The sequence below is a fragment of the Sorex araneus genome, chromosome 1 (genome assembly GCF_027595985.1).
Source record: "Sorex araneus isolate mSorAra2 chromosome 1, mSorAra2.pri, whole genome shotgun sequence".
Classification (NCBI taxonomy): Eukaryota; Metazoa; Chordata; class Mammalia; order Eulipotyphla; family Soricidae; genus Sorex; species Sorex araneus.
Window position 1 is genome coordinate 361,216,414 of NC_073302.1, and position 144,179 is coordinate 361,360,592.

At 40.6% G+C, this 144,179-nt stretch overlaps 1 protein-coding gene across 1 annotated transcript; it reads right to left on the bottom strand.

Annotated features, from left to right (window-relative positions):
- Positions 1-11,659: 11,659 nt before the first annotated feature.
- On the bottom strand, positions 11,660-111,200 carry ZNRF2 (zinc and ring finger 2). Its single transcript, XM_055136131.1, has 5 exons — positions 110,605-111,200; positions 61,485-61,580; positions 19,846-19,951; positions 15,462-15,541; positions 11,660-13,051 (listed from the first exon to the last, which is right to left on the bottom strand). Exons 1-4 carry the CDS (start codon positions 111,113-111,115, stop codon positions 15,484-15,486), a joined length of 771 nt encoding a protein of 256 aa, XP_054992106.1. The 5' UTR covers positions 111,116-111,200; the 3' UTR covers positions 11,660-13,051; positions 15,462-15,483.
- Positions 111,201-144,179: the final 32,979 nt, after the last annotated feature.

Sequence of the window (144,179 nt, forward strand, 5' to 3'; positions counted from 1 at the left end):
GGCCTGGTTGGCTGAGACTCATCTGTGGGGCTCCTGTGTGTCCTGGGCATTTGTGGCCCCTCCCCTGGTCCACAAGGATTTATACGAAGAACATATTAAAAAACAACTTTCAACTCAGTAATAAGATGTACATTGAAATTATTTTACTTTTGTTTGTTTGGCTTTTGGGACACCCAGCAGTGCTCAGTTTACTCCTGGTGGTGCTTGGCGGCCCATGTGTTGTGCCAGGGATTGATTGGACCAGAGTCAGCCTCATGCAAGGCAAGAGTCTTACCTGCTGTTCTCTCTCACCAGCCACACACAAAATGATCAATTCCAAGACATTCTAGGAATACCTGAGCGGGGTGGAAGATTCTCTCCCCAAAGCAAAGTGATAAAATGACAAAGCTGCGATAGCTATCATTTCAGAATTCTGAGAGTTAATCTAAGGCATATAATAAACAGATGCATTCACTCAAGAAAAACACACCAACGTTGGGCTCAAAGAGCTAGCTCTGGAGTTTTCCTCTGAGCTGCTCTCATTCCCCTACAATCTGCCAGGTTCTGGGCACTTTCGTTCAGCCACAGTGATAAAAGCTGTGAGGACTTTCTTGTTAAATGACATGGAATGAGCTCAGAGCAAGGTATGGAAAAAACACTCGGTGTTGTCAGAAACAGTATTTATTCTGGTGGCACACATTGGAGATCAATGAACGTTAGTTGCAACAGAATGAGCCAACACTACACATTCAATATCATGAACGAGAGATGAGAAAATAGTGAGGAAAGTTCCAACATATCCCATAATGGGCAGTACGTAAGGTGACCTGAACATAATCCAGCAATTCTACTTCTAGGCACTTACACATGACAAATGAAAAATATATGCTCATAGACTGCTGAAAGGCAAAAGTTCACAGCAGCATTATTTACAGTGACAAAAAAATGGCAACAATCCAAATTTCCATCAAGTGGTCAAAGGATAACAAATATGGAACATCCACAGTATAAGGTGCTATTCAATAAAATTGATGAATTACTAGTCCTACACTGAAATATTACTATATGATAAATATGGGTGGACCCCAGGGACAATGTCAGAAGAAAGAAGTCAGATACAAAAGATACAATTTTGTATTTTCATTAATATGAAATGTTGAGAAAATAAAAATTATGGAGTCAGAGATTAGTGGTTATCTAATGAAGGGCTGAAAGGGGCAAATAAGGAGATATGATGGTGAAAATAGTCCAATGTTAAGACACTTCTGAAGATGATACAACTTTGAATTGTACTGAAACCATGGAGCCCTACCCTTCAAATGGCTGCATATAAACTGTGCCTCAACAAAACTATTAAAAGTCCTGGGGAGTATATATAATGTATATATATATATGAAAATTAAAATGAACACATAAAACTATACTTAACATCAAAAAGTAAAAACATGAGCTACATCTGCATACCGACTACAATGATCAGGTTAAAAAGACTGCAAAGCAAATGCTGGAATGTGGTAAAATGTGGCAGAGCAAGTGGGAATATAAAACAGCATAGTCAGGTTGGAAAAATAGTTTTGACAGTATATTATAAAGTTAAACAAATATTTACCATATGCCTTAACAATTCCACTCCTAAGAATTTAAGAGAAATGAAATCACAGTTTCACGCAAAAAAAAATATGATAGTCATAGTCACTTTATTCATAAGAGCCCCAAACTCAAAACAGCCCAGGGGATCAACCAGCAGAATAACAAATAGTAATACAGTCACACAATAGAACACTACTCAGCAATGAAAAAGAACCGATTCAAGCAGTAACAGCAGGGACTCTCACAGGTGGTTGAGCAGAACAAGCCTTGCACAAATATAGTACATAGTTTCCTTCCATCTATAGCAGCACAAAGATTATCATTGGCTGTCTAGAGCTGAGGATGGCGGCTGGGGGACTTACTGTGAGGAAATTGAGGTAATCATAGAGATGTGATGACAATGTTCTCCCAGTCATGGTTTGCCTACTTAAAGTTTGGCAAGTATAGAGGCATATCCAAATGCATCCGATTGTGCACTTACAACAAATACTTTTGTCATATACTTAAATTGTGACTTTTTAAGAGCTACTCTCAAAAAGCTGTGAGGACAAAGAATAGATTAGAACTGTTTTATTGAGGAAATAAGTCTCAAAAATGGAAATCATTTTTGAGTTAACCAATTAACCAATCTATTAACCAATTAACCAATCAGTTAACCAATCTGTGCTTCGCCAACCCCCCTGTAATTCATCATCATGTATTTCATGTATTTTTCAAACCTTTATTTTAGCAGCACATATCAGTGTCTGCTATAATATTTAAAATGGAAAAGATGTGCAGATATACAAAAGATTTTCCAATGACCTGAATAATTTTGCTGTATAAGATCTAACACAAGTCCTTATTCAAGAACATTTCACATAACCATGATATTTGCCGTACCATACTTGATCACCAGACTGGACAGGAATAAATCATAAATATATATGTCATAAGAGCTTTTACACTGGTGTGAATTTTTAATTCATTTTAATACAAGCAGAATTTCACATCAACTCTTCAACAAGCGTGTGTTAAATGAGCCAGTGTTCCCGCTTACTCTACATTATAAGTTCAAGTAACTTCCCTCCCTTCTTCAGGGCTGAGAAAATTTCTGAAGGTTACTAGCACAATTCAAGAATGGAAATCAGTTACCCACACCAGCTTTCCCATGACCTGAGTAAGTGTAACAGAAGGCTCTTTTGGAATTGAGAGGTGTCAAGCAATGCCAAGGGATTCTGAAACTATTCCACCCCAAGTGGTGTCCGGGGAACCATGTAGTACCAGGTATCAAGTCTGGGCCCTACACGGGCCAGGCAAGTGCTCTAGCCCTTAGAACCATAACTCCTGGTAGGTAATTCCTTGCATTCCGGAGTAGATTTTTTGGTGTGTGGGGAGGTGGGGGGACTGAGGAGTGGGGGAGCAAACTTGGCAGCTCACAGGTTTACTCTGGCAGTGCTTAGGGGTACCACAAGCAGTGCTGGGGACTGAACAAGCACTGTAACCCCTGCAATCCCTGAACTATCTCTGGCCCAAGGCTTTATTATTATGATGAAAGTGAAAAAGGGGGGAAGGGAGAAAGGAGAGGGGGGCAGAGGGAGGGAGGGAGAGAGAGAGGAGAGGGAGGGCGGGGGAGAGGGAGAGTGAGAGTGAAGGGATGGAGGGAGGAAGGGAGAGAAACATGGGAGAGAAAGGGAGAGGGAAGAAGAAAGGAGAGGGAAAGAGAGGGTAGGCGGGGAGGAGGGGGAGGGAAAGACAGCAAGAGAGTGAGATATTCAAGGGAGAATGCAGGTTTCTCCAGGGGGAAGCAGCCGAGGGCACAGCGCAGGTTGAAATGCTGGCAACTCTTCAGGCTGGAGAATGTGCCATAAAATGAGGAATTACACATCTCAAACTGATACTGGTGAATACCCAAGACGGAGAATGTACCAAGGCTTTATATTTTTCTAAAACCTACCTCAGCCTTTCTCTTTCCTACCTATCCTTAGGCAAGTGTTGTGAGTCCCGTGAGAGATGACTATAGTCCATGTTCTTACCGTGTTGCCACCTCACAAACTGGCAATCCCAGCGCAACTCCATCCCACACAACCTACTGAATACAGTTCTGACCTGACAATTTAATGTCTTGTAAACTTAATTTTGGAGGTTTATTTCTTGAATGAAATTGGTCTGGTGAACAAATTTTGCAACTCAAGCCTGGACACGGTAGAGAGACAATACCTTTGAAAACAGCCTCGATGGGATGCAAGCCGGGAGGCCGGCAGATGACAGCAGCCAGCAGCACTACCCAGTCTCTCCAGGTATCAAACACACCAGGCCTAACTCAGGTACTCAAGCCCGTGTGTCATCAAAAACCTAATCACATGGAAATTCAGTGTCATCTGTGTAAACACACGAGATTCCTTAGGCCACCAACCTTTTCCAAGACATGTCTAACCCTTTTCATTAAAAAACAAAACAAAAAAAAATCTGGGAAATTCCGCCTCAATTTAGTAATAACGCAGGGCCAATTCAATTCTGCTCATGCCCAATCTCTAAATCAACTTTGAGAGAACCAGGCTTCCCGCAGTGTTGGAATTACCAAACCTTCCAAATCATTCAGGCAAGGACAGGAGTGGAAAGACACCAGCTGGTCACCGAGACCTGCACTGTCTGACAGGGTGCCCACTGGTCACACGAGGCTCTTGAGCACCTAAAAGTGTGACTTATTCTGATTGAAATGCACTAGAGAATCTATGTCAGATTTCAAAGAATAAGGAAGAAATATCACTGATAATTTTTATGCTACGTGGTAACATAATACTTTGGATTTTTAAATACTGACAGGTATTTTAGCTTCTGCTGTGTTCCAACAATGAACAAATGAATTCCAACAATGAATAAACGAGTTCTAATAATGAATAACTTGTACAGTCTTTAACTTCCTTAATGGCTATCCTCTGAGTATCTGGATAATGAATACCTATAATTCTTACACATACAAAAGGCTCGTGACATAGTTGAGAATTTTTATAGGATACAAAAAATCACCACTTTAGTGTTAATCCTGTTAATTTTTGTTAATTCTGTACTTTGTTTCCTGTTAGACCCAACAAGTCTATTAAATGATCAAGTCAACCAGAAAGCATTTGAATCTCAAACTGACCTTTTGGAAAGATATTTTCAGGCATGCACCCTATTGTACATCTCATCAAATAATAATGAATCCCTAAGTTTGTGAGACAATAGGACAAGGCACTATATGGCAGAATTCAACTATCCTATTAATTGCACCTCTGAGATACCACAGAAAAATTATTTTACTGCACTAGTGTAGGAAAAAAATCTTAAGTTATTCCGTGACATTTGTGAACATAGGTTTTGGGGAGACACACCTGGCCCACTGCTGGTGGCTGCTCCCCGCAGTGCTCACAGGGACACGAGGTGCTGGCTGCAGAGCCCTCCCCACGTGAAGCATGCTCCAGTCCTTTGAGCTTCTACCCATGCATAGGGACTTTTTGTTGTGTTACTTTAGGGCATATCCTCTTCAGGTGTTAAGCATCTATGATTTTAAGAGGTCTTGCTTTGTAGGAATTCCTAGGGCAGGAAGTTGAATGACAGAAGCACCTTAGACATTTTTGAAGCTTGAATTGGTTCTACATGGATGCAATGCATTCATTAATAAGAACCCTCGGGGAATTGATTTTTTAACCTCATCTAATGCAAGGCTGCTCCCAAGGTTTCTGCTGTTTCTCTAATAACTAAACTCACCAGTCTTCCTTTTCTGTCATTTACTACACAGGAGCTACCCGTGGCGTATTCCATATGCCAAAAACAGTAACAAGCCTCACAATGGAGATGTTACTGGTGCCCGCTCGAGCAAATCGATGAACAATGGGATGACAGTGCTACAATGCTACTACACGTGAAAGACCGTAGTCATCAGTAGTAGGCCACAGACTTCCAGGACCAATACGCTTCTGGTGCCCCTCTTGTCTCGAGCAAGCCACAACATCCTTAGGACAGAAGGATTCAGCCGTCCTATCTCCTTGACCCACAGTCACTTCCTTCGCTGAGTCTGAGATGGATGGTTTAAATGGAAAGGGGAAATACTGTCTGCCATGGAGGCAGGGGGAGGGTGGGAAAGGGGGGGCATACCGGGGATATTGGTGGTGGGGAATGTGCACTGGTGGAGGGATGGGTGTTTGATCATTGTGAGATTGTAACCCAAACATGAAAGCTTGTAACTAGCTCACGGTGATTCAATAAAATTAAAATAAAGGGTGGGGGGCACAGGCAAATGCGCCGAGGAGAAATGTCAAAGAACACGTCTGAGGACTCTGCAGTGTGTCACAGAGGATACCTGGGAAAGCTTACCCTGCTCTGATGCAAGGAATCCATTCCACGCTCCAGCTCGGAGGAATAGCTTCACGTGCCCCCTTACCACTGCTCCTGCCTTGGCTCCACAGTCCTCGTGTCCTCTCCACCGCCCAGATTCCTCACAACTTCACTCCTCCTTCCTGCAGAATTTCTCTCTCATGGTGCTGCCTGCTGCCTACCAGTTAAGGTCCAATCCTTCATGTTAGAATTGGTGTTATCTATCTTTGGTTCTCTCCAAATCAGATTTTCTCTGATATAATTATTTTGTCCTTCTGATTCTTGGGCTGGAGAGCGAGCAAGTCGGGTGTTTCCTTTGCATGGGCTGACCCAGGTTCGACCCCCAACATCCCATATGATCCCACAAACACTGCCAGGGTGATTCCTGAGTGCAGAGTCAGGAGTAATCCCTGAGAACTGCCAGGTGTGACCCCAAAACAAAACCAAAAGATTTTATTCTTCAAGAAGTGGAAATACTACAGCAGGATGTCTTCCTGGTCTGGGTCTTCCCATCTTGTACAATTTATTTAGCATTTAAGGGCTTTTTTGGGGACACACCCAGTGATGTCAGCAATCACCCTGGGATTAGCCACACGCTGGGCAGATGCTTCATTTCCCTATTGGATCTCTCTGGCTTCCCACCTCTTACATTTCAATGGTCACTAATACGTGTTAGCTCTGCTTTCCAAGTCTTTAAGTACTTGCACCTTTGCTCTTATTCTTGTCTTAGTTCTGTCCTTGGTCATCTTGCTGCAGTGACTAAAAAGTGTTTAATAGGTATGCCTGCCTTGAATCCCAAACCCCTCTAGCCTGACTTTTTCCCACTTGGAACCTATCCATCATAAACTGGTGCAAACATCCCTTTGAGAAGTGTCACCTGATTTTCCCTGACCATGGCAGCCCTCTAACAGTCTCCTGCTTTTCTGTGTTACCTTCTGACTAAGGAATACCCAGACTTCCTAGTCTGCATGCTCCTTTAGCCCTTTATTCCTCCAGCTCTGGCCTATTTATTTTGAAAGACTTCAATCATTACCATGCCTCCTTTGAGTTTTGTAACCCTCCTTCTCTCCATCCCACCATATCCAGTGGTTTCATTACCATGGCATTTATTACTCTACATAGTATTCTTTTAAACTTGTTTCATCTCAGTCACTAAAACTGAACCTGCCAGAGTTCAGTAATCTTTGGTTTCTTGTGTGATTGCAGACACTCCAGAAAATCAAGCAGTTTTTAATAGTTGCTCAAACAGCAAATCACTAGATTTTATTTAGATTTAGCAGAGGGATCATCAGAATCCAGTGTCCTTTATTATTTGTAGGCTTTATCAGTTAAGACCTTAGATAGAAACTGCTAGCACATCTCATAATTGGAGATAATACAAATTTAACAGACAGGCAGGAACATTTTTATTGTTTATAATGACCATTAACATTGTGCTTACTGTGTGTCCGGTCCAAACGCATACCTTTCCATTTCATCCTCACAATCTTGAGGTAGGAAGTAGTATTACCTATTTTTATAGGTGAAGTGAGGCACAGAGAAGTATCTTGTCCTGTGTCACAGAGATGGTGAATCCATCTCACAGTTTGTCTCTAGAACCCATGTTCTTAATGATTATGCCGAAACTCACTACTTCTGAACATCGTGAAAATTGTGTTTCAAAAGATTCACACTTCCCCTCTTCAAAATATAACGGAATCTAAACTTGAAGTTGTGATTGTGTTCTGACAGACCATCCACCCCCCAAATGTAATAGTCTTCCAATCATATTTCAATCACAAAAGTTACAATTAGTTTTTACATTAGAAATTTCAAAATACATTTTTATGGTTAAGGTAATAAAGACCTGTGTTTGCTCATTACCAATAGTTGTTTTCTTAAGCTACTACAGAGTTTTACCAAATACTTTGAATTCAATTGTGTGGTAACAGATAAACAAAAAATTAATAAAGAATCTGTAACTTCAGTTAATTCAAGGCAAGTTTCAGGAGTCAGGTAATTTCCAGTTTCACTGTAATGTACTGCCAACGGTAGACATAAGGGTGGAGATGACAAATTTCCTTGCAAGCATTATTTTCTTATTTTCTACTTCTAAATAATGGGATAATTTGGCAAGATCATTTGGAAGGTTTATTTATTAAAATATAATAATAAATTGCTCCATATCAGTTTAGAACAAACTAATACAAGCTGTTCTTATACATTGTCTATATTTCTTGTGATGTTTTTGATACCTTATTTATTAACAGGACAACACTTTCTAATAGAGAAATTAAGGAGTATTACAGAAGTGTGGAAATCATAAAACAAAGCCAGAGATATAAATATCTATGATTACTATGATTTTCAAAGCAATGAAACTCATATATAAAAACCAAGTAAAGAACAAAATGTAATGGAAAAACTATAATAAACAATTATCAAATTCCCAGATCTCTCTGCATGTTTCTATAAAGACTATCTATGCTCCGACAGGTGCTCACGGTGTTCTTGATGAGTGGAACTTTCTCATAATGCTGGCAGGAGGCTTACTGTAAGAGGGTTCCAGCACAGTGGTGGTACATCATCAATATTTATCAATCTCAGCATGCCAGATTAAATAGGACACTAAGAACTTGTTGCAGGAGAAAGCATTCTCCTCTCGTTCTCAGTCCGGGGTCCTAATAGCTGCTTCTTAGTATAGGGCAGAGGGAAGCAGCACAGGGTGACAGACAGACAGAGAGACAGACAGTCCTAATCACTTAAAACTTTCCACCTTTTTCCTGGGGTATGAGTTGATGCTTATGTTCTTTGCCACTCTCAAAACAAGCAACCAACAACCTCATTATTAGCTATTGGTCTACAACTATTGATGGTTTACTATCTGAAAATTCAGCATCTCCTGAAAGTATAATAATGCCGCATTTTCAACTATCACTAAATACTGGCATAATTGTGTTTTCTTTAATGCCTTTTACTTTCAGAATCAGTTGATTAAAAGACCAAGTATTTCCCATTCAGTACAGGAATTCTGTGATTAAAAAAAAAATGTTTTCTAGCTTAAGCACAGAAAACAGTACCAACACAAAGTTGTTTGAGTAAAGTTAATCACAGAAAAAAACTTTTCAATAGCTGTGCCTCAATAGGATTCACTACAAATATATTGAATAGTAATTTCCTCTACAGGAAATCAAGAAGCAATTAAATGTCAGAATTAAAAGATCTGAGTAGAAAAGAGGTCAAGTAAAAGCTAATCACTATTATTTATAATATAGTAAAGAAAAAATATAGGTTAATGGGGGAAAACAACTGTGTCAAAGACACAATGTTGGCATGCTCATTTTTTTCCTTTTAACTAGGGAAATATCTGTACAAGAATAAGGGGCACTTCACATTTAAACACCCATTATCAATACGTTCACTTCAGTATAAATTAAGTTGTTAAGAAGATCGTCCAAATAAACTATAGTCATCCTATTAAGTAACTAACTGTACTCATTTTAATAAGCATTTATCTGTTTTACCTATTTCCTGATAATCTGATTTATATGGAACTTCCTCCATGAAAGAAGAATGTAATTTGATATCATTACCAATTCATAAAGTTGATGTAAGATGGTAAATTCAGTTACCCTGGAATTTTAAAAAAGAGTTTCATGCTTGCTCAAATGTAACTTGTTAGGACATTTTCCCTTCTTTAACTAAATAAAATTAGGTAATTATTTACAGTGAATTTAAAGTCTTTTTCAGTTAAAGAAATATCCCTATTTTTGCTATAATATGGTATGACTGTTCTTAAATTTCACTATTCCTACATTTAGAAAGTAATGTAAGTGTTGAAAAGGATTCCGCTGTTTTCATTAGCTCATTTAAACTGAACTCTTTGAAAGACTGCAAATATGATGAAGGTGATTCTCAGGCATTTTTTGTGGCTGTGTTCTAGGTCAAGTGTTTATTGGATAAAAAGGGAAGTAACTGTGTAACACATTTAAAAATCTGTGTACTTAAAAAGCAAATCCATGTAATATGGAACAGTTAAACACCTGACTTTTAAAATGGTATTTTAGCTATCACCAAAAAATCAGTTCTAGAAATCATTACTTATAATATTTCAATCACACTGCTCCTAAAACTATATCTGATTGATAACCATATCTGAAAAACAGATTAAAACTATGCCTGGACCATTTCTCTGGCAGAGTCGAAAGACTAATAATTTTAATAACTCTTGTAATTCTCTTAAATTGAAAAGAGAGGCCAGAGCAAAGATAGACTCCAAGTGGCAACAAATCCACTGTGAACAGAGCTGCCCTACAGTGAAATTTCCAGACGTACTGCTTTCTCTATATGCAGTGGCGATCTTATTTGAAAACAAGTATTTACAAAAATATCTGGAGCATGGAAACAAACTTGATAAACTAGATCAGGGGTTCCCAAACTTATGTAGCCTGCCACCCGCCCCACTTTTCAGGGGGAAAAATCACTCAGTGCTCCCTGGGAAATGAGCTTTTTAGAGAGAACAAAGAGGGAGCCCCCTCCTATCTCACTTGATGCTACCACCACCCCATGGGAAATTGTTCCATCACGTCGTTCACTTGGGGAATACTGACCTAGACTCTCGTTCTGTTTCCAAAGTATTTCATTGTTAGTAGTTTCAGCTACACATTTAAATACCTAATGTAATATGTTATGTCCAACTTACACTATACAGTGTTCCCATCTAGATATACAAATATCAGCATGTGGCATTATGTAGGAAATTACTTAATATTTTCTAGAATAATAGGTTGAATAAAGCCTGGAGCATTTCAGCTCTAAAACATTTTCTTTTTGATTTCTAAGGTGATTCTTTTTCAGGAAGTCACTGACAGAAACTGAATTTAAAGTCAAATGCTGATTTTCATAAATTTTAACAAAGACGCTTACTATAACAGATTTAAGTAAATACTGTTCTAGATAAGTATATTCATCAAGTAGCATTTGACACCAATGAACACTGAACTTTCTGTAGAACCACAGGAGTTTCTTCTACTGGAGCAGCTGTAGCACAAAAGTGACTCATGACAGAAGCTACACGTAAAATCGTGGTACCACAGTACATGACAAATAAGGAAAAGTCACTGACTGCAGTGACGGGATTATCCCAGAACAGTGAACTGCCACAGGTACAGTAAATCTTTTCCTATAGTAATGAAAGACAACAAAATAATTCTTTTAACAATCAGTAGTACAAAGCAAATGTATTATTCACATTTTGAAGAAAATTTTCATGGTGTGCTGTGCATGTATGAAAGCATACAAAATTGAAAATGTGAACTCAAATGGATTCATATTAAGTTTAGTTATAACAAAAAATTTAGGAAATAATATTTTCCTTGAGGAAAGGATATTTTCCATAACTGGTTAAAAAAGCACCTATGAAAACTGTGGTCAGCTGCCACCTGTGGAGGTTTTGGGTTCTTTCATCAACTGCAGCGCAACAAAAGACATTTCACAGCGTCACTTTAGGGAAAACGTTGTCTAGTCTAGCATCACATGAGAAGAAACTTAAAACTCTTTTAACTGTTCATAATACACAAACTGTTCACGGTAGCAGCAGTTGCTCCTGTACATGCCCTTAAAAAAATACAAAACAGAAGCAATAAAGTAGAGGGAAATTTCTGACAAGAATAAGAATAGCAGCATTAAGTAGGAAAGCAAATACTCTGAGAAAGCTTAACGATAAACAGTACTGTGCAACTTTCAATCATACCCAGTAAAGTGCACAACTCAGTAATAACAGTTTCCCTGTGTTGAAAACACAAAACCTATTTATTGGTACTTCAGATATTAAAGAAAAGATATCCACTGTCGTAGCCCTGATATTCCAGCATTTCTTAATTTCAATCTTCCAGCATTCCTTTAACCATTCAGATGTGTTTTGTGGAAATATTTATTAACATAATTTTAATACAATTTTTTTCTACAGAAGACTGAAGTCTCTATAACATTTTCAGTTATAGCAATAACACATTAATAAATTATAAATTAACAAAATTTTTGTTTTTACTTAAAAATTATTTATCAAACACTAACTTCCAGATTACCTGGAAAATTAATATGCAAATTGTTATAAATCTGGTATCCCAATTAAATTCTGATTTTAAAGTATATAAAAGTCCCTCAAATTATTTCAAGTTCCACTCAAAAATGTTTTATTTCACCTTTTTCATAAGTTATTAAGTTTACAACCTGCTTAACATTTTACCCAACTGTGGGAAAACTGCCTGGAAATGCAAAGCACAATAAAATGATATGAAAAGAACAAATAAAAATACCCGTTAAACAAAATTACTGTAGCTGGCAGCACTTAAAATTGGTAATCTGTATTTTTTTTAAAAAGTTGCATAGCTGCAAGATGTTTCACTGCTAATTAACTGTTGAGCAGTTGAAGAGGAAACAATATCTCTAATAAATTGCAATTCCATAGACAATTCTAGATTTAATTAATTAAAATGTAATTATGTAACTTGATTTATTCTTTGGACTGCATTCTGATCATATTAAGCCTTTAATTGTAAAATATGTATTAACATTTTTGCTTTCCTATGTAGAAGTCTATTTTCCACTCTTGAGGAAAACAGAAGAACTTGAGATCATGGTCTACATTCAGAGAATGTTTTACTGCTTGATTACATTTCTTGGTTTCACATTTAAGACTTTATATAAGAAGTAAATTATGTGGTCTTCAATTTAAGAATAGATGAATGCAGAAATATCATGTTGGGGAAAATAAAGAAACCCCAAACAAAAACAAAACAAGTCAAAATAAAACTACTTGCGCAACTCTATAAAGAACTTAATAAAAAGTGAATCAACTTTTAAATTAGTTAACTTTGGCGTCTGAATACAACATATTTATCAGCATTACCTATGCAGATGACTATTAAGGGATGTGCAGCATTTTCAAAATCCCTGTTTGTCCTTTATATGTATGTTTGGTACAGTGAATTCTGTGGTTACTGTCCTCTCTTCACCAGGAATTTTTCCCGTATGTGATTGTCCATTTCTGCATTTCTGAGTTTCACAGAACTCAGATAACTGGCGGAGTACGCCTACATTTCTGTTTTCATTTGTCCAGAGACAGATCCTCATATCCACTCAGTTTTCAAGCATCTTGAAAGAAAATCTGTGTAAAAGCAGATACATTCAGATTAAGAAGGGATTCATAAATATTAATACATACTAAAACGCGTTTCCCCAAGAACATTATTTAGTTCCACTAAACTTTCATAATAATCACTATTTAAAATTTCCATAAAATTAGTGTTGTGTCAAAGAACAGAACAAGAAGAAAGAAGGACCAATTAAATCTTTAAAAGCCATGTAAAAGTAGCCAACACATAGTTATCCTCTCTGCACAAGACAATGGAGTACAGAAAATACACATATAAAGTTATTACTCTTTTCTCCTCAAAATGAAAACCTCAAATTAAAAATGGTAAACTATAATCAAGACTTTAGATATTAATGTATCTTCAGTTTGTACCAACTATTAAATCCCTTAGAATATCAGAAATTCTGCACTCTGCTGCCACATGTTGACTTATAAAAAAAAGTCTTGTTTCATGGGGCCGAGGAGAGCACAGTGGGTGCGGTGCTTGCCCGGCACACCACAACCCGGGCTGGACCCCTGGCACCCCAGAGGTTCCCTCAAGAAAAGCTAGGAGTGATCCCTAAGCACAGAGCAAGGAGTAAGCCCTAAGTACTGTGGGATGCACCTTCTAAATCACACACACGCTTTATTTAAGCACTGAATTCTCTTAAAACTCATATATTTGTAATTAAGAGGTCAAAAGGGATAGGAGAAAACTTATCATGGACCAAGTAAGGGAAGTCAGATAAAGCAAAAATGTGGAAGTGAAAATTATCCAGGTCTGTAAGTTCTTACAACTGAGACTTCAAAATCTATACAGACATTCTCCAATGGTCCAACTTCTAAGGGGCAGCTGCCCTCTAACTGGGGTTAATAATGATACATATGTCAAAGAAACGGAAATATTTGAGAGAGATCTATGCAGACTGACTATGAGACATACACATCTACGTTCAAACACCCTCAATCACTATATGTGATTGCAATGTTCTTAGTCACAATTCAAATGTGTTAAATATAATTTGAGTAACCTCACAGGCTCAAAAGATTAGTCTTTTATAGTTTTGAAAGAGAAGTCTTTCCTTACCCCAAAATTCACTGACTTTCACATTTCACATATGCAAGCCTACTCATGATAAGAGATCTCAATTTCCAGCTCCTATTGCAGCTGCTACCACTGTTCAGTTAAATCTCCTTTTAAAATATCCTAACCTAATAGTCTCACAAGAGCAACAGAATTCCTTAAATCTATTACCTTTAGCACTGACAATTTCATATTTGAAACCAAGTATTATTGAGATAAAGGACTAGACCTCAGGATATTATTGTTCAGTCTTAGCCACTCAGAAGAAAACTGTTTTCTTATCACCATATCCTGAATTTAGAAGCTCCTTCTGAAACAATTCCAGGATCAGCTAAAATGTCTGTCCCTGAAATAAAAACCCAATGCTCGATGTAATTTCTGCAAGTCTTCTTATAAAATAGATTTTCAAAGTTTTTTTCAAGGTAGCAATTACATTACCCATTTTTTTTCCAAGCTACATAATGCTAGTTAAATCACTTAGTGGGACATAAGTAAAGCAATGCTTAAATGAGGTTACTACTCAATTCTCTAACCAGTTTTAGGTGATGCAGAATCATGAATAAGCTAAACAAGCAGAACAAAATAAAACCTGTACGTTTTTAAAATTAAGTTTTGTCCTACAATATAAATAGTACTACATTATGTGCTAATGATAGATTATATTGAATGAATGAGTCTATGATGTAACTTTTTAAAGAAAATGCACCCATCTAATAATAGCAAAATAGCCAACAACAAAGTTGTTTGAGCCAAAATACCCATTCAATCAAGGAACTACCCCTGTGACCTCTTTGTAATTTAATTTTCTCATCTGAGTAACAGAAATAGTGGAGTACTGACTCCACTGGTTCTTACAGCAACTGTAAGCTATTAAAAGATATTTAATTCTTAGGACAATGCCTGAGATACAATAATGCATTATATACCTCAACTTATTGTTATTATTAGAATTATGATACTGCATTACTAAGAAACATATCTAAAGGTAATAGATGAGAGCATGGAATTTGACTCTGAGCTGAGGCAATTTGCTTCCCTAAGAAATAAAAATTAGTTACTCTGACTTATAGGTTTCTCACTGGAAAATGGAGTCACAATGCATCAGTCACGGGTGTCATTTTAAAATATAAGCAAAAAATTACATCAGCTGTTGTTAAGTACTATGAACACAGACGTTAGTAAATGATTATCTCTGGAATCAAGAAAGTCTATTTTTTATGAACTTTTTAATGACAAGAACTCATACACACAGACACACACACATTAAAGAGTAAATGAACGAATAAAAATAGGTTCCCAAGGACACATAATTCAGGCAATGTTTTCAGAAGTAATTAAAACAGAAGAAAGAAGAATTACCTATAAAACTGGATGCTGATGCTTAATCTGAAGGGTGCTCAGGGCAAGATCGATTTACTTCAAACCATTCATCTATGCAGCTAAGAAAGAACAGAAAACACTGCTGAAAGACATGGTTTAATTATATCATATCACTGTCATCCTGTTGCTCATCAATTTGTTTGAGTGGGCACCAGTAACGTCTCTCATTGAGAGACTTGCTGTTACTGTTTTTGGCATATCCAATATGCAGGCTTGATACTCTCGGTAGCTTGCCAGGCTCTCTGAGAGGGGCGGAGGAATCGAACTCCGGTAGGCCACGTGAAAGGCGAACGCCCAACCACTTGATAATATATTTCCCCAGAAAAAGTCAATACTTTGGGTCATATTTATCATATAAATATAAAGATATATGCTCATTGTTTTTTATTTTGGGAGTTAAGTAACGATCTTTGAAAAATTAAACTCTTTTCCGGTGCTGGAGATGGAGCTGAGACGGAACTCAGCACAGTCCCACCCTGGCCCCCAGCGAGTAAAGGTTTAAGGTAACAACCAGAAGCAAAAGGGAACCTAAACAACTACCAACCCATTTGGTCAACATTTAAAATTAAGTAACAGATAAGAACAGACCTTTTTAAAGTGTTTTAAAAGTATTCATTTTAAAGTATTTTTAAAAGTATTCATTTATATATAATTATCAATCTGTGATTGGAGTGAGAGCACAGCAGGTAGGGCATTTGCCTTGCACAAGGCCGACCTGAGTTCAATTCTTCGTCCCTCTCGGAGAGCCCGGCAAGCTATTGAGAGTATCCCACCTGCACGGCAAAGCCTGGCAAGCTACCCACGGTGTATTCAATATGCCAAAAACAGGAACAAGTCTCACTATGGAGATGTTACTGGTGCCCGCTCGAGCAAATCGATGAACAACAGGATGACAGTGCTACTTGTTCTTTGATTTTTAAGTACATAAGTTTCTAATAATATCAGGTTCTTGCATTCCTGACAAATCAAATTTGGTCATGGGGTATTAATATAGTGCTGGTATTTCTGTAGGCTTTTAAAATTTAGGGTCACAATGCCTGATTTTTTATATAGTAATATCCTTCTTAATTTTCTCTCTCACAATATACTCACTTCACTTTGGTATCAAGTTTACACTATTTTCATAAAATAAGAAACACCTTTCATCTTCTTTTTCTGGGTTAGTATTAACTTACTCAATTTAGATTTCCTATTTCCAAAGTACTGCATTAAAGAAATTGCTCATTTTGCTCAATACTTCCAACTGAGCAATACAACAATTTTCTCATTTTTTTAAATTAAGTTTCTGCTCTTTCAATTTTTCTGTTTTTTTTTTTTTTTTTGCTTTATGGGTCACACCTGGCTCTGCACAGGGGTTACTCCTGGCTCTGCAGTCAGGAATTACCCCTGGCGGTGCTCAGGGGACCATATGGGATACTGGGAATCCAACCCAGGTCAGCTGCATGCAAGGCAAATGCCCTACCCACTGAGCTATTGCTCCAGCCCCTATTTTTCTATATTGTTTACCTTTCCTTCTGCAGGTAGTCTGCCAGACACTTAAACTTCTTTTCTTTCTACTTTGACCCAAATCCTTCATCCGTCAGTCTGAAAAAATGTCTACCTGACCCTGCTGAATGTTACAATGAAACAATGTTTTATTATTCAGCTGTGAATATTTTCTAATTTTCCTTATATCTGAGTATTTTCTAATTTCCATTATGATATATCCCATGGTCCTCGAGTTATTTCACTTTGGGTGTCTAACAGTGTTCTGACGGTAGGAATTCTCTGTTAAGGCTGGCTGAATGGTGCTGAACCTAAACCAATTCCTGAAATACTTCGTGTGTGTTTGAAAAGAAAATCTAATTTAGTTTTAGTTGGTGGGTGTAGGATTACATAGCTTCAGGTAGTTTAGGTTTATTGGGTTACTCCAGTCACAGTGCTTCCATTCCTCTGTGTTTATTTGTAGCTTCTTTCTTAGTGTTCTGTTGACTAGTAAATAATGTCTTTCTCTTCTCCTTGAGTCCTTTGCATAGCTTATTCAGAGCAAGTCCTTTTTGTATGGACAAAGAAAGACATTTATTAATATGCCTTTGCAATTGGGATTTAATTGGCTTTGAATATTATTAATTCCCGGGCATCTGCTTTCTTGACTGTAGCCTTGGTTGCCCTCAGTTCCTAGCCCTCTAAAAGGCAGGGTCCCAACGGGGGACGAGACGGACCCAGGGCAAGCGGTAAGTTTATGTGCTACCCTGGCATCGAGATGGGCCTGGCCAAAGTGCCTCATTCTTCACTATAAGTTAAGAGACTGATCATGGACAAGTGCTGCCATGATCTTAAAGTAATGACGAGACTAGGACCCTGCTAGGGATAGGAAAGACTAATCTGGCCCGGGCACTGTAGTCTGAGATTGAGATGACCCCAGGAGAGCAATTCTAAAAGTTTAATGCATCTCTTGCTATGCCCATACAAAACGATTAATATTATGAATGCTTATATGTTTGTTGGACAAGGAGAGGAGAAACACAACCATGGGATTTCATCATTGATGGGTCCTGCTGAAAGAGTATCTGTCCTAGAGAATAGGTGTTCTGCTATTGTTATTGAACCTTTTAAGCTTGAATTGTTACATTGTAGATTCCAGGCTCTGGCCCAGCCTAGTCTTTGAGATGTAGATTTCAGGTGCTGCCTAGTTTGTAATTGACAATGTAGATTTCATGTGGCAGCCCAGCCCAGTCTTTGGTATGTAAATCCCAGTGCTTTTCAGCCCAAGGAAGGCTTCAGTTTTGGTTTTGTATCTTCTTTCGGGAAGACCTAGATTACTGACAAGAGAATAATGTTGCCTCAATGTTCTTCCTGTAATATCTTTTGGTGCCTTTGGTGACTTCAATGCATTGCGCCATGAGCAAAAAGGGGTTGAGAGAGAGAGAGAGACATGAGGAAGGAGAGACTAGAGAAAGGAGCGGAGTAGACCCAGAGAGAGGCTGGAGCTGGGAATGCTGGGAGATGGAAGTTTAAAGATTGAATAAACAGTAACAAATCAGCAACCAGCTGGTTCTTCCTTCCTCTTTCCTTGACCACCAGCTGGCCGGATCCAGTCCACACTGCGGTTCCAGGGCTCTGGTGAGACAGAGCTGCCTGGAGAGCCCGCGAGTGTACTCGCCCCTTCGCACTCGCCCCTTCAGCGAGCCTTAGTTTTTTACAGGTGGGTATGGACACACTCACTAAATGAAATATGTTAATTGTATTGCACAAGTTTCCTAGACTTTTGATTCACTGCATGTCTATTTGTCTCAATAAAAAGTATGTGGAATTTTCCATTATCACACTTTTTAAGAATTTCATACATATTTTCCTGAAAGGCTGTGTTCTTAGATACATACAAATTAATTTTATATACTTTTTATATACTTTTATCTTATGCTAGTAATGTTTTTTGTCTGATGTAATTTAGCTTTTACAGTTCAACTTTTGGAGGGGGAGCAGGTTCGGCCAACACCCAGCAGTGCTCAGGGGTTACGCCTAGCTCTGCCCTCACGATTCACTCCTGATGGTGCCCAGGGGACTATGTGAGATGCTGAGGATCAAATTCAGGCAAATGCCCTCCCTGCTCTACTATTATTCCGGTCCCCAACTTTGCCAGTTTTCTACTAGTCAGTATCTGCATGGACATAGTTTACTATCATTTTGTTTCTTTATTTTTCAGTGTTTCTGGGTTTCAGTGTGTTGTCTATCAATAGCATACCCCAACTTCCTAGTCTGTTTTCAACTGGTGAGTTTGTTCTATTTAGATTCTAATTACTGACAATGGATTTATTTCGCCTCATTACTATCTACATTTTCTCTATGCTTTTCTGTAATTTCATTTCAGCCTTAAAATACAATTCAACCTTATTTCTTTAATTAGTGTTAAATCATTCTATACTTTTTTGTAATGAAGATTTTTCTTTCTTTTCTGTTAATGTTACGTTTCTCCGCTGTTGCTTTGGAGTCACACACACCTACATGGCTGAAGTCACAGCTCTGCCCTTTAATAACCATGTGGCCTTGGGAGGATTGTGCATGATCCTTCAGTTTATTTCCTCAAATGTGAAATGAAATGTTGTACGGTTTATACGTGAGATAACCTATTTAAAAAATTACGGCAGTACCTAGATCATAGTAAATATGTATCAGGTGTTTTATATTTTATTTATTTTTTTGTTACGGATAAAATAGAGGGTCAAATTCAAATTCTAGAGACTAAAAGACTAAAATACCACTGTCTTTTGAGACTTGGAAGGAGGTAGTTTTAGTAAAGAAATACTTCTAGCCTTAACCAATCTGAAAGTCTGAGAATAAGCTTCTCCTCTAATATCAACTTGGTTAACACAGAAATACTCACCCTTTATGATATATGCATAGGCAAGGCAGCCGTGCTATAGTATCTCCTTGCTGCAACTCTTCTAGACATATTGCACATTCCCCAGCATCTTTACTCAGGACATCCTCTGGGGAAAGAGAAAATTAATTCAGGGCAATAAAACTGAAAGGAGAATTTATGTAAATGCTAATTAGAGGAGTGATTGGCATACTGTTAAAATTCTTAAGACTAGCACCCATAACTGAAACATATTCATGAAACAGTGAATGATGTTTACATTTGGTCAGTGTCTCATTTCCGTTTACACTCTGGAGGCATTAGAGTCCTCCAAACAGAAAAGACAGTGCTATAACGCAATCTGTGTAATTTCTTTGCAATGGTATATAATTCATTTTATTTCTCCTATGAATCAGTATCAACTTGATGCACAAGACCGAACAAACTTTAGAAATGTAATGTGACAGTAAAGATACAAAAATACTACTGTAGGGGCTGGAGCGATAGCACAGCGGGTAGGGCATTTGCCTTGCATGCGGCCGACCTGGGTTCGATTCCCAGCATCCCATATGGTCCTCTGAGCACCGCCAGGGGTGATTCCTGAGTGCAGATCCAGGAGTAACCCCTGTGCATTGCCAGGTGTGACCCAAAAAGCAAAAAAAAAAAAAAATACTACTGTAATTTTTAAAAAAAAATTTTATTAGTGAATCACTGTGAGGTACAGTTAACAAAATATGTAAGTTAATGAAACAGCCCTAAATATGGAAATTCTAAAAAGAAGCCTGCTTAACTCAACGAAATGCAAAAGCAGATCAAAGCTTTTGGGTAGACTGTGAGAGGGACTGTTGGAACCCTGAGGATTTCAGACACTGGCAGGATGACTCTTCCAACTGTCCCTCAGGACGGAGCCCTGCCCAGACAGGACAGTGCCTCCCCAGAGGGCTGCAGAGCACCTGTAGCTCCTACAGAAAAGCCTTTACAGAGCAAAATTTCCATCTTAGAAAAAAAACTCTCCTTAAACATACACACACTCTGGCAGAGGGATGCTGGGCACAGTGGCAAAGAGAGAGTTCTGTAGTCTGATTGTCAGGGTTCAACTTCTGGTTCTGCCATTTATCAAGGATGAGACCTCAGCTGTCTGAGAAATTTAGTGGACATTTAATTTTCTTAATTGTAAAATGGATCATTATAGAACTGTTAAAACCATGGCATATTACAAAGAGGAAAAAAAGAAAAAAAACCTCTTGATTTAATTTTGAGGTGCACCCGGCTGCTCCAGTCCCAGCTCGACGCGAGGACTGTATGCCGTTCTGGGGACTGAGCTGGGGTCAGCCACACGAGAGGCAAGCCCGGGACCATCTCTTTGGCGCAGCTCACATTAATGTTTTATATTAACATTTTAATTTGATTTTATGTCAAATATTGATTTGGGGGCAACTGGGCCACAGGAGCGACTCCTGGCTCTGTGCACAGGTCACTTCTGGGGGCTCAGTTACCCCTCGGTGCTGCTGGGAATCAGACTGGGGTCGGCCACACGCAAAGCACCGTACGTCCTTGTATTATCTCTTTGGCCCCATTAGGTACTCATTTTTAAAGACATTTTCCTTGGAAAAGTAATTAGAAATACTTTATGACTTTTTCTTTGTGTGGGGACAGCAGGGCACACCAGACAGGGCTCAGAAGTGATCCATGGTGGTGCTTGGGGGAACATATGTTGTGCTGAGGGTTCCAATCAGGGTTAATGGGGTGCAAGGCAAGTGCCTTCAGCCCTGTACTCTCACTGGCTCTGGCCCCATTCTCTGAACTTTGAAATGAGGAGTAACCAGACCACATCGTTATTGAACATTATGGACAAACTGTCAGAGAGCATCCATTCTAAGAATGCTAAGCTCACTTACAGGCTGCAATACGCACAAAAGGACGAAAACTGCACTGACCCCTCCATGCTACAGGAGCAACTATGGCCAGGAAGCCTCTGTCCAGCACCCTCACACCTCCACAATCGTACATGTTTCTGTGACAGCTCCTTACAGAAAACTTCTTTCTGTAAGAACTAGTTTCTCCCTCGGTATTCATTTGGAGAAAAAGTACATTTAGTGAAAACCGAGTATTTGGAAGAGAGAAGGAAGATGCCAACAGATGCTCTGACTGCAAGGCTGGGTATTTCACAAGTTAATATATCACAACCAGGAGCTTAAAGCAGAACAAGAATTCTGGACAAGTAGAGCTGGCCAGATAAGAAATGCTTATTAAAACCTTTCCTTCAAGACTCTTTCCCCAGAGAGAGAGGGAGAAAGCGAGAGAGCGAGAGGTGGGGAGAACAAGCGAGCGAGAGAGCGAGAGGGGGGGAGAATGAGCGAGGGAAAGAGTGAGCTGGGGGGCAGAAAATGCCTGCTTCAGAGGCAGGTTGAGGTGAGGTGGCGGGAGTGGGGAGGGACCCTGGGGACACTGGTGGTGGGAAATGTACATGGTGGAAGGGACGGGTGCTGGAACACAATGACTGAAACCCAATCATGAACAACTTTGTAATTGTGTATTCTCACTGTGATTCAATTCCAAGGACCGAGCTGAATGAAAAGCACCTAACCAGTGACAAAGTTAACTTGTCTCACAAGGATCCCCCAACTCAAGCTGCCCTCATGCCCTGACCAATGGTCAGCCTGCGTGTAAGAGGAAAATGATTTTCCTCAGGTCTAGGGACCCTCACACCAATACATCTAACTCATCTTCAGCTAGTTTCCCTCCTAGAACAAAAAGCACCTAGAGCCTTAAAAAGAAATCCAACATCCAATCCAAAAGTCTGATGACCTCTTCTACCCTTCTCTCAAGCCCAACCTTGCCCAAACATCCCCTCGAACATCCCCTCTGGGACCTTTGTGTCACTGCTCTATTCCACCCATCTCATGACACTGTCCCTTGGATAGAGGACATAAAAAGTATCAATAAATCATTTTAGATTCTCATTTGACATATGATGGCAATGAGACCAACCAACCAGGATTTGAATGAAATATTAAAAGATTTTTGTAAATATCTGCAATTCCAATTGCATGGTATAGTCTTAACAGTTAAGGTGTTTGTTTTTTTTTTACCGAAGTTCTACCAATTCACAACCATAAATTCAAGTCCTTGAGAAACTTACAAAAATCAGTTACTTTAAGTGAAGCCTAAGATAACTACAATTATAAAAGGGTACCATTAGTTCTTATATGTTATTACCAAGAAAGAAAAAAAAAGCTTTCATTGAACTATGACACAAAAAAATTTTAAGAGTCATCTCATTTTTCAGAGCTGTTTAAGTATGTAAAGAATTGTGACTTGGAATCACCTTTTCCATGTTCTGGAATATATAAAAAACGCACCAAGGGGCTGGAGATTGAAAATAGGGGTTAAGACAAATGCCCTGCATGAAGTTAACCTACACTCAATTCCCATCATCAGACAGTCCCCTGGGCATCACCAGGTGTACCCCCTGAAAGTTATTGAGCACTGACAGGTAAGTTGGGTGGTGTCCCTGTACCACACAGCCACGGGAGCACCACGTTCCTGGGGTCCTCGCATGAAACTTCTGGCCTGGCTGGCTAAAAATCTCTGGAAGTGACCACTGAGCTCCTGAGCAATGCTTGGAATCCCACCCTCCCCAAAAGCATTTATATCTTAGTCTAAATAAACCATTAACTCTCAATTACTAAAAATTAAGAAAAACGAGATAGACTAGTTATTTTGATTGTTTACTCTTGGCTCTGTGCTCAGGGATGCGTGGGAACCAAATGGTACTAGAGCTTGAATTTTGGTCTCCTGCATGCAAAGCAGGTGGTTCAGCACATTAAGCGCTCACTGTCCTAAAATATTCAGTACTTAAAAAAATAACTGACCTATACAGGGCTTTACACCCCCAAAAGAAAGAATACACATTCTTTTCCACTGCACATGGAACATTTTCCAAAACAGACTACGTTCTGGGTCACAAAACATACCTCAATAGAATCGGGAAGATAGAAATTGTATCAACTGTCTTTTCAGACCATGATGCGCTGAAGATAGAAGTTAATCACACACAGATGCGGAGAACCAGATCAAACACCTGGAAATTAAACAACTCATTGTTGAACAATAGTGGGTCAGAAGGAAATCAAGGAAGAAATCAAAAGATACCCCGAAATAAATGAGAATGAAGACACAAGCTACTATAACCTATGGGACGCAGCTAAAGCTGCATTAAGGGGAAAATTTATAGCCCTGCAAGCATTGGTCAGGAAGGAAGAAAGGGCCTACACAGATAGCTTGACTTCACAGCTCAAGATCTTAGAAAAGGACCACAAAAGGAACCCAAACCAGATCGAAGGATAGAAATAATAAAACTTAGAGCAGAAATGAACAACATGGAAACCCAAAAAACAATCCAAAAGATCAATGAAACAAAGAGCTGGTTCTTCGAGAAAATAAATAAGATTGATAAACCACTAGCAAGACTCACAGAGAGAGAACCCTAATAAACTGAATCAGAAATGAAAAGGGGGACATCACAACAGAAACCAATGAAATTCAAAACATCATCAGAGACTACCTTGAAAGTCTGTATGCCACAAAACAAGAGAACCTAAAAGAAATGGATAAATTCCTGGGTTCCTACAATCTCCCAAAACTGAACCGAGAAGACTAGGAATACCTGAACAGACCCATTAATATCAAGGAAATTGAAACTGTAATCAAAAGTCTTCCCAAAAAGCCCAGGCCCAGATGGATTCACTAGCGAACTCTTCCAAACATTTAAGGAGGACCTGTTGCCAGTTCTCCTCAAGCTTTTCCAGGAAATTGAAGAAACAGAAACTCTCCCAAATAGTTTCTATGAAGCACTTATCTCCCTAATACCAAAAGCAAATAAAGACACTGCTAACAAGGAAAACTACAGGCCAATATCCCCCTGATGAACACGGATACGAAGATCCACAACAAAATACTAGCAAACAGAATCCAACAACTCATCAAAAAGATCATATATCATGACCAAGTCGAATTCATCCCCAGGATGCAAGGATGGTTTGTATCACTTGTAGTCCCGTTGATCTTTGATTTGCTCGAGCGGGCACCAGCAACGTCTCTATTTGTCTCTGCTGCGAGCTAGTGCAGCCCAATGATATCTGCTTGCTCCAGGAACAGAAAGAGCCTCAAATCGTTCATTTAGGGATTTGATGAAGAAATCTGACCATCTAGTTGGTGGGTGGCCACGAGGTCTTCTGATGTCCCATGGAATCCAGTCAGTAACAGCTCTAGTCCAGCTGTCGTCTCTGAATCGCATTACATGACCGGCCCATCTGATTTTTGATGCCTTGGCAAACGAGACAGCATCCCTGATTTTTGACCGTTGATGGAGGTCAGAACTCCGGATTCCTTCTCTCATTTGAGTGAGACATGATATTCCCAAAAAGCTCTTTTGATTCCTCTTTGGGATACCCTAATAGCATTCTTATCCTGTTTGCGTAGGGCCCAGGTTTCTGAGGCATATGTTAGTGCAGGAAGAATGGTGGAATCAAAAAGATGTGCCCGGAGTCGGAGGTTCTTTGTTCTCTTAACCACTTCTTCGACGCTCTTGAATGCATTCCACGCTGCGCTCTTTCTCCTGACAGTTCTGGCACCAAGTCATTCCTCATGTTGATTTCTCGACCCAGGTACACATAGCTGCTGCATTCGGAGATGTTCGTTCCATTGAGAGCAAATGGAGCTTCAGGGACCAGTTCGTATTTCATGAACATCATCTTGTTGAGATTCAGCTGCAATCCGACCTTTCCACACTAGTGATCGAAGTCAGCCAGCATTTGTGCCACTTGGCTAATGTTCGTTGTTATGAGAATGATGTCATCAGCGAAGCAGAGGTGGTGCTGACCATCTATCTTCACTCCCATTCCTTCCCATTCCAGTCGTTGCATGATGTAGTCAAAGGGGATTCAGCACGATAGACTATATCCACACAGTGACCAAACTCATTGAAGTTTCAAGAGAGTTCAAGATGCCGCTCTGTCTATCGTTCATCGACTTAAAGGAGGCCTTCGATTCTGTTGAGACTGAGGCAGTCATCGAGGCTCTAGCCAAACAGGGCGTCCAAACTCAGTATATCAAAATCCTCCGCAAGCTGTATTATAGATTCACCACCAGGATCTCACCATTCTACAAGGAAGTGACCACTGATGTAAAGAGAGGGGTGTGGCAGGGTGATACCATTTCACCGAAATTCTTCAGTGCCGCCCCGAGAACATCATGCAAGGATGGTTTAACATTCAGAAATCAACATAATCCACCATATCAACAAAAGTAAAAATAAAAACCATATGATCATTTCAATAGATGCAGAGAAAGCATCTGACAAGATCCAAGGTCCATTTATGATGAAAACTCTCACCAAAATGGGTTTAGAAGGGACTTTCCTCAAGATAGTAAAAGCCATCTACCACAAACCTATGGCAAGCATTATCCTCAATGGAGAAAAACTAGGGGCCTTCCCTCTAAGATCAGGGACAAGACAAGGATGCCCACTCTCACCACTTCTGTGCAACATAGTACTGGAAGTACTTGCAATAGCAATTAGGCAAGAAAAAGAAATTAAGGGCATCCAGATAGGAAAGAAGAAATCAAGCTTTCACTATTCACAGATGACATGATTCTATACCTAGAGAATCCTAAAACCTCTACTAAGAAACTCCTAGAAACAAAAGACATGTACAGTAAAGTTGCAGGCTATAAAATCAATACCCCCAAATCCATGGCCTTCCTATATGCAAATAGTGAGACAGAGGAAAGTGACATAAAGAAAAATGCCATTCACAATTGTGTCCAAGAAAATCAAGTACCTCGGAATCAGCCTAACTAAAGAGGTTAAGGATCTCTTACAGAGAAAACTACAAAACCCTACTCCATGAAATAAAAGAAGACACGAAGAAATGGAAACATATTCCCTGGTCATGGATAGGAAGACTTAACACTGTCAAAATGGCAATACTCCCAAAAGCACTATACAGATTCAATGCGATCCCTATACGGATACCCATGAAATTCTTCAAAGAAATGGATCAAGAAATCCTGAAATTCATATGGAACAACAAACACCCATGAATAGCTAAAGCAATTCTTGGGAAAAAGACGATGGGAGGAATCACCCTCCCCAACTTCAAACTTTACTACAAAGAGGTAACAACTAAAACAGCATGGTACTAGAACAAAGGCAGAGCCACAGACCAAAGGAACAGGGTGGAATATCCCTACACACCAACCCAATTGTATGAACATCTAATCTTTGATAAGGGAGCAAGAAATGTGAAGTGGAGCAAGGAAAGTCTCTTTAACAAACGGTGCTGGCATAACTGGTCAACCACTTGCAAAAGAATGGGCTTAGACCTCCACCTAACACCATGCACAAAAGTCAGATCAAAATGGATTCAAGATCTCAACATCAGACCACAATCCATAAGGTACATTGAAGACAAGGTCGGAATAACCCTCCACGATATTGAAGATAAAGGTATCTTCAAAGATGACATGCAACTAAGTAATCAAGTAGAAACAGAGATAAACAAATGGGACTATAGTAAACTAAGAAGCTACTGCACCTCAAAAGACAGTGACCAGAATACAAAGACTATCTACAGAATGGGAAAGGATATTCACCCAATACCCATCTGATAAGCGGCTGATAGCAAGGGTATATAAGGCACTGATTGAACTCTACAAGAAGAAAACATCCAACCCCATCAGAAAATGGGGCTAAGAAATGAACAGAAACTTTCCCAAGGAAGAGATACGAATGGCCAAAAGGCACATGAAAATGTGTTCTACATCACTAATCATCAGAGAGATGCAGATCAAAACAACCATGAGATACCACCTCACACCACAGAGACTAGCACACATCCAAAAGAACAAAAGCAACTACTGTTGGAGAGGATGTGAGGAGAAAGGGACCCTTCTACACTGCTGGTGGGAATGCCGACTGGTTCAGCCCTTTTGGAAAACAATATGGACGACTCTCAAAAAATTAGAAATTGAGCTCCCATTTGACCCAGCAATACCACTGTAGGGAATATATCCCAGAGAAGCAAAAAAGTATAGTCGAAATGACATCTGCACTTATATGTTCATCACAGTACTGTTTACAATAACCAGAATCTGGAAAAAACCCGAGTGCCCTAGAACAGATGACTGGTTGAAGAAACTTTGGTACATCTATACAATGGAATACTATGCAGCTGTTAGAAAAAAGGAGGTCATGAACTTTGCATATAAGTGGATCGGCATGGAAAGTATCATGCTAAGTGAAATGAGTCAGAAAGAGAGAGACAGACATAGAAGAACTGTACTCATCTGCGGAATACAAAACAACAGAATGGGAGACTAACACCCAAGAATAGCAGAAATAAGTACCAGATTTGCTCCATGGCTTGGAAGCCGGCCTCCCATGCTGGGGGAAAAGGCAGTTCAGATAGAGAAGGGAACACCAAGTAAAATGTGGTGGGAGGACCTGCTTGGGATGGGAGAGGCGTGCTCAAAGCAGACTATAGATGGAACACGATGGCCACTCGATAACTCCATTGCTTACCAGAACACCCAAAGGTAGAAAGAGAACAAAAGGGAATGCTCTGCCACAGAGAGGGGGGGAGGGTAGGATGGAGGGGGGGGTGGGAGGGATGATGGCGTCATCAGTGGAGAACGGGCACTGGTGGAGGGATGGGTACTCAAGCTGTGTATGACTGAAACACAAGCATGAGAATATGTAAATCTGTATCTGTACCCTCACAGTGATTCATTAATAAATAAGAATTTAAAAAAGTAAAATAATTTGCCACATTTTGGTCATACAAAGCTATGCAACAGGTTTTCAATAAAAAAGAAAAAACCACCAACCCCACTAAGTATAGGCCTCAGAAGGCACACTCAGAAATGTAACATTTACAAGCTAATTCATGACTAGCAAGTTTCATTTGTTTTTTATTACAATAGGTCCCCAAATCCTTGAGTTGTGGGCTGGAGACAGTGCCGCAGGTAGGGTGCTTGCCTTTGACACAGCCAGCCAGGGCTGGATCCCTGACACCCTAAATGGTCTCCCAATCCCTGCCAGGAGTGACCACTGAGCGCAGAGCCAGAAGAAAGTACTAGCACACCAGTGTATCGGAAAAAAAACAAAACAAAAAAACACCAACCCAAAAAACCAACTTTGAATTGGGAACAAATTTTTTTTAATTTATGTTTTTTTGAGGGTACAGTTACAGATTTATACATTTTTGTGCTCATGTTTCCCTCATACGAAGTTCGAGAACCCATCCCTTCACCAGTGCCCATTCTTCACTACAAATAAGCCCAGCATCCCTCCCACCCTCCCCAATCCCATCTCTCCCCACCCCACCCTGCCACTGTGGCAGGGTATTCCCTTTTGTTCTCTCTCTCTTATTAGGTGTTGTGGTTTGCAATAAAGATGTTGAGTGGCCATCGTGTTCAGTCTCTAGTCTACATTCAGCATGCATCACCCTTCCCCCGCATGGCCTCCGACCGCATTATACTTGGTGATCCCTTCTCTGAGTTGCCCTCTCCCCAGAATGTGAGGCCAGCCTCCAAGCCATGGAGTCAGCCTCCTGGTACTTATTTCTACTATTCTCGGGTGTTATTCTCCTTCTCTGTTATTCTATATTCCACAGATGAGCGCAATCTTTCTATGTCTGTCTCTCTCTTTCTGACTCATTTCACTTAGCATGATACTTTCCATGCCAATTCACTTATATGCAAAATTCATGACCTCCTTATTTCTAACAGCTGCATAGTATTCCATTGTATAGATGTACCAAAGTTTCTTCAACCAGTCATTTGTTCTAGGGCACTCGGGATTTTTCCAGATTCTGGTTATTGTAAACAGTGCTGTGATGAACATGTAAGTGCAGATGTCATTTCGACTATACTTTTTGCTTCTCTGGGATATATTCCCTACAGTGGTATTACTGGGTCAAATGGGAGCTCAATTTCTAATTTTCTGAGAATCGTCCATATTGTTTTCCAAAAGGGCTGAACCAGTCGGCATTCCCACCAGCAGTATAGAAGGGTCCCTTTCTCCCCACATCCTCTCCAACAGCGGTTGCTTTTGTTCTTTTGGATGTGTGCTAGTCTCTGTGGTGTGAGGTGGTATCTCATGGTTGTTTTGATCTGCATCTCTCTGATGATTAGTGATGTAGAGCACTTTTTCATGTGCCTTTTGGCCATTCGTATCTCTTCCTTGGGAAAGTTTCTGTTCATTTCTTAGCCCCATTTTCTGATGGGGTTAGATGTTTTCTTCTTGTAGAGTTCAATCAGTGCCTTATATATCATTGATATCAACCCTTTATCTGATGGGTATTGCATAAATATCCTTTCTGAATTGGGAACAAATTTAATGCCTTAAAAGGTCCATGCCTTCTGTCTCGAGTATAAGAAAATTTACAGTATAGTAAAAACAAGTCCAATCTCCAAATAACTAACTGAATGTTTAAGGTTATTGGCAAGACATTTGGCTCAGTGGTGAACTCTTGCCCTGCATGTGTGAAGTCCTGGGTTCAATTCCTGGCACCACTAAATAAATAAACCAATACGGAATTTTTGCTGCGTGAGTATTTAAATGTTTCATTTCAGTTTAAATTGTAATGTCATAATAAAATTTAAAATTTATTTTTAGCTTAATCTAAAAAGCTATATTTAAGCCAGTCATTTCAGTTATAAGCACCTTAGCCCTAATAATAATAAAAAAAAATCACAAACTGTACTGTCTATTAAAATAAAAGTATATTTTCTTTTCAAACTACCCAAGAACATTAATTTCAATGCAGAAGCAGATCAGCAGACACTACATACATATCGCTTATACTAAAATGATCTCTGCTCAGAAAATTCACAGGCAACATTACCATTACAATAGATGTGTAACAGCATTCTGTTAAGCATTTCTGAATTAAGACATTTCACTCTTACTGCAAAACCTCTGTCAGTCCTAAAAGAGCAAATACTTCACAAATTTTAAAGCCGTGTTTCAAACAGAATCTCTTTGTATTTTTTATTTTGCTTTTTGGGTCACACCCGGCAATGCACAGGGTTACTAGCCAGAAATACTAGAAATAAGTCCTGAGCACTGCTGGGTGTGTCTCCCCCGTGCCCATCAAATTTTCTGATCAATTAAAAATATTCATGAAAACTCCCATAGTCAATCAGGACTCAATGTGTTAGAACTGAAACAAACTGGGGGGAAAGACAACTAATTGGCCAAATTTAGCACTAGAGAAGCAGAGGAAATAATCCTAACAGATTTAGTTATCACTATAAATTAATTTGGACTCTCCATCTTCTACAAACATTGATAGAAAATTGTCAGACTGAAAAAAAAAAACTGGGGGCTGGAGCAATAGCACAGCGGGTACGGCATTTGCCTTGCACACAGCCGACCTGGGTTCAATTCCCAGCATCCCATATGGTCCCCTGAGCACCTCCAGGAGTAATTCCTGAGTGCATGAGCCAGGAATAACCCCTGGGTGTGACCCAAAAAGAAAAAAAAAAGAAGAAGAAACTGAACTTCTGTTGATTTTTCAGATCTTCCATAACTTCGGAACAGTGAAAAGTCAATCAGTGGACATCCCGTTAATCTGTCTTATTATTATGGACTATAAAATCTTAGGGCTAGGACGACCACTTGAGAAACTCGATGATCAAAGGGATGATGATGATGATGATGATATGATGATGATAGTGTATTTATAAGCACTATTTAGAGGGAAAGGAGCTAGAAGACAGATGAATGCAATAATTTTTCACCAAAGGTGGAAACTGGAAATCATTTGGGGATGGCGAATTCTACCTCAACACAGGGGAAAAAAAGTGCAAATAATTGGGCCATGTCACTAATGATTCCAAAATACATCACTACCTCCAGAAAAACAATTGCTATGAAGCATAAGATTTAAATGTTGAAAACTTAGTATGAATTTACATTGTTAGCTATGTAACATCTCCTAAATATTGGCAGATCTTTAATATTCTTTTATTCTGAATATTATAATAAAGGTGTTCAAAATATTAGAGATAAAATTTTAGTTCTGAGAAACAAAAGGTAAAATGCTCTATATAAAATGTTAGCTTTTATTTTCATTAATATTGGAAATTACTTTCTGAATATCTCCAAAAACAAAGCCAATTATCTATTTCTTTTTCTTTCTATTTTGGTATTCTAGTTGTTGCAACTTGACACAATGTCATCAAATAACCAGATGGTTTATCAGGAATTTATTATAGGGTACTGCTAACACTAACCATTCTAGAGAACTATAATAATTGCCATGCTGGCAAAACTCTGTACAAACACTGCTTATCCAAATTTCATCACATTATGACTCTATTCCATTTATAAAAAATATTCTTATAACCATCCACTTTGTTAAATTATTTAAATCCCTTATAAGTCTGATACAGCAACTATTGTTCCCTTTATTGTGTGGATGAAAAAACTGAAGTCTAAAAAGGGAAACTGTCAGATATTACTAAGCTAGTAAATAAATTCAGGCAACAAGATTCAAATTTAGGCTAAGTCCTTGGGGCTTTCATACTTTGTAGTTTTACTACAAGAAATATTTCACTTCAAAAAAACATAGACTGAAGCAAATTGTCCTAGGCAAAATTAAGTCTGAAATACTCAACATGGGAATGTTATATACTCAGAGGAAATATTCCCAAGACTAGGCGTGTACCTCGGTTTCTGGACTGAGAAAACCAATATAAGACCTGGCGGCGTAAGTGAGCCCCCACTTCGCTGTGCCGCTGTGTGGACAGCCGGGTCCACAGCAGCTGTTCTGTCCCGGCCCAGCACTGCCGAGCAGACATCTCTGTCTGAAATGGCAGTCCCTGGTTGTGTCCTGGAAATGGCTGGCTCTTGAAATGTGAACAGTGCAACTAAGAAACTAATTTTAGATTTTGGTTGATTTTAGCAAAATATGGGAAACCTTGAATAGTATCACCTTATATAATAGTTGTAAGGAACATACACTTGTAACTAAAAACTTCTACTGATTTCTCAATTACAGCTTCAAGTCCTTAAACTTGTATTGCTCAAAGAAATAACTGAAAATCAAGCAGCCAAATATGCAAAATTAAAATACTTAGCAAGTACAAGCACATCCATATAGTTATTGCAGATCAAGACAACACAAAAAAAATTTAAAAAGCAAACAGCCAAAACCTTTTTTGAAAAACAAAAGTAGAAACAATTTTGTTAGAGGCAGCCAAGAAAACTCCATGCGAAACTTTTGTCATAACTTTATTTTCAGATCAAGCATCCAAACAGGTGAGTGATCTTTTAAGCAAAATACAATTCCAAGCATTATTATGGATCAGGCATTTTACCTGAGACTTATTTTTTGTTCTTGAACCCTCAATGATAGCAGTAGAAAACAAAAGCAGCTGAAATGTGAAATAATCCCTAGAAAAATCAAGAATTAAAAAAAAAAATTCACAACATTAGTAAGCAGCAATTACTCAAAGAATAAAAAATTTGGGCTCACATTGTTTGTTAATACTTTCAGATATAAAGTTCATCTATAATGATTTTAAGAGTTTTCTAAACTGTAGCTCTGTAAGCTGTTATTACAGTCAGATGCCCTAAGGGGTTAGAAAAACATTTACCCACAGGGAAACGGCCATTTTCACCATGACAAATACAAATGCATTCATAAATATGGGAATTTTTTTGTTTAAAACTATGTATGACTGAAAACTTCTAGTGACTATCCATTTTCATTCTTTTGGTTAGACCCCCTGGTTCCTGCTACCTAGAGACCACCACCTTCCTAGACACTTTTTCAGTCTGAATATAACTGAGAACTGACTAAGCACATCCCCACTTCTCATCTGCATTGTTCAGAAACTAAATTCAAAACTAAGTCATTCCTCAAGAGGAGGCAAAACTTGTGACACCTCCAGTGGTTTTTAAAGACAAGAACATGGACTCATGAAGACAGTTTGGAAGCTGATATTCAGTGCCTCTGCACAAAGAGTTAAGAACAAAATGGGATCCAAACTATAGAGTCTAAATGGTAAAATACACAGAGAAACACTCATTTAATATTTCTAGATAGCACAGAGGGTAGGGCATTTGCTTTGCCAAGACAGTAACAAGTCTCACAATGGAGACATTACTGGTGCCCACTCGAGCAAATTGATGAGTGACGGGATGACAGTGATACAGTGAATGCTTTCTTGGGCCTTTCTCTCCTTACACTGCTTAGAAGAGCTAGTCCTGGATTAAGTATTTTATAAAATTAGGTACCTCACGAAGCCACAAGACACCATAAAATTCACCTAAGAAATTCTAGATTACAAATTTTATTTTCCAATATTAAAGTCACGGTAACTTTCCTACGCTCTGTCTGTGTCACAAATCAATAATAAATTAAAAAAACAATCATATGAACTTCCTAAAGCCTAAACAAGTATTTTCCAATACAAATGGTAAATAATAAAAATTAAATATATATTTTTAAATGCTGTATACAAATATAAAATTTACTTTGACTTTAAATTTCAGGATTGTTGCAGGGAAGAAAAAGAAAGGTCAAAAAAACGTAAAGCTGAATTTCAAGTTGTTTATTATTGTGTACTTAGAATTTTATTCAATTATATTGTTATAATTGAAGGGTGGGGTTTTGAGGTCATATCCCGCAAAGCTTAGGGCCTACTCCTAGTCTATGCTCTGGGGCCGCGTGCAACAGCTGTGTGCAAGAGCAGTGCCTGATCTTGTCCTAGCACAGCAGCCTTTAGCACTATAATCTTACTGGCAATCAAAAAGAATCAGCCATCTGAATAAGATACAGCAAAAAAAATTGTTATGGATGTTATTCAAAAAATTGTTATCCATCTCTTTTTTAGGAATTTTAATGGCAGAAACAAAATGGTAAGAATTGAGTAGGATAATACCTGTTAAGTATCTGGGCATGGTATGCAACATGCAGACACATAATGCATGCATACTACAGGATTATTATTAAAAATGGACTTGTCCTCTGAATTTATTTTGCCATTAAGAATAATAATGATCATTGTGCGGGGGAAACACAAGCACGAAAATGTGTAAATCTGTAACTGTACCCTCACGGTGATTCACTAATTTAAAAATAAATATATTTAAAAAAAGAATAATAATGATGACACCTGCCTTTATCCCTTAATGTTTTTACCAAAAATATAATGAGATAATGCAAATAAATGGATGGCAGTCTCATTGGGGGAAAAAGAAATGAACTTTGAATAATAAACTAACTCTTTGAGATTGGTTTTCTTCAAATAAATTGCTGCTTAAAATAGCTTTAGCTTAGTCTTTAGTATTAATTAAAAATGAAAGAGCTACTGTGATGATAATTAAGAAGCTCTAAATATTAACTGAATACAAACAAACATTCGTTTTGTTTTGTTTTGGGGCCACACCTGGTGGTACTCAGGGATCACTCCCGGCAGGCTCAGATGACCATATGGGATGCCAGGGATGGAACCTGGATTAGCCATGTACAAGGCAAGTGTCCTACCTGTTCTGGTCCTATAAAGGAACATTTTTACAACAGCATTGTGAGGTAAACTGAAACTGCCAACTTAAATGCTACTATACATGCAATAACACATATTGCTATGTCAGAACCAGAACTGCACAAAGCTATTGTCATATGTGGAAATTGTTTCTGTGGAAATGAAACTGTAATAATTGTTTTGTTCCTCTTTTCCTTCCTTGGGAGGTCTATAGCAGATTAACCAATAAATACTGTATATACGTATCACAAACTCACAAGTCTGAGGAATTGGATAAGGCCGGAGAGACAGCACAGGGGTTTAAAGCAACCGCCTCTTCAGAGCGGCAACTCAGGTTTGATCCCCAGCGTCACACATGGTCTCCTGAGCAACACCCCAATACACGGGCTGATCCCTGAGCAGCGCTGAGTGTGGCTCAAGCCATAAACGCCCTTTCCACTGCCCGCCATGCCCCTCCCCCCACACAAATAAGGGTTGAAAGCGTTGAAGAAGTCAGAAAGCATTCCCAAAGCAGCTTATCTTCTTAACTATTCTACAAGGAAAAAAAAAAGTAAAAAGCACTCAGGCATGAAAATAAAGGCTAGCTGAATTTGGTCTTCCTTTCAGGGATTAAAGGGTAGCCCTGACAAACTACCACACACATTCCTAATTAAAGGCGCAGTTGCCATGAGGAACTTGTGGCCTCTGGGAAACTTATGGCCCTTGAAGTCCTGTATAGATAGGCTGTTAGCTAGGCCAAGAAAGTTTGGGAACTGCTAACTTAAATTCAACTGAATCCTCAGGTAATGAAATCACATAAATATATTAAATATTAAAAAAGCCAAGAGTTTGAAATAGGGTTTTGTTAAAAGAATTCTGAGAGAGGAAAAACAGATTTGGAAGAGGTTTATTTCCTTTCAAGAGGCCAGCTTCAAGTCTCTCGGCCCTACAATGCTCACGCAGTTAGCTGTACCCGAGCGAATCTGCTGGGACAAGACAATTCCCACAAGGAGATGCTCTCACAAGGCGCCAAGCGCCAGAAGGAAGTCACAGACCAGGGCTGAGAACCGAACTCTACTCGGAAACAAGACCAGAAGAACTTACTCTTTCTTCCTACCCTTGAAAAGTCTTCTTGTGTACCAATGACAGTACAACTGAAAGTTCCTGGAGTTAGGATACATAATCTTACAACTCTGCATCTTAGATGAAGAAAAATAAAAGAAAGATCATTGCAAAAAACTAAAATGGTAATCCAGGATAAGTACCATGTAAGTAAATATACTGAAAGAGACAACTAATATAAAAAAGGGAAGGGAGCAAAGAAATGTGTAAGTTAAATTTAGATCTAAATAGATAGTGATGACTGAAATTGCAACTGAACTTCGAAATATATGCAATATTCCATGAGTGCAAAATCAATGTCTCATGGCATTAAATTAATTCTATGAATACAGAATAAAGATAGATGATCAAAGTAAGGTAAGCAACGGATGGGGGGGGGGAGATGCACAGTAAAGTTCCAAAATAATCTTTAATCCTAGAAGGTTGGAAAGTAACAAATTAAGGTAATAAATTTGAAACAAGAGAAGGAATAATACCAAATGTACAAAAAGACCAAAAAAAAAAAACAGCAAAGGAACTCTGGTGAATACATATAAAGATGTGAGATCTCAGAAAGAGTGAAAAAAAGAGAGAAAGGACTGAAAGTGATATTAGAACACAGAAAAATCACAGGAAAGAGCAAAACTTTCTGAAATCACAGAGATACAGGGAGTCAGAAACGAGAAAAAAAAACAGAAAAGAAACTGCAAACAAAACATTAAGCAGAAAAATTAAGAAGAAAAACACTTGTATATCTCTAGTCAAAAATAAAGTTCAAGGAAGCACTGAGTCCTGGGAACAGCCATCAACACTGCTTATAATATATCCTCAGTTAAAAGCCTACCTTCCTTTGTCAATAAAATGTTTAATTCTTCCTTTGAAATGATCATTGTATCCAACCTTCACTTTGCTCTTACCTCTCTAATTCAGACCTTTTCTCTCTCCCCTGGATTATAAGGATTATTATTTATTTGTCAGTGGGCCACACAGCAGTGCTCAGGGCTTGCTCAGGGATCACTGCTGGCCTGGGTAAAGGAACACACAGGTGCAAGACTGGACTGGCCGCTCCCGGTAAGGCAAGAGACTTCCTCGCTGTACTAGCTCTCCCGCACCTGGGTCACAATTGCTTTCTTCTGTGTGACTAGGAAGCAAAATTTTAAAATACAGTAACATCTAATTCTCTGAAATAATATGTAAAAAAATCTTAAAATGCTTCCTCAGATATAGGAAATTAAATTTTCTATAACATAGACTTCATTTAAAATTAAACATACCCTTATAAGATATCTATCATAAAAAATACAGTCCCTGGGCTGGAGAGAGAGCAGAGGGGGTAAGGCCCCACCTGCTGACCCGGTCTGACCCCCAGCACCATATTCGATCACCCCGGCACACAGCCAGGAGTAAGCCGCGAGCATTGCCTGGTGTGGCTCCCAAGCAAAATCAAACAAACAAAAAAATGAATAAATTTCTTTGGGCCAGAACACATTTGCCTGCCTTGCACACATAAGACCTGATTCAATCTCTGCAACAGGGAAAAGAAAAAAGAAGAAAAAAGGACTGATGGGAGTCCTGGTCAAAAAAATTGCCAATTCTATGGGGCCGGAGCGAGAGCACAGTGGGTAGGGCGTTCGCCTTGCACGCGGCCGACCCGGGTTCGATCCCCGGCATCCCATATGGTCCCCCAAGCACCGCCAGGAGTAATTCCTGAGTGCAGAGCCAGGAGTAACCCCTGAGCATCGCTGGGTGTGGCCCAAAAAGCAAAAAAAAAAAAGAAAAAAAAATTGCCAATTCTAAATAAAGCGGGAAAGTCAATTTGGTCTCAGAGTTCTCCACAGTAATATTTTATACTGCCAGAGTAGAGGAACGCTTATAATAACACCAAGTAATGAAAATGTAATCCCAAAATTTGACACTATTATTCAAAACAAAATAAAAGCACAAACAAGCAATATTATGCATGCAGCAAGTGTAGGCGATTAATTCTCATAAGCTCTTCTCAAAAGATTTATGAGGGTGAATTTAAGCTAACTAGAAGCCTTGTAAAAACTAAAGCAAAAGGATTGGTGGTGAAAACAAAATCTACTTAACCCTCAGATTAAAAAAAAGTATGGAAGTTATGACTAAATAATGCATGAATTATATATCCAAAAGTTAATTATTATCTTTAGTAACTGTGAGTCAAAGAGTATCACTTAAAGCTCAGAAAGGAAATACACAAGTACAAATAAATCCAATAGTACAACAGCAAATGGAGAAAAAAAATTACTATCATTAGTTATCACAGAAAGAAATATTGCCTAACAACTTGAGGACTGAGGACATTTGATACTTATGCAAGGGTTTTCTTGTGATACGTTTCCTGTGATTCTGATTCTTGGCCAATGGACAGTATTTCGCTGCAGGACCCAGGACACAGCACTGAAGACCCCAGGATGACGTGGGTCAGCGTGCCCTACTCGGGAGAAAAGTCTTTGGAGTTCTGGGTTTTTTTTGCAAGGTGGGGGGGAGCAGTGCTGGAGTGCTGGGGATTAAATTTAGGATCTTGTATATACTATACAAGCAATTTATAATACACATGTTATAATTCATAATTTTAATATTAAATTAATATGTAATACATATATGTATATGTATTTCTTCCTAATTAAAAGAAAAACATGGAACAAAACATACAAAATGGGCACTTAGTAAGATACTTTTAAGAAGTTACAAAAGCAGAGAGCATACTACAAAGTGACAGAAGTAAAACTAGTCATTATACTAGAAAAGAAAGATTAGGGAGCAAATAATTTAACTCAGAATTTTATACAAGTAGCATATCCAAACAAAAGGATTCAGGAAAGAAGAAAATATGTATGAAAATTTAAAAGTTACGAGGGATGGACAGAGAGTACAGCAGGTAGAGCGCTTGCCTTACATGCAACTGACTCTGGGTTCAATCAATCCCCAATACCGTATGTTCCCCGAGTGATGCCAAAGTGTAGAACACAGTTGCCTGAGCACAGAGCCAGGAGTAACCCGAGTACTACTGGGTATGGTCTCCTCCTCCCCACAAAAACAAGAGATTACAGACTTATTTTCTGTAGAACAATACAGCCAGACAGGTTGGCTACAATGCAAGAAGCACTCAAGGACAGACAGAACTCTCCAAAAAAAAAAAATTCAGAGATGCAATTTGTTTCTGTTATAATTATGAAAAACCTTAATAACATGACATAGCAGCATGACATATAACATTCAAAAAGCAAAACATAGACAATACACATAAAAACAAAACCATCTCCAGCAGGAGACTTTACCTTAATCTATGACAAATCAGGTGAACCAAAAAAGACAAGTAAATGAAAAATCAACGTATGTTTCTTTAGAACCTTACTGAACATGGATTAGAGCATCTGCAAAAATGACCATGTAATAAACTACAAAGAGCACAATTATAATATAGAAACAATATAGATCATATCATCTAATCATAATACAGTGAAATCAGTAAACAAGTAGCAGAACCAGTGGGGAAAACGCCTAACACCTGTGAATCACGATCACTCTTTTAAGTAACACTTCAATTAAAGAAGACAGTCCCTAAATACAAAATAGCTAACATGTGATAAAAACACTATGATTTCCAAATCTATGAGACAGAGCTAAAATGCCTTAAGAACAAACTTCACAGGGTTGGAGTGGGAGGACAGAGGGTGGGGAGTCTGCCTTGCACACAGGTAGCCCAGGCACTGCCGCATGTGCGACATGTGGTTCATTAAGCTCCAGGAGTCATTCCTGAGCACATCCAGGTGTGCCCGCCCCCCTCCCAGAACCAACAATAAGGAAAATTCAGGGTTTCAAAAACATAATGCTGAAAAATAAAGGGGGGGGGTACGATAAAAGAAAATAGATTAACACTGCCAACACAACAAAGAAAAGGTTGTGGAAGGAAAACTAAAATATCAACACAAAAATAACCCTAAAAAGATAAATTTGGAAACAGAAAAAAAGAATAGGACCAAAGGAATCTGTGAAAGAAAAACAAAATCAAAATATTGAATTATAGAAAGGGCCAACGGGAGCAAATGCAAATACGCAAATTAGAAAGAAATTGGAAGCAATCACTGTAAAAAACTGTGCAGGGTGTGTGCTCGCAGGCTCTCTGGGCAGCTCTGCCTCACCGCCTGCGTTCATGCTCTGGAGCCGCTATGTGTGGGCTGGAGATACATTGAGACTTGTAGGGAGGGCAGCTCTCCTGGGAACAGTTTGCCACAGACTCAGACTACAGAGCTCAGGCCAGATTAATCATTCCTAACCCTAGCAGGGTCCGAATCTAGTTATTACTTTTTGGATTACGACAGCATTTGTCCATGACCAAGCTCTTCACTTATAGTTAAGCATTAGGCACTTTGGCCAGGCCCATCTCGATGCCATGGTAGCACATAACTCACCGCCTGCCCTTCTGGCTCCATCCCGTTCCTCATGAGGACCCTGCCTTTGGGGGTGCTAGGAAGGAAGGGCAGTTGAGGTGTAGGTGAGAGAATAGATGCCCAGGAGGAAAATATCACTGAGTCAATTAACTCACAAGTAATAAAAGCATAGCATTTACTACAGTCTTCCTCTGCTCATACAAAAGGGGCATTGCTCTGAATAAACTATGCAAAGGACTCAAGGAAAAGAGAAAACAGTATTTACAAGTCAACAGAGCACAAAGAAAGAAGTTACAAATAAACACAGAGGAAAGGGAGCAATGTGATGGGAGTAACACAATAAACCTAAAGTACCTGAGGCTATGTTATCCTACAAATTGCCTTATGATAAGACAACAAAAAAATCGATAGGAGATTACTTTGCAAACCACATGTAGAAATAAAATAGAAAATTCTGGGAAGAATCAAGAGGCAAAATAGGTTAACGATTAAGACCCAATATGTTAATTTCTATCAGCAGTTGTCAAAGAGTGATGCTCCAATAAAAGCAGCATGGCCCAAACACATCCATAGGGAATGAAACACTGATAGTTGATTATATGAATGCTATTCAGATACTTTCAGAGAATGGTAATATAAATTACATTTTTTGAAGAAAGCTAACTTTGATTCTAAAATTTGACTCCAAAAAGATTACACCTTAAAATAGTCCAGCATCATTTTTGCAAAAGTCCTAAATACTATCAAACATATTTTACCACTGCACTAAAAGTAAAATGCTTAAATATATCATCTAGAGTTTAGAAGTTAGGTCATAGAAATACTTGCTAACAGATAATCAGGAACAACTTAAATATCTATCAACATGGGACTGGGTAATAAATTATGGTCCTCCATCTATAAAATACAAAGTGATTTTAAGGGAAAGTGATGCTTATTCGGGATAATTTCCAGAGTACAGTAAGAACTTCAAGATTCAGAATCATCTATGGCATCATATAACTGTGTAAAAAAAGTGTGTGGAAGTGGAAAAAATCTATTTTTTAAAAATAAATTTTAAGAAGAAACTTAAACTTCAGATATAAAAAGGGCAATATTACAGATACCTTAATAAATCTTTTCATGTGGACCGAATATAAGGATAAAGTATTTCATGAATGGTTTCAATTCTGATTTATTATATAAGTACTTACCTATATACCCATACTTAAAAAACAGAAGTATGTTCACCATTCTCCAAAAAAATGTATGAGTAAAAGCAAAATGAGATCCTAGTACAACTATCATCCCCAACTGTTATCTTTCATATGAAGCATTTTAAAATTATCCTCTGACTCAGATTTAAAATTGTAATGAGAAATTACATAAAAATTAACAAAAATAAAAATGCATATGAAAACTCTAGATATAACTAAAGCTCTTATAACAAAAAAGTATTTTTATAAGAACTGCCTTATAAAAATAGGTATTTTTCTAAGATACCTTTAACTAAAGTTCAAAGAATGGAAGGAAATAAATGAAGTTCATGCAGTACTTAGTGCTTTGACCACACCCCTGTGGTGCTCGGGCACTATGTGATGTGATGCCAGGCATCACTCAGGGTGCCCTGTACAAAGCCCTCTGAGTTAGTAGCCTTAAAGTAGGTTCTCTGAAATAAGTATCAGTGAAACACATGTCCTTTCCTTTAGCAGAGGATATAAAGTAGAAAACCAAAATCATATACGAATGAAAAAGACAGGAGCTGGAGATAGTACAATCGGGAGGGCTTTTGCCTTGCATGTAGCCAAACTGGATTGGATCCCTGGCACCCTATATGATCCACTGAACACCACTAGGAGAAACTCCCAAGTGCAGAGCCAGGGGTAAGCTCTGAGCACCACCGAATGTGACCCTAACTCTCCCCCAAAAGAAAAAGAGAAAAATCAATAAGCCATATTAAAAATATTAAAATAACTGCAGCAAGATATTATACGAAATGCTATATATTATTAATACTATAAATTAGGAAACTAAGAAAAAGGATTATTTTCTAGCAAAATACAAATCCTCAGAATGTACCCCAAAGTGGACGAACATGAACATACTAACAATCACATAAGTCAGAAAAATTATCAAAGAGCTGCATTAAAAGGGCAGATGGCTTTATAGGAGAAATTTATCTCGTGAAAAAAGTGGCATTTCCTATGTTACTAAATTATTCTGGAGAAAATATTAAAAGCTTTATGTTTCACTTTACTAGTATTATCTTTAAGCTAGCATAAAGATTGGTAGTAATGTTCTTAAAAGGGTAATAATCTATGATCAAATGAAGCTGGAAAATGTTAGAAATTAACACAATTCAACTAAAATAGTAGACAACCAGCATAATTTATCAATAAATAATGGGGTGGGCACATTTAATACAACTGAGCTGTTCTTTATGAGAAAAATGAAATGGCAGTTACAAAATAAAGGTTCTTTACCAGAGCACATAACATTTATTTTGAAAATAATATTTATTATTATAAATAAATAAGAGTGTAACACTAGACACAGAATTGACTGAGACAGCCTTTTGTTTGTTTTGCTTTGAGGGCCAGAACAAACAGTACTAACACAATTTTATTATTACAGTACTAACACAATTGTCAGGTCTGTGCTAACGTTTCAGGTTAATGCAGTAAGTCCAAGAAAGGAAACATCTTCAATACTTGAAAACATCATCTTCATTTGCAGATGAGTTAGATATCTAGAAAATCTAAGGACTCATATAATCAGGAACACCTTTCTCATATTAGAAAGCGAGTATAAGGGGGTAAAATCAAGAGTCATCCACAACAATAACAAATACTAACTATAAATTTATAAAAAAGACTAATCTATAAAATACTAACATGTAAATTAATACATTTAACACTAAGGATATAGGTTCTCAATGAATTTAAAAAAAATACAGCAGACAAACCATTACTAGCATGTCAAACTTAAAAAATAAACTCAGCAGTGAGCACATCTGTTTTAGTGATTTAATAATTAGATTTGAGCCTAGGTGTGTCCTGTGTTAATGATTAACAAAGTACAGTTTATATCCACTTGTTACTCTGTATATATTAAACAAAATTCTCAAGTCAGAAAGAGGAGCCCTTTCACTATGAGAATTTCACAATATAAATTGTAATAAAATTAACTCCACTTTTTTTCCCTTTAAAATATGGAAAAAGAAATTTGTAACATTTTTTTGTTGCTGGAGATTACCACGGTACCTCTCATTCCCCTAAATGTTGAAAAAAAAACCCAACATCTTATTTATTTTTGGGTTTTGGCCCACACCTAGCAGTGCTCGGGGCTTATTTGGGGCTCTGAACTCAGGAACTCCTGGCAGGACTTGGGGCCATATGGGGTCTTGGGGATCACACTCAGGTCAGCTGCATGCAAGGCAAACGTCCTACCCATTATATTATCTTTTTCAATCCTATACCTGTACCACATCAACTATATATACCGAGGATATTCAAAACCAGAGAGCACATACTTATATATTTAATATTTGAGAAAAATTATTATTATTATTATTATTATTTTTTTGCTTTTTGGGTCACACCCAGCGATGCTCAGGGGTTACTCCTGGCTTTGCACTCAGGAACTACTCCTGGCGGTGCTTGGGGGACCATATGGGATGCTGGGGATCGAACCCGGGTCGGCCGCGTGCAAGGCAAACGCCCTACCCGCTGTGCTATCGCTCCGGCCCCGAGAAAAATTATTTTATATCACAACAAATGCACTGTAGTAGCACTGTTGTCCCACTGTTCATCAATTTGCTCGAGCGGGTACCAGTAACGTCTCCAAGTGAGACTTGTTACTGGTTTTTTTGGCATATCGACTATGCCACAGGTAGCTTGCCAGGCTCTCCGAGAGGGATGGTGGAATCGAACTCAGGTTGGCCATGTGAAAGGCAAATGCCCTACCCACTGTGCTATCGCTCCAGTCCATCAATAGGAATATTAACTTTTCTTTTAATTCAAAGAAACTTAATTTCTCTAGGATTAAGCCTCCAGGTTAAACTTTTACTTTTTGTTGATTTACTGATTGACTAATGATCAGTGATCAAAGACACTTGTTTTATACTCTGGATCAGAATCCAATACTATGCTAATTTAATATCCAAGCTACACCAATTTGTTCAAGTTGTTCACGGGCACCTTCCAGGTTGGCTCTGTGCCCGTCATCATTGGTCTTAAAAACACTTCTTTCATCAGCATCTCATGCTCTGTGATTCTTGGTCCAGCCCTAGAAAACATTTCCTCAAGGAAGAGTGCAAAAGAGAGAGAGAGAGAGAGAGAGAGAGAGAGAGAGAGAGAGAGAGAGAGAGAGAGAGAGAGAGAAAGAGAGAGAGAGAGAGAGAGAGAGAGAGAGAGAGAGAGAGAGATGCAAAAAACTTGATCTGGGAACTGGAGTATCAAAGGATTTTTGCTTTTTCTTTAAAAAAAAAAGGGTGCTTCACACCACAAAGCATATGAGGCCAGCTCTAAGGATGGAGGGAAGGAATAGTTTCAAGAGATCAAGATAAAAGAATACTCAGGTAGGTAGGAAGTGTGGTGGGTTAAGAAGTCTTGAGATCATAAAATTAACCTAGCAGAAAATGAAGAATATTATAAATATGTAGTTGGCAAAGGTGCAGAACTGTCACTTTATCACTGTCATCCTGCTGATCATCGATTTGCTCGAGCGGGTGCCAGTAATGTCTCCATTAGTCCTAGCCCTGAGATTTTAGCAGCCTCTCTTTACTCGTTCTTCCCAGTGGTGCTGCACTGGAGGCTCTTTCAGGGTAAGGGGAATGAGACCCATCATTGTTACTGTATTTGGTATATCGAATAGCCATGGAGAGCTTGCCAGGCTCTACCATGAAGGCAGAATGCTCTCGGTACCTTGCCAAGTTCTCTGAGAGGGAGAACTAGGCTAAGAGGTCTAGGAGGTCGAGGCCTCACGCTGGGAGCTTTGTTTTACCATCTCTGGATCTTGGCCATTGATGGGATTACACAGCCTTGGGGGCAGTTTTTGGGTGTGGCTGCCAACCTACTGGAAAATGGGGGCTCTGGGTGGAGGAGGCCCAGTCCCGATCCGAGCAGGCTTGGAGATCTCAGCCCCGAGTCTGCACACCTGGGTTCCTCTGCGGTTCCTTCATGTGTGAGGCTCATCTGAGTGTGTGCAGAGGGGCCTTGAGCATGGCTATGATTGGGTTCCGGAGGTCTTTGGCTGCGGGGCTAAGAATCAACATTTGAGGGCTGGAGCAGTAGCACAGCAGGTAGGGCGTTTGCCTTGCACGAAGCCGACCTGGGATCGATTCCCAGAATCCCATATGGTCCCCCATACCACCAGGAGTAACTCCTGAGTGCAGAGCCAGGAGTAACCCCTGTGCCTTGTGCCTCAACGGGTGTGACCCAAAAAGAAAAAATAAATAAATCACATTTGAATAGTCAGAGCAAACACAGATTCAAAGTCAAAGGCTGGAAAACTGTTCTTCAAGCATACAACTACTTAAAAAAGGCAGGGGTTGTCATATTAGTATCTGAAAGCATAGGTGCAGAACAATATAGAATATTTTTATTATTTTTATTTTACTACAGCACCATAATACATATGAAAAGAATAAGAATTAAAAACAATTCACCCAGGGGCAGAGCCCACTGGGCTCATTTTGCCTTCCCTAAATCAAACAAACTCTGTGGCTGGGAAGATACTATTTCTCAAGGCCATCTCTGAGGCAAATCTAGGCCAGTGATCTAATTTTTTTTAAAAGAAGAAATCAGAAGAAAATGACTTTTAAAAAGTCATACAAGTAATGCACTGTCATCAAAAAACAGTCACAAACCATTTATTTAATAGTCTTGTCTAAAAATCTTTATTGAACTCAAGAGAATAATTACTGACCCTCTACAAAATCCATATTCCTCCCTTTGGGAAAAATCATAAGAAAAAATGACATTTCATAATTTTCACATTTTGCAAAGATCAACACCACTGGTATATTTTTTAGATAGAGACTAGAAACTCTTATTCTAACTCTTTACCACATTGAATCATTCCACTACCAAACCTCAAGCTACCAATGATCTCCCATTTTCAGAAACTGCTAAGCCAATTCATACTTTCTTACAATATTTCCTTTCTGACATCATTCTCCTCATAATGCATCAATCTTAACTACAACCCACATGAAGTATATCTCATTCCGCAGACTGGTCTTTAAATAAATTGTCCTTATAGTTTTTCAAATAAACTCAAGTTTAATCTTACAAGTGATAGATAATTTAAAAAAAATTTCATTCTGCAGGCCTGATTTATCTTTTTATCAATTCTCTTTCTTCATTATCCATTGCCCAGAACTATTTCAGTGAAGTTACTTCTAAAGATACCCTCCGGGAAACATGAGCACAAAAATGTATAAATCTGTAACTGTACCCTCACGTTGATTCACTAATTAAAAATAAATAATTAAAAAAAATAAACATACCCTCCATTTTTCTCCAAATTAATCCATTCAAGGCCTAATTAAAATGTCTAAGTAGACTCATTTATTTTATCACAAATACCTATAAAGTATTTCATGAAAGGGCAAAACATGCTTTGTTCTTACACAGAGAAAATACAAAAATAAGATAAAATCGGAAATGCACTGTATTAATGTTTTCATGAGAATTCCTATGAAATGGGTTTGTCATTACCACATCTTAGCTAAAATAAGAACAATAATCAGGGGAACAAACTTTCCCCTTTTAGGGGGATGTATTCACTTGGTTTCATGGATTCAACTTGTTTTACTTTGTTTTGGAGCTACACCAAAAGTAGTATTTGGGGTCCCTTCAGGCAGAGCTCAGGGGACTAAGTGTCATGGGATTTGAACCTGAGGCTCCTGGGTACAAAGTATGTGTTCCAGACCAGTGACCTCTCACTCTGGCCCTCCACAATTCTTTGTATGGCCTCTGTTCTCTTATTTTTCTTAAAAATCTAGGGAGTTCACTTTGAATATTGGAATGACACACAGAAAAATAATATTATGAAAATAATAAGGATAAAAACATATAAAAAGGCAAGCCTTATATTAACATTTATGAAATGAGATATTGTTTTAATAAATTTAAAAGATGTCATCTTCCTCCTCACATATGATGAGTGAAATAGGAAATGGAACCTGAAATTTACTTCACTCTTCAGAGATCTATCAGAGCTTCCTTCTCATGGGAAATGTAGTTTTTTTAAAATATTACTATCATTCTTTTGAAAGAAGTGTGTCATTGGGCTGGAGAGATAGTGCAGTGGGATGTGTTAGAGGTGATCTGAGTTTGCGTCTGGCCACCATATGTGGCCCTCTGAACCCCCCTAGGAAGGATTCTTGTATACAGAGCCAGGAGTAAGCCCTGCTTAATGAGGTCCCCAAACGAAATAAATAAATAAATAAATAAATAAATAAATAAATAAATAAAAAGAAGAGCATTTTCATAATAATCCAGAAAGAATTTGACACCTCAAAATAAACACATGGGTAGTCTGATTTTTAGAGTATTTTAATTTTTGTGTTAAATTACATGTGAGGATCTGTATTTTACAAAGATTAGTTTGTCTATAAATTAATTCAGACTTCTCCATAAATTAAAGATATTGCCATACAAGACTTTGAGATTTCAAATTTTGATTTAAACAACTATGAACTTTTGAATGATAACATCAGAAGAATTTTAGATTTGTTAGCATATTAAATATGGCACTTATACCATGCTTACCTCGCAAAATCAAAGGTAGTTATTTCTTAGTAGTAACAACAGGTCTTGTTTAATTAGCACTCACTACCAGTGAAAAACTAAGCAGCAATTTCTCATTTGATTCTCACAATTAACTCTATTAAGACAGGCACCATTTCACCCTAAATTCACAGGAGAGAATACCAAGGCTAGGTTTATTAGTCATTAACTGACAGAAAAGGTATCAGGATCCAGGTGAAGTAAAGCTTCGTACTTTGTAGAATGCTCTTTTTAACGATTCAAACGCAAAATTGGTTTGTTTGAGCCTCTAACTGGAAAGCAATAAAATGGAATCTAGCGCTATACAAAGTACATGCACAATTTGGTACCTGGATAAGACAATAATAAAACTTTGGTAAAATTTCTTGTATGACCATTTCTGAGCTATGTTCAAAGTATACTTTATAAAGCAAATAAATGCTAGCCTTCACATCAGTTCATAAAACATTTAGGAAATGCTAAACTGTGGAACAGGATAAAATATTGTGTTTCAGGTTACTTGGGTTTTCCTGTTTGCTTACCTAGTTTATGGTATCTCTACAAACAAGTTTATTTATATTGCTCAGGATCATGCACCTTCAATCTAAAATTCTCGAGGAGCATTTCCCTTCAAATACTGCCTCTCATCCACTCCATCCCCCCATTAGGCACTTTACAGCTTTTGTTGGGGTCCCATGGCCAGTTCTTGCATAACCTATCCTATCATTTTACTGTTCTGTCCTCTTTGCTCTCCATCTCCCAGGATTCCACTGCATCTCAAACTCAAACATTCAACTCTGTCCATCTAAGAGCCCCAAAGGACTCTTTCGTTTCTGCTATTGTTCTCATCACTAACCTTACCCTTAACTGCTTGATACTAGCATGCCTCTTTAAAATGGCATTATGATTGGTATCTGATAATTGCTAGTTTTTCTGTTTTCTTTTTATTCACCCTCCATCCACTTTTTCAAAACATTTTTTTTTTAACATTCCCCCTCCCCTGCCCCCCACAGTGCTAATCACAAAAGGAAAATAAGTGCTCTACCACTGAGCTATATCACTGGTCTCATATTTTTTTTCTTAATTAGCAGACAAGATGCACTAGATAAGAGAAGTTATACACAGACTTTCAGTGATATGATGGTTAGGTGTGGGGGAAAGCTAAGCTTTCTACAGTCTATAATTAGGTCTCAACCTTTTATGTCTCTGACCTCACAACCACTTCTCAGTTTTCCCCTCCCCAATTAGGCTACAGTGGATTTAATTATTTCCCTTCTCCCAGGCAATGGAGGTGCTGATAAGACCTCAAAACAGGTTAGGCTCTAGTTAACAGTAATCCCTTGGGGCAGATCCTGTTAAGACAGAGTTTAGGGGTATTTCAAAACTGTGCTAGAGCAGAAGGGGATTTTTTTCTCCAACACTTGGCTAATGTCTGGTCAAACTCCTGGAGCAAAGCTCACAATATGGTGAGTGTCCTACTCTGAAGGGGGTCTCAACGGTCCTTTACACTCTTTACACGCTGCTGCCAGTGGGTCACTGATGGTTCCCACTCATAAGACTCTGCTCAAGGAAGCAGAAACCAAAGTCCTTGAGTACAAATGTCCCAAACAATCCCAGGGGTGACAAGCAGCACTAAATCCTATTATCCTTTACATATCCAAGAAGTTGATTTTGTTTTTCAATATTTTCAGCTTTTTATTTACTATTTACATAGATTAACTACCCTACAAGCTTCTTACATGTGGAATAAGAAGCCAGCTATCAAGCCTACTCTTTCCTGGGGATATTGTTCTATGTATGGTGGATGTTCTTGTACCAGCTTCTATACTTTACATACCTCCCTTTCCTACAAATTTTTCATCACTCTATTACACATTCTGTAATTTCAGCATTCATACTTTAAATGTCTTTCATTCTCCTTACAATTCTACTTAACCTATTCATTGAAATTTTAATTCCAAACACTAGTGTCTGAAATTTTATTTTAATTTGCATCTTACAATATTTCTTACTTTATGCATTATTCCTATTCATTAATTTGTTATTTGAAAATTAAAATATAGCATTTCTAAGTTTCTAAGGATAGTAATTCTCATTGATTTTTCTAAGAATCCTATATGGAGGTTGTAGAACATTTTTGTTTTTCTTTTGCTTACCTCCCTATCAACACTGTCTACTTTGAAGGTTCTATAATATACTATTAGCATAGCAGAAAGGGATTTGACATTCCTCTACTATCTCAGCATTGCCCCCAAAATGTAATATCTAAAACTACTAACAGAAATCCACATTTCAGTTAAAATTCAACTTCTAAAACCACTGTAGCAATGTAGCACTGTCAAACCATTGTTTATTGATTTGCTTGAGTGGGCACCAGTAACGTCTCCATTGTGAGAGTTGCTACTGTTTTTTGGCATATCAAATATGCCACAAGTAGCTTACCAGGCTCTGCCTTGTGGGCGAGATACTCTCGGTAGCTTGCCAGGCTTTTCGAGAGGGACAGAGGAATCAAACCCAGGTTGGTCTCGTGCAAGGGAAACACCCTACCGGCTGTGCTATCGCTAGCTACTACTAAAACCATCAATGAAAATAAATGAACAACTCCTACAATCAAGCTACCTTCAATTTATTTGGGTGAATGTTACAAGACATATACTCCCTGATACAGCATGGAAAGATCAGATCCTTCTTCTTCACTCCTACTGGAGGACAAGTTCTCAATACAGAGTATTGTGCACATCTTTCTCCAGCCATGAAAGAGCGTTCTTTCTGACAAATTTGAAAAGTTCTGTTTTGATTTTATAATTCTGGGTTTATAATAAATTCTTAGAATACGAACTTATTTCAAATTACACATCCCATATGATGCAACTGTATATTCAAAGTCCTAGCTACAAAGAAAACCAAGGCTTAATTACCTTTCTTTTTTGTTTTGGCTCCTGGTGTTGGGTCATACCCCGTGGGCTCACGGAGTGAGTGCTGGAGTGCTACAGTGCTGGAGCCTGACCGGGGCATCTGCATGTCTTACATTCACTTAAAGTCTCTGAGAAATTTCCCTCATCCTAAAGCAAAATCTCTTAAAATGTACTGCCTTCAATTACAGTAGTGTAAAAATTGAGCTTCATATGAATAAAAACACACTATAAAGCAGGACTAAGATTCTAAGATTATACCATTAATTTCATTACTTGGGTTTATTCTAAATCAATTTAGAAAGGCAAGGAACATGAAAACGCAAAAAGACTATGCTTGTAAATTTATATTAGGTTCATAGACCACACAATTACTTACCAGGTCCATTAACCTGTAAACCGTGGGTATGTGTAAAATGGAGACGAGGGGGGGAGGGGAGCACGAGGAAGCAATCACATTATCTGTCTCCTTTGAATGGCATCAAATCCCCTTGGACTAGGCTCAGTGAAATGACCTTAAGAAACCTGCAAGCAAGGAGCCCAAGAGCTAGTCGGGGGTAAGGCCGGGAGAAAGGTGCTTGCTCTGCATGCTGAGTTCGCCAGGAGCAAGTTCTCTGCACAGTGGCATGTGGCCCGGATTCCCCGCAGGCAGGAAGGGAGAGAGGGACAAAAGGAGGGAGGGAAAGAAGGAGGGAAGGAGAGAAGGGGAGAGGGAAGGAGGAAGAAGGAAGAAAGGAAGGGCATGAGAAAGGGAAAGAGGGAGGGAGGAAACTACAAACAATTGTTTTAGAACTGTAATTAAGTACTCAGCCTAAAGACAGAATCTGTCAGCTACCTTTCCAATCTAAATCATCAGTAACCAACCAATCATGGATGAACAAGAATAATTTAAACCTTTTCACACTAATTAAATCTTCATCCATTTTTCTCATCTTCCTCTTTCTCCCATAAAAAACAAAACAACTCAGGCTCCTGAACGGCCATGATCCCCAAGGCACACAAACCAGTCTCAGAACGCAGCGGTTTCTGGTAGAAATGCATCTGGACTGAGCATGAACTACGGCACCATGCCATCCTGGGTGGGGAAAAGTGTTTGTCCCTTCCGCCTTTCCTCCCTAGCGGCGCGGTGGCCGCCACCTTCTCAGAGCCTATTGGATAGCTAGGTACGAGACTGCAGTGACGAGACTGGGGCCTCACAGGGAAGGGGGGGTGGAACCAGCCCCTCTCCCCACCCCGATGAGGCCCCGAGTTGCCGCCCACGAACGGCTCCTCTGGCTCTTGAATGGCCATGATCCCAGAGGCACACAAACCAATCTTGGAACCCAGCAGCCTTTGGCAGAAATCCCTCCAAACTTATTACTAAAATATCAGAAATCCAAAATCGCGTGGCCGCAAATCATATGTTCTTCATAACCAGCAATAGAAAAGAATTATCTAATAAAAAAAAATCACTCCTTGGCACATTCTAAATTTTCTACCTGAATCTGAACTGCATGCATATGCATAGTTCAGCATTTTGTCTGTTTTTGTCTCTGTTTTTGTGCCACACTCAGCAGTGCCGAGGGGTCACTCTTGGCTTTGCACTCAGGAATCACGGGCAGGCTCAGGGGACCACATGGGATGCCAGGGATCGCCAGGCTGGTGCTCCATGATGTTCCACTACTGCTCGAGCCCCTAGTTTGGCTTTTTTAACTGTTTCCTGAACTAACTTTCAGATTAAAGAATGAAACACATTAAAGAAAGAAAAATCAGGGGGAAAAAGCAGCCCCTGATTTAATAACAGCTTATGTAGCTGAACATTCATTTTGAATTCATAATCTTTCCACCTTGCTGAGATAGCCCCTGCCAGAGTTAACCTGTTACCCTTCCCATCTTAAATTAGCTCCGGGTAGACTCTGGTGGGGATGGGGTGCTGGGAAGTATGAGGAAGGGATCACTGGGAGGAGCCGGGGTACAACTGGGGGAGTGCGAACTAAGTTTGGGAACTTCTGCCCTAAACCATGCCTTGCCAGACTGGCTTGGCCCCACCTGAGCCCTTTGCTGAGTCTCTGTTTAAGCCCAGAGGCAGGACACTCAGTGGGGAACAGAGAGAGAGGGTAGGAGGATGAGCTGAGGGAAGAAGAAAGTTGTGGGCTAGTTTGGAAAACAAACCTACATTCAGAATATCACCTCTGTGAGCATAAATTCAAAATTCCGAATCACCAACTTATAACCAACTTCCTAGAATTCATCCTATTTTGGAGTTTGTCTGTAAACATACCAGGTAAAAAAACAAGTTAAAATATTCTCCTTGGTAACTTTGAACAGTTACCACTGTATCACTGTCATCCCGCTGCTTGTCAATTAACTCGAGTGGGCACCAGTAACGTCTCTATTACACTCAGCCCTGAGATTTTAGCAACCTCTCGTTACTCGTCTTTCCAAATGATTAAAGGCTTTTTCAGGGTCAGGGGAATGAGACATATCGTTACTGTTAGAAACAGTTACAGAAAATTTAATTAATATACATTTAGCAAATTTCAAAATTTTAGATCTATTATTTTATTAATGGGCTGGAGCCATAGCCCAGCGGGTAGGGTTGACCCAGGTTCAATTCCTCTGCCCCTCTTGGAGAGCCCAGCAAGTTACCGAGAGTATCTTCCCCGCACGGCAAAGCCTGGCAAGTTACCTGCGGCATATTCGATGCCAAAAACAGTAAAAATAAGTCTCACAATGGAGACGTTACTGGTGCCCACTCGAGCAAACTGATAAGCAACGGGATGACAGTGACAGTAATTTTTTTAATATTTAAAATTTTTTAAATTTAGGGGTTGGAGTGATAGCACAGTGGGTAGGGCATTTGCCTTGCATGCGGCCGACCTGGGTTTGATTCCCAGCATCCCATATGGTTCCCTGAGCACTGCCAGGGGTAATTCATGAGTGAAGAGCCAGGAATCACCCCTGTGCATCACCCGGTGTGACCCAAAAAGCAAAAAAAAAAAAAAAATTATTTTTTAATTTAGCTTTTTTAATTGAATCACTGTGGGATACAGTTACAAAGCTTTCATGACTGAGTCTCAGTCACAATGTTCCAACACCCATCCCTCCATCAGTGCACATTTCCCACCACCAATATCCTCCCACCGTCGCCCCCAATCCTGGTGTAGGCAGGTAGACAGGGAAAGACCCTCAACAATGAAACTTAGGTGAACAAAGCTTCGGGGAAGCAAAATTTTAAGACGGATCCACCTTGTGGGTACAGAAAACAAAGACCATACCCACCGGCAGACCCTGAGGAGGTTGGACCCTCCCCATGAAGTTCCTCTCCTCGAAAACCCTCGGACCTCTCCTTCAGTCTGATTAACTTCAGCGTTTCAGCCCGGAAAAGACTCCAGAACTTCCAATCCAGACAACCCTCGAAGAGCCTATAGAAGCCACCTTGAACACAGGAGGGCAAGCATACGCTGCCCGAGCCCGTGTGGCACCCGCATCTCCCCTCTGGAGCTGTGTACTCTCGCGCTTCCCGGTCTAATGCTGGGCTGTGTGGAGTGCTCTCCGCCCTTGGAGAAGCCCGCGCTAAGAGTGTGTTGCTCTGTCTCTCTTACTCTCCACTCTCTCCCACTTTCCTCTTCTCCTTCCCTTCAAAAACCCTCCAAATAAAATCCGTTTACTTCACTGCTTGTCTGCTCCTGAAATTCTTTCTTGTGAGCAAGACAAGAACCCAGTAACCCTGGGTCCTGGGTGGCAGAAGCAGATCGGGAGAAAGTGACTGTCTTTCTCTCCTCCCGACTCATGTGAGCCACCTGTGGGGTCCCCTACATCTCTCCCACCCCAGCACCCCACCCCTGCCTCTATGGCAGGCACTTTCCTTTTTAATTTCTACTTTGGGGCATTATGGTTTGCAATACATTATGGTTTGCATTATGGTATACAGATACTGAGAGGCCACAGACCTACTATTTCAGGGAACAAGCACTGTCACTGTCACTGTCATCCCATTGCTCATTGATTTGTTCGAGCGGGCACCAGTAACGTCTCTCATTGTGACTTATTGTTACTGTTTTTGGCATATCCAATATGCATGGGTAGCTTGCCAGGCTCTGCCGTGCGGGCACGATACTCTTGGTAGCTTGCCAGGCTCTCCGAGAAGGACGGAGGAATCGAACATGGTTCGGCCACGTGAAAGGCGAACGCCCTACTGCTATGCTATCGCTCCAGCCCACTATGCTAAATAAATTTGTCTTGTTTGATACCCAATCTCTTATATGAAATAATTATGAGGAATTTAAATCTGAAGCTGTAAAGAGTTTAAATAACCAAAGAGATTCTGTTTCAGAGATACTATGACTCACTTTGTTCTAAATGTTTAACAGTCCTAACTATCTTGCTTGTATGTCATATGAGGCGGGAACTTCCACAGATTTCATAACTTGTGATGGATGAGATAGGGGGATATGCAAATATGGTTCTTTAGCAGAAGGTGTTTGGATTGGGTTTTGGGTGACATTCAGTGCAACTTGGAGGACCCTATGTGGGGTCAGGGATCGAAGCCCTCTCAGCTGTGTGCTAAGCAAGCTCCTTACCAATTGCACTCTCTTTTGGGGGCCTGCTTTGTTTTCGTTCATTCATGGGCTACACCTCCGGGGGTACTCCAGGATCTGGGGTCCTTCCCAAAGGAGCTTGGAGACTATGCAACTCTGGGGATCAAACCGAGATCCCCAGGTTTGCAAAGCCTATACTCCAACCCTGGTCATTTTCTATTTAATTTTTCTTTTTTCCCCATTTGTTGCTTTGTGGGTATAATGACTGGGTAGTGGGGGTCATCTGTGATGCCTGCACACTCTCTGGTTCTGGTGCTCTGTGTTCTCTGGGGTCACACTTCCCGGCCACTGTCTGTACATTCACAGGCTGTGAAAACATCATGGTACAAGGGTTCAGGCAAGGCAGGCACTTTTAACCATTGTGCTGCCCCCCACCCCCAAGATTACAGTAAGGGTTTGAGAAGCATTAATAAAGAATACGCCTTCCCAAGATGTTTAGAACAAACCACCCCATGTTGTGTAACCTCACCATGTAGATTATTCTGAACTGAACAGAGGCCCTAAAGGCTAAGAAGAAACCTTTACCACTTCCTTAGAAACCACCGAGAAGAATAAAATCAGGGGTTATTACCAGGAATTAAGATTTTTTTTCTTTTTTTCAGAAATGTTCTTCAGAGAAGCCGATCTACGATGCCGGCATGATTCCAAAGCACAAGTCCTTTCTCTGCCCTGAAACTCGGGACACCCCATCCCACTCCTTGGGAAACCACCCCTCTGTCCCACTGGCTCTGGAATACCCCACTTCCACTTAACTGAAGGTTTCCCCGCTCACCCTGTTGTCTGACTGTGTTATTTCTTTGGGGGGGGGGGGACAGTGAGGGGTTAGGCCACAGCCACTGAGCTGGGAGGTGGGTCTCAGAGGTGCTCAGCTCTGGGGACGGTCCCAGCCTTCCCAGGCCAAGCATGTGCTCAGCCCACTGAGCTCAGCTCTTGACAGCTGTTAGTCTCATGGCCCAGTAGCCAGAGAAGAATCCAGTGGAGTTAAGGGAAGAATCCTTCCCCTCCACAAGGCAGAATCTATAAAGCAGAAGTGTTCTTTAATCCCTTTGTAAGGAAAACTGTTACAAAGTAAACTTCATTTATAAGAGCGCATGTATTTCCATATTAGGAAGAGCTGGAACACTTTGTCACAGCAGAATCGTCTATGAAAGTCTAACTGGGGCCAGAGGGCCAGAACAGCAAGCAGGTAAGGAGCGTGCCTCCATTCCAATCCCCAGAGCCCCACGTGGCCGCCCAAGCACAAACATCAGGAGTGACCCTTGAGCACAGAGCCAAGAGTAAACCCTGCACACTAGCTGCAGGCCACAAATCAAACTGGGTGTTGCCCCCAGATCAAACCAAAACACTATTTGTCAAAGAAGGCACAGCTTGATAACACACCTGCATAACAAAGCCCCTGCTTCTCAGTTTTCCCGGTAACCTTCCCAAGCCTGGCTCCCTCATCTTCGGTTGGTCTCCAGCTAGAATGCATTTGCGTCTGCATTCTAAACCATGTGGGGGCCTGCTTATTTTTCCAGGCTATCTCCCATGTACTTGGAGAATACACATATCTACAAACATTTGGTTTTCTCTGGCTAAAATGTCTTTTATTACAGGGTCTCAGCCAGTAATTCCGAAGGGCAAAACCTTTTTTTTTTTTCCCCATTCCAAAAGGTTTTCTCTGAAACAGGGAGGTCTCAGATTCTCATAGCTTTGATGAGGCAGCATCACATCAACTCACAATTTTCTGCAATCTAAGTCAGTACAATCAAAGTTCTTCCTTCCTTCCTCCCTCCCCCCACCCCGCCCTGCCCGGCTCATAGTTGGTCACTGTCTATGATTTATTTATGTATTTGTAATACTGTGTGGTTTGGAGGCCACACCTGGTGGTGACAGGGTGTACTCCTCATTCTGTGCTTAGGGATCACTTCTGGCAGTGCATGGGAAACTACATGTGATGCCTATGATTGGACCCAAGTCGGCTGAGGGCAAGACAGGCACTTTATTGCCTGTACTATCAGTATAGAGAGACAGAAGCAAGAGGGGTACAGTCATGGTGAGATTAGAGAAAAACACCCAAAGAAAAATGACACAGAAAGTCACAGGAATAGGCCCAGGTTATGCACCCACGATACCTGCAGCACTGTAGCACTGCAGCACTGTTATCCCGTTGTGCATCGATTTGCTCGAGTGGGCACCAGTAACGTCTTCATTGTGAGACTTGTTGCTACTGTTTTTGGCATATCGAATACGCCACGGGTAGCTTGCCAGACTCTGCTGTGCAGGCGGAATACTCTCAGTAGCTTTGCCGGGCTCTCTGAAAGGGATGGAGGACTCGAACCCGGATCAGCCACGTGCAAGGCAAATGCCTACCCGCTGTGCTATGGCTCCAGTCCCATGATATACAGAAGATAATTCTTTCAAACATCCTTTTCTGGCCAGAGAAAGGGCCCAGCCACAGGACTCAATCTCAGAGAGATGCTGGCAAATGAGTTATCCCAAGAAGGCCTGGGCCACCACTGGGCCAACAACTCTGGATCCCAGTTGGGATGGGGGTAGCCAAGTCCCCTTCCTGCCAAAGGCCCAGCACTACACCCACATCTGGCTCCCACAATCTCAGAGAGGCCAGAGACCACTGCAGCTGATGTCCCAGTGTTTTATACTCAGTGCAGGGAGTCACTCATCCCCCCAGTTAAGAGAATATAAAGGGGTCTTTTTGCCTCTCCTGGACACCCTATTTCAGGAGACCCCACCCTTCCCTTCCTTTCTCAAAGTTTCTACTGAATTCAGCCATCTCGTCTCTGCTGTCGCTCTCGAGTGCACTGGGACACTATCTTCTCTAACCCCGTCCAAGTTTTTTAACTTAAAAAAAAAAGAACTACATGGTTTTTACTAAGAAGCTATTTTGCTTTTTATGCAAGTATAGTTAAACACATAGTTAGCTAATATATATTAAGCAAACCAAAACTATTCGAATCTTACCTACTTCAAGTTGCAAGTTTACTTTTTGGCATGTGTACTAACTTCCAAATACAGAAGAATATTTAAAACCCAAATCTTCAGTTTACAGTATCTCTAAGAAGGTTCAATACTGGTTCTTTAGATGCCAAATGATTGATTTAGTAGAAAACCCTCACAATTTGAGCAGTTACATTAGAAAACAAAAACTGTCAAATATGCACAAAGACTAAATATATATATGTGTGTGTATATATGTGTACATATACATACACATATGTATATGTACACATATAAGTATATATGTGTGTGTATACACACACACACACACACACACACACACAGAAAGCAAATATACCTGGCTTTAAAAATTCAAGGACAGAGGTTTAAGATTCAGTGGGATTTATTTTAAACTCATGAATTTTGCCCAGTGGAGTTGGTGAGCCCCATGCTCTGCAGAGGCAGGTGTTCAGAGAAGGCTGTCGGCCCAAACTCCAAACACACATCATCCAGGGACAGAAGCAGGTAGGAGAGGGGAACGGGAGAAGCCACGCTCTCTGACACTTCTCTTCTCCGCACTCACATAGGACCCAGCAGACCTAGCATGACTCTTCACATCTTCCTGGACTGCTGGCAAGAATCTGAATACTAGCGAGCCAGTTTCAGTTTCAGAGCTCACTAAGAGACTGTTGGTGCCCCAAGGGAGAACGGGGGACTCCCCCAAGGTCTGTGTGCCCCTCTCTATGAGGGGCACTGTCACTGTCACTGTCATCCCGTTGCTCATCGATTTGTTCGAGCGGGCACCAGTAACGTCTCTCATTGAAAGACTTATTGTTACTGTTTTTGGCATATCCAATACGTACGGGTAGCTTGCCAGGCTCTGCCTCGCGGGCTCGATACTCTGGATAGTCTGCCGGGCTCTCCGAGAGGGGCGGAGGAATTGAACACGGTTCAGCTGCATGAAAGGTGAACACCCAACCGCTGTACCTTCCTATGAATATTCCCTCTCTTTGGAGCCCCAGGCCCCTCACCTCTCCTTCCCCCGGCTTAGGCAGATGTGCTAACTCCACCGCCTGGCTGCTGGGAAGCCAAGGTGTCCATTGGGCTCTTGCACTATGAAAGCAAATGTTTCTCCTGTTAATCTGTTTTGTATCATTTTAAATATTAGACAAACCAATGAAACTCGAGGGGAAAAAAGAAATTTTCCTCCCCTACAAAGGGGAGGGGAAGATAATAGAATATGACAGAAACCCAATCATTTTTAGCCTCAAACGTGTAATCCAAATGAGAATGCTCTTTATAAGAAATAAAAGAAATGAATTTCATCTAGATTATGCAACAACATCCAATTCAGCTCCCTAAGGGATAGAATATCTGAACACCATCAACAGACACATTTGTATTCAACAGCACTAAAACCTTTTACATATTCATTCAAAAATGAATTGGGGGGACTGAGAGATGAACTGGGGGGGTACGGTGCTTGCCATGGTCGTGGCTAACTCAGTTAATCTCCCACACAGTTTAAGGTGCCCTGACACTGCCAGGAGTGACCCCTGAGCACTGCCAGATGTGGTTCCAAAACCAAAAGGATAAAAAGGGACACTGGTGGTGGCACTGGTGTTGAAATATTTTATTTCTAAAACTCAACTACCAACTTTGTAAATCACAGTTCTTAAAAAAAAAAAAGAATGGAAGTGTGTCTGAAGTCCTTACCTTTACTTGAGAAAGATTCCTAAATTTATTTGCAAAAAAGCTAAAATAGTACTATTCTGTTTGTTTCCATTGAAAATTCTACACCTCACCTTTTCTGTTATCTAAGGAGAAATGCTACAGTGTTAACAAGAGGCTGGTAACAGAATCAACCTTTAATCAACTGATCTTAACCAGCGATCAGTGACTATTAGGCTGCAGGCTCCATCTGTTTCAATGCAGCATGCCAAGATTCAGAGCACAATATTTAATAGGTGCTCAAAAGGCATTTTTTGAAAAAAAAAAATAAAAATTCAATTGGCATCACTGTTTATTAGTCTCTAACATACCCTTTTTTTAGGCCAGAATTTACATTAGAAGAACCTAGAAATTTTCATCAGCTTTTTGACATTTTTCTACATATGAAGCTTTAGGGAAAAAAACCTTTCACTCCCCCCATTTTATTATTTTTAAAGTTAGAAATCAGTTATTTTCCTTCAAATTTATCTCAAAATGTACAAAAACAATATAGAACATTTCTCGTGGGATTTTTAATATCTTAGAATGAGAATTTGGGTCAGAAAAGAATAGTGCAATCAAAACATCAGACCTAACTAAAATACCAATTTCAGGGCACACATATGTCCAAAGGGGTCTTTCAAAATTTAACTTCAAACATGAAATCCTTAAAATATATAGTAATGCTAAAATATTCAAGTACATACTTACCATTATAGGTTATTCTTGGCTTTGTTAAACACATCACAAGATGCAAATCCATTTCATCTGAGGGTACAAATTTAGAGCAAACAGGACACTTAAATCCTAAAAAAGAAAAAGAAAACGGGGCTATTCCAAATATCCAACTATATTTCTGAAAAGGATAAAGACCAAAAGCACATATACTATCAGGAGCATACTACTTATTACAACTTAATTTGGAAAGGATTTGGATATGCAATTTAAATCAGTGTATAAAGACCATTTTATTTTCAAATCAGTCTAAATTAGGAGTTTGGTTCATTACAAAATTCCTATGTCCTTCATGTGTAGGTCCAATCATTCTCTTGTTTTCAATTCTTTTATATTATTTATGATGTGGCGTGCTGTACAATCTCTGTGGAAATTAGTTTTCCTGGATGGGTACAGTATAATTTGAATCATGAGGTTTTATAGCTAGACAGGACTTTAAAAACCATTCTACCACATCAACCACTTAAAATTTTGTCTGGTGAAGAAACAGAAGTTTTTCTGAATAGCCAATTCTAGTCTTGACTCTTAACTCGTGACTTCCAGTTCTTTCTGCCACCCAGCACAACTCAAGTCATAATGCAAGTAGAAGACTTCATCAATGAACAGGACTCATTTTTCAGTTTTAATTATTTGCTAGATTCCCACAATATTCAATTTGCTTTAAGTACAATAACTGGATGTGAGCTGGAAGCAATGTACAGTAGTAGGTAAGGCACCTGCCTTGCAGGCGGCCGGCCCAGGTCCGATGCCCCACACCACAGGATCCACTGGCCCCCACAGCTCCGCCCACACCCCACTAGGGGTGATCACTGCACGCAGAGGCAGGAAACCCTGAGCTCCGCTGGGCGTGGCCCCCGGGCGAAACCGAGTCCGAAGTGGAGACGTGGCGGATCAGGCACGCATTCTCTCCATTCCCAGGGCACCGCAGTGGCCGCACCTGGCGCTGCCGGGTAGGAGGGCCCGCGGCAGCACTGCGTCATCGCAGCACCCCCGCCTGGCACGAAACCGTCCCTCCTGGGTGGCCACGGATCCCTGGGAGTCACCTGCCTGGCTTGGGAGCCCCCACCTTCCCAATTTTTAATTCAATACAAATAAATAACTGATATGCCAAAGGAAAAATATGCCACACACTTAGCTCTACCCTGCTTCTCGCCAAGGAGTCCCAACCCACGCGGCTCCCGACATCCCCTAAACCGCTTAAATTCTTTAAAGAAGAAAACCAAGGCCTACCAGTAAAAAGGGTAAATGTTTTAAACAAATACTACAATGAAAGAAAACTGAGATATGCAAATGACGCTCAATCAAAGGAAGAGCCATGTCAGAAGTGCACGCCTCTGAAGTTTCCATCACAGTCCTTTTACTGGGGTTTGGGAGGGAAATGAACAGCAGTGCGTTTAAGCAGATACCCAGGCGTTTCTGTGTATGTAATTCTTAGGCTCTACATTAATATCCGTATCAAGATATAATTATGCATCTCAAACTGTTCCAAAGCTTGACAAGAGATTACTGGTGAGACTCTGAGGAAATTACGCTTCTATGGAAGTACTCTGGCAGTGTCTTCCCTGTGCAGTCATGCCCCATCTAGGCTCTCACTCTGAACGGATATTCTCAGCATGCATAGATCAAGGACTCAGAGAAGAGGGCAGAGTAGGAAGCACCAGAAATTCATTTCTCATCTAAACCAAATTTGCAATGCAGGAATCTGAGGTGGCAACTGTTTATAACCCAAGAGTCTTCTGAAACTCCCACTTCCAAGGACGAAACAAGCTCGGCGGGACAAACCTCTACCCTCAGCCTATTTCACCTCTGTCGAGAGGGTCACAAGGCAGGCGGTGGTGCTCGGCTCCTGGCACAGCACACACTGGCATGCAGGAGCCGGCTGAGCAAACAGGACCCTCTCCTGCAACTGCAGACGAAACTCAGACTTGGGCACTTACTGTTCTTCTGTCTCAGGAGGCTCAAGGGTAAAGGCAACTGCTGTCTGTATTCCTCAGACTAGTGGAAATGATTTTAAGGCGATACAAAGGGCTTGAATGCTTCAATATCCTCTTCTCCTGGTTCAAACTTTAAATCACCAGAAATTCAAAACAGTGGCATATGCAGTGACAACTAGATGGCGACGGACTTGAAGCTGATACCTCAGGCTGGTGCTAGGCGCAGCCAGGCCTCCAACACCTCCCCAAATAAAACCAACACTGCAAACTCCGGGAGAAGGAAGAATATGATCTCCAGAGTTGAATATTACTAGATATGATGTCCTATTTTCGACAATTGAAAAAATCATAAGGCAAACACAGTAACAAGTCATTCAAAGAGGAAGAGGTGAAGTGGAAAAAGGAAATCAACACAAACTACCACTTAAAAGGATCTGGTGGCAGATATGGTAGTTGGAAACCTTAAAATGACTTTCTCATAGTATCAAAAGACTGGGCAGGGCTCTCAACCTCTTAAGGTCCCACAAATTCATTAGATGTGGTCCTTGAGCACAGAGCCAGGAGTAAGCCCTAGTTCAAAAACAAAAATGAAACTAAAAGATGCAAAGAAAGTCAAGATAATATAGATATATTAAAAATAATATATATATTTTTGAAAACCCCCAATAGGAAACCTATTAGAAACCAAAAGGATCTTCTGGACCTAAGGAGTTCAGTAACTGAAAAATTTACTAGAGGAATTCAAAAGCTGATCTGAAGACACGAAAGAAAGAATTGTTGAACTAGAAGACTGGCAATCACTGAGCATGAGGAACAACAAAAGGCCGAATCAAAGGGAACAGAGCCTGTGGGGTGCAGGGGACACCAGGAGGGGGTTGGCACATGCACCATGGAGGTCCAGAAGAAAAGGGGACAGAGAAAATAATGGCTAGAAATGTCCCTAAGTGGATGAAAAAATGTAACAAAACGCAAAATATACCTATTTTTCTCTGCCCCCACCCCTAATGCAAGAACTTAAAAGCAGTACTGTATCAGCAGCAAAAAGAAAAACCAACTCAAGTCTGGAGGCATCCAAAGTGTAAGGTGAGTCTAAAATACCTGTTTTTTACCTGTAAGAAATTGCTAAAGACCTGATGAAAGCTATACAGCCACGGCAGCCCTTAGAGAGGAGTCACCCGGCCAAATTTGGAGACGCCAAAATTCAAAGTAATGTTAAGATATTTAAATGTTTTAGGTTTCAAGTGGGGTTTTCTTTCCTTTTTTGACTTGGGGACCTCCTAAGTAGTGCTCAAGAGGTCCCTGAAAACTTTCTTGTACTTCTTGGCCAACTGGGCCGAAGGTTCAATTCCATGCAAGGACCCAAGGATGAGGCACTATTATGGTCCTGTGGTGCGGGGGGTCCCCCAGTAAACCCCAGAGATACTTGGAGGCCACGGCTAAAGATGTTGAGGGGGATTTCAGGACTGTATGTGGAGTTCTTGGTGGTGAGGGTGTGCACTGGTGAGGGGATGGGTGTTTGATCATTGTATGACTGAGACTTGGACTGGAAAGCTTTATAAATGTTCTCATGGTGATTCAATTAAAAAAAAAGCAGTTCAATTAGACAAAGAGGTGTCCATAGTTCAGCAAGTAAATTAATTCTAACAAAAATAGGAATTAGAAATAGCAATAGTGAAAACATCACTGGTATTAAAAAGCTGGCATTTGAAAAAACAGATGACAATAATTTGAAAAAAAAAAAGCCACTTGATTCTCTCAAAAAAAAAAATTTTAAAAACTCAAGGGTGGGAAAGGAGCCCGAGATACAGAAAACAGACTGGCACTGCCCCAGATGTGGGCCAGGGGTCAAATGTGGGAAGGGAGTCAAAAGGCATAAACGTCCAGTGGTAATCCTGGGGATGTAATAAACATGGGACTTAAAGATGATAATACCCTATGCTATATCTGAAAGATGCTGAGAATCAATTTTACAGGCTCTCACATTTTGTAACTATGCACAGTTACAACCGTCAACCAAACGTACTGTTATCACTTAACAATAATGGACATATATTAAATTCTCATGCTGCATCCCTGAAACGAGTATGTTTTACATCAATTATATGTCAATAAACAAAGAGCAGAACAGCACATGTTTTGCAATGCATGCTGGACCCTGGGGTGGGGACCCAGCCCGCCCCACCCCACCCCAAGTACTGGAAGGTAGCTGCCAGAACTGCTAGGTCAGAGACTCGTAGCACTGAACTGTCAGGCCCACAGAGTCGAGCCGGGTCTGACTGAGAAGCACCCCCAGGATTCTGAGTACTGCCTTGGGGGAACCCCCAGCCCTCTCTCCTCAAATGAAACACTAAACATTACCGAAGGTAATTATTTTTAAAAAGCATCTTAAATCCTAATGAACAGTTACATAAAAATTAAGACACCTATAATTGAGTGGTGAGGATGGCTGAGTTGTGGAGTGTAACTCACTGGTTTCAAAATGATCGTATTATTCGAACACATGTGGTGGATAATATCCCCATAAATTTTTAATGAGAAAAAGACTAAAAAAATTCATGTACTCAGAACAGTCAATGTTGCTCAAGATCCAAGCTGGAGATAAATCAGAATAAAGAATTCAGGAATGGAGAGGCTGATAAATAATTTGACTCTGTATTTACTTGTATAGCTCTTTTTCTTATTAGTTTCAGTGATATAAAAAAATAAAGATTCTGAAATTTGGAAAGATCTCTGGGAATTAGAGAAAGTATTTAAGTCCTACAGGTGTGATTTATTCCTTGTAAAACACTGATGACTGTATCACCAACATATTGGTAATCTGATGAGTACTGAAGATTATTAATAATGTATATAAAGTGACTGAAAAATAGCCATGTTATTTATAAGACTGGGCTGGAGCGATAGCACAGTGGGTAGGGCGTTTGCCTTGCACACGGCTGACCTGGGTTCGATTCTTCCATCCCTTTCGGAGAGCGTAGCAAGCTACTGAGAGTATCCCACCTGCACGGCAGAGCCCTGGCAAGCTACCTGTGGCATATTCGATATGCCAAAACCAGTAACAACAAGTCTCACAATGAAGATGTTACTGGTGCCCACTCGAGCAAATCAATGAACAATGAGACGACAGTGCTACAGTGATATTTATAAGACTACAGTGCAACAGTGCATGTTATTTATTGGATTGCCCCTTTAAATTTCTTTCAACAATTCATGTATTCTAAATTCTTTAAAAAACTAGCATAGCTAAAATGTACAATTTATTATTTTAAATAATGAAATATAGCCTTTCTGCAACTGGACAATCACATGCAAAAGAATGGGTTTAGATCTCGACCTGACGCCATGCACAAAAGTCAGATCAAAATGGATTAATGACCTCAACATCAGACCACAATCCATAAGGTATGCTTAAGACAAAGTCGGCAAAACCCTCCACGATATTGAAGCTAATGGTATCTTCAAAGATGACACATAACTGATCAACCAAATGGAAACAGATAAACAAATGGGATTATATTAAACTAAGAAGCTTCTGCACTGCAAAAGATACAGTGACCAGAATACAAAGACAATCTACAGAATGGGAAAGGATATTCACCCAATACCCATCCAATAAGGGGTTGATATCAAGGGTACATAAAGCACTGGTTGAACTCTACAAGAAGAAAACATCCAACCCAATCAGAAAATGGGGCGAAGAAATGAACAAAACTTTCCCAAAGAAGAGATACGAATGGCCAAAAGGCACATGAAAAAATGCTTTTCATCACTAATCATCAGGGAGATGCAGATCAAAACAACCATGAGATACCAACTCACACCACAGATAATGGCACACATCCAGAAAAACAGAAGCAACCACTGTTAGCATGGATGTGGGGAGAAAGGGACCCTCCTATACTGCTGGTGGGAATGCCGACTGGTTCAACCCTTCTGGAAAACAATATGGTTGCTCCTCAAAAAATTAGAAATTGAGCTCCCATTTGACCCAGCAATACCAATTCTGGAAATATATCCCGGAGAGGCAAGAAGGTACAGTCAAAATGACATCTGCACTTGTATGTTCATTGCAGCACTGTTTACAATAGCTAGAACCTGGAAAAAACCCGAGTACCCGAGAACAGATAACTGATTAAAGAAACTTTGGTACATCTATACAATGGAATACTATGCAGCTGTTAGAAAAGATGAGGTCATGAACTTTGCATATAAGTGAATCAACATGGAAAGTATCATGTTAAGTGAAATGAGTCAGAAAAAGAGAGACAGACATAGAAAGATTACTCTCATCTGTGGAATATAAAATAACAGAGTAGGAGACTAACACCCAAGAATAGTAGAAATAAATACCAGGAGGTTGGCTCCATGGCTTGGAAGCTGGCCTCACATGCTGGGGGAAAAGGCAGTTCAGATAGAGAAGGGAACATCAAGTAAGCTCTGGTTGGAGGACCCGCTCGGGAGGGGAGATGCGTGCTGAAAGTAGACTCTAGACTGAACACAATGGCCACTCAATACCCCTATTGTGGACCACAACACCCAAAAGGAGAAAAAGAACAAAAGGGAATGCCCTGCCACAGAGGCGGGGTGGGGGGGGGGTTGGGCTTGGGAAGTGGGAGGAATACTGGGTTCACTGGTGGTGGAGAATGGACACTGGTAGAGGGAGGGGTGCTTGAACATTGTATGAGGAAAACACAAGTATGAAAATGTGTAAATCTGTTACTGTACCCTCATGGTGATTCACTAATAAATTTTAAAAAATTAAAATAAAAAGAAATATAACCTTTCATAGATTTAAGGAATGCTTCCTGTAACAACTGAGTTACCGGTTGCATCGGTTACTTTATGTAGTAAGAAAGTATCAGACTCAGAACATGTCTACCCCTTGTTCTTTTCCATCCAAAGGATTCTGTTTTATATCTCTAGCACTCCAGCCCGTCTGTCTCTGTACACTTGTTTCCCTCTACCTCAACAGAAAGAGATTGCTCCTAAAGTGGAGTCTGCTAAATGTGTCAACAGGCAAGAAAAATAAGGTAGGCTTTTTCTTGTTTTTGAAAGTGGGGGGGGGGGGAATGCTCCCACAGTCAGAATCTGCTGGGCAGATGAAGGCAGGAGGCCTTATTAAGAGATTTTCATACCAAATGCCATTTACAACTACAAAACAGTCATTTAAATTCATGTGCTTAGTTGTGAAGACTCTGATAGCTAGACAGAGGCCAAGAAGGGCCACTCTGGAGAAGTGTCTATTCCCTCAACCACTACCGCTGCTGAAAAGGAACAAGAAGATAACACACACCAGATACAGACATAAAATAGATGCCACACTTTAGGACTTGCATTGCAACCTTTCAAATAACCTAGTGGTTTTAACCCCACAGGTTATCTGCCCAATGCTGGCACTTCCAGTTTCTCCAAAATCAAAACTATTTCCCTAATTTTTGCTTTAAATAAAGCTCTAGTCTTTCTGATCTGAGTTACCTAATTGATGAATTTAATTTCCAGAAGGAAATGGTCAATAGGTTTGCATATATCATATGTGTATCAGCATTGAATATGACAAACAACGGAACAGATAAAAGCCAATCAGTTTCCAAAAGATTTCGACAGCAGGTTCACTCCATGCACTACAACAAACTCATCCAGTAATATGAATTTCCTGTCTTTAGTTAATGGAGCTTCAGAACAGTAAACAAACGGAACCTGAAGACTCTTGACCCAAGCTGCTCATTTAAAGAGAATACCACTATAAATAAAAAAGGGCTGGAGCAATAGCACAGTGGGTAGGGCGTTTTTGCCTTGCACTCGGTCAACCCGGGTTCTATTCCTCTACCCCTCTCAGAGAGCCTGGCAAGCTACTGAGAGTATTCTGCCCGCACAGCAGAGCCTGGCAAGCTCTTCGTGGCGTATTCGATATGTCAAAACCAGTAAAAACAAGTCTCACAATGGAGACATTACTGGTGCCCCCATGAGCAAAACCATTATGAATGAAAAGGAGTCCTAAGTGACAAAACTCAGCTCTACCAATTCCTAGTCAATCACACTTTCTACCACAGCATCCTGGTTCTTGATTACCTGCAATAATGCCAACCACAGGCCTTCCCCATTCCCTCTATACTAGGTTTTCCATCATCTCTAGTGTGTCTCAGTAAGACCTTTAAAAGACTATCCCCTCCCCTCCCCGCACATCCAGGGGCACACCTGGGTCCATGCAGACCTAAGGCCTGAATCCAGGATATTCCTCTTTCTACTAGGGAAGCTATGTCCCGAGTCTTTAATAAAACCTTTTAAGAGAACTCAAAAGCAAAATGTCTGTTCCTGTCCTACCAGATTCATCTTATTGCTAAAACTATATGAATCACATATCTTCTATGTAGATTTTTCTTACCAAAGTTATCAGTGGTATAGAAGTTTATATTCTCTATATACTCTATTGAACCACATTTCCCCAACATTCAGCTAGACTTAAGACTCAGTAAATATCTTTTGTTTTTTTGGAGGGGGACATATACAATCTCTCCAGCCCTGAGACTCAATAAATATCTAGATGCAAGCACGAATGAATGGCTGAGTTAGCCTGAATCCATTAGAGGCAAGAGTGGCACAACTAAAGGTAGATGAGGAAATTCTAGTCATTAGTAATGTTAACTGTAATTAATAAAGTCTTAAGCACTAAACTGCATGAGGTTGAAATGCAGCTTTTCCTGCATCACTGTTTAAAGGTAAGATGTTGGTGGTAAGCAGGAAAGAGTGCAGGGGTCAAGGCACTTGGCTGGCAGAGCTGGCCCTGGTTCACTCCTCAGCGCTGCATATGATTCCCAGACCACTACCAGGTATATGGTGCCAATCTCCTCCCCCACAAAGAAAAAAGACAAAACTGTTCCAATGAGTCAGCAAAGAGAGTTTATAAAAACATGTTGATAAAAATAACATAAGTAAACCAATTTCCACAGGCAAAGCATCTAAATATATGTAAAGGGTCAGAAAGCCCACAATGAGGACAAACATCTCCTCTGCCAGTGGGAACTATTCAAAATTTAGCAAATGTTAGATTATCTATGAAAAATTTCTCCAGAGAATGCAAGCCAGTCTTTACCCAAATAACCACAGGCAGCATCAGCTATACAGTACCCAGCTCCTAATCACACACTTTTTATCATAAGGGGACATACCTGTTACAAAGGATGCTCAAGAAGCCGATGGGAAAAACATCCAAGTGCAAACTATTCTATTTATAGATGACAGTCAAATATAAAGGACAAAAAGTCTCCCCCAAATGAAAATAACAGGAGAGCAAATGTTCCAACAACATAGTAACAAATAGCCTTGCTCAACAAGCACATTACCAAATTAGATGTCTAAATATCTAATTATACACACCAGCAAAAGCAATCTTGGATGAATTTACAAAACATCCGTGTTCTAATAGCATAATCATGTCATTTGTTCAACGTTTTATTGTATCATTGATGAGGGGAAAAACCAACGGTTGGCCAGGCTAGTGCCCGTGGGGAGTCTGCACACTCTGCCCGTGTCCGTGCAGGCTCTGGCCTGTCTGCACACTCTGCCCGTGTCCGTGTGGGCTCTGGCCTGTCTGCACACTCTGCCCGTGTCCGTGCAGGCTCTGGCCTGTCTGCACACTCTGCCCGTGTCCGTGCAGGCTCTGGCCTGTCTGCACACTCTGCCCGTGTCCATGTGGGCTCTGGCCTGTCTGCACACTCTGCCCGTGTCCGTGCAGGCTCTGGCCTGTCTGCACACTCTCCCCGTGTCCGTGTAGGCTCTGGCCTGTCTGCACACTCTGCCCGTGTCCATGTGGGCTCTGGCCTGTCTGCACACTCTCCCCGTGTCCATGTAGGCTCTGGCCTGTCTGCACACTCTCCCCGTGTCCGTGCAGGCTCTGGCCTGTCTGCACACTCTCCCCGTGTCCGTGTGGGCTCTGGCCTGTCTGCCCACTCTCCCCGTGTCCATGTAGGCTCTGGCCTGTCTGCACACTCTGCCTGTGTCCGTGCAGGCTCTGGCCTGTCTGCACACTCTCCCCGTGTCCGTGCAGGCTCTGGCCTGTCTGCCCACTCTGCCCGTGTCCGTGTGGGGCTCTGGGGGCTCTGGCCTGTCTGCACACTCTGTCTGTGTCCGTGTGGGCTCTGGCCTACGGCTCCAGCTTCCTCCCACCCAGAGATGAGCAGCTGGTTCACCGCATGTCTAGCTGTCCCTGTCGGCGTGTGGCGGGTGCGAGCACACCCTGCAACAGAAGAGCGTTCTGTCCAGGGCTGGACTCATCCTGGGCCCTTTGTAGCCAAAAGAGGTCCCGCCTCCCCGTACCCTGTTCCTATGAAGAAGCAAACCGGGAATGGAATGAATGGCTATAAACTACTGCTTAATATCAGAAGTATTTAGGGTCCTATTCCTAAGTCTGGTGATATTTTATAATCAAAAATATATCATAAGAACTTAACTTTTATTTATTTCAAGTAGCCTATGTGCAAATTTATCTAGTTATAGATGGTTTCTCTCCAAGACAGGTTCCAAGGTCCTCTGGATAAAGTAAAGTGAGAATATACTGTATTATCAGTCGGCAGAATAGATATTCATGAAAAGACCCATTTATGTAGGGGTCATATTTATATCCACGTGGGAAAAGTAATTATTTTCCTTATCTACCTGTTTGTACTGTTACTATATATCTTTTAACTGATAAAAATGAAGAGCAAAATGAATGAATTTTAAGAGAAAATGATGTGATTTATTTTTGTAGCAACAATTCATTATTATACCTATTATTACACATAGTACACAGTGGAATCAGTGAAAAGTTATCTAAAGTGCTTCTTCAAATGAATTCTAAATGATTGATAAAATGCTCTACAAGTGGTCTTTATGTATGTCTCGAAGGTTTCTTTTCCCTGTTTTGTTTCATGATTTTAGAAAATACAGTCAGACATTTTTCAGTTCTTGGCACTAGCCACACCTAATAATGCTCGCGCTGTTGTTCAAAGGAGACTTCACCACGTTCCTTGCATCATCCTACACCACAGAGCCAACTTTATGAAAATGTGAACAAGCCCTGAAGGAGCATCGACACTAATCTTCTTTCATAGAAAAAAAAAATCCAGCAAATAAAAAGTTTCGCCAAGGGGCCTGGGGAGAGCGCAGGGTGAGAGCACAGTGCCTTGTCGGTAGGGACAAGGGCCCGCGTCTGATTGCTGGCACTGCATAGTTCCCCTCCCTCTCTCTGTCCACCCCCCCTCACTTTGGATGGGTGTACGGGTGAGCACAGAACCACTGGGCTCCAGCAGAACCACACCAGCACTGACACTGGCTAGCACTGCTGGCCCAGCTGGCTGAGGATCACCAGGACCGGCTTCCAGGCCCATGAGCACCCATCAGGAGGTCCCTCCCCAAGAAATTCTTGCCAACGGTCATTATTAAAGTCAATAGTAGGGCCCCAACTAGGGCTCTTCGTCCATTATGCAGTTCTCTGACAAGCATTTCAACCAATCAAAACAACAATTTCCAATGCCTAATTCACAAAAGTATTATAAGCAAAAAACCTATTATAGCAGATCTATTTAAAACTTGTTTAACATTCAAGAGGTCATATTCTTTATGAAATAAGAGGCAAAATTCTACGAAAGGAATGACTAGAATTAAGAACATACACTAGGCAACACAAGCAATCAAAACCTATCCTGAGATCAAACCTCTAATAACAAAAGAACTTCCCCTATTAGCTAAACTTTATATTTAGAAACCCAGAGATTAAGCGCTGGCAAGTCAATAATGTGCATCTCTCCTACTGAAAGCTTCTGCAGCTACTGTAGTCACAAATACAGGAACACACATACATGTTTGTCTATGGCAAGTTCACAATCTCAAAACTGTGAAGATACCCTTTCCTTTTATTTCTATTATTATCATTCCTTTTATTGGTATCAAGGAAACTTACCATCAACTTTGTCTCCCCTAGCCCCTGCTCCCACCAAAAAACAATATATATGTATGTATATACATATATATATATGTATACATATATATCCCATTAGCTTTATTTATTATCCTCAGATCAGGTTTTTTCATTGTCTACACTAGTGATTTTCAACCTTTTTTACACTGGCAACCTGTGAGGGGCAGTGGGTAACCACTGCAGTAGATCAAAGGTTTTCAATCCTTTTACTTTGGGGTGTGGGAGCAGGGGTGGGCAGTTGGGGTCACACTGAGTTTGATGCTCAGGGTTCAAACTGACCTAAATCTTTTCGTATTTTTATTTGCGGGGTTGGGTGGGACTCCCAGGTGCTGCTTGGGACTCTAGGGGGCCCAACTAATAAATCACTGCCCATGAGGCCTGGACCCCAGGGCCTTCCTGGTCCACTCCAGAAGCGCTTGAAGCTGCTTGGGGAGAGCATGTGGTGCTGCGTAGTGAACCATCTGGTCTCTGGCAAAGCCCCGCCTTAATCTCTGAAACCATTTCTTGGACCCCTACAGGCCAGACCAATCTGCAGACCAGCAACTGAAAAATCTGTGTTGTATATTATGTTGAATACACATAACCTACAAATTTGATAGTCAACTACAAAATATCTTAACAGTCTTCAACTGACAGAGACTGCTCTGCCTGCCACTGCACACTGCAGTCTGTGCAATTTCTGCATCACACACCTCGAACACAGCACAACCCTCACCTACAGCATTGCTGGCGTAGTGCTGGAGGCCCCTGAGAACTGCCAGGTTGGCTGAGCACCACTGGTGCTCACATCACCAGGCCACACACCAACCACCTAGCCTGGTCAGCCAGGTGTCCTGGGAATGGGTTCAGGCCCCTTAGCATGGCTTGGGAAAATCGTCTGAGGTTTTTCCTCTTTGAATCAATTAAGAAATCTATCTTACATACTAATGGCACGTAAGGTACAGCCTAAATGCTTTTCTTAAGCTGATGGAAAGGGGAACAGAAGCAGCAGTCAGTTTCTCAAAACAGTGGAAGAGCAAACTTACTCCACAGCAGGGCATGCAGGCCAGTCAGCATCCGTGGAAGAAGGGGTAGGGCTCAAGGCTGATAAAGCTGCAAGACTCAAATGCAAAAAATTGACCAGGTATGTGTGTCTTTGTCCATTCAGGTTGCTTTAACAAAAACCACCAGAAATAGTTTCAAATAGCACATTTATTTCTCACAGTTCTAGAGATCAAGGTACCAGCGTGGTTGGGGGAGAGGGGAGGAGGGCCCCCTCCTGAATCAGACACCTGTTCTCCGCAGCATTGCGGAAGGGGTTTACAGAGCTCCCTGGGGCCCAGCCAAGAAGGTCCATGCTCATCAGCTCATCAGCTCCTAAAGATCCCGTCACCTTGAGTACTAGGTTTCCAATGTATGAAAGAGGCAAGTGATTCAATCATTCCAAACACATCAATTATGAGGCACCTTTGCTGAATGCGAGCTTCAGCAGCAGAGTCGCTTTGTTTAATTTCATAAATAGTATGATAGCCTCTGCTCTGGAATTCTCAGTGGGCAGAGATCGAGTAATGGCATTTGTTCTGAGAATACATGCACTAGACAAAACAGCAGACAGAGAAATGTACCTTGAGTCACAGCCTCTCATTCAAGAAATCATCTTGGATGTGAAAAATCATAATTAGCGTTAGAGATCATATTAGCATAGAAGCCATATGTTCATTCTGTCATGGCTCTAGATTGACACAGAAGTCAAAGAGAAATTAAATTTAAATAACCATAGCACTTAGAACAATATTACAGTAAACTCTAACTGCTATGGCTAATAACTATTTTACACCCACTAACTTAAAGTGACTTAAAGCAAGACACTGAAAAATCTGTATGGGTCACAGCTAACAATCTCACTTAAGCTCAATGTCCCCAACAGTTTGCTGCTAAGCATGGTCATTTCTGATTCCTTTCAAAGGCAGAAAATAGCAGGAAGCCTGCACAAAGTCCTAGAAACAGTCCAAAAATGAAGTATCAACTTGGGTACAGTCCACCAGGCATATATACTTGTGTATCACCAGTTTCGGTCCAGGTTTGCTTTGTAAAATATGCACACTATTTTTATTGTAATTTATTTGTTGTCTTACCATGTTGAAGCTACTACAAAATTAATGAACTAAATGATCAAATGACTTTTCTTGAAGCTATTAAGTTTCTTTAAAACATGAATGAAAAACATAATTCACTTCTCTTCACCGCTGTAACCAGACTTTGTCACACTTAGTTACAGTCTACATCAAACCTCTTTAGGGCTTTCCAATAACATACAATAGTCAAGATACTCTGCTGGGTTCAAAAACATTAGGAATAATTTTAAAGTGCATCTTCATTTTGTTTCACATCAAGACATTTACCAGGCCAAAGCAGACATTCAATAAATACTTCTTGAGTAAGGAAACAACTATGTCTATCTCTCTAACGTATCCACATTTTGCCCCTATTTGAAGACAGTGTGTTTTCTCTCCACGATTCTCTCCTCAGTGCTCAGATGAACAATGGCAGTTCCTAGTAAGTGACATTGTGAAAGCACAGCTCAGGACATTTCTCTTTCACTTTCCTTCCTGCCCCGTCCCCAACGCCCCACCATCTCTTCTGCCCCAGTACATAAAAATACACATATACAGAAAACATGAGGGTTTTACTACACTGCCAATATCAGAATGAAACTAAATCAAAGGCAATCAAATATTAAGAAGGTATATTTTCTAAAAGGTTGGAGATGAGATAGAAACCACACAGAAAAAAAATGCTAAGATTTGTTACTTTCTTGATGTAAATCTGGGAAATTATTTAATACAGAATAGCTCAGGCTTTTTCTGGTTATGTTTAAGGGAAAACATATGTATTATTTTAAAGTTCTACTCATCCACAGACTCTTAAGGAAGAAGCTAATATACTGAATCAGATTCTTCTAATAAATAACCAGAATATAAAGTTTCTAGAGTTGGCCATTAACAAAATAAAAAGCAGGGAACAATTTGTACGTTACATTCTCGTTAATAAAAATCATAAAAAAATTTTATGTATACTTTTGCTTCCAAGAAGATAATCTTATATCACTCAATCTTACTGAATGAATCTTAGAATCTAGTGAATTAAATTCTTAGTAAAAGTGTTTCCTGAGATTAGCTACTTAAAACAAAGAAGAAAAGATCCAGGTAGGAAAGTTACAGAGCAGGTAGATGGCTCAGAGGTACTCAATGACATAGAAGTGTTAAAGAGTAAACAGGAAGAACAGAAAAATATAAAAATAACATTCTTACCCACAACTTCATTTTCTCCCCTCTCATTATATTCAATACTATCCCAAAATAAAAATTCTTTTAACAATAAAAATAAAAAAAATTCTAAGGGGAAAAACCCTTGGCCCACATATGACACAGTATGCAAGACATATTTTTAAAAGATTTCAGAATTAGATCAAATATACATTTGTGACAGCTGTATTTTTCACTTTTATAAATAAACCTGCATTTCTTCATGCTACAAGCCAATTCAAAGTGAAAGAAGGGAGGATGAAAATAACTATGAAGGGGCTGGAGCGACAGTACAGCGGGTAGGGCATTTGCCTTGCACGGGCCGAGCCAGGTTCGATTCCCAGTATTCCTGAGCACTGCCAGGAGTAATACTTGAGTGCAGAGCCAGGAGTAACCCCCCCCTGTGAATCGCCGGGCGTGACCCAAAAAGCAAAGCAAAGCAAAACAAAACAATGAATAGTAAATACTGTTTTTCAGTCTATTGCTTTCCACTTATGTCAGTGTTGATCTATTATTAATTTGCAAATTTGGTACAAGTCTGTTACGTTACATCCTTTGTCAAATAATTATTTTTAGATATATAATGCAAAATGTATCTAATGAAAGTTGATAGAATTTCTTTAAGTTTTTTTGGTGAGTGGGATTTCAAATTATTAAGTATTTCTGGCAATAATATTTTGATACTGTCAACTATATAAAATTGTTGTGGCCAGAGAACAGTGGAAATCATTATGAAGATGAGATATACATAGAAAAAATATTAGAAACCCTATTTATATTAAAAAAAAACCCTATTTAAATGAAGCTAGAGGACAGAAGCAAGTTCCCACAAGTGTGTAGGTGAAATCAGCAAACTACAGGGTCGTGTGTGCCTAGCATCCTCGACGGGAGGTGATGCTGCTGCTTCTTGTGCCGCCCAGAAAGGGACAAAGATCCTCTCTACTCAACAGCAGGTCCCCAAAGCTATAGAGCGGGCACTGATTCTGTCTGCAAGGAATTTATCTTGCAATGAAACTTCACTTTCTAGATTTCCTTTCTGTCACTTCCAAATAAAGCAATTTTGTTGGTGCGATAACTTTTTTGTTTGAGGTGAACACACATGACGAACTAGTATTAAAATTAAAATCAAATTTTAATTGCAGCAGGTGAGAATCTGCCAATAATTCATATTGTTTAACTTAGCTGAAACTTTATTCACTGAGTTATACTCATGTAACTGCACTCAATGAGGTCAGCATTTCCTAATTATGCATACATAATTTAATTATTTAATGTCTGATTAAATTTGATTAAGAATCAAAGGGTTGTTTCAAAAGGGAGTTTCAAAACTGGCAGATGTGAAATTACAGGTATATGTTAGTCTAAGAAGAACATATGCTGAAATGAAGATTTCCAAATAAAGGCAAGTTTCTAGCTTCTCTTCCCCCTACAGTTTTTCAGGAACCCAGGATCTCACAAACTCTAGGCCTATGCTTTCCCACTGAGCCGCGTTTCCAGACACCATTTTCACCTTAACACATTTGTACTTAGTCTGATAAAAATCACCGAGTTATTTTCTCAGAGGAGCTGACCTCTGAAAATTACTTGTCACTGGCATAGAGTTAATTACCTTCTTAAAGACAAAATTCTTCAGGGAATTTACACTGCAAACTGTATTTCCCTACTATACTGAGGTTGCCTCCAGTTCCCTATTTCTATGTTTACATTCCAGTCTCTAGGCGCCCCCACTCCACCCTTGCCCACATCCCCATCCCCATGGAAGGCTGAGTAGCTACAACATAGGGAATTATGATTCCTTGGGAATGAAAGGAATATCTTACCAGTTATTTGCTATTGATCTTAAAGGTTTCTTATATAAAACTGCAACCAGAGTAACTCTGGTATCAGCAAATTATCGGCTCATGGCTAAAATGTGATCTATCTGCTTTTGTACAACCAGAGAATTAAGAGCAGTTTTGCCTTGTAAATAGTTGGAATTCAGGAAAGAGGAAGAATAATGCTTTATGGGACTGGAGTGATAGTACAGCAGGTAGGGCATTTGCCTTGCACACGGCCAACCCAAGTTCAATTCCCAGCATCCCATATGGTCCCCTGAGCAACGCCAGGAGTAATTCCTGAGTGCAAAGCCAGGAGTAACCCCTGTGCATCGCCAGGTATGACCCAAAAAGCAAAAAAAAAAAAAAAAAAGAATGCTTTGTGACACACAAAAGCATAAAATATTGAAAATACAGTGTCAACTAATAAAGCCTAATAAAGCCTTAGTGGAACATTAGCCAAGATCAAATGGCCTTGCAAAGCCTAAAGTATTTACTACCTAGATGAAGTCATCAAAGATTGTTTCAAAAGTGATGAGGCCGGAGTGCCAGCTCAATGGGCTGAATGCATGCATGCGTGCAGGAGGCCCAGGTTTGGTCCCTGATCCCTGAAGAACCCAGGAACAACCCCTACTCTCTAACCCAAGTACAAGGCATGGTGCAGCCACTATTAGTCCAAAAACAACACAAGACAAAAGTGATTGCTTCAGAAGCAGAACCTAGGAAAACAAAAAACTATAAACTGTCCCTGGACGTGACAAAAGTTTAACCTATGAAAGAGTTGAGAAATAAGGCCTGACTTCCTGAAAGACACACCTGTTGTCACTCCACCACCACTGCGCTGAGTTTTCTTTCCGTCTGTCAACTCCAACCACTTCTCTAGACAGCCGTCTCTACCTGAAATTTCTGGAGCTAGCTTTTCCCCAGGCCACGGCAGTACATACATCTGCTCTAGCTTTCCTGCACGCCCCCCCCCCCAACTTTTTATAGACTACCTTCAGAATACAAATTTTGCTTTCTTGTTTCAAAACACCAACTTTATTACAGAGCTTTGCACTGTCTGCTCACTCAACACAAGCCTCATTTCTCCTTCCCCCCAAGCAGTCAGTATTTTAAAAACATGTTATATGCTACATAATTGCAGTTTCCTGATCAGCAGTTTCCTGACATGGTATTTAACTGAATACTTCTATAGTTTTACATTGTTATCGTGATGTTATCCCCAATTACTGTGCACCTTTCTGAACTGAATAACATAGAGGAATATTTATTCTTGAATATCTATCTATTAAAGTTTCCTACAAAATAATTCATTTTTATTCAACAATGAACACAATAAACTAAAAAATATTTACTGAATAATCATAAAACCTTAAATGCTCATAAATTCTAATGTAAATTTAGATTGAAATATGCTCTTCAGGGTATTGTACTCAAAAAACACAAATTAGTGGTGGACTTTATATCTGAGCCTCAAAAGATAGCGTCTAAGAAAAATAACAAAATATATCTTTATATTTTATATAGTGTATATTTTATACACTCATTACATGTAGGTTTTAGCAGATAGTAAAGTGCCTAGCATTATAAACATTTCCTTATTCCTAAAAATAAAATATTGGTTTATTAATAGTTTAAGATTAATAAACCTATATTTTAAGAGTAAAATATTTATTATACATTTCCTTTAAACATTTAAAAATAATAAAAATAAAACATAGGTTACTAATCACAAAGATTAATAAATCCATACTTTAAAATAAACTATAGGGGGCTGGAGCGATAGTACAGCAGGTAGGGCATTTGCCTTGCACACGGACGACCCAGGTTCGATTCTCAGCATCCCATACGGTCCCCTAAGCACTGCAGGGAGTAATTCCTGAGTGCAAAGCCAGGAGAAACCCTTGTGCATTGCTGGGTGTGACCAAAAAAGCAAAATAAATAAAATAAACTATAGGTTTACTGGTCATTTCCTTTTATTTTTTTTAAGGAAATTTAAACTTTGTATGATTATCTAACTGGATGCATTTGAAGAGTACAGACTGTTGAAAGACTATTAATTTTCATTAAAATCTCTCACTCAAAATAGCCCAAATGGCGCTGCACTCCGTCCTGCCTGGAAGCCCCATTTCTTTACCTTATGGGACACACACCACACTCCTCTCATACCTTTTCTTGTTTCCTAAATAAACTCATTTACCTTTTAAAAGAATGTGAGGCATATGTGGAAAATGTAACCAGTGAATGCAAGTGATGAATATGTGGTGTATACCCAACGGATTATTTCAATTAAGCATAATTTTTAAAAAAGTTTTTAAGTCAATAAATCCAAGAAATCGGTTTCTTAGAAAACCTGAAAAGCCAAACTTCAACAGCAATTAAAAGGCAAATTCAGAAGATACAGAACTTCTAATTTTATTTATTCTTTGTTTGCTTGGGGGCCACACCCAGCATTGTTCAGGGGCTCCTCCTGGCTCGGGAGGGAGTCAGTCACACTATTGGCAGTACACTGGGGACTAACCCCACGCCCCCAGCAACCTTCACACAAGGCATGAGTTCTAGACCACTGAACTACCTCTCAGGACAGGAGATTCTAGTTTTAAAAACATACATGCAGTCAACAGGGGTTCAATCCCCAACACCACATATGATCTTGAACCTCTAGTCCCATCAGGAGTGATCCCTGGGCATAGAATCAAGAATAAGTCCTGAGACCATCGACTGGCCTAACAAATAAAACAACAACAATAAAAATCCCACAACATGTGACCCTCTTGTTAACAGAGAATACAGAGAAACAGGAAACTCAAAAGTCATAAACCTTGGAAAAATTGATACAGCTAATTTGAAAAAGTGTAAATGAAGCTAAGTGTACTTCTAGATATATAATTTGGGCTCACATAAGGAAATTCTGGTTCAGACACTGTACTCCATCAACAATTCTAATAAGCTAGCAGGTGACACCACCATAGTTGCCAAGACCATCCTATGAGTTAATAAGGTCTAAATGAAATCTGTTGTGTATGTGGCCCAGAATTCAAATTAACAAAATATTCACAGGAGTGGTATTCTTAATTACAAAATGAAAACAAATATCTAACAATGATAAGAGGTTTATTCAGATGTGAATTCTTTATATTCTTGCCATAAAATGATGAAAATTAACTACAGCTACTGATAACAGGATATATCACTCCCAAGTATGTGGCTTCATACACAAGACTATTTTGAGCTACAGCACTGAATAATAAACACAGTCACAGCAAGGGGCTTTCTCTATCCCCCTCACACATTTATTTTCCAAAAGGAGCTCAACTGTCATAAACCCTTTCCTCTAGTGTCGTAAAATGCACTCCTCAGAGGTTCCATCAAGCATAAAACAATGACTCTTAGCATAGCTGACTAGAAATTGATACCATGTGGAGACAATCTTTGTCACAAACTATCACACCTCCCATTACTCATCTGAGGGCCTATTAGCCTGTGCCTAGCAGGGGCAGGGAGCAGGGCACACTGCCTCTATGATGGTATGTCTGTCTGTATAGGCGTCTCACCTAAGAACTCACGAGGTTTAAGGGAAAATCAGTTTTCTTCTAGACACAATATAAATAAATCTTACAAATTACTGGAGGAAAAGAATCAACACCTCGAGTGACTCTATGCCTAGTGAGATGGCAAAATTCAAGATAATCTTTAGAACTGCATCTAATTTTTTTGTTTTGGGGCCACACCCAGCAGTGCTCAGGGGTTACTCCTGGCTCTGCACTCAAGAATCACTTCTGGCGGTGCATAGGGGACCATATGGAATGCTGGCATTTGAACCCGGGTCGGCTGCATGTAAAGCAAGCACCCTACCCACTTTACTATCTCTCTGGCCCCAGAACTGCATCTATAAATAAAGCAATGAGCAAGGAAACATTTTCATAAAAGATTACAATTATTCTAAGTACCCATGGGCACAAAAACAAAGGAGAGGTTTCAAGCACTCGGCTGTATTCTACTTCTGAACAAAGGTATCAGGTAATCGTTAAAATTATCTTCCATTTCACAGGACTTTCCTTATGTATTTTCTCCCCCAAATTTGAAAATCTTGAAACTCCAAATCCAGTCTCATTGTATTAAACTATATAGAATGTTAAAAAAAATTAATAATAGCTTATTGGTAAATTTAAATTGTATTAAATTAAAATACTATGTTTTGAATCAACATACAGCAGGTATTCCTATGATAAGCAAAAATATTTCTACCTCATGAAATACTAAAAATGGTCAGATTTCTTTAATTTGAAATGAGAAATAAAGCAACACAGACTGGCAGAAAATGCAGCAGGTAAGAGTCAAAAGATGAAAACAGTATCATGTAACAGACTTGAATGCTATCATTCTGCCCAAAGATAATAGTAATTTAATGCATTCAGAACACACAGCTTACAAACATCTAGCTGGCAAAACTTGGGAAAATTCCAGATGCAACAGGAAAGATAAAATGGCGGACGAGCTTTTCCTCCTTTCCACCCAAACACTCCCCCGCCCACCACCACCACCAAAATAAAAGCAGAAAAGGAAAAAAGCAGAATGCACGCGCCAAGAAAACCATCACTCTGGAACACACAAATAATGGATGCCACTGGACACAGCATGCAAAGACAAGAGACCCTTGGCCCCCGTGTGATCGGTCTACACACAAACAGGGCAGCACTGACGCCTGGGAGACCACAGAGACCATCTGGAGTCTACAAAGTTTTCACCAAGCTGGGTGAGGGTACAAAAATTCCTCACTAGGTCAAAAACTTTGTAAATCGTATTTAAATACTTACCAGTAAACTACTGGTTCCAGAAGGAATATAGGTAGCAGAGTAGAAAAGAGAGGGAAAACCCAATCAATACTAAGAACAAAAAGTAGCAACACAACATCAACTCTAAGTCACCTACAATAAAACTGCAAATAAATACAAACTATGAGGTTAGGCAGCAACTTTCTAACAGTACTGAGAACGGGTTAGCAAAGCCTTTTCTACCAGTGCTCCCAGTGCTTCCCTTATCATGCTGATACAGAATGACTATTAACAGGAATTCCCAACCTCAGACTTGGAAAACAAAGCCAAGTCTGTCATTTTGATTATGAAAATAAGTCAACATGCAACTTATATTCCTAAGCAAAGCAAGAATCTTTTTATTACTTAAGTTTTATTTTGTATCAATTTGACTAGCATTTTAGAAAATAACCTGATTATTAAAAAATATATATGCAACTAAGGTACCCATTTAGCATTTCAATGATAGATGAATTCATTACTTGTGTGTGTGCTTAATCAATCTAACCATTATCTCGAACAAACGGTGATGGTAATCACCTAACTAATACCCTTCATATCCATGAGATTAAATTTCATTCTTCATGACTTGTTTCAACAGTTATTACTTTAGCTATTTTATATAATCCTTTTCTTACCAACTTTAATACCCACCATTCAGAAAACTTATTATTTTGGTAACAAGAATGTTAGTTTATATTTTCAGGGTACTTTACCATTCAAACATTTTCTACAGGCTACATTCTCTCTCCTAATCTTCAAAATCACCACACAAAGACACTATTATTATCACTAGCATAATACTGCAGTTTAGAGTTTAAATGTTTTGGCTAGAACAGTAGAAATGACACCTGCACCTGTACATTCATTCACAATAGCCAGAATCTGGAAACAACCCGAGTGCCTGAGAATAGACAACAGGTTAAAGAAACTTTGGTACATCTACACAATGGAATACTATGCAGCTATTAGGAAAGATGAAGTCATGAAATTTGCTTATAAGTGGATGGCCCTGGAGAATATAATACTAAGTGAAATGAGTCAGAAAGAGAGGGACTGACATAGAAGGTTTACACTCATTTTGGAGTATAAAATATCATAATATGAGACTAACACTCAAGGACAGTAGAGACAAGGGCCAGCAAGATTACTCCACAGTTGGAAGCCTATCTTATGAGCTAGGATAGAGAAACGATCACTAAGTCAATGATGGTTGGAGGGCTCACTCAAGATGGGAAATGTGTGCTGAAAGTAAATAAAGGAGCAAGCATGATGGCCTCTCATTATCTGTAATCTGTATTGCAAACCATAAAACCCATAAGTAGAGGAAGTAAGAGGGAAATTGTCTGCCATAGAGGCAGGAGGGAAGGGGTGGAGGCGGCGGGAGGAATACTGGGGACATTGATGTTGGAGAATGGGCACAGGTGGAGGGATTTGTATGATCTAAACGTAACCATGCAAGTTTGTAAGTTTGTAACTATATCTCACAGTGATTCATTAAAATTAAAAAAAAAATTTCTAAAAAAAAGAGTGAGCCCTGAGAACAGAGGCCTGAGAATAGCCAGGTGTGGTCCCTCCACCCCTCCCCACAACCAAAATTTTAAAGCACTATACTTTAAAGAGTAATAAAGAAGCAAATTTAGAATAACATATGAATAATGTTTTGATCTTTTTAAAATTTCTGTATATGATGAAATATGTTAACAGATAAATTTAACATGACTGTGAGAAATTTCCCAATTCATAGATTTTTCTAAAATAAAAACACACAAAATACACAAGTAGGAAATAATTAAAACATCACTATCATTTTATAAAAAGCCAACCCTGGTCACTAAAAATTCTGGAAGTAATTTTCATGGTCTTAACTCGTCAACCTCATCCATATACACTGCTATAAGGATTAAATCTCACACATATCTGTTAAAGGGGGTTATTTCTTCTTGCCAAAGGAATTTTAAAAATTAGCTTACAATAACTTCTGTGTGATCAATTTGTTCTAAGAAAATATTTTTCAAGAATACCTTTAAAAAACAATGGCTAGGAGCCTAAGGAATTTTCAAAAAACAAAGAGTACATAAGGTCTAAATAAAAATGCAGTATATCTTCCTTCAATCTTTTAAAAGATTTTTTTTAACACTTTAATAGAACAAAAGTAGTTACCTACAATTAGAGTTCTATAAATAAGACTGAAATGCACCAAACTTTGGAAAGTACAAGAGCCACATAGATGAAAGGCAACTGGTAATTCGGAAAGAAAAACTGGTGTTCTGGGAGAAAAATGCTATTATTTTTAGTATTTGACTTCCCTGGAATATACTGCTTGTGGCACAGCAAACACCATAATGTAACAGATATACAAAACTGGGAGATAAGCAGTAGTAATTTTCACAAGAAATATTTTGACACACAGTCTTAAGAAATTAATTATCTTAAGGACACCAATGACAATAAAATTTAAAAAAAAACCAACAAACTAGGAAGCTATGAGTTTTAGCCTTTGCAAAATTGTATGAAAGTTTATTGAGTTTTCATGAGTTGCCAAACACTTGCCTATAACTACCAATGCCGGAAGCGCTGGTCCTGGCACATCACTAGCACACCTTTAAATTCACTCCAGTCCTCTTTTCCTATTATGCTTTCTGAAAAATCAGCCAGCATGAAAGTTATATTTTAATTACCCTGATTTCAGTCTCTCCTAAGCCTCTGTTAACGTCCACTAACTCCACTCGCCTTTGCTGTTCAGTCAAGCAAGGCCCACCCTATGACCCTAGGTTCATATTTTCTCCAGTCCTCACCGCAGAAAATAATTAAGCAATAAATGCGTCAAAGATACTTGCCCAAACCTATTCCTTCAGTATGGCAGTTTTTAAGTGACCATAAGAATGGTTTTTGAGTTTCCTAAAAGAACAAAAGAAATTATATTTTACACTGCTATCATGTCTACCAATATCACCTGCAAATGGTGTTATTATTTTTCTTTCTGTCAATCTGACAGGGATAAAATGCTATCACATTACTACTTTAGACTGTATTTCCCTGAAAAAGCAGTCTGGCATAATCTACTGAATTTAATAATAAGGTCGGCTATTAATGGACTAAAAGAGTTAAAAGAGAAGTCAATTACCTTAAGAACACTGATGTCAGTAAAGTGAAAAAAATAAAAAGCAACTGATCTTACTGGTATTTAGATCAACCCTTCTAATAGAAACAAATAATCTTTTTTTTTGCTTTTTGGGTCACACCCGGCGATGCACAGGGGCTACTCCTGGCTCTGCACTCAGGAATTACCCCTGGCCGTGCTCAGGGGACCATATGGGACGCTGGGATTTGAACCCGGGTCGACCGCATGCAAGGCAAACACCCTACCCGCTATGCTATCTCTCCAGCCCCAACAAATAATCTTTAAAACAATGATGAGTTAGAAAGAAAACTCTAAACTCTTAGGCCAGGAAATAAGGAGAAAGCTGGAAATCCAAAGCAGTAAACAATAGCAATAAGCTCTGGCCTTGACCTAAGATAACCTCAAGAGCTTTGCTCTCACTAACAGGGTAAACTACACAGGACTCTCCTTTCTCCTTGCCTCCCAGGCAATTTCAAAATTACCCAAGAACCGAAAACAAAAAATTAGAACCACAAATAGAGTAAATGCCACTTTTGCAGCAATTCCTCGGTATCTTACACAGCTTTGCCTGAAGCTGAAATCCTCACACTTTAGCAGGCATGGAATCACCTGAAGGGCTTAAGAAAACACAACACGCTTTGTGGGGACTCAAACTGTCTTACAAGTAACCAGATGATGCTGATGTGAGACCATGCTTTATCAGGACCACTGACACAGAGTGATCCAAGTTCCCCAAGCACTTGGAAGAAACAAACATTTGTTCCGGGGCCACATCCATTAATTCTAGGGGATACAAACGTAGTGTTAGGATTGAACCCAGGTCAGCCATATGTGACCAAATATACTATCACTCTCATCTAGGACCTGATGCTGTGACAAATGAATATTTTTATGAGCTACTTAAAGAAATTGAACACTACTATAGTATTAAAATATTCATTACTATAGGATTGAGTTTTAACAAGAAAGATGAAATTATACTATTTTGATTGTAATTCTAAAGAATAACTTCAAGTCCTGGGAGAAGGGAAGAGAATGAAAAAAGAAAAGATGAATGTGACATTAAGTAACCACAACTGTTCATCAAGGTCTCCATTAAAATGACATATCTGAAATCTGTATATTTCAGGGAACAAAGGAGAAGATGTAGATAATACCACTATGACAACCATCTTAATAAATGTTGAATCAGACTGATGTGTCTCTCATACTATTCTTTTTAACCTTCACGCTGACCTAACAGCTAAAGAAAAAATCATGAAGAACTTCAAACACTAAAAAAGACATGCAAAAAACTCACAGAAAAAGATGCAAAAGACACGGGCACTTGATTAGAATATTTTTGAACAGACATCAAGGAAAACAAAATTATAATCACAGTGAAATACCATTTCTTGTTTAACTGTGATTTGTCTTGTTTTGGGACCACACCAAGCTGTGTTTGGGGCTTATTCCCCACTCTGCACTCAGGGATCACTCCTAGCAGTGTTCAGGGAACCATCTACGGTACTAGAGAATGAACAAAGGTCAACTACAAGGCAAGCACCTTGCCTGCTATACTATTTCTCCAGTTCCCTCTTTTTTGAATTTTTCAAATACCATTTCTTATTCACCCTGGCAAATATCAAAAAGTTTGATAAAAGTTTAAAAAGGTGGAGGAGATATAATAGCTGAACTCTTCATTCATCAGGAGTGGATATGTAAATTAATTATTTTACTAAAGTTTGTAATAGCTGGGGCTGGAGTGATAGCACAGCAGTAGGGCATTGCCTTTCACTCGGCCGACCCGTATTAGATTTCTCCGCCCCTCTCGGAGAGCCCGGCAAGCTACTCAGAGTATCGAGCCCGCACAGCAGAGCCTGGCAAGCTACCTGTGGCGTATTGGATATGTCAACAGTAACAATAAGTCTCACAATGAGAGACGTTACTGGTGCCTGCTCGAACAAATCGATGAGCAATGGGATGACAGTGACAGTGACAGTGTAATAGCTGATCAAGAGCTGTGTACAGTGCAAACCAGAAATTGTCTCCTTAGAGCAGTTGTCTAAAAAGTGAGGAAAACCTCACTATTAATACTTAGAAATACTTTCTAAGATTTTATCACTTACCAAACTTCAGAATGCATCTTTCCTTGTACTGAAGAGTTTTAAGTGGGACACATTTTTCTCTCACTGTCCATTTGTTGGTCTCCCAGTTAAAGAAATTTGGATATTTTAATCACTCCAAATCTTAGCTTGATGAATTATACACTATGATGTAACGTGTACTACCTGAGCTTGGTAGAAACAACTTTTTTTCCAATTTTCAAACTGAAGTGTTTGTTTTTTCAGTTTGGGGGCCATACCAAGAAGTGCTCAGGGCTTATTTCTGGCTCTGTGCTCAGATATCACTCCTGGCAGGGCTCAGAAGAATATACGGAGTGCCAGATACTGACCCTGGGTCAGCTGTACTATTGGGGCCCCCAAATGAAAAATTTTTTAATTGAGTTACCATGAGATACAGTTACAAAGATGTTCATGATTGGGTTTCAGTCATACAATGTTCCAACACCCATCCCTTCACCACTGTACATTTGGGTCACCAATGACCCAAGTTTCCCTCCCGCCTCCACCTCCAGTCTTCCTCTATGGCAGACTTTCCGCCCTCCCTCCTTCTCTTTTTCCCTCCCTCCCACCCCCCCCACTCTAAGCCCCCTCCTTTTGGGCAGTGTGGCTGCAATACTGTTACTGAAAGGTTGTCATGTACATCACTTCATTCCTTTCAGCACTCAGTTCTCCCTCTAGAGTGACCATTTCCTATTATCATTTTCATAGTGGTCCCTTCTCTGTCCAAACTGTACTCCTCACAACTTGTGGCAAGCTTCCTACCATGGACCCATCTCACCGACCCTCACTTCTACTGTCTTTGGATATTCTTTTCATTCTATGTTCCATTTTTTTTAAGTCCCATAAATGAATGCTATCATCCTATGTCCGTCCCTCTCCCCCTGACTTACTTCACTCAACAAGATACTTCCCATGTCCATCTATTATAAGCAAGTTTCATGACTTCCTTTTTTCTAATGGCTGCATAGTAGTACACTGCATAGATGTACCATAGTTTCTTTATTCACTCATCTGTTCTCAGGCACTTGGGTTGTTTCCAGATACTGGCAACTGTGAATAGTGCTGCAATGAGGATTGAAGTGCAGATGGTTCTCTCTTGCATTGTGTTTTTGGAGCCCTCGACTATACTCCCAGGAGCTGTATGTTGCTGGATTGTATGGAAGCTTGATTTCTAGTAATTTCCATAGTGTTTTCCAAAAAGGCTGGACCAGTCAGCATTCCTACCAGTAATGAATGAGAGTTCCTTTCTCCCTGCATCCATGCCAGCACTGATTTGATTGTTCTTGTTCTTTTTGTTGGGCGCAATCTCTGTGGTGTGATTTGCATCTCTCTGATGATTAGTGATGTAGAGCATTTTTCCTGTGCCTTTTGGCCATTTGTATTTCTTCTTTGAGGAAGTTTCTGCTCATCTCTTCCTCCACCCTCATCTGTTGATGGGGTCGGGTATATTTTCTTGCAAAGTTCTGCCAGTGACTTATATATCTTTGATAGTAAACCCTAATCAGATGGGTGTAAATAATATTTCCCAGTCTGTGGTCTGTCTTTGTATCTTGGTCATCACTTCCTTTGAAGGTCAGAAGCTACTTAGTTTAATGTAGTCCCATTTGTCTTTGTTTCCATTTGCTTGGTCAGTGGTATTTCATCCTTGAATATGCCTTTAGCTTCAATGTCATTGAGAGTTCTGCCTACATTTTTCTCTTATGGATTTAATTCTGGTATCAAGATTCTTAATACATTTTGATTTGAATTTTGTGCATGGCATCAGAAAGAGATCTGAATTGATTTTGTGTGTAGCTGACGAGTTTTACCAGCATCACTTGTTGCAGAGGCTTTCCTTGCTCCACTTCACATTTTTTGCTTTTGTTGAAAATTAACTTATATACCTAAACATCTACCTCAGAATATACAAGTCTGTTCATTGATCTAAGGGTCTGTCTTTATACTTCAATACCACACTGTTTTAATTACTACCACTTTGTAGTACAGTTTGAACTTGGAGAAAGTGATCATTTTCCTTTTGCCAAAGACTGCATTAGTGATTTGGGGCATTTATTGTTCCATATGAATTTCGGAAGTATTTGATCTATTTCTTTGAAAAGTGGCATGGTGTCCTCATAGGGACTACACTGAATCTGTACAATGTGTTGGGGAGAATTGCCTTTTTAATGATATTAACCCTCCCAATGCAGGAGCTGTATTTCTATTTCCTCATGCCCTCTTTTATTATTTTTTCAATCAACACATTTTTTATTAAAGCACCTGATTTACAAAGTTATACACAGCTGAATTTTAGACATACAATATTGCAGCACTGATCTCCCCATCGGTGTCAACTTCTGTCCGCCAGTGTTCCCAAGTTCTCTCTCATATCCCCCATCCCGCCCCCACCCTCAGCTGGTCCTCTTGACAGGCACCTTTCTAATTTCAATTGTTAAGCGTTTGGATCTCTTGATTTCAGTGTTATTGACTCTGTGGTTTGGATGTCTGGCTCTTTCATTGCTTTCACCACCTTTGTAGCTGACTCCCCTGACCTGGCCCGGTATCTTCTTCCCCTTCCCTCCACTCTTTTCTTCCTTCCTTTCACTGTATTCTGTGTCCAACATTGATCTGGGCATCTCCCCTTTAAAACCCTGCATTCCCCCATCCAGTTATTCTAAAGTGATAGCATCCTGTGTTTTTCCCTTGTTTTCTCATTTACTTCATTTAACATGACATCTTCCATCCATGTTGCTCTGAACTGCATGATTTCATCATTCCTTATAGCTGCATAGTATTTCGTTGTGTATATATACCACATCTTCATGATCCACTTATCAGTTGTTGGGCATCTAGGTTGATTACAAATCTTAGCTACTGCACTGAGTGCTGCAATGTATAATGGTGTGCATAAGTCCTTTTGAATGAATGTTTTCCTGTCCTGGGTATAGATACACAAAAGTGAAAGTGCTGGGTCATATGGGAGATCAATTACAATTTTACTGAATACCCTCCAAACTGTTTTCCATAGGGGTTGGATCAGACAATGTTTCCAGCAGCAGCAGATGAGATTCTTTTTACACCACATCTCTGCCAGCAGAGACTGTTCCCAGTAATTTGTGCCATTCTCACTGGTACGATTGTCATCTTGATTTGGACTTCCCCAATAGTTATGTGGTGAAGAGCATTTTTCATATGCCTGCTGGACATCTCATTTTTTTTTAATTTATTTATTTTTAATTAGTGAATCACCGTGAGGGTACAGTTACAGATTTATGCACTTTTGTGCTTATGCTTCCCTCATACAAAGTTCGGGAACCCATCCCTTCACCAGTGCCCATTCTCCACCATCAGTAAACCCAGCATCCCTCCCACCTTCCCCAATCCCATCTCCCCCCACCCCACCCTGTCACTGTGGCAGGGCATACCCTTCTGTTCTCTCTCTCTAATTAGCTGTTGTGGTTTGCAATAAAGGTGTTGAGTGGCCACTGTGCTCAGTCTCTAGCCCTCATTCAGCCCGCAACTGCCTTCCCCCACATGGCCTTCAACTACATTATAGTTGGTGATCCCTTCTCTGAGTTGCCCTTTCCCCAGAATGTGAGGCCAGCCTCCAAGCCATGAAGTCAACCTCCTGGTACTTATTTCTACAATTCTTGGGTGTTAGTCCCCCACTCTGTTATTCTATATACCATAGATGAGTGCAATATTTCTATGTCTGTCTCTCTCTTTTTGACTCATTTCACTCAGCATGAAAGTTTTCATGCCGATCCACTTAAATAAAAAATTCATGACCTCCTTTTTTCTAACAGCTGCATAGTATTCCATTGTATATATGTACCAAAGTTACCTCAACCAGTCATCCATTCTAGGGCATTCGGGTTTTTTCCAGATTCTGGCTATTGTAAACAGTGCTGCGATGAACATACATGTGCAGATGGACATCTCATTTCTTTAAAAGAGAGTTTTGTACAGTTGTTTTGTTTGTATAGGTCTTTCATTTCTTTATTAAGTTGATTCTGAGGTACTTGATTTTCTGAGACATAATTGTGAATGGGATTTTTAATCTTTTCTTTTTCTTTCATTATTTGCATATAGGTCTGCCATGTACTTTTGCATATTAATTTTTTAGCCAGTCAGCTTATTATACAAATCTATTGCTTCTAGGAGCTTTTTTTTTTTTTGCTTTTTTTTGGGGGTCACGCCCAGCAATGCTCAGGGGTTACTCCTGGCTCTGCACTCAGGAATTACTCTTGGCAGTGCTTGGGGGACCATATGGGATGCTGGGAATCGAACCCAGGTCGGCCACGTGCAAGGCAAACACCCTAACCGCTGTGCTATTGCTCCGGCCCCTTCTAGGAGCTTTTTTTATAAAGTCTTTAAGATTTTCTAAATACAGATTCATGTCATCTGCAAATAGTGAAAACCTGACTTCTTTTCCTCCCTGGATGTCTTACTGCTTTGACAAGTACTTCCAGTACTACATTTTAATAGAAGTGGTGAAAGAAGTGGGCAACTGTGTCTTGTGCCTAATCTTAGAGGGAAAGTTTTTAGTTTTACCCCATTGATTACTGTTTTTTTTTTGAAGGCTTGTGGTAAATGGCTTTGATTACACTGAAGGAAGTTCCTTCTATTCCCATTTTGTTGAGTGTTTTTTGTCATGAATGGGTGCTGGATCTTGTCAATTTTTTTTTTTGCATCTCTTGATATCATATGATTTTAGTTTTTTTTAATGGAGTATATCACATTGATTAACTTGTGTATATTAAACCATACTTGCATCTCCCGGATGAATCCCACTTGGTCATTGTATACGATCCTTTTAATGAATTGCTGGACCCTATTTGCTAGTATTTTGTTAAGCATCTTTGTGTCTGTGTTCATGAAGGATATCTGGAGTGCTCTATATTGGTGGTGTCTGTCTGCTTTTAGTATCAGGGTGATGTTTACTTCATAGAAACTGTTTGGGTGTTCTATTTCTTCAAGTTCCTAAAAATGCCCAAAGAGAATTGGTAATAGGTTCTCTTTAAATGCTTGAAAGAATTCAATGATGAATCCACATGGGCCTGGGCTTTCTATTTGGGGAAGACTTTTGATTCTATTTCAATTTCCTTGGTAGTGATAGGTATGTCCAGATATTATAAATCATCTTGGTTCAGCCGTGGGAATTTTTGAGTCCAGGAATTTACCTATTTCTTCTAGGTTCTCTCATTTCGTGGCATAACAATTATCAAAGTAACTTCTGACAATCCTTTGGGTTTCTGTGGTGTCTGTTGTGATGTGTCCTCCTTCATTTCTAATTAAGTGTATTAGAGTTCTCTCTCTCTCTCTCTCTCTCTCTCTCTCTTTCTCTCTGTATCTATCTCTTTCTGTGTGTATCTTTATTTTTAAATAAAAATTTTTAAATCTTGGTTTCACTGATCTTTTGGATTAAGTATTTAGATTCCTATTCATTAATTTCTGTTCTAAGTTTTATTATGTCCTTCCTCCTACCTGCTTTGGGCTCCTTTTGTTGGTCACTTTCCAGTTTCTTAATTGTACATTCAAGTTATTTATGTGACCCTTTATTTCTTCCTCATGAATACTTGTATAGCTATGAACTTTCCTCTTAACCCCACCTTTGTTGTATCTCACAAGTTCTAGTTAGTAGTGTCTTCATTCTCATTTGTTTTAAATTTCCTCTCTGACCCATTGGTTGTTCGTATTGTTTCCAGGTGTTTGAGTTGTTTCTCCAGTTCTGTTTCTGATTAACTTTTACTTTCAGTGCATCATGGTCTAAGAAGGTAGTTGATATGATTTCTATGCTCCTGACTTTGTGAAGCTATGTTTTGTGTCCCAGTATATGATCTTGGGGAACATCCCATGTGCACAGGAGAAGAACGTGTTATTCAGCTTTCCAAGGATAAAAAGCCCTAAATATATCAACTAAATCTTCAATTTCTTCCTTGAAAGCAAGTAGTCCTTACTGTGCTTTAGTCTAGATGATCTATGAAGAGCTAACAGTGATGCTAAGTCTCCAACTACTACTGTGTTGCTATCAATGTCTTTCTTCAAGTCTCTTAGCAGTTGTTTTAAGTATTTGCTGGTCCCTTGTTAGGTGCATATACGTTTAGGAATGTGAGTTCTTCCTGATGTACATATCCTTAGATCATTAAGAAATGACTTTCATTATCTTTCATACCTTTTTTCAGCCTGAAGTCTATGTTGTCTGATATTAGAATGACCATCCCAGCCTTTGTGAGGGGGTTATTTGTTGAAGAATTGTCCTCCAACCTTTGACTCTTTCTGTGTTTGCTCTATCCAAATGTGTTTTGTAGGCAGCAGCATGTTGAGTTCAATTTACTAACCTATCTTGCCTCTCTGTGTCCTCTTAACTGGTGTATTTAGCACATGACATTGATAGAGATTATTGTTGTGGAATTTTGGCCATCTTTCTGCAGAAACTCAGTGTTTGTGGGACAAACTTGTCTTAAAGTAGCCCCTAAAGTTCTTCTTATAAAGGTGCTTTTGAGTCTACTAGGTTCCAGAGATGTTTCTCTGTGAAGTTGTGCATTGTTCCTTCAAATCTTAATGAGAGTCTAACTAGATAAAGTATTCTTGGTTAAGCATTCATTTCATTGAGCTTGTTCACTATATCCAACCAATGTCTTTGGGCCCTGAGGGTTTCATCTGTAAATCTGCCGAAAAATCTTAAATATGCTCCTTTGTATCTAAGTTCCTTCCTTGATTTGCTGCTTTTAAAGTTCTATCTCTATCCTTGGTTTTCATGATTCTGGTTAGGATGTGTCTTGAGTTATTTTCTTTTTGGATTTCTTTTATCTGGCACTCTCCAGGCATCCTGGATCTGGATGCATGCACTCTCCAACTCTGGAAATTTCTCAACAATAATATCTTTGTTGCATCACCATTAGTGTTGCCACCCGGCCCTCTGGAATCCCAATGATTCTTATGTTTTAACTCTTGAACTCATTCCAAAGTTCTCTCCTCAGTTGTCCATTTATTTGGAGTTTTTTCCCCATCCTCTGCTGTTGTCTGGAGATTTTCGGCAACTCACCTTGTGGCTCACTGATTCTATCTTCAGTAATTGTTACTCTGCTTCCAAGGCCTTCCAGTGAGTTTTTCATTCCAGCTACCAAGTTCCTCAGTTCTGTCCTTTCCTTTTGTATTTTCCTCACTTCTGCTCTCATATCCTCTTGTTTTACTGGTGGTCCATTCCACTGCGTGAGCTTCTTATACATCCTCAACAAACCCTTTCTAAATTCCTCATCTAGAGGTTATATAGCTTGTTATTACTGGTTGGGTACTCTGGGCTACCATCTTCACTCACTCAAGTGGGGTGCGGTTCTGCATGGCAGTTGGAGTTGTCTTCTATGAGTTTCTGTATGATTAGGTGCCTAAAGTTAGGATGTCTTTACTTGTCCACCATGAATCCACTTTGCAAGCAGGTGTAATTCTAGCCTGGGTGGAGGAGATGGAGGGTGGAGCAAGTACCAAGTCAGCCACCAATAGCAGCTGCTGCCACTGGGCTCACCGCAATGAATGGAAACAATTTTAAGTACTAGCTTTACTAAAACATTTCAAATATCATAAAGTTCACCTTTGGATTTGGTTTTGGTTTTGAGGCCATGCGCTCAGCAGTGTTCAGGAGACCATATGCAAGGGCCAAGGTTGGAGCTAGGTCAGAAGCGTATACGGCAAGCTCTTTAAACTCTGTACTACATCTGGCCCCAAAATTTACCCCTTCAAAGTATGCAAGTCTTGAGAAAACAAAGTAAAATTTGAAATACATTTAAAATATGGAAGAATCTGTGAGGGGGCTAGGGTGATAGTGCAACAGGTAGGGCACTGGCTTTGCAGATGACCAACCTGGGTTTGATCCCTGGTACCCATATGGTCCACTGAGTCTACCAGGACTGAACCCTGAGTGCAGAATCAGGAGTAAGTCCTGATCACTGCAGGGAGAGGCCCCAAAACCAAAAATAAATAAAATATATAAAAATGTATGCATACTACATAAATGTAGCACTGTAGCACTGTCATCCCATTGTTGATCGATTTGCTCAAGCGGGCTCCAGTAATGTCTCCATTATGAGACTTGTTATTACTGTTTTTGGCATATCAAATATACCACGAGGCACTTGCCAGGCTCTGCCTTACAGGTGGGATATTCTCGGTAGCTTGCTGGGTTCTCCAAAGGGATGGAGGAATCGAACCCGGGTCGGCCGCATGCAAGGCAAAAGCCCTACCTGCTTTGCTATCACTCTGTTTCTTTAAGTTACTTAGTAATTCTAGCTATATAAATGTACTATGTATAAAACATGCAAGAAGAGATGTGTGACAGTGACCAATGAAGACTTTTAAATACAAAATATGCTCCTCTCTGGCAAAATTCTTGTTGTGAGAGACTGTAACTTAGAAAAGTAACAGTAAAGGGCTGGAGCAATAGCACAGCAGGTAGGGCATTTGCCTTGCATGTGGCCGACCTGGGATCGATTCCCAGAATCCCATATGGTCCCCCGAGTACCGCCAGGGCTGATTCCTGAGTGCAGAGCCAGGAGTAACCCCTGTGCATCACCGGGTGTGACCCAAAAAGCAAAAAAAAAAAAAAAAAAAAAAAGAAAAGTAACAATAAAATCTGGAAGAGCCATCATGGCCAGTCAAAAAAAAGGAGAGCAATTAAATCTTAAGAAAAAGGTAAAGTATAGATGATTCTACCTGCACGGAAAAGTCACCTGTTAGTGCCTGACTTTAAACAGCTATCAGCCAAAGATCACCAAACATATGACAAATGACTGACCCAAAGAGAAACAGCAAGTTGAGAAGAAATTATCAGTTGAGGGAAAAAAATGCAAGTGTGTGCAAGCACCCACATGCACACAAAAACAAATTCCAATTATTAATATTCTTGTGAAAAGATATTATCCCAAAAAATACACAGGGGAAAGTTCATAAACAAAGCTGGTGGAAACTAAAAACAACTACAGAAATAAACATTAACTGAAAGGTTAGAAAAAAGCTTGAAAAATAACAAGAGCAAAAGGACTTAAAAAAAAAAACAGAAGAATTAAAAGAGAACTTTAATGCCCATATTTAAATAATGGGATAATTTCACCAAAAATAATATGGAAATGTTTTTTAAAACACTATCCAATATGGGAGACACAAGTTAGTGTGTGAACAGGCTTACAGAATATACACTACAATGGCTGTAAACAAATTCCATTTAAGACATACAAAAATTAAATTTTATAACCCTAGCAAAAAGTAAGATCTTAAATGCTTACAGTGGCAAGTGGGAGAAGTTTCATTAAAAAAAAAAAAGTATTTTTTTAGGGGCTGAGTATAGGAGGTAAGGCATTTGCCTTCCATGCGGCTGACCCAGATTTGATTCCTGGTATCCTATATGGTCCCCCAGGCACCATCAGGAGTAAGGCCTGAGTGCAGAGCCTGGAATACCTACTGAGCACCACCAGTTATAGTTCCCTCCACCAACCCAAAAAAGGATTTTTTTTTAAAACACTGTAGCAGTGCCAGAAAGAAAGCCTATCAATCAGGAGTAGAGGCAAAATATATTTTTTTCAAACACTGGAATATATATATAAAGTTTTTTATCTGAAATTCTTTCTCAGTAAGACACAGAAGATGGTGTTCCATCAGAAACAATGGAATACATCAAGAAGAGATGTAAAAACCAAGGAACTAGGAGAAAGAATCTGAGAAAAAGGCAAAAAGAATCCTCTGAACAAGGACTGAAAAAAGAACTAATGATCAAAATGGCTAAGTCAGAGACCTCAAAAACCCCAGAAGAGACTACAACAAGATGAAACTCATAGACTAAGAGATGTTTGAGCAGAGAAATTTTATATGGAACAGAGAAGATCTGAGCATCACATAGAAAAACTATTTTTGTTGTTTGTGTAGAAAAAACAAAGCGGTAAACCAAACAGGACATTAAATTGGGAGAGAAAAATAATTAAAGAGATATTTAATTTACTATTGATACACAGGATAAATAACATTTAAAAATCAGCAACAATAAGTAGTTTGTCTAACTTCTGATTCTATATTCAAATTAGAGGTCAAGGAAATTATCTATTCTACATAGCTGCTCAGGCTGGAGCCATAGTGCAACAGGTAGGGCGTTTGCCTTGCACACGGCCGACCTGGGTTCGATTCCTCCATCCCTCTCGGAGAGCCCGGCAAGCTACCAAGAGTATCCCGAGTATCCCGCCCACACGGCAGAGCCTGGCAAGCTACCCGTGGAATATTCAATATGCCAAAAACAGTAACAACAAGTTTCACAATGGAGATGTTACTGGTGCCCACTCGAGCAAATTGATGAGCAACAGGACGACAGTGAAACAGTGATACGCAGTTGCTTGTAAGATTCAAATAACTTTTCTAATCCATAAATGACTATATAAAATAAGTTCAATTTTACTATTTACAAGGACACTAAAAGTAGACTATATATGTAGTCTTAATTTTTTAAAATAATTTTAAAATAATTTTTAAAAGAAAAACTTTATGTATAGCATTGATGGTGGGAAGACTGAACAATGGGAATTAATATGGAGCTGAGAGTTTAAAGGGACTGATGAGTCGTTTATGAAAATATGCTATGACAAACCAGATTCTGGAGAAGCCAAAATCAAGACCTTTTCATGCTCAGACCAAAAGACACCAAGCACCATCAAAGTAATAAATTATATGTCAAATACCATGTTGCTCAGATTATCTAAAATGAAGTAAATAACAAAGTATAAGAACACTATTTCAGATTTTACTCTAAGAAAAAGTAGTATCTACTAGCAAAAAGACTAGCCAGACTTGCCTAGCCGGCCCTACCTCTCAGCAACTACTCCCTCAACCACTCCCAAGGACTCATTAAGACTCTTCTAGGAGCTAGAGAGTCTGGTGAGCAACGCGGCCGGAGAAATGCTCCGGACATGAATCTGGGCCAACAACACCAGGGATCCAGACGGAGGAGGTACAGCAGGCACACCTTGGAGCCCTGGCGACACTGAGAAGCAACTAACACGGCTCCGGGTTGCGGGACTGGAACACGGCCTCGCGACCTTTTCTAAAAACTGAAAACATACAATCTTTTAATGACAAACCAATTATCAAAAAAAAAAAAAAAGGAAAAAAAAAGACTCTTCTAGGAGCTAGAGAGATAGCACAGGGGCTAGGGTTCTTGCCTTGTACACAGATGAGCCAGGTTTGAACCCTGGCATCCCATATGGTCCCCTGATCGCCAATAGGAGTGATTCCTGAGCTCAGAGGGAGGAGTAACCCCTGAGCACAACAGTGTGGCCCCTGAAAAAAAAAAAAATGAATGCTTTGCTTTCAGGATCCCTGGGACAGGGTTCAAGCCTCGCCACAACGCTGCAATGTCCATAGGACAGAGGGTATGACCCAAAAACCAAAGGAGAAAAAGAGAAGAAAGAATATTTTGTAGTCCATTCAAAAGGTCATGAAAGGAGAACTTTAATAGGCAGAGTATTTTAATTCTATGACAAATTTAAAATGGTTCCTATTCGTTTTATTCTGGGGAGTTTTTGGGTCACATCCAAAACTACTGCAGATTTTAAGCTCAGAGGCTACTCCTGGTTCTGTGCCTAAGAGTGATCCCTGATGGTGCTCAGGGGCAATACGTGAGGCAGGTGCACTGTCACAGCCACAGGCACAGCCTTACTCCTGTACTCACTATCTTGCCAGTTCCAAGATTGCTCCTACTTGTACAATCCACATCATACCTATATTTTCCAGTTCAAAAATTTACTTTACACATATTTGCTTTTCACAGATAAAAGAAATCATCACTTCTTTCAGAACAAGAGGTTTTCACACATGATTGAAATAAGCAACAATTTTGTCATCAATAACGTTGTTTAAGGCATAGTAATGTAGTTATTAAAAACATTTGAAAAACCCTGAACACTTACAAACCATTTACCACATGACTAGCACAGTAAATCTCCTGTAAAACATAAATCTTTGGGAGCAGAAAGCATATACTATAAAAAATGAAACCATATCTAAAATTTTGGATTAGTTTTACAAAATCTGAGAAGTTGGCGAGAATAAATGCATTATTTTCCTGAGGGTTAAAATGGAGAGTGAATGAGTCTTGGATATTTTAATTTTGGACAGGAATTCAAACATTAGTTTTTTTTTTTTTTTAAAAAAAAAGAGTCATAGAGGTAGCAGGCTGAATCACACATAAGTAAGGAGCGTGGCCCTGTATCCCACCAGTCCTGGTTTGAATCCCTGGCAACATATACCATCTCAGAACACTGCCAAGGGCCACACTGCTGAGTGTAGAGACAGGACAAGCCCCTAAGTACCACTGGTGCAGCCCCAGAACATACACAGATACAGAGAGAACATATCTTATGTAAGTTATTTATCTTAACCCTACTATTTCTATCTTGATTTGAGAGATGAGAAAACTAAGGTACAGAGAAGTTAAGTAACTTGCTTAAAATCTGCAGTGGACTCCAGCAAGACAGCTGAACTTCAATCCCAGAGCTCCTCTGCCTAACAGAAGAGCACAAGCCCTGCACACACTCACTGAGCAGCCAGTCTCCGCCACTCCTGTGAGTGAGGGACAGACTTGTCTCACACGGAACTTACAAGGAACTCATGGTAGTCCTCACTCCTGGAGGTGAAGAGAAGACTCTCTTCAGACATCTCTGGATGCCTTAGGAGGATGAAACAGTGTAGCTGCAGGCCATCAGCTTTACTAAGTCCTACTAAGTTCCAGGACTGCAGCAATAGCACAGCGGGTAGGGCGTTTGCCTTGCACAAGGCTGACCCGGGTTCAATTTCTTCGCCCCCCTCAGCAAGCTTGGTAGCCTGGCAAGCTACCAAGAGTATCCTGCCTGCACGGCAGAGCCTGGCAAGCTACCCGTGGTGTATTCAATATGCCAGAAAACAGGAACAACAAGTCTCACAATGGAGACATTACTGGTGCCCACTCAAGCAAATCTATGAACAATGGGACAACAGTGCTACAGTGCTACTAAGTCCCAGTCAACAGAAGTAGATAAAACTAGGAAAGTGGAAAGAGAACACTGGATTTGTGTGTGTGTGTGTGTGTGTGTGTGTGTGTGTGTGTGTGTGAAATTCAGATAATTGCTGAATTTTAACTTCAGGAGCCTGTAATTTCCTGGAAGCTTATTCTTCAAGTCTGTGAGCTATCCTAGGATTCCTTCCAGGAATCTGAGATAATATGTTGTTTTTCCACTTAATGTTATATTGAGTTAAGCTACTGCCACCGGTAGCTGAAAGCCTTCAGATTCTCTACCACAATGCAATACTAGTTTAACACTAGAAATTAAAAAACTTAACAAGGTGGGGCTGAAAAAACAGTAGAGAGGGTGGGCACTTGCCCTGCACGTGGCCAACCCGGGTTGGATCCCCGGCATCCAGTATGTTTCCACGGACCACCAGGAGAAATTCCTGAACAGAGAGCCAGAAGTAACCCTGAGCACCTTCTCAAAAAAAAAAAAAAAAAGTTGCAAAAATACAAGTCATTAACCTACCTCAAATATTTAAAAAGCCATATATTGCCCAGGTAAAATTTAAAACCTCAAAATAAAATAGCAAAATTATTCCATAACAAGTAATTTCAAAAGAAAAATGTATAACCCAGACAATGAGAATAAGCAATCTAAAGCTATGGAAAGTGACTATACTGAAGAGAATTCATAGTCTTAAGTCCTTTTCATCATTTAAAAAGAATGAAATAAAAACAAACTAAAGGGGCTGGAGAGATAGCACAGCGGGTAGGGCGTTTGCCTTGCACGCGGCCGACCCAGGTTCAAATCCCAGCATCCCATATGGTCCCCTGAGCACCGCCAGGGGTAATTCCTGAGTGCAGAGCCAGGAGTAACCCCTGTGCATCGCCAGGTGTGACCCAAAAAGCAAAAAAAAAAAAAAAAAAAAAAAAAAAACCAAACTAAAAATCTAGAAAAATGTAATTTAATAACAAAATAAGATCATAAAAATATTAATAAACTATACTGTTCAAACAGCAGGCTCTTTGAAACAAATCATATGCAATATATCACCCATTGAGTATATTTATGGTTTCTCTGTTCATTTTTCCTCAGCTCACATGCACATAAATTATCTCGGATTAACTTCAATTACAGAAAAAATTAAGATAAACAATAGTTTATTCAATTTAACTGACATACTTGTTTTTGATACACTAAACTTCTAGTTGCAAAAAGTACTGAATAAATGACTAATATCAAAATGCACCTACCAACCTGCACTTGTTAAGTATCAAAACTTCACCTGAGTTTTCATGAGAACTAAATTAAAAATTAAGATAGTTCTAAAATCATACCCTGCCTGATGAAGCTGCCCTTTCTAAAGGTCAATTTGGCAATAAAGATATCAAATGCCCGGAACAAATGCCTCTCTTTGGATCTAATGACCCCATGTTTCTTTTACATTTCTAAAAAAAGCAACTGGAGAAATGTAAAAATGTGCTTATCAGGATATGACTGCCAATAGTATGTTTACTAAACTGCAAAACAACGAAATACTCAGAAATATTCAACCGTAAGAACAACTGCATAACTCCCTGTCTTCTTTTACCCTAGATATCACATACCTAATATCTACTATATAGATATTAAGTGACAGAACTATACAGAACCATCACTACCTCCAGTACAACCTCTCAGATCCAAGTCACTGTAGATTTTGGCAGAGTTTCGCCCTCTTCGCTTGACCGTTGTATGTGAGTCTAGTTTCACAGTAGCCAGACTAATCCTTCAAAAGCCCAAGTAATGTCAATCTTCTGCTCACAAATTCTCCAATGCTCCCCCACCTCTCTCACTCTCAAAACAAACAAATAAACAAAAACCAAGACAACCCAGAGAGTCAAGGCTTATAAGAGAACTTTCTATGAGCCTTCATGCCACTCCTCTTTTCTCTCATCTTCCATCACTCTCAAAACTCCCATTACACATTTTTCACAGCTGTTCCCAGAACATGTAAGCACATTCATTACACTCATAACTCACGGCCATTCTTTAGTCACTCTCCCATCTGGGTATGCTTTTCCCCTAGAGATCTCATGGCTTGCTCCCTCATTCTGCTTGAATGTCACCTCATTAGTGAGATCATGCATAAATCCCTGCTTATAACAGGAATAAGCCTCAATCCCACACATCCATCTTTCCAGCCTACTTGTCTCCATCACGTTCAACACCCTCTATCACTCCTATGTATTTCACTTGTTTAGTGTCTTCCACAAGTAGAATATAAGACCCTTGACAGTAGGAATATACATATTTCTTCATTCTGGAATCCCTAGGACAATGCAATGAAGTCTCTCAGTAAGTTTTTCCTGAGTCGATTTTAGAATTCTGGGTAGTAATGTTTTTTAATGCTATTAAAATTTTTAATGTGATGAAACAAAACAGAAAAAGCACATTACCAAAGAAAACACAGCCCATGGAACAAAGAAGAAATCGCAAGGGAAAGTATGTTATTTTTAACAAACTTCAAAATTCATCGGGCTGTGCCAGGGATGTGAGTGATCAGAGACAGACTGGCTACCTTATACATATGAAGCTTTGGGTCTGGTCACAAAACAGAAACCTGTCAGGTTCAGTTCAAACAATTCTCAGAGGAAAACATGTAACTTTAAAATCTTAAAATACAGAAAAGTTTAACTTCAAGTCAGGTGTGGTCACCAAATGGTAATACATTAGTCTTATACAATCAAAATCGGGCAGGGACACAGTACACTGCTAGGGCCATGCTGAGCACTCATGGCTTAAGTTCAATTCCTAGCACCACATGTACCCACATTTGCAGGGCCTTGCATAGAATCCCCAGGCCAGCTGGGTGTAACTCTCTGGTGGGGGGAACCAGCACTTTCTGAGCATCAGATGGGAGGCCCCAAAATAAACAAAATCAAAACAATATGAAGGGTGAATGTTCTAAGTTTTAAATCTAAAATATGCGTGTGTGTACATCTGTGTATATACCATTTTATTTTGGTTATTTCTGGTGATAAGATTATAAGTGATCTGCAATTATATGTGCTTTTAATTTTATCTAATGAAAGACTACTGATTTAGTAACAAAAAATACTCTAACTTTTTTGTAATTCAATTCTAATAGCAGATCTCCTGTACTACCTGTCTCTTAAAATTCTTGTTTCCTGTAATTCTATGCTTGCTCTCCCTCAATATTATCCTTTAGTAATGTTACCTACTTTGTGGTGCCACACACTAATCTACATCAGTTTCTTGTAATATCCTAGAAACTCACATGGTGAACTATTTCAAGGAAGCTTCTAGATGGACATCCTATAGCCAGCCAAACGTTAACAGGCCTAAAAGGACTCAAGATCTTTTCCTTAAAACCTGCAAGGCCAGAGATAAGCAGCTCAGTAGCAGAGAGCCTGCCTGCCTTGAATGTGTGGAGTCCATGGCTTGACCCCTGGAGGGTGTGGGGGATTATGCGAAGGACCTGTTCATTCTTTATTTTTGACACTGACCAATGATATAAATTTGTGCCCAGTATGTGTCTGATCCTATCAGTTCTCTTTTAGAAATTGCAATCAACTTCAATTTGATGATGACTGAAATCACCAATGCCATAATTTCAATGTGATATCTACCAATTCTATTCAAAATGTCCTTTGACACTTCTGCTACTACTCTCTCTCTTCTGCTAACAAGTAGTAATCATAATAGAGGCTGATGTAGACAGCAGAAAACTAAACACTCACCAATTAAGAATCCATATATATTCAAACTATTTTGGTACCCACTCCTCTACACTGCCCATTCTATTCTGCTTTAAAACAACAATATATATTCTTCAACTGATTCAAGCTGATTTTTCTGAACTTCATATTTTCATCATTCTTCTTCACATGTTACACATTCAGCTTTTCTAAATGTGCTATCAAAAACCTAGGTTTTTGTGGATTTTTCTTTAGTCTGTAGTGTCTCTCCTGCATGAAACTTCTAAATCATTCAAAAGTTTGTCCAAACATTAGCTTCCTCTGTAAAGTAATTCTTTGATGTCCAGAGATAAGGAAACCTCAAAAAAGCAATTTTGTCAATAGAACACTTATAGCACTTGCTACAATATATATGCATCATGACTTTACATCATTCTCAAATACAACTGAGCACTGAGCACAGACAGGAAGAAGTCCCAGGTCTGAACCCCCCCACAGCTACCAAACCTGACCCCCAACAGGGGGTCCTCATGTTCTCTTGACCACACTTTTTGTAACGTTTTCAAAGTAAATCAGAAAAGTTAATTTTAAAATAAATTGAAGTAAAGTGAATTTTGAATAAGCTGAAGAGTTTTAGAATAAGGTGAAGTGAATTTTAAGATAAATTGAGTTCTCTAGTTACCCCACCTAAAAGAAGCAGGGGTAGCCAATGCTTCACTTGTCACTTTTCTGTCAATCCCTCCCCTTGACCAAGTGGGACCTACATCTAACCAAGGGCAAACAGCAAAGTCAGTGTGTTGTACAAGACTATACGCGTATCACTTCCTAAGAGTATAGCGTCCAAGAGAGTGCTGGCTTGGAAGAAGCTGCCATGAACTTAACTACCAGAAGGAAATAAATGCTGACAATCATTCACAAGAATCAGAAGCAAACACTTTTCCAGTTGTCTCTAGATCAGTGACTTGATCTTTTTACATCTGCAGACAGCATCTGTCCCACACAGCAGCCCACAGGACCAGCAGTTAGAAAGAACCAAGGTAGCAGACCCAGTGTTTTTCAACTTGTCAACACCCGAGGACTAGCCCTGGTCAAGGACTGATGATTGGAGACCTTTTACTGGTCTAGATAATAATCCAGAACTGGCTAGCACACTGGCTGAAGTCCTGCAAAAGAACCCACTAAGCTATGCCCAGGACTCCTAGCCCACAGAAACTGGACATAAAGTGTTCTTGCAGGTAGCTTAATTTATAATCATTTGTTCACAAGCATTACAAGAATAAATCCAAATTTCTGAATCCCTTGTTCACTTAAAGCACATTTCCCTTTATTTCTGAACAAGTAAAGGCAGAACAAACTTAACTCAGTCAAGTACATACAAAATTAAAACACTGAGGAAATACTTGGCCACATAGTTTCCTATGCTTCTCTTCTAGGTCATTTGCTAATATAGCCAACTGCACAAACGCCCAGTATAACATTAATTCGATTCTTGAAAACATAAGATGAATGATAAATGTGGATGGAAAGTTGATCCAGATAGCTCAAAAGGCGGGTGCATTTGCTTTGCACGAGAAAGCCCAGGGTTCAATTCCCAGCACAGCACTTTCTCCTAAGCGCCACAAGAGTGGCCCTCTGTCAACTGGTATCCAATTAATGGTTTAAGTGCCCAGAAAACAAATGACCTGCTTACCAGATCCAAGGTGAGCAACAGAAGTGAAAGAGACAGGAGGACTGGGTGGTCTCACGCTCCCGGCGTTAACTAGACCAGAGCTCCCTCCTACTGGCTGTGCTCAGCAGCGCCGGTCAGGCAGCACTGAGATCAGATGAAGCCTAGAACAACTCCAGCCACTGCTTCCTGTCTAGTCGACTTTCTATCTTGTTATCCAGGGAACTTTCAAAATATTCCCACAGCAAAAATCTCATGACTGAGGCTAACTCAGGAATAGCAAAGGACACAATAGAAGACATCTCCCCTACAAAGTTTAAAGATCTGTGAGATTACAAGTGATAAAAATTAACCACAATAGGGCTCTTAGGAGGGAGTTGGTAAGGGTGGAAGTTAGAAATGTCATCTAAGTGAAGCAGCAGCAGCAATTTCTCCTCTGCCACTCCTCACTAAGGTCTTGAATCTATTAATAAAAAGATGCAAGAAAAGGACCTAGAGAGACCACAGTACTCATGTTCAAACCTTTAGGCCCTGTAATATACTGGTAAGAAGTAAAGATTGAGAACATTTCAGTAATGGTTATTGGAGATAACCTAACAACCGCAGGTCCAGGCAAGGGCACAAAGGGCTGGAGCACCTGCACTGCTGTCTGGAATTCCTAGCTGGATCTCCAGCATCATATGGCTTCCTGGAGCACTGAGTCAGGAGCAGCCCCTGAGCACCACCAGGTGTGGCCCCTAAAATCAAACCAAAAACAAACCAAAAATCCACACCTGTCTAAAGATTAAAAGAGTAAGATCTGACTAGAAGTGGTTTTTTTACATAACCAGTCTTAAGATACAACCCTTACTATGTTGATAGTACAATTCCCAGGGAACAGGAGGCCCCAGAGTTACAATCTGACTACTGAAATATTTATGGAGCACCACACCCAAACAAGCTCAAACTGATGAGGAGGTCAAAATCAATCCCGTAACACAGGTTTATGTGTCTAGATAAACTCATTTTATATTTCACTTCCAAACTTTCAGCTGTATATAAGAATTCTACAGAATTTCTCTAGACATATTCACCACTCAGATATGTTTTCAGAGTCCAATTTCACCTACCCTATCACTGTTGGATCATTAAAGACAATCTTACCACCAGTGAGACATTGCAACTTCACAGTGAATATATGTATGCTAAAAAGTTTGCACCAAGACTGAAAAATATTCGCTTATACCCTTACAAAGCTGTTTTTTTCAGTGATAGACAAAAAGCTCTTTGTTCAATTTTATAGTATTAAATTCACTATTCTGAAAATAATAAAACAATATCTACATCACCTTAAACTCATAGATGCATTACATGCAGATTTTTATATCAAACAATTCAATTTTAATTTCCATAAAGTGCAATATCTGTATTAGACACCTCTTTTCTGGTTCTCTCAGTTGAGTCCATATTGTCAGAATACATACATGCCCAAACAAAAAATGAGCAAAACTAACACAGAAAGCCTCATTTTCTAATTATGAGAATGAGTAAGAATTTAAAGTTGCTAGCAACTAATTTTTTTATGTGTCCTCCTGCAAAGGTTTTCACAACCTTATTATTACCATATTTCCTTGTTAGAAGCTATGAATAAAAGCTATGAATAATTTTATCAAGAACAGGTAAAAAACGTTCCACTAAATCATAAATATTCCATGCCTAAACATTTGTAGAACCCGTAACTGAGTAAAAACACACCCTCTTCCTCTCAGGCAGGAGTTAAGATCTTAGGACCTCGCTCCCATCCCATCATGAAACAGGAACGGGGCATTTCTCTGAACCAACTTTTCACAAGTGATATTTCTTATCTGAACCACCAGAAGACTTAACTACTTGTCAAATTTCCCAGTAATAATGCAAAATTTGGACCAGTCTAAATTCATAGGAGGAAAGAATTCAAAGTCTCCATTAAAAGTGCCTCAATACACGCTCTCCAGACCTGGATGCAGAAAGACTCCCTAGAAATCAAAAAGGTACTGCAAATACCTGTGAAATGCACTGATCTAGGAACCTAAATAAGAAAAATTGAGCTCTTCAACTTTCAACACAAATCTTTTTTTATTTGTTCATTTACCAAGAACATGGGCATCAACCCTCTGCTCCCTGCTGGAGGAACATATGTAATAAGCCCAGTGACTCTGTTAAAAGAATGACTGGTCCTTTAAATTTTTTTCAATTAAAAAAAAGTAATCAATATAATTAAGTAAGAACTACTAGTTTGACAAGCCATTTCCTACTCCTCGGTTCAGCAGCAATGAAAATCTTTAGAGGGTTCTAAGTGCTGGGTATAAATTTACATCTTAAAGTTATTCATTCTTGCCTCTACTTAGGGGAAAGTCATCTTTTGTTATCCCTCGGCAGGAAGGCAGCTCCTTCAACTGTATCAGCAGGACTGCGACAGCGAGGCCTGGAGAGCTCGAGCTCCTTTGCTCAGAAGCAAAAGGTAAGGGTGTCTTTAAAAGGCATTAGTATTTTCATCGACAACAGCAAAAGTACTCCATGGTGAAAATAAGGTAGTTATTTATCTACACTACTCTACAGTCAGCCTCCAAAGCAGTATCAGAAGGCAGATGGAGAAAATGAACAGGACCTTCCCATTTTTTAAGACTGCTGACAATACCAAACATCAGAATAGAGACATTTCACGACTTGATAATCCACCTGGCCAGTTCCCTACGCAAAGCCTGGTGTTTACAAACACGAGTAAAAGAAACAAAAGCGGCGGGGATCCTTTGAGCTCCGCTGTCAATGCATCCAGTCTCATAAACACAAGGCTGTGGTATGCTGAGGGCTGTCTACTGTAGTCAGCATCTCCTGCAAGGTTTAATTTCTAATTCTTTCTGCGGACTGAGAAGGGGAAGGTGTTTTATTAACCGCGCTGGAGGTCAAGCGGGCTGGCGGTATAAAATATAACTTTTAAGAGGTGGATGTCATTTTCCTCCAATCCCTTCAGCTGCTTCGATTTCCCCTTTTTTTCAGAAGGGGCTTTCTCTAAATTTCAGCAAACGGTGCGTCTTAAGAGCACCTAGGTTTCTACCGCACCTAGTCGGTGGCGCTTCGAGTACCGTTGGCTATTGTCTTTGGGAAACGGCCGGGTCTCCAAATGAAGCTTTAACTCTCACCTTCGCTCTCACCTAGAGAGCCTCGCTCGCGGGGGTTAGAGGGGCACTTTCCGGGGGCACATTCATCCAATTACGGGCCGGAGGTGGGGCTCTCCCCGGCGCCTAATCAAGAGTTGTACGTCCAGAGCCGGTGCAAAGGAGACAAACTCCTCCGTTTCCCCAGCGCTCGGGCGCGTGCTCACTCCGGAACAGCCTCCCGGACTTTGGGCCATCGGAAACTGCTCCCGGCCGGCGAGGGAGGCCCCGGGTCCCCCGACACTCGCCACGGCTCTTCCCACTTCCCGACAGCCCGTGGCGTCGGTCGGTGTCGGAGACAACCTTGGCCGGAGCGCTCAGCTCGCGGGCCACCCCAGGGAAGCCGCTGGAGCGGGGGGTGCACGGGGCGTCTCCGACCCACCCCGGAGGGGACCCGCTCGGCGGGGTGTCCGCCTCTGGGGAGGGCTGGCCCGGCCGCGCGGCGACTGCAGGGGACTCGCAGGGTCAGCGACTCACCGGGCGTCCGGTGGAAGGGGGAGGGGGCGGGGAGGGGTGCAAGGGGCGTACCTCCAAACATGTGCGGCGAGAGGTGAGCCGGGAGCGAGCCGATCACCAGGCGCGGCCCGCCCGGGCCCCCGCCCGCCGGCCGGTCCCTGCCGCCGCCACCGCCGCCGCCGCCGCCACCGCCGCCGCCGCCGCCGCCGCCGTCCTCGGGGCTGCTGTGGACCGAGTCCTGCGAGCCGTACGGGCCGCTGCTGCTGTTGGGGATGCTGAAGGGGGGCTGCGCGGCGCGCGCCCCCGACGCCACGGTGCCCACGGCCCCGCCGAGCGAGCGGCTGCGGGGGGCAGCCGGGGCGGCCGCGGCGCCGCCCGAAGCGCCGGGCTGGTGCGCGCCGGGCACCTGGGGCGGAAACCGCCCCGCGGCCGCGGCCCGCGCCGCCCCGCTGCCGCCCGCGGTCCCATTGGCCCCAGCGCCGCCGCCGCCGCCGCCGCCGCCGCTGCCGGAAGGGAGATCCGAGCCCGAGTAGGCGCGAGTGCGGCCGTTAGCGGCGGCCGGGCCGCTCTGCTTGGCGCCCATGTCCGCCCTGCCCCGGGCCGGGCCCGCGCGCGGCGCCCCGAGCGCCGGGACGGCGAGAGCGAGCGCGGGGGCGAGCGGGCAGGGCCGCGGGGCCGCGGGCAGCGCGCACAGCAGCCCGCACGTCCAGGGCCGCTGCCCCGCGCCCCGAGGGGCCGCCCGGCGCGCCCTCCGCCGCGGGGCCCGGGGCGCTGGCGGCGGGGGTCGGCGCTCGGCCGGGGGCGCGCAGGCGACGAGCGGGGGCGCCGGGGCGCCGGGGCCGGGCGGGCGCGCTCGCGGGCTCCGCGGGGAAGGCCGGCTCAGGTGGCCGTGCGGCGGCCGCGGGTTTCGGTTCGGGGGCGCCGCGACGGGCCGCTGCCGCTCTCTGCCGCCGCCGCCGCGCTCTGCGCCCCGGGCCTCGGCACCGCCTCCTCCCGGGCGGCCGCCGCTACCGCTGCCATCCTCCAGCTCCCACGGCGGCTCGCGGGCGAGTGGGAGGCGCCCGCCCCGACGCGGCCGGGGCCACCTTCCCTCCTCCCCCGGGCAGCCAGCTGTTAGTAACGGAGAAAGGAGACGAACGGGTGGCGCACGCGGGGCCGACGCGGGAGCCGAGGGCGGGGCGGCGCGCGCCTCCCGGCAACCGTCGCCGCGCTCCCCCCGCCGCAGGGGAGGGGCGCGGGTGGGGTGTGGGCCGGGGAGGTGGGGGTGCCCCAGAAGGGAGGAGGCGCCCAGGCCCTGGCACCGGAAGGCCGAGCCCCGGCGCGGCTCCCGGGGGCGCCGGGGTCCGAGTGTTTGGGTCCCGGCTCGTGACCCCGCCCTCGCCCCCTCTCGCCGCCCAGCGGATTGGCTCCGGGCAGTGTGGCCCCGCCTCCGCAGCCAGGCTCCGCCCCGCCAAGGTGCGGCGATGTGGTAGGTGTTGCCACCCGCGGACTGGGTGATGGACAGGTCTATGGCCACACCCTCCCCTCCGGGGCGCGCCCCCGCCTCTACTGCGGGGCCTGCGCCGATTGGCGGAACCGGGCGCCAACCATTAGCCGCTCCGCCTCCCGCACGTGGTCTTTAGACGCTGGAAGAGACCTCAGGCACCCTCCGTCTTTCACGGACCCAGGCGCTGTGCTGAGTTATTTTGGCTGGTTGTTACTCTCCTGGTTAGGATTACTCAGAGTCTGTCTTCTAAACAAGTCAACAGTGTTAATCCTAAAAGACTGAGGACAAGGAAAGCAAAAATGACGTAGAAGGCAGAAACCAAGTTGAACTGAATTAGATCTCGCTCATTAAACACTTGAACCATGGAAGAAATGCAGAGTTGGAAGAATTGCTGAGCGTCAGCTAGACTCTTGGCAACACTCTCACACAGGGAAGGCTGCACGGGATTTAGGAAGCCAGAGATCTAGGTCTTCGACCACAACCAAATTATATGTAGTGAACATTATTTTGTCATTTTTTTCTTACTAAAAATGTTTATATTAATTCCCTAGGGCATCTGCAACTTGAAAATCGCATCATTTGTCTCACTCAAATGTAATTCGATAAAATTCTCAGTCTATCTCAGATTATTGGTATATCTTGATGGCAGAGTTGAATGGTCTGAATATCCAGTCTGAATATCCTGCTGCCAAACATTTTGCAAGTGCCTAAAGTATTGTCTACCTGAAAATAATAGTGATTTTTTGGTACAATTTTTTATACAAACTATCACTGTATCACTGTATCCCGTGCTGGAGCAGGCACCAGTAACATTTCCATTGTGAAACTTGTTACTGTTTTTGGCATATTGAACAGCCATGGGGAGCTTGCCAGGCTCTGCCATGTGGCGGGATACTCTTGGTAGCTTGCTGAGCTCTCCAAGAGGGGTGGAGGAATTGAACGCCCTACCCACGTGCTATAGCTCCAGCGATATGCGAACTATAAAAATAAATATTTTTTCTCATTGCAATTCTATTCTCAGATTTGCAATGAGTCATTTATTTAATAATTGTTATTACTTAAGGAGATTCAACATTTTTTAAAAGTGAAGAAAAGTTATAGATATATGGGCATTTATGTATTATATATAAGAACACTCAACAGATATTAATAGAAAAACAAAGTTACTCAATACAAATCTAAAATTTTCTGTCATTGACCTTACCAAAGTTTATTTCATACTCATAGAAGTTTTAAAGTTCATAATGGTCACCAGATTAGCAAGTTCTAATTCTAAAAGATGGTTTGTGGCTTAACTCCTTTTTGTTTTTTGTTGTTGTTATTGTTGTTGTTTTGTTTTTTATTGTTGTTTTTTGTTGTTGTTTTGTTTTGTTTTTTGTTGTTGTTTTGGGACCATTCTGGACTGTGCTGAGGACTCACTCCAGGCTCTGTGCTCATTCCTGGTGGGGCACAGGAGAATATATAACACACTAGGAAACAACTGGAATCAAGTACCTTTGAAGCTATTTCTTTACCCCTGTGCTACCTCTCCTGTGATTAAACTTTTAACTTTCTTGAGTGAGGCCTTCAGTATAAAAAGAATTCAACAGGAAATTATTATCAACATGGTAAGACATAAAATAAACATTATGGTGTTCTAAAAAATAAATAAAAGCCTATTTTAAGTCTTTGAGGGGCTAACAATTTTTTTTATAGTCATAATTATATGTGCATTTAAAGTTTTATAATGGAGCAAATCCCATTCAGTAGTTAAAACTATTAAAAAAGAAGTTTATTTTAACCAAATAAACCATATGAACCAGATGTGGAGACTTCACATCCAAACTTGGTTCTATTTTAAAATCATTTTACATACAGATGGTCATTATACCTTCAAAGATCTCAACCTTTGTTCTCAGAAACCTGGGGAATGCCAGGCTTCCAGCATCCACACTTCTCAAGGGTGGGACATGATTCGGGTTTGAGTGGGTGATATATGTCCTTTTCTTCCAAGACCAGATTCTGTGAACACATGAAAAGCAGGTGCCTCCAGCTCCCCCTAACAGGACTGGGCACACAGTTGCTGCTGGGCAATTATTTGTGATTACAGAAGACTATTTACATGCTAAACTGTTTGACCCAAGAGAGTGACAATTGGAGCTTGCAACAATCTCTCAGCTCACAAAGACATGTTTTGCATCACAGAACCAATGATTGTGTCAGGGTGGCTGACAGGCTAAGGGGAAACAGTAATCCTTGGCCTGGAAGCAGCAGAAGCACATCACTGATTTCACTCGGTGTGCCCTCACCTCTCACTTCTACAGTGCATTCCTTTCTCAGGAGTGGTGACCCAGGGTCAAACTGTTGACCTCATGTCAATACAGGTCCCCTAGGCCCATCCAGAGGCCCTGGCTAGATCCCTTATGCCTAGGTGGCCAAAGAAATGGTGGTATTTAAAGGTGTTAAGTCTTCCTTCTCTCCTGCTTTCCTATCTTCTCCAAGTGCAGAAGACTCAGGAACTGAGGTGTCCTGGGAGAAAAAGACGGTGGTGGGCTCTCCTTCTGTTTCCTCTCTGGGTGACACTTTTGTCTCTCTCCTCACAAGGAGCATAGAGCTATAATAAGATTTTGATTCTATGAGACTACTAAAAATCTTCCCTTGGACCTCTTCCTTCTCTCTGCAGTCCCCCAAACACAAATCCATATTAAGATGTCCATGTGCTTTACGGTCAACCAGATAGGTCTGACTTCATTTAAAATCTGCAGGGTTCTCTTTCTTTTTCTTTTTTTTTTAAGACTCTACCTGTTCTTCAGACGTTAAATGGGCTGCTTGAGTGTTTAGGCCCCAGCAAGCACTGCAGCCAAGTGCATGAAAGCACAGCTCCAGGCCATCACTGAGATGACAGCAACAAAGGAAGGAGTGGGGGGGTGGGGCGGGAGGGAGGGCCATATCATCAGTACACACAGGAATACACGCATGTAGATCTCAAATACATATGTAGAACAGGCATCCATCATACCTGGGATGCTTTCCATCTTTTTTTCATTTTGGTAAAATACTTTTTATTTTATTTTAGAACCTATGAATCGACTGAAATTGTAGTCTAACAAGCAATTGGCTAAAGAGTGCTTTGCACACTTTAGTACACAAAAGAATCTAGAGTTCTTACTAAAACAAACTGCCACCAGCCTCCGAGATTCCCATTCTGTTGATCAGAATTGGGCCTTGAAACTTTGCATGCTAAACAACAATCCAAAAACACTGATATGCCCAGACATTGGCCATTTTGGGAGAAGCATTGATCCAGGTGAATTCTTCCTGGACATACTTTAATTGTTTGAACATCTCAAGGGACTCTTGAAGAGACCAGAGCCCCATCATTTTTTCATTTCCTATTATTTGACCCTTTGTCATGTGTACTATTCTTCATCTGCATGTGGTCATGTGGTTAGATGATAATATTTGTGGGTTTGAAATTAGTTTGGATGTTTTGTGGAAGCTCTTTACAGTGACAAAATTGTTGGCTAGAAACATATGCTGAGCAGGTAATCTAGTCATCAATAACAATACCAACTGAGGGCCTGCAAGATAATATACAGAGGGTGAAACTCTTGGCCTTGCACATGGCCCATGCAGGTTCAAGACCTGGCACCACATCTAGTCCCCCAATGCCAGGAGTGATCCCTGAGCACTGCTGGATGTGGCTCAAAAGAGAAAAACCATTAAAAAGGGCAATGGATTGATTTGTTTTTGTCTAGCTTGGCTTTCTGCTTGGATGGGCCTCTTGTCTTTGCCTAATGCTTCTCTTTCATCTTTTGTCTACTTTTAAAGTTATGCCAATGAGACCTTCAGAGGCAGAGCAGCAATTTACACAGGGCAGAAGATCTGGACCAAGCACCTCCCAACAGAGCTCCCAGGCAGCTGCCACTCTCCCTTTTGGGTAAAGTCTCCTCAGATCATTTTCCCTCTTAGGTAGTATTGAGAAGATGGCCATAGTTTTGCCTTCTTTTTTCCTGGGATGTGTTATGTACTGTCTTTTTCACCAAAATTGAAGTATGTGTAAACCTACCTATCTTTAAATAGAGTTCTTTTTCATCTTTGTATTGTAAAACAAGCCAATGAGGGGCTGGAGCGATAGCACAGAGGGTAGGGCATTTGCCTTGCATGTGACCGACCCGGGTTCAATTCCCAGCATCCCATATGGTCCCCTGAGCACTGCCAGGAGTAATTCCTGAGTGCAGAGCCAGGAGTAACCCATGAGCATTGCCGGTGTGACCCCAAAATAAAAATAAAACAAAAAAAAAAACACAAACCAATGAATAATCTAAATAGTAAAATTTATTTTAATACATCCTATAGAAAATACAGCTTGGAATTTTATTGGTGATTAAAAACCTATATTTTAAATTCTAAAATAGAGTTATTCTCAAAAATTAGTATGTTAGTTGGGAATTTGGGGGATTTCTTTTTTTGAGGGAGTGGCCCTTTAGCTGGCAGTGCTTAGGACTTACTATTGGCTCTATGCTCAGGGTCACTCCAGGCAACGCTCAAGGACCACATGAAGCATGGGAGATCAAACCCAGGTCATGCAATGCAATACTCCTGCCCACTGTACTTGCTCTTTCTCTGTCCCTCAAGGGTTATTTTGGTTTTACTTTGTTGGGTAACTTTATATAGAACATCAGTAGTAATTATATTATTGTGTATTGCACAATGTACATACAATGTCTTTTACTTCCTTATATATGTTTTGTATCCTGTTTATGTCAAATTTTGCCCGATCTTTACTCATTTGTTAATCAATCATGCCTATCTTGCAAAGGACAAAGCCAACCACAACAGGATTATAAACACATGGCCTGAAGTGGATGAATTCAGTTCAGAGTCTGCCCTGGTCTGTCTTGCAGCTGCTGCAGGATTTAGAACAAGCACTTAACCTGGCTAAACCAGTTTTCTCTGTAAAACACAGACTATCATAACACCAATCCCACAGAGTAGTTGTGGGTCTCAGAAGACTGGCTCTATTTTAAAATACTTCCAATTCTTAGTTGATATACAAATTTTAATCTTGAAATTACTATCCCTAGAAGATTATAACAATTTTATTATTATAAAATGTTACATTAAACCTAGCAGATAATGATATTGTGCAGTTTCATATATACTAATACTCCTTAAAATTGATTTTATTGCTATAATATTAATGCATTGTAGACCCTTCAGAATGTATTAGAAATAACTGATGATAGTAGTTTACTGGTAAGCATGGACATCACTAAAATTATGACAGTGTGAAGTGCCATGATGATAAACCAACAGCTTGTAACCATGTGATTATGAGTGTGTGTCCTGAAAAAAAGATTAAATGTTGCAAAAGCATTTCATGTTCATCAGTCAATGACCAGATACCTAAGATATGGTAAATTTCATTCTGAAGTCAATTTTTCTGAAGAGTTTGAGGCAGAATGTCAGCACCTGCTAATAAAAATGACTTAGTTCTGGCTTCTCAAAATGTTATGGAGTATTAAAAACAGCTTAAAGGTTTGTATTATGTTCTATTTTCAATTAATCCACTTTGGCTTGAAAATAATTAAAACTGTTTTTAAATTTGTAATTCTTTGATGCCAGATATTGAATTCAAGGCCTCGCACATGGAAGGCAGCATCTAAAACTGAGCAACATTTCCAGCTCCTAAAAGCCCTGATTTTAAAACCCTTCAGAAAAAACAACCACAACTCTCTCTGCTGTTCCTCCACTGTGAAGACATGACCCAGATTACATAATAGTGTTTTGAAAGAAATTTCAGATCTTGACTAGGAATATGCTGTTGAGAAGACATAAACTTTAATGGAAAGATGTGTCATGGGGTCAGTACCAAGGGGATTTTCTGAATGAAAGAGTAGCTTGGAGAAAAATAGCTCTCTACTACATAATGCATGTGGATCAGCCCCCAGCACATATGCACTCTCCTCCCTCCTTCCTGGCACTTGTTGAAATTACTCTGATTCAACATGAATGATTAAAAAGTAGCATCAGGCACTTCCCCTTACCTCCTCCCCTCCAAAGAGACCAAAAGCCCCAGTAGAAGCAAGCCCCTTATTTTAAATCTAGATTGTCTAAGTCTCCTACATACAGGAAGTCTGTTTCTGGTTTATAGTTAACACCCAACAGGGCCTATTTCTAGAGCTTCAGGAGACTGTTTGCCTGCAGGCTTGGGTGTGTTGAGGGGGGGTAGGGGGGTCTTGGTAACTACTGTGGACCAGAAAAAGCAGCACCTATAATGTGCATCCTGAATTACCACCAGCCTCCCAGGCCATCAATACCATGTTCAGTGGATGTGTCAAATTGCTGTCTTTACCTTTCATTCATTACAGTGTATGCCATAGGGGCAAGCCCCTTGGAATTGCTCCTGAATGAAGTTGGCCCACACATGAGACCATGTTGGAAGTGATAAACTCTTCATTGCAGAACTTTCTTGCCCTGTCAATAAGAACGAAAATAGAGCAATAAGAGATATTGTTTGACTTGCCCCATTTCCCAGAAGCTGGTTGGACACTGGCAGGACTCTGGGGATATAGGACTAAACCAGGTAACTCACAAAACATCACTTCACTAGATCATCCCTGGTATGGAGGACACATCACTGACAGACTTGCACCCAAGATGACTTCATTCCTTAAGCCAAGAGTGAAAGTATTTGCAATATGCCCAGTCCTGAGCTTAGCACTGGGGACACAAAATTATACCAAAGTGGGCCCCTGCCTTCAAAAACTCTATAGTTTGTAGTCAGGGGACATAATAAGATGACATACTTATGCAGTAATAAGATGAGTAGAGTGAAGTGTAGTATAAGCATGCAGGAGCTGAATGCAAGGAGGAGGGTTGGGTGACAGACAGAGAAGGGTTCCCAGAAGTGATACCACGCTGAGTCTTGAGAGAGAGAGAGAGTTGATATAAGCAGCCACAGTTGCTCCAGCCTGAGGAGGTATGAAGCAAGACTGAGCATCTGAAGAGCTGCAAGTAATTCATCAGAGCTAGAATGAAGAGTAGGAGGCAGCGAGGTGAGCAAACAGGCTGGGAAAGTATGTTGAGAAAGTCTTAACCAGCATGCTGTGTGGGGCTAAGAGGTTGGAATTGATCCAGAAGGCAAAAGGGAACCACTCTCATAAACAGGGAAGTAGCCTAATCATATTTAGAGTTTAAAAGGGTGACTCAGGCAGTCTTTGAAGAATATTTTGATGGAAGGGAGGAAAGTACAGTCAAGGAGAAGAATAGTTATGAAATCTGTGTAGAGCAGATTCAGAAGCTACTAGAGTAACCTCTTGGCTATTCAGCTACTTTTAATGCCCCTTTGGATGTTGTGGGAACTGATAAGAAGCACAGGGGTGACAGGTAAGCTTTTTAGTCGTTGGTGGTGCTTGGCAGGAAATTTGGAGGGAAGATCAAATTGAAGAAGCAGAGAGATTAATTCAGCTTTCCAAAGGCAAACCCAACTCGCCTTCTCAGCTGCGGCAAAGCATGGGGTTAAGTTTGGTAGGCATTAGGCAGCCAGTCCTGTGTGGAATTTGCACTGGGCTAAAAGCGGATTTCCCTCGTGGCCTTCTTGAGATTTCTCAGAGCACAGGATTTCATTTTGCACAGTATTTCCCATGTGCATGCAGGGGAACCATGTCCCCCCATCAACTTGAAGCTGTTTCCCTGACAGGCATCATGAAAATGGGAGATGCAGGGGAGTCACCAGAGGCCAGCGGCCATGCTGTGCAATCAGGTTGAAACACAACCAACTATTAAGGCTGGGTGTGACCAGTTTATTTTCCTTTATCATAGATGGCCATAAGAGAAGGAAAATAAGGCCTTGTCCTAGACCAGCACACCAACTACTATACAGATAAGGATATTGCCCTGGATTAGACCCTAACATCTGCCTATATTATTTTCAGAAGAATAACTGCAATGGGAAGAGCAGTCTGTGTCTTCATCACCAGAACCCATGAGTTGGAAGGAGTTGACAGGTGTCATTAAATGCAGACTCTAGACACAGGTAGTTGTCCTGGGTTATCTAAGTGTGCCAAATGTGATTACAAGGTGTCTTGTCAGTGAAAGAGGGAGGTGGGGAGGGGTGAATGTGGTACTGTGGATGGACTCCCCCAGCACCCCCATCCTTGCTTGGAAGGCAGAGGGTGGCCACGAGCCAAGGAAAGGCTGTGACACTGGAAACTAGAAAGGGCAAGGACAGCCCCCGGAGGAACTGTCCACTGATGTCTGCATTTTTTGCGCAGGGAGACCCAGGTCCAATTCTGATGGCTGCAATGATATAGTAATACGTGTGTGTTGTTTTTGGCCACTAACTCCATGCTAATTTGTTACCAACAGCAAGAGGAAATGAAAATAGTGACTGTACTTTAAAGTTTTAGAAGTCCTCTAATTATAAGCTGCCTATATATATATATGCATATATATATATATACATATATATCACTGTAATCCTGTTGCTCATCAATTTGCTCGAGTGGACACCAGTAACATCTCCATTGTGAGACTTGTTGTTGCTGGTTTTGGCATATCGAATATGCCATGGGTAGCTTGCCAGGCTCTGCCATGCCGTGCGGGTGAGATACTCTCGGTAGCTTGCCCGGCTCTCTGAGAAGGGCAGAGGAATTGAACCTGGGTCAGCCGAGTGCAAGGCAAACACCCTACCCACTGTGCTATAGCTCCAGCCCATATACATATGTATACATATATACATATATATATGCATGCACACACATATATACATACACACATATAGTAAATTTGTACAGGAGAACATTATGTGACTAAAATTGTACATATTTTGTATTACTTTTTTTTCTTGGCTTCCTGCCCCACGCTCGGGTCATACAGGCAGAGGGCACCAGGAGGAGTTGGATGCTTGTGGTATCAGGGTGCCAAGCATCTTTGAAAAGGCCCCAAAGCAGAACGCAGCCAGGACTTCCGTTATCTGCCTCAAAACAGCCTCGCTAGCTGCCTTCCCAGGGTGAGCCCTGAGATTAGAAGGTCAGGACTTTTATAAGAGCAGCCTTTGGTTCCGTGTGTTAAAGGAGCTCCGAAAAGCCAAAAGAGGTAAGTGGATAATCTCTTTGGGGAAACTGTGGTTCTGAAAATAGGCAGCACTGGAGGACAGACCCTGAATGTGACTCTCCAGCGGAGAGAAGGTGGCGATTGAGAAAGTCCACACTGACATCTAGTGCTACAAAACTGCACTGCCAGAAGCTCGAAGCCCTTTGTGTCTGTGGGCTCCCCATTCTCCATACACTACCCACCCCTGCACCCCAAGGGAGACCAGCTGCCCCTTGCAAGACTGATGCGAATCGGTCTTCTTTCTGCTCATCCGCAACCCTGCCAAGTTTGGCCAGTTAAGAGTTTTGTCTAGTTTCTATTGTTTCCGCATGTTAAAGCTAAAGAGTTTACTTTTTTATTGTGCCTCATTGGGCGTCTGCTGGTCAGACAATTAACCTTTAATGTGAAATGAGTTTGAAAGAGCATTTTCCAGAGCAAGAGCAATAGTACAGCATGCAAGGCAACTTGCTGAGCTGGATTCCATCTCTGGCATGCCATATAGGTTCCCTGAGCACTACCAGGAATGATATCTGAGTGCAGAGCCAGGAGTTAGTCCTGTTGGGTGTGACCCCTCCAAACTAACAAATAGATAAGATAACGACCATCCCCCTCATGCACACATTTACCAATAGCTTCTTTGGCTGTGATGTCCTGAACAAGGAGTCCCCTGCTTCAAGGGTAAGAGAGTCCTGAGTGAGCACTGCCAGGTACCCTGCCTTTCTTTTACTTGCAACTTCATCCACATTCAATTTCTATCACCTCTGAAGCTTAAGACACAAGAAAAGGCAACGAATTCCTGTGCCACGCTGTCATTTTCTCATAGACATGTGATGAAAAGGAGTCCTCGGACATAAGTTTTCTGTTTTCTTCCTTAATGGGGCCAAATTCAAAGCAAGACTGGAGGCTGGTTGCTGCTGTAACAGGTGAATGCATGATGGGAGCGTCAGCACGATGGCGGGATTGCGGATTGCACAGCTGTGTGAATATCCTTGACGTTTACTGAGCTGATCTCATCTGAATACTTCAAATGGTAACAGAGAGAGAGAGAGAGAGAGAGAGAGAGAGAGAGAGAGAGAGAGAGAGAGAGAGAGAGAGAGAGAAAGAGAGAGAGAGAGAGGGAGAGAGAGAGAGAGAGAGAGAGAGAGAGAGAGAGAGAGAGAGAGAGAGAGAGAGAGAGAGAGAGAAAGTTCCAGCCATAGAGACAGACTGGGGGAGGGGAGAGGGAAACTGGGGACATTGATGTTGGGAAATACGCACTGGTGGAGGGATAAGTGTTGAAATATTGTATGACTGAGACTCAATCTCAACAGCTTTGTAACTGTGTATCTCATGATGATTCAATTAAAAAAAAAGGTAACTTTTGTGCATTGTGTATTTGACCCCAATAAAAAAGAAAAAGGCTAATCCACACTCAGTAACCTTGGGAACTGGAAGATTCTAGACCAAATGATTGGACAGAAATACATTTTCATATGATTGTAATGGACAAAATGTGCAGATTAAATGCTGATGAACATTTAACTCCAGAAAGCTAATGCCTAAAACAAAGATTTCTCATTGAAATATCTAAGCATTGTGAAATAATGTACTGCATCAAAAAATCACACAGAATTAGACTAGAAAGGACACACACAAAAATATATATGCTCCCTGAGGCATCTCTGATTCTGCCAGAGATATGAAAGGGGTAAAAACATTTCCAGAATTCAGTTGCTTCAGGGAATGAACAAAATAGATAAAAGATAGAGGGATTCTGCCATGACTGTCCATGCAGCAGATTCATAAGTTTGGAGATTACATCTCCTTTTTAGAATTTATAATACATTGACATCATGATTCACTGATATTCCAGAGAGGAATTAGAAGAATTCTGTAATTTCTTCAGTAAAGTCCAACATTTCACTTAAATATACAGAAGTGCATTAATCTAGTTACTATCTCTTTTTCATCCTGGGGAGTAAGAGGGTTTGGAAAGGTCCCAAGAGCACTTCCAGGGAAACTGGGCCTGAGGATTCAGCACCAATCAGGCCTGTGGTTGGGGGAAGCGGGGTGGGGAGTGCCCACCATCGATGATTAGGTAAAGAAGTGAAATACTGGTCCCCAAGCCCACTATTAATGAGAGTAATAGCTACAATGAGAATTCCACTTTAAAACACCAGGAATTTTTTTCAATCAAATTCATGTTTTCTGATCCTTATTTAAAAGTTTTGGTAGTAAACCAGGAGGTTGACTCCATGGCTTGGAGGCTGGCCTCACATTCTGGGGAAAGGGCAACTCAGAGAAGGAATCACCAACTATAATGTAGTCGAAGGCCATGTGGGAGAACGGAGTTGCGGGCTGAATGAGGGCTAGAGACTGAGCACAGTGGCCACTCAACACCTTTATTGCAAACCACAACAGCTAATTAGAGAGAGAGAACAGAAGGGAATGCCCTGCCACAGTGACAGGGTGGGGTGGGGGGAGATGGGATTGGGGAGGATGGGCGGGATGCTGGGTTTACTGGTGGTGGAGTATGGGCACTGGTGAAGGGATGGGTTCCCGAACTTTGTATGAGGGAAGCATAAGCACAAATGTGTATAAATCTGTAACTGTACCCTCATGGTGACTCATTAATTAAAAATAAATAAATTTATTATAAATTAAAAAAAAGAAAAAAAAGTTTTGGTAGTAAAAGAAATTCTTTGGACATTTACCAAGAGCTGAAAATTCACAACTTAGAAAAAGTTTTGAGTCCCACCAGGCAGAAAATTTACTTCATTTGATATATACGGACTTCAGAGAATCAAGATGTTTGGAAAATCATACTCACTCCTCTAGGCTTTTTGTGCACTCGACTATCACCTGGGAGAAGAGTCTTCCAGGCAGAAAAGCCCATGCAGAAGGTTAGAATGATAGTGACCTACAGCCAAATTGGAAATTATAATGGCTTGATAAATTGAAGCATAGAAACTTTCTTCTTTTCTTCACATTTAATACAATCAAGATAATGACTTTTGTATAATTTTCCAAACTACTTCATGGATATTTTATGACTTGTCACTTGTCATCCTGTTGATCTATTTGCTCAAGTGGGCGCCAGTAATGTCTCCATTCATCCCTGTCACATGCTAGTGTAGCCCAATAGTATCTGCTCGCTCCAGGAACACGAAGAGCCTCAAACCGTTCATTTAGGGTTTTGACGAAGAAGTCTGACCACCTCGTAGGTGGGCGGCCACACAGTCTTTTGACATCCCATGGAATCCAGTCAGCAACCGCTCTAGTCCAGCGGTCGTCTCTAAATCGCATTAAGTGTCCGGCCCATCTGATTTTTGATGCCTTGGCAAACGAGACAGCGTCCCTGATTCTTGATCGTCGACAGAGGTCAGAACTTCGAGTTCCTTCTCTCACTTGAGTAAAACGTGATATTCCAAGCATAGCTTTCAATTCCTCTTTGGGATACCCGAACAGCATTCTCATCCTGTTTTTGTAGGGCCCAGGTCTCTGAGGCATATGTTAGTGCAGGAAAAATGGTGGAATCGAAAAGATGTGCCCAGAGCTGGAGGTTCTTTGTCCTCTTAGTCACTTCTTCGACGCTCTTGAAGGTGTTCCACACTGCTCTCTTCCTCCTGCACAGTTCTGGTGCCAAGTCGTTCTTCATGTTGAATTTTCGACCCAGATACACATTGCTGCTGCTTTCGGAGATGTTCATTCCGTTGAGAGCAAATGGAACGTCAGGGACTAGTTCATTTTTCAATGGCATTGTTTTGGTGAGATTCAGCTGCAGTCCAACCTTTCCACACTTGAGGTTGAAGCTGGCCAGCATTTGTGCTGCTTGGGTAATGTTTGGTGTTATTAGAATGATGTCATCCACCCAAGGACAGTAAATACAAGGGCCAGGGGGATTGCCCCATAGCTGGAAGACTGCTTCATGAGTGGAGGGGAGAAGGCAGATGGAATAGAGAAGGAATCACTAAGAAAATGATGGCTGGAGGAACCAGTTGGGATGGGAGATGCATGCCGAAAGTAGATAATGGACCAAACATGATGACCTCTCAGTGTCTATGTTGCAAGCTATAATGCCCCAAAGTAGAGAGAGAGTATGGGGAATGTTGTCTGCCATAGAGGCAGGGGGAGGGTGGGAAAGGGAGGTGGGTATACCGGGGATATTGGTGGTGGGGAATGTGCATTGGTGGAGGGATGGGTGTTTGATCATTGTGAGATTGTAACTCAAACATGAAAACTTGTAACTATCTCACAATGATTTAATAAAATTTTTTTAAAAAAAGAACGATGTCATCAGTAAAGCGGAGGTGGTGTAGTTGCCAACCGTCTATCTTCACTCCCATTCCTTCTCATTCTAGTCTGTGCTTGATGTTCTCAAGGGTGGCAATGAAGAGTTTCGGTGAAATGGTATTGTCCTGCCAAAACCCTCCCTTTAGGTCAATGATGACTTCTTTGTAGAATGGTGAGATCCTGGTGGTGAATCTGAATACAGCTCGTGGAGGATCCTGATGTACTGAGTTTGAACGCCCTGTTTGGCTAGGGCTTCTATGACTGCTTCAGTCTCAACAGAATCAAAGTCCTTCTTTAAGTCGATGAATGTTAGACAGAGCGGCATCTTAAACTCTCGGGAAAACTTCAACAAGCTTGGTCACCGTGTGGATATGATCGATCGTGCTGAATCCTTTTTGGAACCCAGCTTGCTTGCATGGTTATCCTTCATCTAGTGTTCTGCCTATTCTATTCAGGATGACTCGAGTGAACAACTTATAGAGGACGGACAACAGGCAGATTGGGTGATAGTTGCAGATCTCATGGATGTCTCCCTTCTTGTACAACAGAACGATCCTGAGGTTTTCCATTGGGACAGAACCTTACATATGAACAGGTAGCATGTGAAGAGCCAAGCCAATGTATTGACGAGTACTGGCGGCAGATTCTTCAAGTGTTTGGGTCTGACCTTGTCTGGACTGGGTGCTGTACGTGTCTTTACCGATGAAATGGCTTGTTGGATTTTGGAAGGGAGGACGTTGGGAACAACATATCCATCCTTTGAAACTTGGTATGTGGACAGGTGGACGAGGCTGTCGAAGAGATCCGAGCAGAAGTCATGAATAATCCTCTCTATTGCCCTTCTGGAAGATGTGATCAATCCATCAGGATGTCGGAGGGCAGTTATCTTGATCTTGTCGTTGTCGAAGAACAGGCGAGCATTGTGAATACTTTTCCCAGCTTCTGCCACATTGGCCAACACTGCTGCTCTTCTCTCCTTGAGGTCTTCTTTTATCACTTCTCTGCACAGCTTTGAGAGTTTGGACGTTAGCTTGTGATTACTGAGAGTACCCTGCCTGTATGGCAGAGCCTAGCAAGCTACCCATGGTGTACTCGATATGCCAAAAACAGTAACAGCAATGCACCTCATTCACTTGACACCAAAAGAGCCCCCAATACAGCAGCATTAAAAAGCATGAGCAGGGAGAGGCTGATAAAATCTCAGGGATGAACTAGACTGCCCAAATGAAGAAGGACTGAAATGACTGTCTGTACTTTCAATGCATGTACGCTGGCATCAGAAGCATCCATCAAGGACCTGATGATGCAAACATAGAAGATCAAGTACGACATCATTGGTCTGACTGAGACAAGAAAGCATCAATTACATCACACCATTTTGACACTGGAGAAGAACTGTTCCTCAGAACATGCGACAACAGAGGCGTTAGTGGTGTCGGTGTCCTTGTCAACACGAACTTGGCCATGAGCATTGATTCATTAGAATGTCTAACAACCCAAATCGGACGATTATGCTTGAATAGATGTGGCTCACTGCCCGAAGTTTCTATCTTCGTCCTCTATGCACCAACATCCAACTATGATAAAGAAGAAATTGAGAAGCTCTACATGGAGCTGTAGAAGTTCTATAAAGAAGACCACACTTTCTACAAGATGATTGTTGGTGATTTTAATGCCAAGATAGAACTGAGAAGGTCGCCCAAGAACTCTACATTGGGACCCATTGCCTAGAATGGAATGAACAGGGTGAGAGACTGTCTGAGTTCATCATTCAACCAAGACCATCCATGGTAACTCACAGTTCCAGAAGGCCGCATCTAAACATTGGACATGGAAGTCTCCCGGTGGACAGTTCCACAATAAAATTGACCACATCGTATTCAATTGAAGGTTTTGCCTGAGTGATGTCGTTGTCCAAAATTCCAAATGGGATCGGACCACAATCTCCTTCGTATAAAATTCTACTTCACAGAGTGGGGAGAAAGGTCTGCAAAGTTTAAGTTTAAGAAGAGAGCTCCCAGAATGACCACCAACTGGGAGCTTTTTGGCACTATTGCAGCAACCTGGGAAGATGCCATTGTTGACAACATCGACGAGGAACACGATCGACTGGTTCAGCGCCTCCATGACTGTTCAAGGAATGCCAAGAATGGGAAAGCCACAAACAGCAGACACCTGTCTTCGGAAACTCTTAAGCTCATTCACCAAAGTTGGTTTGGCACGAGCCTCAGGACATCACAAGCTAATGTTCGAGCTTGCATTTTATGACTTATGATAATGATCCTTTTTTTCAACTGAATTGTAGGAAATCCATATTTTCTCCTTTAAAGAGTGACTTGCCTCAGGAAAAAGTTCATATCTGTTGGAGAGGTAATTTCAGGCAAGCATCTAGAGGCCATTCTATGATGGAAAGTTTGCAATAGAATAAGGAAAGTTAGGACAACGCAGAAATTGCCTTTTCAATCTATAAAAAGTGAAATATCTTCAATCAGTATGGTGGTTCCTCCAAAAATTGAGCATTCAATTACAATATAATCTAGCAAACTCACCTCTGGATATAGACTGGAAAAAAATTGAAAGTGGGCACTCAAACAGATATTTGTATAAGTATCTTAAAGATGGAAATAACCTGTTAAATGAATTAAATATGGAAACAACCAGCATCTACCTGTAGATACCTGAATTAACTGAATGTGAATTATGCATAGAATAAGCTAGTGTATATATCAAAGGTGGGGGAGGGGGACAAGGGAATTCTGATTTTATTGGCTTTGTTTATTTTTATTTGTTTTTGTAAGCTCAAATGGTACCCAGAGCTTATTCCTGGCCCTGTACTTAGGGATCACTTCTGGCTGTGCAGGGAGGACCGTATGGGGTTCTGGGGATGTAACCCCAGATTGGCTGCATACAATACTGCAAGGCAAGTGCCTTACTTTCTGTACTACCGCTCTGGCCCAAGGGGATTCTGACACATACCACAACATAAATCAATCCTGAAAACACTCAGAAAAAGACAAATACTGTATGGTGCTACATAACTGAGAGTCCTAGAGTCAAGTCCACAAAGGCAAGGCCTTGAGGACAGGAAGTGAGAAGTTGCTAGTGGATACGCATTTCAGTTTTGCATGCTCAAGAGTTCTGGAGATTGGTCAGCATCATTAATTAAACACTGCTCTACTATGAACACTTGCATGTGAGAGAACACTTACATGTAATTCCCATCACTGCTCCAACCTAAAAAACAAACAAGCAAAAAAAGTGGTTCTCAGACTTAACATCACGTCAGAATTCCCTAGGAAATTATTTAAAAGCCCAGTCCTCATAACGCTCCCAAACAACCAAAGCAGAATCACCACCCATGTAGCTATGGAGTCTGTGTATTTGCCCCCCAAAGTCCAATGTACCCCACAAGCTGCCTCCATGCCTCTGCAAGGACCCCCCTACCTCACAACTGAGCTCCCAGAATGCTAATCTGCCCCAAATTTCAGATACACTGTTCTTTTTGGCTGAAACCTCTGGGCCTTCTCAGAATAAGGATGGAGGATCCCTCCCCACCCCCCATACTTCCAGAAACCCCAGCAGCCATGCTAGGTGAGCATTATTAGAATTATGATGATCTATTCCAACTCTACCGTTTACCTACTTTGTGCTCTGCACTGCGGTTTCATCAACTGTGGCGCAGAGAATCCGAATAGCCATCTTATCAGACTGGCTTTACCAGGCCAGAGAGATAGGACAGTGGGGAGGGTGCTTACTTACATATGGCCAACCTGGCACAATCAGAAGTTACCCCTGAGCACAGGGCTAGGACAGAGTCTTGAGCACAGCTGGGTGTGGCCCCCAAATCCACAAATAAAATTCAAAAGGAACAAAACTGGTTTTAAAAAAAGAAACCACGCAAAATTCTTAGCACAGTATTTGACTAGTATACACAGTCAAAAGTTATTTTCAGTAGGGAGAGAGGGGCTAGGGCCACACCCAGTGGTGCTCAGGGCTTGCTCCTGGCTCTGTGATCAAGGATCACTCCTGAAGGTGCTGTGGGACTATTTGTGGTGCTGGAGATTGAAACGGTGACAGCTATGTGCAAGGCAAGTTAATGCCTGACCTTCTGTACCATCTCTCCAGTCTGTTATTTAAATTAGTTTCATTAGTTTTATTTATTAATTTTATTAGTTTTATTTATTCCCAATGATTTTTTTGGCTGTTGATCCAATGGCCTGGGATGAATGGAGATGTTACTGGTGCCCACCCGAGCAAATCGATGAACAACGAGATGACAGCAACAGTGACAGTGATTTTTTGGGGGGTAAATCATTCTGACCTCCCATTGATACTCTCGGTTTAACCATCTGCCAAATCTCAGTTTTCTCCTGTCCCCACCCTTCTCTGGCGCTGGGCTGTGCAGACAGATGACAAGTGATAAGAGGCTCATCTCACTCTTCATTTCAACCTGTTAAGCTTCAACAGCAGGACTTGTTTTTATTACCCTGTTGAGTTCACATGGGTAGGTTTTGGCAGTAGCAATTTTTCTTCTTATTATGTTACCAATGAAGAAGAAATAGACTTGGCTCTGACATGTGGGTTTTCTTAAGCAAGTCCAAAGTGGAGGATAAAGCTCTTAATTCTAATCAGAGCCCAGTGAAAATACTCTTGGCTTCTTGCTTCTATAAAATCTCTCTGGGCCAGAGAGATGGAACATGAATGAAAGTGCTCGCCCTGCCCTCGACCATACCACTTTGATCCCCAGCACTGCTTATGGTCTCCTGAGTACTGCCAGGTGTGGCTCAAAGCAACAACACAAACAGTAAAGTCTCTCTAACAAACTGTGTCTTACAAACTGTGTTATGCCAGCTGATGCACCAGATTCAAAGCAGAACCCATAGAAGTGTTTAACAAATTGTTATAGGATTCCAGACAGGGTGCCTGTAGAATGAGGACAGGCAGAATGGGACTTTTCACAGAAGATGGATTATTTTGGCAAGACAGTAAAAGTTAAGGAGGAGTTGAGGGGCTAGAGCGATAGTACAGCAGGTAGGGCATTTACCTAGTGCGTGGCCAATCCGGAGTTTGATTCCCAGCATCTCATATGGTCCCCTGAGCACCACTAGGAGTAATTCCTGAGTGCAGAGCCAGAAGTAACTCCTGTGCATCGCCAGGTGTGATCCCCCCCCCAAAAAAAAAAATAGGAGTTGATAAGTGGGAAGCAGTGAAAGTGTTCAGGAAGAGAGACCAGCATAGATAAGATGACAAGGAATGATTCGACAATGGCAGTTTGCCATAGTAGAAGACAGAGATAGAGCTATAACGTTAGCTTGGGTCCTGGTTGTATGCAAGGTAATAAACCATCTTTTTGTTTTGTTTGATTTGTTTGATTTTATCTTACACAAGCTGCACCTGTCCACGCTTGCCCAGTACAGAGGTCTGCTGGCTCAGTACTGGCGTCACAGGTGGAGGGAGAGCAGAGGTTATGGTGCTGGTGAAGCTTGAACTCAGGGCTTCACACATGCCAGGCATGTGACCTCCACTTGCGCTGTCACCTAGATGGGTTAACTTTGAGAGTAAAAAGCACATTAATCAGATACAGTGACAGAACACCCAACATGAGCCAACTTTAGGCTAACGGGAGTACATGCACAGTCAGTCTAGAAGAGTAAATTCCTCACACTGATCAGATGTGTGCATTGCCAAGAGAATTCTGGCACATTGTGTACTGGAGCAGAGTGGGGTTAACTAAAGTCAGGTCGATCTATAGGAAGGCAAGTGGGGATGGAAGAGTGAAGGAACTAGGACAGTTCAGTTAGAATATGAGGGCAGATGGGGCAGAAGCAGCGGTATAATGGGTATGGTATTTGCCTTGCATGTGGACAACCTGGGCTCCATGCCCAGCACCCCATATGGTTCCCCAAGAAACACTAGGATTGATTTCTGAGTGTAGAGCCAGGAGTAAACCTTGAGCACTGCTGGGTGTGCACCACCCCCCCCCCACATACACACAAAAAAGTACAGTGGACTAAAATATAGAGTCAGACAATATTTAAGCACTCAGCATTTCCAAACAGGGTGATGTAGGGACTGAGATAAGAAGAGGAACACATTTGGGGGAAAACAGTTTGTACATTTTGAGGCAGGTTGTGGTGGAGATGCTCACTAAATATTGATGTTCATGTCAGTGTCCAGAAGGCAGAGAGATCTCAAGAGGTGTGGAGATTGGAGGTAAAGATGAGATCATCCCGGGTAATGATATTAGGGGGAAGTCAATAAAATCACCAAATGCCTGCCCCAAACCCTCGTTTCAGGGGTGTCTGGTTTTGCTTACTTGACGCTTTCTCTGTTATCAGTGTCCATGAGCTATTTCCCTCTGGACCTGCAATGTATAGTTTGCAGGCCAGCAGTATCGGTGTCTCCTGAATGTATATTGAGAGAACCCTGAGACTTACAGTCCAGAGCATGAGAATCAGAATTTGTACTATAGCGAGATCCATGGTTTTAAGCCAGTGAGAGAGAAAATGTGAAACCTAGGACAGACTTTCAGCAAATTTCAAAAGACTGGTTGGACAATAGGAGCTGGTGGAAGAAGGGGGAGTCAGAAAGAAAAATAGAAGAGCAAGTGTTCAAAAGGGGTACAAGTGTGTGTGTGTGGGGCGGGCTGAGGATAGGTAAGATAGAGAAGAGACCAGGATGACAATATAGCTGGGAATGATCACGCTGGACAAGATCTGAGGGTTAAAAGCAGGTAAAGGATTTTTTTATAACCTTTCAGTTTCAATATTGCAAACTACAATGGCCAAAAGGAGAGAAAGAAAGAGAGAAAGAGAGAGAAGAAAAGTCTGGCCATAGAGGCAGGCAGGAGATGGGGGATAGGAAGGTGATGGGATGGAACCTGGGAACAGTGGTGCTGGGAAATGTACACTGGTAGAAAGTTGGGTGTTAGAACACTGTGTGACTGAAATCCAATTATGAACAGCTTTGTAAGGGTCTATCTCATAGTGATTCAATAAAAAAGTTTTTAAAAAACAAAAAAGAGTAAAAGGGGGACCTGGGGCCCCCAAAACATACTGCAGAAACACAATATGCAGTTTTATATTCATTGCAGCACTATTGACAATGTTTCCACCAGAATCTGGAAACAACCTGAGTGCCTGAGAACAGATGAGTGGGTAAAGAAACTATGGTAAATCTACACAATGGAATACATGTAGCTGTTAGGAAAAATGAAGTCATGAAATTTGCTTATAAATAAATGGACTTGGAGAGGATGATGCTGAGTGAAATGAATCAGAAAGAGACAGTTATAGAATGACTGCATTCATTTGTTGGATATTAAAAAAAATAGTATGAGACTGATGTCCAAGGCGAGGATAAACAGGGCCAAGAGGGCTGGTGAATGGTTGGAAGCTTGCCACAAGTGTGTGGGGAGTGCAGGCAGTTAGGCTAGAGAAGGGACAGTATTACAATAATAGCTGGAAATGATCACTTTGGACAGGAACTGAGTGCTTGAAAGTAGGTAAAGGGATATACCACATATCTGTATTACAGTTCAGTATCTGTATTACAAAACATAATGCACAAAAGGAGAGAGAGAGAAAGAGAGAGAGAAAGAGAGAGAGTGCTTGAAAGAAGAGCCTGCCATAGAGATAGGGTGGGGGGTCGGGAAGAAAACTGGGGACATTGGTGGTGGGAAGTGTACCGTGAAGGGACAGGTGCCAGAACATTATGTGACTGTAAACTAATCATGAACAACTTTGTAACTGTGTATCTCACTACGATTCAATCTTTAAAAAATTTAAATTTAGAAAAGAAAGAGAGCTCCAAATGACTAGGATTACTTGGGGGGTGGGGAATGAGGGGTAGGGGAGCATGAAATAGAGAAAGTTGGGAAATTTGCTTAGTGAACACCCAAACAGGTAGCATGAAGATGCAGACTGGCATCAGCCTTGGCAGGAGAGCGATCATTTATGTTGATCTGTGTAGAGGGGCAGAGGAGAGAGACAGTGCAAAGCACATAGAGGACAGCAGGAGAATGAATGCTGGATGCCAATTATCTACCACTCTGTCCAGGAGGTCGGCCATCAGCTGAGCAGGTGGCCCAGCAGCCTGATGAGAGGCAGTTTCCCTGCTTCATTTCCCTCTTGCTGCTTACTTCTAAGTCTGGCATAAACGTGATGAGAAAATTAGAAAAGAAAAACAGCTGGACTTGCCCCAGGCCTCCTGCTGGGGTCTCACTTTCACAGTCCTGAGAGCTGAACTTGAAAAGCTTTCCTTTGTCCAGAGTGATGGTGACTTCAAGCATTTATATTGAGAGGGTAATTTCCAGCCCCAAGTCTTAATATCTTGGCTTGTATTTTGATCTGACATGGTAATGGCACAGTTAGAACAAGCCAATGCATAATACTCTGCAGACATCAGCATTGGAGGCTGTTACCGCCTAGTATTAAGAAGCATGGCTATTAGGAATAGTGAAAAGATCCATTAGAAGAATGTTACACTGTGAATATTCAAAATTCTAGATATAATACAAAAGACGGCTAAATAAGTGCCTTGGAGCCTGCAGAAAGTGGTGACTTTCCAAAGATGAAGACACATGGGGCTCTCTGGAATCTGATAACCTTCACTAATCTTGCCTTAAAGCTTTGCAGGTCACCAACATGATCTTCATTGTGCATCATTTCCAGTGACAGAGATTTGAGCGTTCTATTTTGGTAGTAAAACTGGAGCAAAAACTAAGTCATTTAAAGTTTAGAAAAAGGAGACAGTCTTGAAAATGAGAAGATGAGAGCCACTGCATTTGAAGATTCACCTCTTAAGAGCTACAATTCCTCCTTCACCTGCTGATGTCCAAAGAGATGAATGAAAATATTCTGTGGGCATTAAGATAGAGACCCAGTAGTAGACCATATCAATTAAAATGATAACCACTTTTTAAAAGGAATCTTGGCATAATTACCATTTATTTGCCTTCAAGCTCATTTAAAATGTTCTCATCTTTCTCTTTCAAAATATCTCTATTATCACCTTTTTATACTCACTGTGCACGTACATGGCTTTTACTTCTCAATTTTCAAACACGGATATTATCCCACCCATAGATGTCACATAGTACCTCCAAAGTCATGAGGAACTTTGGACTTAGACAATGTTTTCTGCCAAGAAATAACATCATTCTGGAAGATTCCAGGCTCCATGTGGACACTCTCAGTCTTAGTCTGCCAGTTCAAGCTGTTATAAGAAAGTAACATAAACCAGGTAACTTAGTAAATAGCGGAAACTGGTTTCCCATCATTCTGGGAGCTGAGAGGTTCAAGATCAAGGGAGCAACAGATTTGTTGAAAGTCTGTTTTCTAAATGATCATTTTCTCACCATACGTGGTGGAAAGGACAAGGGAGTGTCATGGGCCTTTTTCAAAAAAGGAAACCAACCCAGTTCATGAGGATGCAACTTAAAGTCTTAAAGACCACTAAAAGGTACCACCTTCATAATATCACCTTGAAAGTGAGGAGTTGAACATAAATGTTTTGGGGGAGTGACACACAGACATTCAAACCACAGCACCTTTTCATCAATCCAGCTTCAAAGTCTATTTCTCCTCTTTCCTCTCTCACAAAATCCACTACCTGGACTCCCCCTGCACTGTCCATAATTTAATTAGGACCATACCATTACTCAAAACTATTCCACCTCTAAGAGTATATTCTTCCAGCACTAGGTATTCAAAACACTTTTTCTCTGCCCCATCCCCAGCCCCACCCCCTAAAGATCTCCTTGAAGCAGTGGTCGTGAAGATGGCAGAGTAAGGATGTTCCAAAGTTCTTTTGTCTGTAAAAGAAAAATCATTTACATAACTTTGAAAATTTATTCATAGACTTCCAGAGATCCAGGGAATGTTTATTCAAGAAAAAGGGTTGAAATAATACAGGATGTGAAGTGCTTGCCTTACATCATGCCAACCCTGATTTGAAATCCAGTCCTGCGAATAGTTCCCGAGTACTGCAGGCCATCACTTCCCCACACAGCCAGGACTAGTCACCCACCACCACCTCCCAACCCAAGCCAAACAATGCTGAATCTCACTGAGATCAGAAAACTTAACTTGCCTTGTTTCCTTTATTACTTGCTTCCCCACAGTCAACAATAATGTGGTTGGCAGTCACTGAAAGAGAGAAAAATAGGATAAGAGTCTTAAAAGCCTGGTTCAGAGAGCAATCATGATCTGACCTGTCTAGGAGCTTCCTGGAAGACTCCCAATTGCAAAGCAGTATTTATTGGACTTGATTTGGAAATAACTTCATATGAAAAATAACCTTATCCATGGGGCCTTTTGATGAGATATCTCTCAACAAATTGTTTCAATTCCATGACCCTATTACCATGAATAACAGTTGGTTGACAAGAGGCCTTCGAGGTAGTACAGGGGTTAAGGCACTTACTGGGCACTTGGCTCACCAGTTTCACTCTAGGCAGCTCAATTTGTGTTCTGAGAACCTCCAAGAGTGGTTCTTGAGCACCGAATCAGGAGTAAGCCCTGAGTACCATGGGGTGTGACCCAAACACAATATCAATTAGTAAATAACAGGCTAACCACAAAGCCCAAAGGAAAGACTGAGGAATGAGATGCCCAGAGGACTTGAGAAACTCACGGCTCTCTTTGGGAAAACAAGAGGCCGTGTGCTCGTCTAGAACTGTGTGTTTTCCAAGGCTATGTGCTTGTTCAGAAAAGTTCTCACCTTGTACCACCTGACTTAGAAGTTATGTTCAAAAGGAAGACTAAGACCGGGCCCTTAACCACCAGCTGTTGTTGAGTTTATATTGCAATGTATAAGTAATAACCATCTGCAAAGACTGGGAGAGAGTTAGTGGTTCCTGGCACTTAATAGGAAAACTGGAAGAGTTATTGGTTCCGGGTTTAGTAGGAAATCTCTTATCTAACAGTCACCTGACTACTAATCTAACTGAGCTAAAACTTAAGTGGCAAAAATAAGCAAACATTTTCAGAATTAAAAAAGAAATTCCACAACAAAAATTAGAAATTTATCATTGCACTTTCAAGATAGGAAACATATTTTATTTCTGTGTACTAGAAATGAACGATCTGAAAATAAAATTAAGAAAATAATACCAACGACAAAGGCACCCAAAAATCAAATAAAATTGCCTTGAATAAATTTAACAAAAGAAGCACAAGACTTGTGTGCTGAAAACTATAAAGCAACATGAAAAAAATTAAGAAAGACTTAAACAATGCAAAGACACTGTGTTCATGTATTAGAGGATTTAATATAATTAAGATGGCTATACTCCCAAGTATTGATTTATGTATTCAGTATAATCCCTATTAAATTCCAGCTGCCTTCTCTGTAGAAACTGATAAGATGATACTAAAATTTATGTAAAAATTCAAATATCCTGGAATAGCAAAAAAATATCTTGAAAAACTAATGTGAAAATGGAATGTTCATATGTTCTGACTTCAAAACTTTGTATCAGTTCAGTGCTAGAGCAGATGCTCTATGCATTTATAAGACCTCAATTCTGTTGCATGCATCAAAATAACAATAATAAACAATAATAAACAAAACTCACTACAAAGTTATGATCATTGAGGCTGTGTAATACTGGCAAAAACATATAGATCAATGACTAGAATTAGTAATATCAGAAATATCCCATATATTTATGGTCAGCTGTTATTTAATTAGAGTGCCAATATGTTGACTTTCTAACCCAAACCATGTACAAAATTAAAGTATTAATATATTCATTATATTTATTAATAAATCCCAAACTCTAAAACCTTAGAACAAAACGTGAGTGCAAATGCAAAAGAAAAATAGATTTATTGAACTTTATCCAAGTTAAAAGTGTTTATGCTTCAAAGAATATCATTAAGAACATGATAAAGACAACCCACAGAATTGGAGAAAATATATTTTGTGAGATCTGTTACCAAGGATATATAAAAATCCCTTACTACTCAATAAGACAAAACTGAATAATAGGCAAAGGATTTGAATATTCCCTTATCCGGAGAATATTTGATAAATGTCCAAGAAGCACATAACAAGATGCTCAACATCTGTGATTGGGACAATGTAATGCAAAATCATGAGGTATCACTTCACACTTGCTAATTATTTAAAAATTTAAAATAATTTTTAAAAGACAGTAACATGTTGCAAGAAAAATTGAAACTGAAAAGCAATTGAAATGTAAAATGGTACAGCCACTTTGCAAAGCAGTTTGGGGGTGGCTCAAAAAGTTACAATAGAGCAATACTACTTTCAGAACCATACCCAAGAGAACTGAAAATCGCTCACTCAAAGAGGTGTACATGAACATCCATAGCCACCTGATTCGTAACAGTCAAGAGATAAAAGCAAACCAAATGCTCATCAACTTAGTAACAATATGTGATATATCCATACAATGGAAAATTATTCAATGGTAAAAATTTGAAGTGCTACAAGATGGGTGAAACTTAAAAACATTACTTATAAAAATAAGAAACCAGTGGTTCAGGGTTTTTTAGAAACAACTGGGGAGTGGGGCCAATGGCTAATGAATGTAGGGTCTGTTTGATGTTTACACAACCTTGCAACTATACTAAAAGCCATTTTAAGGCAGCAAACTTTATTATTAAGAATTAAATATATCTAAAAGATTTCACTAAGACCTTCAAGTTTATTTCTTCTCCCAATTTATCTTACCAATTCCTGATCTCACCATCTTTGCTCCACAAACTGATTGACCATAAACCTTTGACCATAGTTTTCCTTGGACCTAAATTATTTCCCTTTCTATTCCTTGCCAGTCTAACTCCTATTCATGCTTTAATACCTCTAACAGCATTATCCTCCTGAACCCATTTTGTCTTTTGTAGCTTTCATTTCCTCATGTGAATTTTCAGTGTTTAAAACAAAACTCTCATCTCTCTTTAGATCTATGCTCTTTCTACTTGAGTACTCTCTTTGAGAGCAAAAATTGTATCCTAAGAGCTGTTGCAGCCTCAGAGACTAGAACAAATCATTGTGAGTCAGTAAATGTTTGTTGGATTGAAGTTAAAACTGTTTCAGGTTGCAAAAGGAAAGATAGATATCACATTGGAATGCCCTGCTACAGAGGCGGGGTAGGGTGGGGGGATGGGGCTGGGGGGTGAGAGGGATATTGGATTCATGGGTGGTGGAGAATGGACACTGGTGGAGGGATGGGCTCTTAAACATTGCATGAGGGAAAAACAAGCACGAAAATGTGCGAATCTGTAACCATACCCTCACTGTGACTCACTAATTAAAAAATAAATAAATTTTAAAAAACTGTTTCAGGTTGCATATTGCATCAAATGGCAGGCTTTTATTTTACTTTGCTTAAAAAATACAAATAAAATATTAATCTTTCATCAATAGTGTTTAGATTTATTGCTACAAAATTATCCTAGTGAATTTCCTCACATGGATTTCAAAAGAAAATTTTCAAAAGTAATTTTGAAATTTTGAAATTTTAAAAAGGATATCCATGTGGTGAAATTTCTAGTCTCTTACCACTGAAGCTCAGTGCTACTGGTACCTAGAACATGACAGATGAGTGGATTAATAAGAAGTGACATATACACACAATGAAATGCTGCTTAGCTATAAAGAAAGGAATCTAAGGTACTCTTTTGTTTGGAAAAACAGTCTTACTGTTGTGGCAGTAGTCTGGGCCTCAGTAAAGCTTTTTCAGCAAGCACAGTGATAAAATAACAATTGGTTACTGCTTCACATTGGTCTTATGTGAACTATGGTATGGTCAGGAAAAAAAATGTGTAATATATTCTTGTATGTAACACATAGGCAATATATGTATATATGTAATATATATGTATAACAGATATTTTATATATTATATGTAATATAACTTACATGACTTTTAGAGATGCTGCTAATAATCTACTGTTGCCAAACTACTCAGTGAGAAATGAATTTAAATTTTATTCACACCAAATTTAAAAAAGAACTACCATGTTACCCAGTACATGTGATTTTTGATCATATAATTCTGTACCTGTATCCCACCAAAGAACAAAAAATACTAACTTGAAAATATGCACAACATATGTTAATTGCAATGCTATTTACAATAGTCAAGATCTGGAAGAACCCAAATTCCCCATGACAGATGCATGGATGGAGAAGAATGACATATACACACTGGAGTACTACTCCTCGATAAGGAAATGACCAACACCCTATACTATACTATACTATACTATACTATACTATACTATACTATACTATACTATACTATACTTTACTATACTTCCAGCAAGAGTTTATGATACCGTCCCTTTGAAAATGACCTTATGATTGGTTACCTTGGCCAAGAGAATCTGGCAAAGGTGATACAAAGGTGATATTCTTTGACTTCTAAGGCTAGGTCATAGAAATGTCATGTGTTAAGCGGGGGAGGGGAGAAAGCCATGGCCTTCACCTTGGTCCTTGTGGAATGAAGTCACAGTGATGAAGTCACATTAAAGACCTTGAAAAGAAACAAAGCCCCAAGTGTACAGCTGTTTTAACTACCCGTGATTTGGCAACCATGAGAGTGAGCCATCTTGGTGTGGCTCCAGCCAAGTTCTGCTTGAACATCCTTTGCTAACTCTGATCATAGAACAGAGTTTCTGTCTCTACTGACCTTCCAAAATTGGATTTGTGAAGCTCAGAAGAAAGATTTGTTACATACCAATAGATGATTAATAAACTCTTTGAGCACCATGATTATGAATTATTTTCATATAATAATTATATGATTATTTTCACTTCTACATTCAGTTGCTTTAGGACAGCTCTTCCTGGTTTAGTTAATTACCACTGCTCATTAGCCACTTCAGAGGTTCTGCCTAAACTACCGTCGATCCTGTAGTGGAGTGCATATAGATGACCATATGTATTCATGAGGAAAAAGAAAAAGTTGGGTTCCATTTCTGGAGAATTCAACAAATGCCCAAGAATTAAGAAAGCTCATCTCACGTTAACTAGAGCGGTCTCAGGAACCCCTGTGTGCTTTTCTCTCTCTCTATTCCCAGCCCCTCACCCTGACTTCTCTCTTGAGTTCTTACCAGAAATCAGTGATCAACCTTAGTAGCTGATTACATCTGACACTGTCATCCCTAATATCTGTTTTAACCCAGGGCTCAATGGAGCCACTACCTGTCCTTCAGCCTCGACTTTCCTAAAGAAATTAGTTGGGGACATCCTGTCCCCAAATTAGTTGGGGACAGGATGCCAACTATTTTTAACTGTACTCCTTGCCTTGGGTTCCAGTGTCTGGACTCTTCCCTGGTTAGAGGCAACATTCACGCTATTGAACAAGCAGCAGCTGGTCAGCCAGAATGGCCTCTTGCCCATAAGCCACTCCCACAGTAGCTCTTCACATGGTACCTAAAGTGCCTGTCACCTTGGAGAAGTGTGGCAGCCAGCCAGAGTGCTTTCAGGCGGTGTTTGAAAGATATGCTGACTTGTACACTCGATAAGAACAGATCTGTCTGGAAATCCCAAAGGACTTTTGCATTCATGTGACTGCGCTGTCCAATTTATGGTCACATGCACATAGGCCCAGCACTTTCTTTGTTTTTAGGAAGGAGACATATAAACGTGTCCTCTTTTGAATCCTTGGTGTCAGTGTTTGCTTCTCCTCCAGTGCAATCTCCTGGAACTCTCCATGGTAAAGGATTCTTCTTCTCAGCCTAAAAATAAATAGGAAAACATATTCAGACAACAATCAGTTGTTTGGAGGCTTCTGCAGTTTCTTGTCAGCATTAGGATCAAAGAGTGCTAGTCTTCATCTTTGTCAGTTAAATTTAAAAGAGGGAAACCTGAATCCAGCAAACGAATGATTATTTCCCCTTTGAGTGAAATGTGAGTAACTTAGAAATGTTTCCCAATGTGTGTTCCTTGGATTTTTGCCGGTATTCAATTTCCTGTTTATTTGCTGAAACACTGATTCTAGGATTATAGACCAACCAGATCTCCTCAGTGGGAACTTCTCCACAGAAGACCAGCACTCCACAATATAAGCTTAGTTTTTCAGAGCTGGGGCATAGAGATCTTTCTGCCCAATGCTGACCTTCTCTTGAATTAAAACATGAAGATTCAAAACATTACTTTCTGTGTCTCTTCACAATAGAAGTTCATCGCAGATACATAGAAATAAACACTTGCCCACATATCACTGAATACAAGCCCAATTGTTGGTTATTGCCCTAGAGGGAAAGTGAATAGATTATTTTTATGTCGTGAAATCCAGTTGACCTCAGTTATTTCTGGGCACAGAAAAAGAACTAAGGATAGATGTTACTAAAGAGACTCCAAAATCTTTTGCAATGAATTCTGAAATGCATTTAGGGTTATAGTGTGCTTTAGACATGTTGTCTCACTTGGTTCCAGCCACTGGAATCCTTTCAGATCTACTCACAAGCTCCACTGATAGAAATATGCTTTGGTGTCATGGATTAGCCAGCCCCAGTCAGAGCAAGAGTATATCTACCAAATCTGGGCCTTAATGACCTTAAGTTCTTTTCATGTTTTCTTTTAAGATATCAGGATTAAAATGTCAGTCCCCTAACATCCTTCAATTGACATCACATCAAAAGTATTTAAAATTAAAATTTGTGACTTGTGATCTTATTTTGGGTACTGGGATAGTGAAATTTTAGACTGTGGACTTTGGGCTCAGACAGGATGGTTTCAAACCAGACGTTGCTAGTTAATAACTGGGCATCTTGAGCAAGTGGCTTTTCTTCTTTGGGCTTTCAATTTACCCTTTTTAATGGAATTTAAATTTTCCAGCCTCATAGAGTTACTAAAATATTTAATACAATAATGGTTATGAAAGTACCGAATGTAATTTCTGGCACGTTATTTAAGATTGGTAAATATTAGCATCCATCTCTTAAAAAGCCAGGTTAATTTCCAAAGTTTAATATTATTTCTGCCAACCAATGTAAGTTAATCGTTGGCCAACAAAACCAAGTCACAGGAGATCTAGGAAACAATAACAGAGTTGTCCTCAAGTCGTTTTCAAGTAGACTTTGGATTTTGTGGTTGGGTGCATTTATAGACATTTAAAAAGTTGAATTTTGGGACAGAGTGATACAGCTGGAAAAGTGCTTGCCTTGCACACAGTTGGCCTGGGTTTGATTCCCAGCATCCCAGATGGCACCGACCTCATCCTCACCAGGAGTGATCCTTGAGTACAGACTCAGGAGTTTTCTCTGAGCTGATGGGTGTGACCCTCAAACAAACAAACAAACAAACAGAACAAATAAATTTAACAACAAAAATAATGAGAACACTATCTCAAGAAAGACTAGATTGCAACAGGACTGCCATTTGTGTTTGCATGCGTGCACACGCGCGTGCGCACACACACACACACACACACACACACACACACTGTATTTACCCTTATTTTTCTCATTGGCTACAGGGTAGACATAACTGTACCTGGAACTTAATGGAACCATTGTCCTGGAAGTAACACCAAATCAGTCTTTTCAGATCCTATAGATCAGTAAATCTTCTACGGGACCCAGAAACTGTGGTCATTAAATTGCCCTGAGGTTAGATGTCTTTGTATAATCAACATGCACAAAGCCACTCATTCCAAAAGTCTGCCAGTTTCCTTCTAGACATTGAGATAAGTATTCTTTGCATGTCACATGTGAAAAAAATTACGTAAGGAAGTTAAAGGATGTTTCTAATTTACATTGATTCAATGATGAAGGCAGAATGAGAAGCTATCTTTTAAAAGAAGATTTGGGGCCCAGAGATGTAGTTTAGTGGTAGAGAGACCATGAGTTCAATCCCCAAAACCCTTAACATCACCAAGTGCTGGTATGAACCCTAATGCTCCCCCAATCAAGACTTGACCTGAGGCTTAAAGACTAAAAGGTCTACTCACTAGTCACCAGTCTGTTCTGCAGGCCAGACAAAAATAACAAGTAGAGCAACTGACTATTTGCTTTTATCAATCTGTACAGCAAAAATGGCATTCATGGATTTTTTTTTATTCCTAAGGTTAGGTGTGTTCTGTAAGCCAATAATTTATACCAAATTTCTCATGTGGGTATTTTAAAATGTGAATATTGAGAGAATAAAACAAATTCTGTTTGGGGGCCACACCTGGCAGCGCTCAGGGCTTACTCCCAGCTCTGTGCTTGGGGATCACTCCTGGCAGGGTTTAGGGGACTGTATGTGGTGCCAAAGATCAAATGAATTGAACTCAAGTTGGCTGAATGCAAGGCAAACACCCTACCTGCTATATTATCACTCCAGCATACATACAATTTAAAAAATAAATATCGTAGGATATAAGAAATATTTGATTTGCCTTAGTTGTCTCACATACTTCTGAGCTCCCTTCTTGCAGGTGTAGGGATCTAGGTGTTACAGATGGCAGAAGGTTGCATTGAAATGAGTAAGTTCCCACTAGAGAAACTCCAATCCAGTCCACAAGGAGAGAAGAATCCCACCTGGCCTGCGAGAAGGGCCACTCTACAAAAGACCAGCCTGGACATGCCCTGGCGAGGATATGCAGAAAGGAGCCCTTGAACTCTGTTGGTGGGGATGCAAGCAGGTGCAGTGGCTGGGGGAGGGGGATGGGGAAAGAGGTTCCATTAGAAATGGAGACTGGAAATACCTTATGTCTCAGCTATTCCACTGCCATGTATTTGTCTGAAGAAACAAAAAAAACACTAACTAGGAAAGAAATGCACACCCTGATCTCTATTGCAACATTATGCACAGCTGTGGACACAAGTGCCCACTAATGGAGGAGTGG

Excerpts from the sequence above, each read along its gene's own strand:
- ZNRF2 (XM_055136131.1), bottom strand. The coding sequence starts at position 111,115 with ATGGGCGCCAAGCAGAGCGGCCCGGCCGCCGCTAACGGCCGCACTCGC. Across the intron at positions 19,952-61,484 it reads GCCAAGAATAACCTATAATG|AGGATGTCCTGAGTAAAGAT; the intron begins GTAAGTATGTAC and ends CTCTTTCCCCAG. Across the intron at positions 15,542-19,845 it reads CTATGCATATATCATAAAGG|CTGCATAGATGAATGGTTTG; the intron begins GTGAGTATTTCT and ends GTTCTTTCTTAG.